Source organism: Telopea speciosissima, chromosome 4, assembly GCF_018873765.1.
Source record: "Telopea speciosissima isolate NSW1024214 ecotype Mountain lineage chromosome 4, Tspe_v1, whole genome shotgun sequence".
Taxonomy (NCBI): Eukaryota; Viridiplantae; Streptophyta; class Magnoliopsida; order Proteales; family Proteaceae; genus Telopea; species Telopea speciosissima.
This window is the reverse complement of record NC_057919.1, coordinates 19018317-19162495: the sequence shown is the minus strand read 5'-3', so window position 1 is coordinate 19162495 and position 144179 is coordinate 19018317. Positions and strand designations below refer to the sequence as shown.

Here is a 144179-nt window from a genome sequence, read left to right as displayed (position 1 = left end):
CCACTTATCCTGTGCCGCAAAGATAATGTTTCTGCAGCAACAAGAACCTGGTTTTAGTAATTGGGCAAAGTGATTACAAAAATAGTATCAACAATCACTGCAGATGGTGTGCAAACAACGATGCCATCTCAATCTGCACCAAATCACAAAAACCATTAACAGAAGCTTCGATCACGTAATAAAAAACAATCAACAAAGAAAATTGTCACGTAAGAGTATAAATAATGTTTTCTCCTTTCTTTTTTTCTTTTTTAGTTTTTCTCTCATTCACCCTTCTTCCGTCCATGATACATTGCATTGCCAATGATGTGGAGGAAATATCTTAGACTTAACATTCAATAATTTCACCTAGTGCATAAAAACCATCACATTGTTCCTGAAACCCTAATGGAAGTGATAAACAGCTCAGAACTAGCCAAAATAATAGTTCAGGTGCCTAAAGATCATGCAAATTCTATCTGTTACTTGTTTTTACTGTGGCAAAGGTGGGCACTTGAAATTTCAATGCTCACATAAAAGGACTAACCTCCTAGGACATAAAATGAAATGGGTACCAAAAAAATATATCTTTCAGGTATGCATGCTCATGCTTGTTTAAAGGCCCAATCAAGAAGAGATGTACAGTTCTTGGACAGTGGATATTCAAGACACATGATTGGAGATCAGAACAGATTTTCAACCCCTTTCCAAAGCAAGATTATCAGAAAAGATAACATAGGTAATGACTTCTCCCAAAATTGAAAATATTCTACTTGTTGATGGGATGATGGGTTGAAACATAATCTCTTGAGCATTGGTCAACTATGTGAGAAGAACAACAGAGTTACATTTGATAAAAATCACTGCATTGTCCAAAGCCTAAAAGTTCACAAAGTCTTGTTTGTAGCAAAAAGAACTGAAAATGTTTATACCTTAGATATGTCTGACCTTGCCCAACAAGATGTCAAATGTTTCCAAGTTTTATAGGGCAATTGTTGGCTGTGGCATAGAAGACTTGGTCATGCCAAGATGAAGCTCATAAACCGTCTGTCATGTGATGATATTGTCCGCAGTCTTCCAAAGGTAAAATACCAAAAAGACAAGGTTTGTGAGATATGTCAGCTTGGAAAGCAGGTTAAAAGCTCATTTAATCCCATAAATGTTATATCTACCTCTCAACCTTAGAACTATTACATATGAACTTATTTGGTTCTACTAGAACGAGTAGTCTTGGAGGAAGAAGGTATCCATTTGTTATTGTTGATGCCCCAGTAAGGAGTGATATGATTCCGATTGAAGGAGTTAAAAGAGCTAGGGGCAGACCTAAAATGACCATAGGAGCAGTCGTGAGGAAGGACATGCATAGTCTAGGTCTGGTCCCAAGTATGACCTCCGACAGAGCCTATTGGAGGGCAAGGATCCATGTCACAGACCCCATTTAGCTGAGATTATCCTAACGTGTTGGGCTGTGCCTTTTGCCTCTTACTATCTTTCATCTTTCTATTTATTTCCAATCCTCCATTTGTCCTTTTCCTTTGTCTTTTCTCATCTCTTTCCCCATCCCTCTTCTCCAATCTTTTCGTCCCTTATTTGTTTAGAGTATATCTATGTTTTTCTCTATTCTGTTTGTTTGGATCCATGTAGCCAACCCCATTAAATTGGGATAAGGCTGTGTTTGTTGTTGTTGTTGATGACCACTCTAGATTTACATGGATTTTCATTTTGCCAAGCAATTCTTAAAAGTTTTTATATATTTTCGAAAAAGGGTACAAGTTGAAAGAGCTGTTGTCTCAAAAATTAGAAGTGATCATGGTGGTGAATTCAATGATTTGGACTTTGATAAAGTTTGTGATGACAATAGTATTAGCCCTCAATTTTCAGCCCCTAGAACTCCACAACAAAATGGCTAGGACCATGCTCAATGAGCAAGCCTTACCTAACTATTTTTTAGGCTGAAGCAGTAAATACCGCTTGTCACACTATGAACTGAATACTCTTGAGACATCAAATGGATGAAACTCCATGAGTTATGGCATGGTAAATAACCTAACATCGGTACTTCAAGGCTTTTGGGTGCAAACGCTATGTATTGAATACCAAAGAATAACTTGCACAAATTTGATTCAAAATCAGACATCAGTATTTTTCTTGGATATTCTTCAACTAATAAGGCATTTCGCGTTTTCAACAAAAGACTAACTAGTTGTAAAAGAATCCATTCATGTTACTTTTGATGAATCTAACTTATCACATAAGTTGCAGATCATAGATGACGAGCCAGAAATCATTAATGAAGGAAGCACAAAGATACAACACTCGAAATACTTGAGCAAAATGATGAACCATGTGAGTTAATAAAGGAATTTCTCAGAGAGGAGGTTTACAGCAGATCACCCAAAGGAAGAGATCATTAATGACACTTCACATGGGGTAATCACACGCTTCTTGTTAGAAATTTTGTTAATCATGTTGCTTTCCTATCTCAAATTGAACCGAAAAAAATTTGAAGAGGCTAAGCATGATGAAAGCTGGATGTTTGCTATGCAAGAAGAAGAATCAATTTGAGAAAATAAAGTTTGGAACCTAGTTCCAAGACCAAATGACCATCATTCATTGGTACTAAATGGGTCTTTAGAAACAAACTAGACGAGTCTGGGATAGTGATTAGAAACAAAGCCAGATTAGTGGCTCAAGGTTTCAATCAAGAGGAAGGCATTGACTTTGAAAAGACTTTTGCCCCAATAGCTAGACTGGAAGCCATTAGAATGTTATTAGCATTTGCTTGTTATAAAGACTTCAAACTTTTTCAAAAGGATGTTAAAAGTGAATTTCTAAATGGTTATATTTCTGAAAAAGTTTTTGTAGAGCAGCCACTGGGATTTCAAAATCATAGCCTTCATGATCATGTCTACCAACTTGACAAGGCCTTGTATGGACTGAAAAAAGCTTCTAGAGCTTGGTATGAGAGGCTTAGCAAATTACTCATAGAAGTGATTCTCAATGGGGAAGGTAGATACTACCCTCTTCAGCAAGTCTTCACTAGAACTAAAGGGAAGGATATGCTCATCGTTCAAATTTATGTGAATGACAGTATCACTGGAGCAATTAATGAAAAATTATGTCAAGAATTTGCCAAGCTTATGCAAGATAAGTTTGAAATGAGCATGATAGGAAAATTAGCATTCTTCTTTGAACTTCAAATCAAGCAACTGAAGGGGGGAACCTTTACCAACCAAGCAAAGTATACAAAGGACTTAATCAAAAGGTTTGGTATGGAGGAGGTAAAACCTGAAATCACTCCTATAAACTGTTCATCCAAGATTGATAAAGATGGAGGAGGTACTGCAGCGTTTGAAAAATTATATAAAGGTATAATAGGGAGTCTTCTTTATCTTACAGCCAGTAGACCGGATATCATGCTTAGTGTGACCAAATGTGCACACTTTCAATCAGCCCCAAAGACATCTAATCTTACTGCTATCAAGGTATTTTAGATATTTAAAAGGATCTACTGATCATGGATTATGGTATCCAAAAGGAACCACCTTTAGCAAAGTAGGATATTCGGATGCTGATTTTGCTGGATGTAGGACCGAAAGTAAAAGCACTAAAGGGACATGCCACTTACTAGGAAAGTGTCTTCTCTCATGGAGCAGTAAAAAGCAAAATTCGATAGCCTTATCAATGGCTGAAGTTGAATATGTTGCAGCAGGAAGCTGTTGTGCTCAAATTTTGTGGATGAAACAAACATTGGATGATTCTGGTCTAAAATTTCAAAATGTGCCTATTATGAGTGACAATACGAGTGCAATTAGTTTAACAAAAAACCCTATTCAGCATTCACGGGCAAAGCACGTTGAAAGTAGACATCACTTTATTAGAGATCATGTTAAAATTTAAACAGGTGATGTTTCTATTAAGTTTGTAAGGACTGAGGATCAAATTGCACATATCTTCACCAAGCCTCTAAAAGATGATTCCTTCTACTAAATTATGAGGCAACTTGGCATTGGGCCTATCCCATGCTAAACTATCTCTAATTTTGTGTATGTTTCTGTGATATTTTTCTTTCTTTTTTGGTCTTTAGTTCTTATGCTATCTATCTATCTATTCCATTCATACCTCTCCTTCACCCTTCCTCCTCAGTGAGATGTATATCTCATTATCGCTCATTATCTTTCTTCCATTCCTGCTCTCGTTCCTCTTTCTTCCTCTCTCTCTTCTCCCTTTCTCAATGAAATGGATCTCTCATTGATTTCTTAGTTTCCTTCCATTCTTCCTTTCATTCCAATCCTTCCTTCTCTTTCCTATTCATCCCTCAATGAGATGTGTGTTTGGATGTTGTGTAAGATAATGGTTAGATTAACAAAAACAAGCATGTATAGAAAACAAAACTAAGAGAAAACCAGAAAATAGAAAGTTAGGAGGAAGGGTATAACTCCACCACCAGTCCCATCTCAAACTAGGATCAAATGGAGTAGAAGAGGAGGGAAGAACATATCCAAATTCCTGCCACAACTGATGGCTAGATGGTCTGATATTGAAGACTGGAGTTTAGAAGAAGAAAGGAAGAACAGCTCCTATCGCATGACCTGAAACAGAGGAGTTAGGAATGAAGGGGAGTAAATAAAACACAAAACAAAAACCAAAAAAAAAACAGAACTCACCAATGGAAGCCCACGGTAGGAGGAGCTTACCTGCTGGAACTGACAACAGTGCAATAGAAAGAAGAAGAAGAACATGACATGATCAAAGGCTTCACCCTTCACCACCTATGGCCTGTGGTTGGGCTTCACCACCGTCCCAATCCAAGGATTCACCACCTTGGGTTGCACTTACTTCACCACAAGAGCTACTCTTAGCATCACCACCTAACAGAAACATTCAATTAAACAATAGCTAAAATCGATGGGAGGAGATAACCCCATGCTTGTATTTATAAAATAGGTGAAAGCCAATTACGAAATTAGAACTCTCCAAGCGTGGGAGACTTCTATTAAGTCTTCTGTTTTTTTCGTTGCTCCTTTGTTGCTGTTGCTGTATCATTATTTATTTTGCTATGGTGATATCGTTAATGTTATCTGCAGGTTAAGTTGACAAAATAGTACACAACCGCATTACACTCATTCCTTTACTTAAGACCATAGTCCTGCCCTGTATAAAATTGTCACCAGAACACATTTCTCTGAAGGTAGATGTTTGAAATACAAGTTACTTACTGCTAAGAGTTTCCAAGTCGATCACATACATCAATGTCTTCTTCTCTAACTGAATATCTCTTGAAAATCACCAAAGCTCCCTCCAGCAGTAGTTTTGTTACAACCTCATTAAACCGTGCTACGACCTTTGAAACATAAAAACAAAAGAGATTCATTACAAAATTGGGCAGACAATGATTAAGAAGTAGAAAAATTACAAAGGATTCCTCTAAAAAGTATTAATAATAGAAAGATACAGGTGTCGTGGAGGAGGCAGAAGTCCAGATCTCTATCCTAGGCAAACACTTGAGTAAGCGAAAAACTCACAATAAAATCTTGGTCTACCTGCTCTACCCTGAGCCATATAAATCTAGAAAAAAGAAATTGCTCAACTTCGCAGAACATTTCGCTTCAGCATTTTTTTGAACAAGGATCAATGTGCAAATCTTTATTCGTATAAAATAATAACTACTTCAAAGCCAGCTCAGAATTCTATTTACGTGACCTATGAAGCAAAATTCTAAAACATACTTAAAACTAAAAAGAGGAAATAAAAACGCTAAACCTCTAGCATAACCTGAAGTAATGTATGAATCCTGCAAAATTCATAACCAGAAAACTAGGAAGTACAGTACGAAAAAATGAAGCAAAACTCTCAATGAAATGATGCTCCCGTAAGCAAAATAACCAGATTCTAGATTTTAACTGAGAATAGTACCCAGTCATCAGGACCCAAATGACAACGTCGGAGTAGTTCAGAACCCATAAACTAAGCGGGAGGAATAGCCCAAGTTCCTAGGAAACAGGAACTAAGCCTTAAAATATTAATTTTAATCTGCAAAACAAAAAAATATATATAATGTTCCTGATTGTTCTTTCCTAACATTTGATAGATTTGAATCCTCAAATCACCAAAGCGCGTCACAGAGATAACTAAAATCCAAAGGGAGAACTCACCACAGCAAAGCGAAGACCCTCAGTTCTGGTCAGGGACCCAATGAAATGTCGGACAGCCGCTGTCTGTGCGAACGAAGAACGCTTTCTCTCAAGTGTTAAGCTGGAGGGAGAACCTGAATGAATCAAAACAGGGACCAACACAAATTCCGATATGAGTCAATAGGAGAACTCGCAGAGAAGTTTTGAATACGAAATGGCAGTTGATGGGGACGAAAATCACCTCGAACTGACGAAGAAAACGAAATGAGTAGAGATTGAACCACTCGAGGTAATCTAGAAGCAAACAAAGAGTGAATGTGAACAGTAGAAGAACCAAAGGACAAAGCTCTCTCTCTCCCTCCCTACAGTTTCACCAAAAAAATGGACGTCAATAGGAGTCGCAGGTAAAAAACTAAGAATGTAAACGGATCGGATTCGGCTCGGATAGTGTTATATCCGCATCTGCATCCGATTAATTTTTGAACGGATTCGGATAGTGCTAAACAGATATGGACACGGATACGATCGGATATTTTATCCATTTACATATAAATATAGCTTTTTCGGATAGCTATTACCTATCCGTATCCATATCCGTTTAGCTTTCAGACGAATTTGGATAGTGCTAAATGGATACAGACACGGATACGGAAATAGATTTCGGCTATTCATTTGTATCCCTATAAAAAATTGAGCGAATTTCCAAGCGTGCACTTCACAGTTGATCAAATGCCAGTTTAGCTAGGGCATTGAGCCACCGTCAACTTTTTAAAACAAGGAATAGGGGACCGAACCCGTATTTGTCATTAGAAACGGTCGGAATCGGTCCCAGAAACCCTAAAATTGGCTCTTAGATCAGTAAATTCACCAATTCTAGGGTGTGTTATAATAAATCGGTCAATATCCATAATTGAGATTAATCATGGCCAATTCCGATCGAGATCGGCTAATTCAGACCCAAATCGACACTCGACAGATTCACCAATCCGATTCTCGATTATTAATTCTTGAATTGATGGTTGCCGCCTCAACAACCCATGTGAAAAAGTCTGACTACTTGCTTGTTTTGTATAAAACGAAAAGTTTTCCTAATCAAACTACCCTCAAATGCGCTAGCGTCTCCTATAATAGGGAGCAAATATATCATTGCATAGGAGAGACGATATAGATAAACATAAGGAGGTGTTAGCATACGTTACAGAGTCTGGTTACATTTTTTTTCCTTAAAAGTTATTGGTAAAAAAGATCCCAGCTTTATCACGCCCTCTCTCACAGGGCACCATGCATCACGTCCTTGCCCCTGGATGGATATCGAGACAAGCTCTCCCATTGGCTCAGCCGCTGGTGTAGAGACCATGCAATCAAGCAAAGATCTCTTGCCCAAAGTTACTATTTAATTTATTTGTTTATAGCTGTTAAACATAACAGTCAAGTCAAAACATATTTTGGTCAAACATGATACACAAGTGCTTAGGCCAATGGTTGAGCACGCCTGGGTATCTACCCAAGGGACAGAGGTAAGTGTGTTAAATAGTTCGGTGCAAGGATTTTTAGGTGACACCATAACCAAACCGTTTATTAAACGTTGCACTTATTGAAACCAAAACCATTTACTAAATGGTTTTTGTTTCTCGATTTTTAAACGGTTTCGGTTTATCGTCCCTAAATGGTTTTGGTCACAGTTTTAGATATTTGGCTCCTAAACGATTTGCCTGTTTTATACCAAATTTAATGCTTGTTGGATGTACTCAACAAGTCACATTGTAAAGGATATGATTATAATTGATAGAAAAGCCATAATATTCATAGAAACATTGAATATTATTATACTAATGTATTTGAATGAATTCAACCCAATAATTTTATTACAAATTTCACATATATACTTCTACCAATCCATGTTTGAGTCTCATTGTTTTCAAATTTTGCAACAACCTAGTATATTAAGGTACTGATGGTTGATTATTGTCATTACATATTACTAATATTTGTTTTCGATTTAAATGGTTTCTTAGACGGTCAATTAAGTTTAAACCATTTAACTAAACGGTCCCAATTTTCAAAACCAAAACCGAACCACTTAATAAACGATTTCACGGTTTCGGTGTAAACGTCTCGGTTCGGTTTGATTTTGGCACCCTTAGGCAGAGACGTCATCTCATGGTGTCCTGTGAGATGATGTAGGAAACACCACCAAGTGGAGATCTTTTTCCATTAAATTAAAAAGCTATAAACACAGAAGTCAAGTCAAAAATCATCCATTTGGAATAGACATCAACTTAAGTGATATTTAAGCTATGTTTGGTATGCATTTTTTGAATGCGTTCTATGTCGATTTCGTATTCTTGGATGATAAAAACAACTATTTTTATCATCCGAGAAAACGCAATCAACTTAAAATGCATTCCAAGAATACATACCAAATGCGGCCTTAAATTAGAAACATCGAGTTGCACTGTTGTTTTATATCACTTTCATATTCTTATAAAAAATATTTATTTTGTCCATATTTTGTGGTATTTTCATGGTTTTATAAGAGATTATATATTAGTTTTTAGGGTAAATTACACATTACCCCATTTTCAAACAAAACTCAAATCACCCATGATTTTTTAAAATACTCAAATCACCCCTGTATTGGACCCCAATATAATAAATTAGTCCCTACTGTTAGTTTTATGCTATTAAGTGATGATGTCAGCTAGTTAAATAAATTTAAATTTCTAAATTACCCTTGACCATTGTTGATTTACAATTTTACCCTTGAAACTAAAAACCCCAAAATCAGTCATATTCCTCATATGACCTGCAATCCACCGCCACTGGTATTTGCAGCTCTTCCCCCTCTTCTTGCATCAACCATGGATCCAACTTGCAAAAAGCAACCCAAACCCATCGCTACCGGTTCTTGCACCTCTCTCTCTCTCTCAAAGAAGAATAGAAACCTATTTAGGGTTTTAACAACCACCACCGCGTTTCAGAAGAGTCGTCAGAGACAACGATAAGCTTTTCCTCATGAATCTCTTCTCTGGGTCCTCCATCTCAGGCCAAACCCCACCATCCCCTACCTGAAACACGGAAACTCCATGCCCACCAGACCCTGCAACCCAATTGAACACATCCCAATAAAACTCCATTTCCGATCCACCAACTGCAAATCTCTCGTTCCCTCTGAATTTCCACGCTAATCTCTTCACGATCAAACCCACCTCACCGTCCATCTTCATCCTCAACATTGTGTTTCTCACATACTCATCAAACCTATATTTTGGGTTTTTGTTTTCTTTAGTTCTCTGCGGATTTCTAAGCTCCATTTTCAAATTTAGAGAAAAGGGTTCAATACACAGAAAGGAGAGTTTTTAAACTTAGAATTAAAATTCGATTCCAAAATTACAACCAGATCTGAGAATAAATAGAGAAAAAAGGTTCAGATCTGAATATTAAATCAGAAGTCAGATTCTGAAATAGAATTGCATATATAAAATAAGCCAAGATGAAGGATGAGAGAACAACGCAATAGAAAGTAAGAACAAAAAAGGAACTGGGGAGGGGGGGAAGAGACACCAGTATCAATTGCAGATCTGGATTTTTATGTCAGAACAGCAAAACAAATCGGTAACAGAAAGGTCAGGAGGGAAGGGGAAGACGAGTTCATCGCCGGGGACTTCTCCGATGTTTGGCCCGGACATCTCCATCTCCGGCGGCTTCTCTGGTTTCTCCTTGCGCTCACAGCACAAACGACAGCATCTCCATCTCCGGTGACTTCTTTGAGAGTGGGAGAGATTATCGTGAAAGAGGAGTGAGATGAAAAGTGAAAAGTGAAAAAAAAAATAATCAAATTAGAAGTTAAATTTCTCATTTAACTTTTTTTTTTTTTTTGATTAAAAGGGAACTTATATATTATAAATTACCAGTAGAGAATTACATTCTTAGATATTTCTTTCCCCTGCATCATTATGCAGTAGTAGAGAAAGTGTTGTGGGAACAGAGTCAATACAAAAAGATAACTCCTGTGTGGAGTGCAAAAACCTAGCCAAGAGCGCACACGAGTCTCCAAAATACCAAAAAAAACCTAAATGATTGCTAGAAGCCCAAACCAATAATGCTCGCCTCTTATCGGGGGCATTCATCCCCCTGATATTCCATGCACCGAACCTAATCACGAGGATTTAGGCTAGGAAGAGCGTCACAACGAGCCGCTCTGACTCGGACTTCTATCGCGTACTCTAACAGTGGGAACTTCAACCTCTCCACCAACAACACACTCAGCTATCTCCGCTAGAACCAAAGCCGCAAACCGATTTGAAGAGAGTGGAGCATCCATCTACATCTCACCTCTCTGAACTACAGGTTCCGGCTGTTCCGAAACCCCTTTCCTTTCAGCAGTATCCCCTTCCCTTCCATCTGTATGTAGAGGCAAAGTGTCCAGCACAGGTTCAACGTGAGTAGGAGGGATCACTCGTTTAACAAAGGCAGACCCATCACTTGGCGCTGGAGAAACCGATGAACCAACCACCAAAGCCGAACCATTAGTTGGACCCTGGTTCAATTGTTTGCAGTTACTTGTAACAACTAAAGTACTTGTCGACTTGGTGGTTACAGGTTTAATTTTCAAAACATTCTTATCAAGCACTCTGGGTGGTTGAGAAGAAGTTTTGATATCCACTTCAGCATTAACTACCATCTTCCCCTTACCACCACGTGGCGCAACACCAACTTCCCCATGCAACATGCTTGAAGGAACCACCTTCTCTAACGCTGTCGGAACTGATGAATTTCCCCGATTAGAATGCATCGCCGACGCTTGGACGCCTACAGCAGTCGCGTTCGCATCTGATGGGAGAGGGCGTTTGTTACGAGACCGATGACGGCTAGGAGTAACCCACGGCTCCTCCACTTGCATGTCTTCATGGTTCGAAACCTCCATAGGATCTGCATGTGAAATAGCAGCAACATTGCACTCTTTCTCTAAATGACAAAAAACACAGCAAAATGAATACAAAGGAGGCCTCCAATCGTAATGAACAAACTGTTCAATTACAGTGCCATCCTCTAATGCTATTGGAATTGTAGTAGGAAGACCATCCTCAGCTTTAATGTTAACACAGAATCTAGCAAAAGATAATCGTTCACAGTGCAAAGTCTTGCTATCAACACAAATGGGCCGGCCAAGAACACTTACAATTTGCCCCAGCGAACGGGAACCCCAGTAATGTAGGTTAAGCCCGTACAATCTCACCCACAATGGCAATTCAGACTCCTCTCTTTTGGAGAGGGATACCGCAGGTGACCACGGTCTCAAAACCAAAGGTCTTGAACCAAGATTCCAAGGCCCTTCATCTAAGATCTGTCGGCTGAGATCGACGCCCTGAAAATCAAAGATGAATATGCCACTCTCAAGACCAAACACTTCTACAGCCCCCACATGGCTCCACTTCTCAGTGACAAATCGTTTCACGGCAGAGAAAGTTGGTTTGGGACCAAAGACGTACCCTACCAAAGCAGACTCCCATCGATCAGTCTCATCCATCAAATCCTCTACAGTGTATTTGGCCACCCTCTTGCCATTAACAATCTCAGGCTCGACAAATGGGAGATTACCCCCTCCAACCCTCACTTTTCCTCATGGAAACAAACTCACCCACGATCGCTGCGTTGTCCCTCGCTGCCTATTGCCATCAGTAGCAGTAGAGGGGACCTTGCATCATGGGCCATCGACGTTGTTGGCCCGGTGACCATGAACAAAGAACAAAAGAAAATTTGTAAGCAACAACCAGAGTGCTCTGCAACTAATCCCCCATGAACGATTGGGAATATTCTACCCACGCAAACTTCTCTCATTTAACTTTTTGGTTTGACTTAAGTTAACACTGTTGTTGCAGAGGGGACCAGGGTGATTTGAGTTTCATTTGAAAACCAGGGGATGATGTGTAATTTACCCGAGTTTTTATTTTAATTATTAAATTATGTTTATCTTAATAAACATAATATAAGGTTTCTTTTCTAATAAATAATCTATATGCTATTATTTATTCATTTAATGATATACGTGTATGTTTTGTTAATATATAGTTATATTTTTTTTTTTGGAAAAGGAAAGCTTTATATTAAATAAAATAACAGAGAGGGAAAGAGAGAAGAAAAAAAAGGAAGGCCAAAACAACAGGCCTTCACAAAACAAAAGGAGATCTCTTAATTACATTTTAGACGAGCATATCCACATCCCCTGAAATCCCGAACCATACAGGCTTGGATCTTAGAGGGAAAAGACTCAAAAGAGAATTCCTCCTTGCCAATAGATGACTTCAACTTGGAGAGATGATCAGGCACTTGATTAGACTCCCTATATATATGCTTGAGAGTGACACTTCTGAACTTACCAAGGTACTTCTTGATATAGACAATGATCCACCAACATTGCCAAGGGGGTGACTTAGAGCCTTTGATGAAGTCAATAGCACTTCTAGAGTCAGACTGTATATTTACATATTCAAAACCTCTCTTAAGCAGCTCTTCCAGACCAATAAGTATAGCTTCCAATTCATGGTTAATGACAGAGATTGGGGGGACATCCTTGGCATTATCTTGTTTAACTCTAGTTTCAATAAGAGCACAAATATCTAATTTGCAATAAAAAAATCCAGCTACGAACTGCAGCCTGCTTTTGAGGGGAATTTAGACCCCTAATATTCCATGATCCAAAATTAATCATTAAGAACGGTTTGGAACTGTAGTGGGGAGATCAACCAAGGACCCCACATCCATTCCATACCTGAATTACCAATATTTCCCTGCTACCCAGTTAAAGTCTCAACCTCCATTGAGGAATTCATGTTATCAAGCACTTCAAATCTGTTGCTAGTGCTGGAAATAAGGTTACCAACATTACCTGATGAAGTCGTTTCCTTAGATTTTGAAGAAGATTTGGGTTGAGTAGCTTGTTGATGAGCCCTTTGTTTCATCTTCCCTTGGCTCTGTATGATAACTGTTGAACAAGTGTGTGTCCATCAAACCCAGTTCAGTCCGGTTCAACTAGGTTCACCTTTGTATTGAACATTTATACATTTTAGTTTAATATTGTCACATGCGATATAAACTTTTTGAGCATTATGTGTCCGTAAGTTATACTTAAAATGGTAGTCACGACTAAGGTTTGGGCTGGGCACCCTTATCCTATGGTCGTCGCATTGGGTATGCCTAGACATGTGATGTCAGGGTACGAATGTGAGTGCTCACATGTTTGATGTGTGCATTGGCGAAGAATCTACTTTGTCGATTCCCTCATGTATTACTGCCAGATGTAGGAAGGGATAGACATGTGTCATCGACACCCTGTACCTGAGGGAACCCTGTCACTCCAAAGTGTGATCGCATTCTTTGGTTCATCAATGACTGAGACTCAAGCGAGTCAAAGCCGGTGTTCTGGGAATGCGTGAACACTTTGTGAGTGAAGGAGTTATCCAACACGGTTACCACTGTCCGATTGGGGAACACCAAGATAGAGACTGTCTGTGCATGGTCGGATCAGAATCTGGATCCAATACTGTTTTGGAAATGGTTTTGCAAAATTTATTTTACATAAAATGATACATTATTTATAGTTATTTCAAATAAAGTGTTTAATCGAGTTTTGCGGGACCCGATCAGATGCACAGACGCTCTTATATGGACATGTACTATGGATTGGGGTTTGGCAGCACATGTGTACATGCCGTAGATTCCATAATGATGGTGTTGATTAGTGGGGGGGGGTTGTATACGATAATTGTTATTATATAGGGAGTTATTTAGAATTTGCTAATTTAATTGGTTCTTTATTTAATTAATGGATTTGGTGCTAATTGTAATTATCCATTAATAATTAAATAAAGAATCTAATTAAAACTTTCCCTATTAGATTCTGCTTCTTCACCTTTGGAGCACTCTGAGTTTAAACAGAACTGCCAGACTGAGAGAGAGAGAGTCAGACTCTCACTAGGGCTCTATTAAATCTATCTAGGATTTAATTAAACCCTATTATTATAAATAAAGGACCAACACGCAAGAGGGAGGAGCGGCTCTCCACGTTTTTGGAGGAGACACTCTCTCTCCTACTTTTTTGGTTTCTCTCTCTCCCTCTTGTGATCTCTCTTCTTCTTCTTGCTTCTCTCACCTGTGTTTGAGAGTTAGGGTTTCTGAAACCCTAGATCTGTGCTGAGGAGTTTGAGGGCATCTGGGACTGGCGTGTAGAACCTTGGTAGCACCATTGGAGGTTCAGATCTGTTTGCTTGGAACGCTCGCTGGAGGAAGAACCGCTAACTATTGGAGGAGCAACACTTGAGGCTCACCAGGTTAGCAGTTCTTTATTAATTCCTTCTGTTCATTGATTATTAATATTTATGGGATGCGAAAGAAACTCGAATCAATTAATTTCCACTGCGCATTCGAGTATGGGATGGATCCCTCTTGCCATGTGATGGACTAGAGATGATTTTCTCCGTCCCTATTGTGATAATTAATTTTATGGGACACAATAGGGAAAGAGAAACCCTAATAGGGATGCACCAGGGTTCCCATGGGCGACCATGGGAAATCCTAAAATCTAATAGGGCACCCATGGGACACCATGGGATAACCCAGGGCGTGCAAAACCCTAATTTTTCTGTATATTGGTTTCCCTAGGGAACCATGGTTTTATCCCTGGACCATTGTTTGGCCAACAGTGTTTGCAAAACCATTTCCAAAACGATACTGGATCCAGATTCTGATCCGACTATGCACAGACAGTCTCTATCTTGGTGTTCCCCAATCGGGCAGTGGTGATCGTGTTGGATAACTCCTTTACTCACAAAGTATTCACGCATTCCTAGAACACCGGCTTTGACTCGCTTGAGTCTCAGTCATTGATGAACCAAAGAATGCGATCACACTTTGCAGTGACAGGGTTCCCTCAGGTACAGGGTGTCAGTGACACATGTCTATCCCTTCCTACATCTGGCAGTAATACATGAGGGAATCGACAAAGTAGATTCTTCGCCAATGCACACATCAAACATGTGAGCACTCACATTCGTACCCTGACATCACATGTCTAGGCATACCCAATGCGACGACCATATGATAAGGGTGCCCAGCCTAAACCCTAGTCGTGACTACCATTTTAAGTATAACTTACGGACACATACTGCTCAAAAAGTTTATATCGCATGTGACAATATTAAACTAAAATGTATAAATGTTCAATACAAAAGTGAACCAGGTTGAACCGGACCGAACTGGGTTTGATGGACACACACTTGTCCAACAATCTCCCACTTGTACATCAAAACCAATTCCCCATACATTTTAAACCCATGCCCTCCATGTGTTTCTCAAACACACCTGGTGACAACCCCTTTGTCAGGGCATCAGACACATTTTCAGTTGTGTCCACTTTGGAGATACTCACGTCACCCTGCTGGATAATCTCTCTGATGAGGTGATACTTTCGCTGCACGTGCTTGTTCCTCTGATGAGCCCTAGGCTCCTTAGCTTGTGCAATGGCCCCTTTGTTGTCACATAACAGGGGAATAGGGCCCTTGACAAGATCAGGGACTACCTCCAAATCTGATAGGAATTTCCTCAGCCAAACATCTTCTTTTGCTGCATCACAAGCTGCAAGGTATTCTGCTTCGGTAGTAGAATCGACTGTAGACTTGTGTTTCGCACTCCGCCACACAATGGCACCTCCACCCATTAGATATACCATCCCGGACGTGAATTTTCTATCATCCTTGTCAGTTTGGAAATCCGAATCTTTGTATCCTAATACTGACAACTGATCAGATCCAAAAACCAAGAAGTATTCCTTAGTCCTTCTCAAGTACTTGAGGATATTCTTGACAGCATTCCAATGCTCGCGTCCAGGGTTAGATTGATAACGACTTACCATGCCTACTGCATAGCAAATATCCGGCCTCGTACACAACATGGCGTACATAAGACTCCCTACTGCTGAGGCATAGGGTATCCTCTTCATCTCTTCAATTTCTGTCTGAGACTGAGGACATTGATATCTGGAAAGACTGACTCTATGTCTGAAGGGAACACTTCCCCTTTTGGAGTTCTCCATACTAAATCTGGCCAGGACTTTATCTATATAGGTAGCCTGTGACAAGCCTAGCATTCTTTTCTGGAGATCTCTTACGAGTTTGATCCCAAGGATATAGTTAGCTTCACCAAGGTCTTTCATTGAAAATGTTGTGGATAACCACTGTTTTACTGATGAAAGAAAACCTACGTCGTTACCAATCAACAATATGTCATCTACGTATAAAACAAGAAAACATACTACCCTCCCACTGATCTTCTTGTAAACGCATGGTTCATCCATGTTTTGATCAAAACCAAATGATTTGATTGATTGATCAAACCTGATGTTCCAGCTCCACGGAAGCTTCTTCAGCCCCATAAATGGACCTCTGCAATTTGCACACCTTTCTTTCTTCCTCCAAGGAAGAGAACCCCTCTGGCTGTTCCATGTAGATTTCCTCTTGAAGGAACCCATTTAGAAATGCAGTCTGCACATCCATCTGCCAGATTTCATAATCAAAGTATGCGGCGATAGCCAATAAAATCCTGATGGATTTCATCATCGCTATTGGTGAAAAGGTTTCCCCATAGTCTATACCCTCTTTCTGGGTATAACCCTTTGCCACCAGTCTCGCTTTGAATCTCTCGACCTTTCCATCTGCGCCCTTCTTCCTCTTAAAGATCCATTTACATCCAATCGGCTTGACGCCAAGTGGTGGATCGACTAGAGTCCAGACCTTGTTGGAATGCATCGAATTGATTTCAGAGCGTATTGCTTCCAGCCACCTAGTGGCATCAACAACATCCTTTAGAGCCTCAGAGTATGTTATCGGATCATCATCCGATTCAACTGATACCATGTGGAATTCTTCCACTGTTTCCTCTTCGGTTAGAAGAGTAAGCCTGGTGGGTGGTCTAATAGTCCTCCCACTACATCGAGGTTCTTCAGGTGTTGGTATTTCAGTAGGTATGTCAATTGGTCTCACTTCAGGAAGTGACGTTTCTGAGCCATCTGATAGCTCCTCAATGACTACTGGTTCGGACCTCTGGGTCATCATTTCTTCCTCAAAAAATGTGACATGTTTACTTACAATGACCTTTTGGTCAACTGGGTCATAGAAATAATAGCCTATCGTGCCTTTGGGGTAGACTAAGAAATAGCATCTCAAAGTCCTGGATTCTAACTTGTCTGTCTGTTGCTTTCGCACATGTGCTATGCAACCCCATACCCTAAGGTGTTGAATATTGGGCTTTCGCCCTTTCCACAACTCAAAGGGTGTCTTGGCTACAGACTTAGATGGAACCCTATTCAAGATATATATCGCCGTCTTTAAAGCGTACCCCCAGAAAGAAAGAGGCAGCTCACTATAAGTGAGCATCGTCCGGACCATATCCAATAGGGTCCGATTGCGTCGTTCGGATACACCATTTTGTTGTGGCGTGCTTGGATTAGTTAGCTGACTAACTATCCCTAGGGATATGAGATGATCTTTAAACTCATCCGATAGATACTCCCCTCCGCGATCTGATCGTAAGGATTTGACGCGTTTATCGAGCTGTCTTTCGACCTCAGTTTGGAATTCTTTGAATTTATCAAAGGCTTCCGATTTCCTATGCATCAAGTATATGGAACCATATCTTGAGTAATCATCAGTGAATGTTATAAAGTACTCATACCCATATATTGCTTGTATGTTTATGGGTCCACACACGTCAGTATGTATCAACTCCAACAGATCTGTGGCTCTAGCACCTTTATTCCTAAAGGGTTTCCTGGTCATTTTGCCCTGAAGGCATGACTCACAGGTGGAGAATGGTTCTACCCTCAAACTCTCTAAGGGCCCATCCCTCACCAATCTACTGATTCGGTCCAAATTAATATGACCTAATCTTAGATGCCATATATATGTTGAGTTCACTGGAGCTGCTTTCCGTTTCAAATAAACATTTGAAACAACATTCGTTCTAATAGGGCAATCTAGAAAATACAAACCACTTTGCATATATCTGGATGCCACAAAGGAATTATTAAAACGAATAATCAATTTAGAATTAAAGGAAAAACTATATCCGTCCAAAACGAGTTTTGAAACTAAAATTATCTTCCTCTTGAAAGAGGGTACATAATAGCAATCCTTTAAAACTAAACTAGTAGAACTAAAATTTAAAATAAAAGTTCCCACAACCAACGCCATGGTCTTAGCTCCAGTCCCCATCCGAAGACGCACTTCATTTCTTTCCAGGTTCCTTGTCTTCTTGAACCCCTGCAAATCATTGCAAATGTGAACAGTGGATCCACTGTCCACCAACCAAGAATTGGTCGGTTCAAAAGACAAATTAGACTCATAAAGAACGTGAACATCACATGTACCTTCTTTAGCAGCCTCTGTTTCATCCGGCTTCTTGTCTTTCAAAGTTGCCAGGTAAGCACAACAGTTTCTTTTTCAGTGACCCTCCTTCTTGCAATAGAAACACTTGCCTTTGCCTTTATTGCCAGACTTCTCACCCTTGGCTTTCAGGGTCTTGCCCTTACTTCCCTTTTTCTTCTTCTTCCCATTTGAAGAAGACTTTGCCTCAGTTGCATTGACCTCAGCCTCGTCCTTTTTCAATGACGCTTCAGCCTCTACCAGTGCATTAGCAAGCTCAGTGAGCTCCATCTCCTTCTCGGACATCTTGTAGGACATCCTAAAAGGTGCGTAGGCAGAAGTGAGTGACGCTAAGATCACATCAGTCTTGTATCGCAGGCTGAAATCAGTTCCCATGGATTCCAATTTTTCAAACAGATTGATCATTTTCATTACATGATCCATCACCGAGTCCCCTGACATCTTGGAGTTATGGATTTGACTCATGCATCAGAATGTGCTTGTGTCAACTACCTGTTGAACAATTCAGCAAGCTTACCCATTTTACCCCCAGCAGTGCGTAAATCCTTGACTGAGTCTACAACTGACTTTTCCAACGATCCTAGGATATAGAGTGATGCCTTGGAATCCCTCATGAGGAACTCTTGCATCTCTTTATTTGCCTCAAAATTGTTCGGGTCGAGTTGAGGAGGAACTTGTTCATCTAGAAGCGTGTGCGATCCTTCAAGACGATCGGGAGCAACTTAATGCTGCGGTACCAATCGACATAGTTTGTACCATTAAGTTTGTATTCGCTAATGAGTGTTAACAGGTTGGAATTAACGGCAGCCATCGTATATTAATCTACATATGCACAAGTAAATAACCACATGTTAATTAATGACCATTGAAAATAATAAATTGAGCACACACACATCAATGGTCTTTCATGATTTGGGTTTCCCTCATAACCCAAAAGATGAATTGGATACCTACAACCCTTGCATGCATAACTTACTCTGTCGGGAGTCATTATACACACCATGGTAGTGTGGACTAAGCTGTCCGCCTCATGGGCTTCCAATATTTTCGGCCACCTGGGTGTCATGTCCAGATCCTGTCGGCTGACATACACCCAAGTTATGTACTTACCTATTGCATTAGTTAGAATCATGGAATCATGAAAGATGGCCCACTGTCGCAGTGCCCTCTCACTATCCATACCCTAACCTATCTAGATAGAGGTAAATATAGATAAATGTGTGACAGAGGTACTGGCAATGTCCTGTCGGCTTATGCGGGGTCATGTCACACACTTTCTACATTTATCTTCAATAGGAAACCATGGACATGTCTACCGATTAAGACTAATCCATATCATACATGTATTGTGAATAAAGAGGGATTTATCAACTCTCACATATCATGGATAGATTTAAACATTTATAATTAATCAACATTAATTAAAAGTGATTATGGGATGGCGGCATTTTTATCAGAAGCAATTAAAGAACCCTCCCAATAAAAATAAAACTAATAATTTTGGGTGCATTTATCATGCCATGGATGCCACGCCTCGATCATCTCCTTCGCCCGATCACGTCTTCAAAGTAGGTGACTTGCATCTCCATAAGCTTTGAGCGCCACATGTGCATCATCATCAACATGCCCTGGGAGTCCTAACTCCTCTAAAATTATAATGAAAACCTAGGAAAAATTCTATACACTTTCCTTTCCAAAATAATAAAGAAAACCCCGCATGAAGAAACCAACCCACCATTTGGGCTGCCCATGGGGTGGAGTACATTTGTTTATAAAAAAGATAGGGGGAAAGAGAGAAAGAGAGAGAAGCATCACATCCACCCATAACCCCATGTATCACATACATAAATAATCCATCAATTTATTAGAATCTCATTCCCATAATCACATCATAATATAATTCCATGCATGGGCATTAAAGCAAGTAAATCAAAAATTAAAACATGGATTCCTTCAATTATTGAACCACCACATCGCATGTGATAACATGTATCCAAGCCCATAAAATTAAAATCGCATTTTAATTGCAAGTGGGTGAAGAGAGAATCTCTTCACCCATCATCATCCTCCAAAAACAAAACAAAATAATAAAATTCTGTTTTGAAAAAATAATGTTTATTTATTTATTTATTGTTAAACTGGAGGGAAAACAAGGGGCTGCATGTAGCCTACTGGCGCAGGCTGCAGGCACTCCCTGCGCAGCCCATAGGCACAAGGCCCACGGACAGCAGCCTTGGGTTGCAGGCCGTAGGCCTGCTGCTCGTAGGCTAAAGCCCATGGACAGCAGCCTGCAGGCCCGCAGCCCGCAAGGGGATGCGCACAAGGGTAGGTTCATGGGGGAAGGCGTGCGCAGAGGCTTGACAGCGTGAGCTCCCCCCCCCCCGCGCATATAGAATATGATTAAAACATTTTAAAATAAAAAATTAGTAATCACAACCTAATTGGATACATGCTTCAATAATTGGAATAAATAAAACAAATCAAATCCATCATCACATGGGTAGGTTGTTACACTAACAACCTTGTAACTACCCATGTGCACATGGGAAGGTTGTTACAACAACCATATTCTAACCACCAATGTGCCAACTTGCATCTCACTCATGATAATTATATTAAACTATTAGTTATCTAATATTCATGGGTGGGAAAGGTGGCTCTGATACCACACTTTTGGCCAAACAACGGTCCAGGGATAAAACCATGGTTCCCTAGGAAAACCAATATACATAAAAATTAGGGTTTTGCACGCCCTGGGTTATCCCATGGTGTCCCATGGGTGCCCTATTAGATTTTAGGGTTTCCCATGGTCGCCCATGGGAACCCTGGTGCATCCCTATTAGGGTTTCTCTTTCCCTATTGTGTCCCATAAAATTAATTATCATAATAGGGATGGAGAAAATCATCTCCAGTCCATCACATGGCAAGAGGGATCCATCCCATACTCGAATGCGCAATGGAAATTAATCGATTCGAGTTTTTTTCGCATCCCATAAATATTAATAATCAATGAACAGAAGGAATTAATAAAGAACTGCTAACCTGGTGAGCCTCAAGTGTTGCTCCTCCAATAGACAGTGGTTATTCCTCCAGGGAGCGCTCCAAGCAAACAGATCTGAACCTCCAATGGTGCTACCAAGGTTCTACACGCCAGTCCCAGATGCCCTCAAACTCCTCAGCACAGATCTAGGGTTTCACAAACCCTAACTCTCAAACACAGGTGAGAGAAGCAAGAAGAAGAAGAGAGATCACAAGAGGGAGAGAGAGAAACCAAAAACGTAGGAGAGAGAGTGTCTGCTCCAAAACCATGGACAGCTGCTCCTCCCTCCTGCGTGTTGGTCCCTTATTTATAATAATAGGGTTTAATTAAATCCTAGATAGATTTAATAGAGCCCTAGTGAGAGTCGACTCTCTCTCTCTCGATTTAGCGATTCTGTTTAAACTCGAGTGCTCCAAAGGTAAAGAAGCAGAATCTAATAGGAAAAGTTTTAATTAGATTCTTTATTTAATTATTAATGGATAATTATAATTAGCATCAAATCCATTAATTAAATAAAGAACCAATTCAATTAGCAAATTCCAAATAACTCCCTATATGATAACAATTATCATATACAACCCCCCACTAATCAACACCATCATTATGGAATCTAGGGCATGTACACATGTACTGCCAAACTCCAATCCATAGTACATGTCTATATAAGAGCGTCGTGCATCGATCGGGTCATAAAAACTCGATTAAACACTTTATTTGAAATAACTATAAATAATGTATCATTTTATGTAAAATAAATTTTGCAAAACCATTTCCAAAACGGTACTGGATTCAGATTATGATCCGACCATGCATAGACAGTCTCTATCTTGGTGTTCCCCAATCGGGCAGTGGTGACCGTGTTGGATAACTCCTTCACTCACAAAGTGTTAACGCATTCCCAGAACACCGGCTTTGACTCGCTTGAGTCTCAGTCATTGATGAACCAAAGAATGCGATCACACTTTGCAATAACTTCTGTAGATGGACTATTGGACATTGACATCCCTTCCTGTATACTCAATGCCCCATTTCCTTGAACATGTGGTGGATTCCCTTCCACCTGCTGATGATTTTCACTTTTTTCACTTGTACTAACGTCTTTAGCCTCAACGTGTACCTTTGATTTACCATTATTGTTGTGTGTCTTGGCCCTTTTATGGCGCTTTTGCCTCCATCCCTCATCTAGATTATTGGCTTCCATTGGTGGAACCATTTCAGTACTAGGCGAAGAACTTGCAATTCGAACAAGAACACAATTGTCATCCCGGTGCCCGAACACCTTGCATCTGGTGCAGACATGTGGTTTCCAGTCATATTCAACTGGTTGCAAAATACGTTTTCCATTTCGGAGTTTGATTGGAATAACCTCCGGTAATCCCCCTGAAGCGGACATCATGACGCAAAGTCTCGCAAAGGAAAGTCTTTCACGATTCGCTGTAGTAATATCGCTGAACATAGGCTTCCCAATTATATAGTTTTATTTTTGTTCTTGGGATTTCTATAGATGAATGAAGAATCTCATATGCATATTAAATATATGGAAAATAGAGTGTGGAGTGTCCGGATCCTCCCCAATGCCTCTCCGATAATCTTCTCCAAGTGCCACGTTTCATATCAATTCACTTACCTTTTTCCCTCTTTTTTTATTTTTTATTTTTTATTTTTTTTATTTTTATATTGATGAAAGTGTAATCACACAATCCACACACCAATCCCAAAAGATTAACTGACTTTTAGGACCGTGGAATGGCTGATATACACAACACACGCCACACTCACACACCCGATGTGGGACCAAACCCACACACCCCTTTTTTTTTTTTTTTTTATGAAAGTGTAATCACACAAACCACACTCCAATCCCAAAAGGTTAATTGACTTTTAGAACCGTGGAATGGTGGATATACACAACACACGCTGCACTCACACACCCGATGTGGGACCAAACCCACACACCCCTGTAGACACTGAATTTTGTCACCCCCCGGCGATGATGACAACAGGACACGGACAGACATCGGTATCTCTCTCAAGAAGGACTCTTGTCCCTACATATAAACCAAATCACCCTTATATCCCTAAAATGACTTATAAGACCCTTTTATCAAATGTTGAAGGAGGTACTGCTCACCCTCCCCCACCACGGTGGTCCCGCTAGCCGGTTAGCAGGCCGTGGGGGTCTAGGGGGGCAGCCAGCCCCCCTGCGGGGGGTGTAAGGGGGCAGAGCCCCTCGACAGGAAATTTCCTGAAGAGTCAGAAGGGAGCCAAAAACCCAAAAAATAAGGAAAAATGGCACTGCGCTCCCACGGCACCGTGGGGATGTGTATCGGATTTTCACGGCACCATGAGGGGGTGTGACATCAGCTTGCTGACGTCGCCCACGGCGCCGTGGAGGACTTATCTAGCCAGGAGAGAGAGGGGACCCCTCCCTATAAATAGGAGGGTCTCCCCCCTCATTTCTGAAGCTTTTCTCGGGTAAGGAGACCCCCCAGGGCTCGTTTTGCCCCCTTTTCACCCTTTTTTCCTCCGTCTTTCCCTCTTGAGCATGTGAGTGAATGGAGTTCTTTGACTTGGGTAGATCCTTCGATTACCCATCCAAGCATAGAGCGATTCTGCTCTTGGGTATTGTTATCCCGTCAGTGTACGGATAACGAAAAACCCCCTTCACAGCCGTTATTCTGTCTGTATACAGATAACGAGAATCTCTTATATAGTCGTTACTCTGCTCGAAGTCTGAGTGACAAAACTCATCTCATATAGCCTCATTCTGTCCAACAAGAGAGAGACAAGCCGATCGTCCGTCTCCACCTGAGCCGTGGGACATCACATATTTTGCCCTCAGTATGTTTTCATTTATTTCTTGCATTTCTAGACAGGTATCCGTCTCTTTCCCCTCTCATTATTTTTGGCATAATGTAGACAATTAAAGTAACTCGTTTTAGTGTACATAGTAAATGATTTTTCTTTCTTTGTCATGATTAGTGCATCATAACTTAGCCTTACATGTTAGTATAGGATATATTATTAAGGGAGAATATTCAAAAACCAGCATCTAGTAGAAAGACCGGTTTATCCGGGCGAGGTGGGTGCCTAACACCTTCCCACCCGCGTCACCTGACTACTTACCTTGAATCTCTGACCAGACCATATGGAATCAAGTAGCCCTTTCCGCTAACCCCGAATGGGGCTACACCCATTGGGTCCTAGGCCCTAATCCTAGGTGGCGACTCCATTTCTTTATAAAGCAGGATCCCAATCCCCATGATGATATATCTGAACGATACACCGTTATTCATCGAAGCTAATCTTTGTCACTATAAGGCTGAGGAACCCTCGTCCCGAGGACCACGGTACTTACAACCCCTTATTTTATTTTATTTTTTTATGAAAGTGTAATCACACAAACCACACACCAATCCCAAAAGGTTAACCGACTTTTAAGACCGTGGAATGGCAAATCTACACAACACACGCTACACTCACACACCCGATGTGGGACTAAACCCACACGGTATTATGTCATCTTATTACCGAAAAAAAAGAAGGCATTATGGCATCTTTAGCGATTTGTAGCGGTATCGCCATGGTTTGAAATATCGGTATCATAGCGCTTGTATCGGGGCAATATGTAACGTTTCGATTGTGGCCGATCTCGATATTGTGCCGATATCGTATCAGTGACACGGTACGGACAAGGGGTAAATAGTCAAATATGCTTTTTTAAAGGAAAATTAGGGGCAATTTTGTCAGGTACGACCGATCCTTGTCGGTACCATAGTGGTATCATATTGATTTTGCAAGTGAGCGATACCTGATCCAATACCATGCACCAAAACCAAATTTTAGTAATCAATATCAGTTAGGATTACCCCTGTTTCCTTAAAAAAGTTAAATTTTTTTTTTTTTTTTTTTTTTTTTTTTTTTTTTTTTTTTTTTTTTTTTTTTTTTTTTTAATTTTTTTTTTTTTTTTTTTTTTTTTTTTTTTTTTTTGGGTGGGTGTATGATGGCCAACTCACGGTCATAAACCAATATTACAATACAATAATATCAGTGCGAAAGATAAAGGAATATTACATTTCCAACGATCATAAAATAAGCGGAAGCGTTTCACTGATGAGTTACCTCATGTTCACACGGCTAAGTGGATACATAAATAGTTTGGATAGATATCCCGAATGACCATAGCATAACTACCCCAAAACAAGTATAATAATAAATATTTATACAAGGCACTTGGCCCCAAAAAAAAACAAAAGAAGGGAACAAGTCCCAAGTATCAATACAGCCCGTAGGCACAATCATCATGGGCAACCATCGCCATGATCCTCAGTCACGGTCTCTGGCTCCACAGTAATCATCTGCATCAAAATCTAAAAAGAATGTGTACACGGAGGTTAGCTCCACCGAGCTAGTGAGAGAGAAAAGGGGATGCACAATCACACAATCACAAATAGTCCATGGTGCATGCTATTATTAATTCATTTACCACCTAACACACAATGCTAAGTCAATGGGTATATGCTACTGCAATAACTGGGAAGACATTGTGGATCCTTCCATTCTCACCACAATGCAACCTCAATTATTACTATGGAGCCCGCGCCGTCGTAGTCATCACCACCCGGAGCGGACCCGATAACCATTACTACCCTGGCACGGCCTCTCTAACTCTCCACGGCGCGGGTGCTCGGCTACCCAACACCTAAACCCCTGTTGGTAAGGGTCGTAGCATAGGGAGGCTGAGCCATTTACCACCTAACACACAATGCTAAGTCAATGGGTATATGCTACTGCAATAACTCGGGAAGACATTGTGGATCCTTCCATTCTCACCACAATGCAACCTCAATTATTACTATGGAGCCCGCGCCGGTCGTAGTCATCACCACCCGAGAGCGGACCCGATAACCATTACTACCCCTGGCCTGGCCTCTCTAACTCTCCACAGGCGGCGGTGCTGCGGCTACCCAACACCTAAACCCCTGTTGGTAAGGGTCGTAGCATAGGGAACCGAGCCTAACCACGGATATACTACATGAATCCTATCGTGTTGAGAGGTACATCCGGGTGTGTCAACGTCCCATTCCATCTAACACCGGGTACCGGCACAACACGGCGCATCTGACGACAAGAATGAGATGCAATATACAATTCCACGTAATTCGGGGTTCGGTGCCGATACTTCCGCACCGGAACCCAACACAAATCCATATCATCCAAATCATCATCATCGAATAAGAATAAATGCAAATATGCAATCATGCTTGAATGATAATGTCACAATATAATTCATAAATGCATGAATAAGCAATAGTAAACAAGCTCAAACAGTCACCCAAACCCACTCACCAATTACTTCAAATGGAGTTTGTATAAGCGCAACGATTCCCGCTCAAAATCACCCCATTGCACATATGTTGGCGCCTATGGAAGTGAATAAGAGTGTGAGAGAGTGTAGGGGAGGCCTCATAGAGAAACCTCACCGTTTACATAAGTTATAAGCCTTAAAACGCATCGGAGGCAACGTCGGACTCGGCGAGCTGCCTCAGGCCTTGCCTCCGACCTTCCTGCGAGGCTCGGGACACATCGGAGGCAAACATCGGACTCACGCGATCTTGCCTCCGATGCAACCCAAGTGTGATTTCAAGGTCTTTAAAAGCCCGGGGTTGTCCCATTTGGTTCTCTAAGCCTCAAGGGACTAGGGAGGGGTGTCTTGGAGTCTATTTGGGTCTTAGAAACACCCAACATTCAAAGATTTAAGGGGTTTAAAGGATCAAAAGCTCAAAAATCCAGATTTGGGGTTTTCTTTGGTGGTTGAAGCTTTAGAATCAAATAGATTCAGCAAGAGGTCAAAATAGAGGTCTTTATAGGATTGTAATGAAAATGGGATAGCATCCTACAAGGGAAACTACACATGGCTCGAGCTAACCCTTTGGGTTTCCAAAAAGAAATCCCCATCTTGGGGCTGCAACCAACGAACCACCCAAGCTCAAGCGAGCAAGGGGAAGAGAGAAAAATGGGGGAAAAGGGCACTTGGCTTACCTGGTTTGAGGTACACACGAGGTGCCCTCTTTAAAGCTCCAAACCCGGCACCGTTTCCTTCTTCTTCTTCCCTTCCTTCTCCTCCTTCTCCTCCTTCTCCTCTCTCTTCAAAGCTCTCCTCTCCTTTCACGATTAGGTTAGGAAAGAGAAAGAAAAAAGAAAGACTAAGGAATAGTCTTACCCCTCTCTCTCATATAGACTTCACATTTATTGGCCTATTTGGATAAGGCCTCATAAGTGTAACCTAGGGTCTATTTGGGTAGGGTCAAACATGGCGGGGCACCAATAGCACCTTAGCCACGGGTCTCACCCACAAGGGTCCTTGTTAGCGGCATTGGATGCAGGGGTCGGAGGCAGCCGGTAACCTTGCCTCCGTCGAGTAGGAAGGTGGTTCCCACCATAAGAGGTCGGGCCTTTGGACCACACTTGAGGGCTTTGAGAGGCGATAAGCACACAACAAAATTTGGTCAACTACTTACCCGACACGTCAAGGTGCAACCTCCGTGGTCCCGACTAGTTTCCACGAGGCAACCTCGTACTATGGTCAATATAGTGGGTTTGACCACCGGTGAGAACAACTCACCGGCATACGTGGCGATGATAACTACACGTCACGGGAAAGAATTAATAATTAATTATACTCCAGGGTGCGGGTATAACATTCTCCCCACCTTACAAGAAATTTCGTCCCCGAAATTTGAGGCGACTAGGGTCTCAAGTGATAAGGGTTGTTGGATAACAACATCCCAAGTCACCCACATCTTAAACTAAGTCAAAGGTCGGGTCAAGATGAGGCGGTGCCTACATGTCACGACAAGTCGGGTTCCACAATTCTCTTTTCCTTACAGGTCACATTACCACCGGGTGTGGTTCACAATAACCCTAGGAAAACGGGGTTCCAACTACTAAGTTAAGTCTCAAGGAACAAAGGTTCCCTAGATCTTCCGGATCGGGTGATACCACTCTAGCCTTCGTACTCTGGTCATTCTTGGGTTACGAGGATTTAACTGTCCATGACCCAACATAGGGTTCACATTAAGAAGGCTTTCACATCAGGTTGTCTCATTACCTAACCCAACTTTAGAATGATTTGGAATATTGATGGAATCTCCTATTGTTCACTCGATGCGGAGGAACGCATTTGGTGATCCATTACCCCATTCATATCTGTCGTTGGAGAAGGTTTGTTACATCCTTCGATTTTAGCTTTCACAACCTTTAAACCTATAACACGTTATCCCACAGGAAAGAGTCCACATCGGTCCTCTTTCGAAGAACCAACAACCTTTACTAGCTTTTGTCCAAGTCAACTCTTCAAGCGAGTCTCCATAATTTAACCTATCCGGTCATTAAATTCATTATTCATTACCCTAAGGTTTGGTCAACCAAGGTCGGGGCTCCACTAGTTTCACGGCAAGGTCGAGGTAAGTCATACTTGTAGTACCGGAGAATCACTCGTCACACAAGTCCAAGGTTCTAAGGGATATCTATATATATTTATCACACCAATATGTAGGCATAGATTCAATAATTACATTCAAATCCCTATGGACATATCTGTCATCTAGGTCAATCCACAAGAACAAGAAGTTCTCGGTGCGGTTCGCTAAGTCCTTTCTTTGGAAAGTCGAATCACGGTGTAGGACTTTCTCTATGAGTCTAAACAAGGTTTGGATGGACCAAGTAAAGTCCAAATAGAGTCATCACTAGCTTGAGGTGTTATGAGTGACTTCCAAATACACGTGACCTTCATGGCTTACTCAAATAAACAGCCCAAACCAGCCTATTACTTTCCTTTCCTAGTACCTACCCACGAGGTTTAGATTCTCGCACCCCCTTAAGGGTCTCTACCCGCATAGATTTAGGTTTCCCTATCCATAAGGTTTGAGTCCTTACATTCATAGGGTCTAAGGATCTTCATCCTCAAAGGTAACTCTTCTCCTTTATGTAAGAGAGGAGTCACCGATTACCAATGCACTGTAGTTCTTATTAGCGGCCGTCGGATACAAGTCCTAACCTCTTTCAATTTAAGGTATTAACTAGACTCATGTGGTCCCCACAAATGGGTCACACACAGGGTGTCCGATCTAGGGTATAGGCACAAGATCATCACATATAGGTGTGGTCAAAGGTCTCCAAAATAGGCTCAAAATCTTAAAAGAAATCGGGTGGACTCACAGCGGCGTCGGCCTCAGGTGCGTTCGTGGCTCCTCCGTGAAAATAGGTAGAGCGGATTAACGGGCGGATGTGGAATGCAAATCCGTTCATTCGTCCGGTCTCGAAGTCTCAAAGCGAGAGAGAGTTGAAGTCAAGCGGATCTACGGATGGAGCATGAGTGTGGATCCGTTCGTTGATCTACGATTTTAAAATGATAATTTCGAGTTTTGTGCGGAGCGGATTCACAACAAGTGGATCCGTTCGTTCGTTTGTTCGTAGAATTTTAACAAAAGCAGAGCCACGAGTTTTAAAACTCATTTTTGGCTCCAAAGAAAAGGACATAACCGCGAGGAGAAAACTCTCAGGGACTTTCGTTCAAGCTCCCCTTAGGTGGTTTTCTTGTAATCTTAAGCCTCAAGGTTCAACTCTTAGTTGTTCAAGATATGGCTTTCTTCTCATTCCTACTTTCTCTTTCTTGGATTTGGGATGAATCATCTCAAGTTGTGATCATGTCTTGATTTTGCTTGTAATCCCATGGCCATGTACACCAAGTTCATGCCAAAATCGATTGGTCGAAACTAGGGTTTTAGATGTAAATCAAGTCCTATTTGATCGATGGCACTAAGTTGTTGGATCTTTGTTTGATTATTGCATCTTTTATAAATTTTCAAGTCTTTGCAAACATTTTAGAGATTGTTGCTATGTTTGTCAAGTCTAGTTGAATTTTACTAGGATTATGTTCGAGTTTTGATTGTGGTAAAGTTATCAATTCACAATATTTTGGAAAACTCTCCAAGTTCAAATCTAATTCTTTTACATGCCATAAAATCTCATAGAAAATTATCACATTGTCTTATCTTCAAACATATTTCCTTGTATACATGATTGTTGATAAAATCCTTAGAATCTTTCCTCTTCTCTTTTGCCATATTTGATTCGGTCTTACTAGATAGGGCTTAGCTTACATTCTACGAGTTGTCACAAATCATATTTACTTGTTTCCCAAGATTCAAACTTTCAACCACAAAATCTGAAAAAATTTCTTTGAAGTTCAAGGCATGCTCCATGATTGAATAAACCCATTTCTTGCTTGAACCCACTGTTTTGTATAAAATATTACTTTTTAGGCATAATATGGCCATTAACCTCTATCATGTATGATTGCATTCACATAGTGGCCATGCCTTTCCTTTTTCTCCAACTTCTTAGATCACAATTTGCTAAAAAATCAAAAATTTCTAGCCTAAGAATCCTGCTGTAACTTAATTGCCTTGGGAAAAGAATCAAAGGCTAGGTTTTAAACCCCATAACCTTACATTGATCATCTACTTAGGCCTTAGCATTCAAGGTATTAATTTGCTATCTACTTGGCTTTTGGCTGCAGGTTAAAACAATCAATGGCTCCAAGAACACAACGTGCATGCGTTGAACAAATTGCACCAACTGTCCTAGATCCACTATGGTTCCAAAAGATAGAGGACCAAGAGCTTTATCGAGACTACTTCCGCTTCAGAAATATAATGGAAGGGCGGGATGTAGTGTTGGATGATCTCAAGCTTACAAGGTGGGGCAGAGATTTGAGGCATTGGGGTGGACCAACATTCTCAACCTTCTTGAACCATACTACCCAAAACTCATCAGGCATTTCTATGCAAATCTGAACACCGAGAACCCGGGCACACAAAACTATCGGGTTGTTTCATATGTAAAGGGGGTTCCTATAGCCTTCACTGCAACACAGTTGGTCGGCGTTATCAACATGTCCATTGGAGGAGCAAAGACCTATTGTTCACCTAGAAGGAATCCCTATACCTTCATCGGGTGGGAGGTATTGACATTCGGCGACCATAAGGCGGTTGAACCTGCGAGTGGTGGATGGCTTCGATGAGGTCACGAAGCAACTCTTCGACCGGACTCGGCGCCTAGAGGGTATCGAGAGAGGGTAGATGACATCAACACCTTTCTTGGTCGCGATGGTGGCGGTGGTGCAAATGACTATCCCAACTTTCTCTCAACAAATTGAAGTTATCCGGATCGAGTTCTTCTAGTTCTTGTCTTAGGATGAACAAGCTGGGAACTTTTAGAAATGGTAGACTTGTATATTTAATGCGAGATAACCAGAATCAAATGTTTGAATTGGAACAAATGGGGTCTTGCATTACGAGTTGGGAAAGGCACGAGTTATGCCAAGCAGAGAATCGAACAATTATAGTGTTTAGATTGGTATCTTTTGATTGAGCAGGATGGAGTCATATGTTTTTGTTGGAATGGATGAAGTCATGAATGTTGAAATGGGAAGGATATGATTGCCTCCCAAGAAGATTTGGAACAATTAGATATTTGTAATTAATCTTATATATATCTCTATGTATTTACTTAATTCTTTCTTGTTTAATTCATTGTTGATAAATGTGGGTGATTATAATTGATTCATTATTATTTATGAATTTTAACATATAGTTGCCCATTTATGACCTACTTAAGACTCAACCAAACAATTACATAGTTGTAGCTTAACAGCCTATGGTTCAAGTCCTAAGTTTCATTACCTATTATCTTCTAAGTCCTTGTTTCACCACAATCGAGTCTTCTCCTATGTCGCACACAATCATTTATGTTCTTGAAGATTTTTAGTTTAGAACCTAATTGTGGAGAGTAAATCAAGAGTCCATGAAGGCGTGGTCGGTGCGAGCATCATTGCTCCGATACCATGTTGTCACACCCTATCCCACAAGGGATAGAATACAATATCGAGGGTATGATTGGGGTGACACGCGTCATCCCACCTCACCGCCGGATCTCGTCAGATGGCCAACTCACGATCATAAACCAATATTACAATACAATAATATCAGTCACGAAAGATAAAGGAATATTACATTTCCAACGATCATAAAATAAGCGGAGCGTTCTGATGAATTACCTCATGTTCACGGCTAAGTGATACATAAATAGTTTGGATGGATATCCGAATGACCATAGCATAACTACCCCAAAACAAGTATAATAATAAATATTTATACAAGGCACGTGGCCCCAAAAAAAAAAAAAAAGAGGGAACAAGTCCCAAGTATCAATACGGCCGTAGGCACAATCATCATGGGCAACCATCGCCATGATCCTCGATCCACGGTCTCTGGCTCCCACGGTAATCATACGCATCAAAATCTAAAAAGAATGTGTACACGGGGTTAGCTCCACCGAGCTAGTGAGAGAGAAAAGGGGATGCACAATCACACAATCACAAATAGTCCATGGTGCATGCTATTATTAATTCATTTACCACCTAACACACAATGCTAAGTCAATGGGTATATGCTACTGCAATAACTCGGGAAGACATTGTGGATCCTTCCATTCTCACCACAATGCAACCTCAATTATTACTATGGAGCCGCGCCGTCGTAGTCATCACCACCCGGAGCGGACCCGATAACCATTACTACCCCTGGCACTGGCCTCTCTAACTCTCCACGAGGCGGCGGTGCTCTGGCTACCCAACACCTAAACCCCTGTTGGTAAGGGTCGTAGCATAGGGAGCGAGCCATTTACCACCTAACACACAATGCTAAGTCAATGGGTATATGCTACTGCAATAACTCGGGAAGACATTGTGGATCCTTCCATTCTCACCACAATGCAACCTCAATTATTACTATGGAGCCGCGCGTCGTAGTCATCACCACCCGGAGGCGGACCCGATAACCATTACTACCCCTGGCTGGCCTCTCTAACTCTCCACGGCGCGGAGTGCTGCGCTACCCAACACCTAAACCCCTGTTGTGGTAAGGGTCGTAGCATAGGGAGCAGAGCTAACCACGGATATACTACATGAATCCTATCGTGTTGAGAGGTACATCCGGGTGTGTCAACGTCCCATTCCATCTAACACCGGGTACCGGCACAACACGGCGCATCGACAAGAATGAGATGCAATATACAATTCCACGTAATCGGGGTTCGGTGCAGTACTTCCGCACGGTAACTAACACAAATCCATATCATCCAAATCATCATCATCGAATAAGAATAAATGCAAATATGCAATCATGCTTGAATGATAATGTCACAATATAATTCATAAATGCATGAATAAGCAATAGTAAACAAGCTCAAGCAGTCACCCAAACCCACTCACCAATTACTTCAAATGGAGTTTGTATAAGCGCAACGATTCCTCAAAAATCACCCCATTGCACATATGTTGGCGCCTATGGAAGTGAATAAGAGTGTGAGAGAGTGTAGGGGAGGCCTCATAGAGAAACCCCACCGTTTACATAAGTTATAAGCCTTAAAAGCGCATCGGAGGCAACGTCGGACTCGGCGGGCTGCCTCCGAGCCTTGCCTCCGACCTTCCTGCGAGGCTCGGGACACATCGGAGGCAAACATCGGACTCACGCGATCTTGCCTCCGATGCAACCCAAGTGTGATTTCAAGGTCTTTAAAAGCCGGGTTGTCCCATTTGGTTCTCTAAGCCTCAAGGGACTAGGGAGGGGTGTCTTGGAGTCTATTTGGGTCTTAGAAACACCCAACATTCAAAGATTTAAGGGGTTTAAAGGATCAAAAGCTCAAAAATCCAGATTTGGGGTTTTCTTTGGTGGTTGAAGCTTTAGAATCAAATAGATTCAGCAAGAGGTCAAAATAGAGGTCTTTATAGGATTGTAATGAAAATGGGATAGCATCCTACAAGGGAAACTACACATGGCTCGAGCTAACCCTTTGGGTTTCCAAAAGAAATCCCCATCTTGGGGCTGCAACCAACGAACCACCCAAGCTCAAGCGAGCAAGGGGAAGAGAGAAAAATGGGGGAAAAGGGCACTTGGCTTACGGTTTGAGGTACACACGAGGTGCCCTCTTTAAAGCTCCAAACCCGGCACCGTTTCCTTCTTCTTCTTCCCTTCCTTCTCCTCCTTCTCCTCCTCTCTTCAAAGCTCTCCTCTCCTTTCACGATTAGGTTAGGAAGAGAAAGAAAAAGAAAGACTAAGGAATAGTCTTACCCCTCTCTCTCATATAGACTTCACATTTATTGGCCTATTTGGATAAGGCCTCATAAGTGTAACCTAGGGTCTATTTGGGTAGGGTCAAACATGGCGGGGCACCAATAGCACCTTAGCCACGGGGTCTCACCCACAAGGGTCCTTGTTAGCGGCATTGGATGCGGGGTCGGAGGCGCCGATAACCTTGCCTCCGATGCGAGTAGGAAGGTGGTTCCCACCATAAGAGGTCAGGGCCTTTGGACCACACTTCGAGGGCTTTGAGAGGGCAATAAGCACACAACAAAATTTGGTCAACTACTTACCCCTGACACGTCAAGGTGCAACCTCCGTGGTCCCGACTAGTTTCCACAGGCAACCCCGTACTATGGTCAATATAGTAGGTTTGACCACGGTGAGAACAACTCACGGCATACGTGGCGTGATAACTACGTCCACGGGAAAGAATTAATAATTAATTATACTCTGGGAGTGCGGTATAACACCATCCTTGTCCCTTCTCCTCCTCCTCCTTATTCTCCTTCTTCTTCCGCTCAAGAAATAATCGGCCCTCCTCTCTTGCTCGATCTTGAAGTCCTTGACTCCGCTCCGGATGGTTTGATCGGTCAAGGATCGAAACCCAAGCCCTATCAAATGCAAGTGATAAAAGCAATGATATATTCCATCAACAACAACTATTTTATTCTCAGAATCGATTCCAACGGCGAGATAAATCTAGAACCTGGTTTTGATGTGGCTCTTTCAACAGGCAAGCTTACGGCAAGGGCGACTCTTGGGTTGTAATCGCTCAAGGAAAAGACACACATACCCCAAATATTAGAGAGAACGAGAGAGGAAAGAGAGAAATTGATTGGGTTCCAGCTTCTACCTCAAACCAGCAAGTAGGGGAACTACAGAGATTAGGGAAGAGAAACTGTATGCAACCAAATTTTTATTCCAAAATCCAACTCTCAATCGTTGGGAACAGACAAGTATATAAAGGGAAAACAACTCCTAATCTTAATCCTATTTTGAAACTGGATCTCATTGGGATCTCATGAATTCAGGTTTATTAGTGACTGGATTTTATTGATGGGGTTGGGAATTCTTGACTGCTAACCTTCTTTTCTATTCCACTACCTCTTCCTCCTCTTAAACATCTTTCGCCTTTCAATTTTAGAAGAATCTTGCTTGTAAGAGCTCTAGCTCTTATATTTTTTAGGGTTTTCAGTTATTTCAAATTCGAATTTGGGAATAAGAGAAGATGGCTCAGAGATGCTTGCCGGCACCATTCTTGACAAAGACATATCAGTTGGTGGAGGATTCAAGCACCGACGATGTCATCTCATGGAACGATACTGGTACTACCTTCGTTGTCTGGAAACCTGCGGATTTCGCCAAGGATTTGCTCCAAAGTATTTCAAGCACAACAATTTGAAATGGTTGGAGAAGAAGGAGCTTCTTCCATCGGATTAAATGGGTCTTCCATCAAATTAAACCCATACAATCAAAGAGTTAGGGTTTATATGTTGGGTTCAACTGGGCTATGGGGATAAAAACACCGAATTTAAGCCGGAAGGTGGTGATGGCATGGGCAGTTGGGGTTGCAGAGGAGGAAGAAGAAGGAGAAGAAGGAGGGGGAAGAGGAGAAGGGATGGTGATGGGGTGGGAGTTTTTTACAATTACCACCCCAAAAAAGGCATATTGGTCTTAAAAAATCCGTGATAACGGCACATTGTCACGACTAATCCCTTCCATTATGGGTCTGTAACGGTAGGGGTCAGTTAATTATTAGTATGCAACAGGGGAGGGTAATAGTTGTTTCAAAATTTTTTGGGGGTAATAATAAATATGAAAGATTTTGGGATGGTAATTATAAAAACCCTATTTTTTTTTATTTAAAATTTTACCCTTGTTTACTGGGATATCCAATCCGATTCAAATGACCAATACCCAACCCGACACGTACTTTGCAAAACAGTGACACAAGCGAAAAAAAAAAAAAAAAAAAAATAAAGAAGAGAAACCAAAAAAAAGTAGAGATTTGAGATTAGATTCCTGCATTTAATTACCTATTTGAATTCAATGATTCCTAAAAAAGAGGGAGAAAGGAAAAACAGAAATAGAAAAAAGAATAAAAATAATGGAGAGGGTTATTGGAGAGGAATCCTCTTCATTGTGAATTGATATGAATTGTGGCACTTGGAGAAGGTTATTGGAGAGGATCCGGACTGTATTTTGGATTGAGCCGAATCCCTATATTTTTGCCAATGGCCGCCAATTGCGGCAACTTTTCAAAAAATACTATTAAGGATTATTTCTTTCGTTTACTTCCTCATTACAAGGTCTCTCGGTTGTTCCGATTCTTCCGACCTAAATTTAAGAACAGAGGCCCCACGCATTCAAAAATCCAAAGGGCTCTAATGGAAAAAAGGGAAGAATTAATTTCGATCCTTCCATTTTTGCCCGTGGTGCTTCAGTCTTCTTCTCTGTTATGGCCTTCTCAAGTTGTTGAAGGTCTTAAAGCTCTGTCTAGAGGTCCCGAGCACAGCGAGGTAGACTCTGGAGAGGTCCTCTTCCTTGCCATCTCTGATCTCCGGGACTCTCTTTGTCTCTCCGAAAGTTTAGCGGTTTCAGCCGCCGAAGGTTATGCCCTTTTCTTCGACGAGGTATTCGTTTCACGGTTTCACTTGCCAATGTATCGATCAAATTCTGATTTTTGTGGTTTTTGTAATTCGAAGAATGCAGTATAGAAAAAAGAAAAGAAAGAAAAGACCGGTTTTAAATTTTGATAGTTATGTTGAGACTTATTGTATACAAAATTACAAACCCAGTGTGTGTAAACAGTAAAAGTAAGGCCTTTGAGGTTATTCATGCAGCTTATGTCCCGTGTTGAATCGAGGAAATGGTTTTCGGAGGTCCTTCCATCATTGGCAGCTTTGCTGTTGCGGTTGCCTTCTTTGTTAGATATTCATTATCAAAATGCTGATAATCTTCTTGGTGGAGTCAAAACTGGTCTTCGCATAATAGGTCCACAGGAAGCAGGCATTGTGTTTCTCAGTCAGGTATCTATTCTGTCTTTTTTATCTATGTTGACCATATAAAGCCCTTTAGTGGGAATGAAAAATGCAGAAGAATTTTCCTTCGAAGCTTTGAATTTGTGCTGTTATCCTATTAGAAATTGATCAATTATGCTTCCTCCACTAGCACCTTCCCAATGTGTACTTGAGGATGTGATTTTAAACTTGGAAGTCCATTGCTTTACAGGAACTGATCGGTGCACTTATTACATGCTCCTTCTTTTGTTTGTTTCCAATCACTAATAGAGATGCCGAAGATCTTCCAGACATCAACTTCAACCATTTGTTTGCGTATGTAATCTTCAGCTTACTTTGTACATTATTTGACCATTTTTATGCATCTAATACAATGAGATTAAGGCATGGGTAGAACGATATGGAGTTTCTAATGCGAAGTGGTCCACCCAGTTGGACAGGCCAAACCCAGGACCCCCTTGTGGGTTGGGTCAGCCTGCAAGTTGGATCTTCTTAAGGCCTAGTCAAAAATGCGCAAGATGAGGTGGTTTTGTCGCAAATTTGCTTGCATTCAGTTGAATGAGCCTGATTCATATTCTTTAGTTCGTCTGAGTAACGAAAGACTAGGTCCATGATCTAGGTTGATGTCTAGCTTGCTCATTTAAACTGTGGAACCCATGGCATAGTTTTCCATCTCTGCTTATTTTCTTCACCTCCTAAAATCAAAACTTAAAGGAATTTGTATGTATATTTTCAGATATAACCTTCCTCATCTATAGTTTTGTTTGATGACGAGTTTTGATGAGTAAAAGACTATATTGAGAAACCAAATGAGACGGATAAGGATATCTAAGGATTATAGTTCCTCATGTGCGAGAAAGATCTTTCTAACTGGACTGTGGTCATAACTCGTCTAGTTCACTTATGTTTCTGGGATAAAACAAAATAAATTGATGCAGAACATAACCAGCAAGAAACCTTTTTTAAGTGGAACCTACCTGGATCCTTTTAGACGACTTTTCCATTGCTCCATATCAAAGCATAGACTCTTCTACATGGGGCTGTTGCTTCAAAGTTGAGGGTATTTTGGTTGTTTTGTCCATAGAACATATATGATATATTGGACATATTTGGGCTATTTATCAAGTATAAGGGTATTTTTATATTTGTTTTAAAGTTTACTAGTTACTTGAGAGGTAAGTTTTAGTTATTGTACTAGTAACTATAAACAGATCCATTTTGCAAGTTCGTTATTACGGGTAGTTATTTCAGTTTTACTGTTTCTGACGTTATATATCAGAAAGAAACAGCCTAGTTTTGTTTAATCTACCCACCATCTTCCCTTGGGATTTGTTCCCCATCAGAAATTCTACAGGTCCTAATGATTTCCTATGCCCACTAACTTTGGTAATGCCATCCTTGCTGTTTAATTGATTCAAATGAATTCGTTGCAATTTAATTTGATACCTTGCAAGTTGGTAGGCTGTAATGCCATTAAAGATTAATGGATTGAAGCTTGAAGAGGACAACGCAACAGTTTTATGTGTACTGTTACTAAATGGAAATTTCTGTTCAAACTTGAGAATGAGAAAAGAAATAATGTCCAAGTAAATATGGTATAGATGGGGAAAAGGAAAGGAAAATTTTCAAAGAACCTAGATAACAGAAACCAAAATTGAAAGCTGGCAACCCGAACTTGAACTAAGCAGTTATTGAAGTTTGAATGCTACACCTTCCTTATCCTTTTGTGTGAGACCCACCTCTAAATTGAACTTTTGGAACTTGTGTGATTACAGGTTCTGATTCAGTGTCCATGCTTGCCTCTATGTTGTGGGCTGCATCGGTGGTGGATTTGGATCAGTCCATTGACTCGCCTATGGAGGATTCCGGGGAGCCAGCACAGCTAACCATTATTGAATCCGAAGATCCTACCGGGTCCCGGCACATCAGCTTCATATGCCAGACATGCTGGATTGAGCATATGCAGAACCTCACAATTTCCTAGCTGGGTTAGGTAAGAACTTGTTATTACATATAGGACTGATGTTTTAATAATGTTATGGGGGGGGGGCTGAAAAGTAAATTTACCCTTGTGGGATTAATAATGTTATGGGGGGGGGGGGGCTGAAAAGTAAATTTACCCTTGTGGGACCCACATCCCTTGTGGTCTGGGGCTGCCTGTGTGCCCACATGCCCGGGCCCACAATTATGGTCTGTTATGTCTAAACCATAACTTAAATATAAGACTTTTGGTAATAAAATGCCTTTTAATTAGTTTAGAGAAACACATTCCCAAAACTGATTTTAGTAAACCTAAACCAAACAGCCTTTAGTACTACCCCCTATATAAGCCAACCTTAGTTTTGAAATTCATTTCTAACCCAAACCAAAAACCGGGGGGGGGGGGGGGGGGGGGGGGGGGGGGGGGGGGGGGGGGGGGGGGGGGGGGGGGGAGGGAGGGACATTCTGCCTAAAGGAGAAAAGAAAGAAAAGGGAGAAGAAAGGAGAAGAGGAAGAAAGCCTAGGGCTTGTGAAATTCATGTCAATTTGAGATTGGGGAGCTAGGGAGAGAACCTTTGGTGGATGATTGTCACTTCCTTCACAACAAGAACTAGGTAAGCTTTCCAAATCCTGGAATCTTCTCTTATCCTCTCTTCTTCTTTAGTTTCCTTTGGGCTCATGGCTCAATCAGCCCAAATTTCTTACAATTTATTAGAATGACCTGTTAGAACCCTAAACCCTAACCCCATTTGGACTAATTCCACATAATTAGGGCAACACCTTAAACCCTTTAAGCCCCAATTGTCCTCTTTGCATGGATCATACATGCAATTGGGTCACAATGGCCCCATGGCAGTACCCTAGGACTTCCCTAACCTAATTTGGGTGTTGGGGTTCCATGCAAGGCATAACCCATGTGTTTAACACAAAAAACCAGCCACTGTTTCACCCACCGGATTCGGACTGCTGTGCCCTACGGCCGATCGGATTCAGGGCAGTTCTGAATCCGGTCCTCCCTGCTGTCCTTGTTTTGTTCCCAAATGGTTAGGGTTTTTGCTTAGGTTTATCTCATGACCTAATTCATGTTGTGTATTGATAATTTAGGCTGTGTATCTTCTGTTGGTGAGGTTAAAGTGTGAGTTGGAACTCTCTTTTGACTAGGCTGTTTCTCCAACTCCAGGTAAGGGGATTTTGACCTTAATTTGTGGAGTGTTTCTTACTGTCTTTGTTCTTATGCTTGCTACATCTGTGCATACACCATGTTAGTTGTTAAGATTCATATATGTTTATAGTCTTTTCTTTTGCATTAGATATATGCATGATGTTAGGATGCATTTCATATTGCATTTGCATATTATTATTATGTTCTATGATAGTTATGAATGAGATGTTGATGGAACTGATTTACTATCCTTGCTGTAACATATGGCATCATGTTAGAATGCATATGGTTAGGCTATCATAAACCTTGTGCTACGACCCTTGCCAACAGGAGTGAGGTGTTGGATAATCCGTGGCAGGTCTGAAGGGTAAATTCCGGAATGCCATTCACTGCCCCAGGTCTGAAGAGTACATACCTGAATGGGAACAAACAGTAAGGTTAGCATTGAGGGTCTGCTGGGGTCTGATGTGTACATTCCAGAACTGGCGGGTTTTCACTGTAGTAGAGTGGTATTATTGGGTGACCGATGTTTGGTTTGCGTTTCCGGGACTGGGAATACCATACCTACTACAGTAACACTTATACCTCATGAGACCTAGATCTGTTGCTAGTTGCATGCTTAGTCTAGGACATTCATCATGGACTATTTGCACATGCTTGCGTGTTTTCCCGTGCTGGGCTCAGTGGAGCTCACTCCTGTGGATATCCCTCTTTTTCAGATAGTATGGCTGGTTCTGAGAAACTAGATGTTGGACTTGATGCTGCTTCGGACTTCCACACCGATGAGGGTCGTACGGTGCAGGAGTTTGAAGTACATGATGTGTCCTGCAGATGCGATGCGTGAGGGTTCACGTGATCTGGCCTGACGGAGCAGGCTATTCTCTTTTTGTGTTTATACATTACTTTTGTATAGTGTTGCATACAGTAGCTATTTATACTTTTGACTTGTATTACTTTTGCGAGAATTGTATAGATGTAATACAAGTTTCAATGAATATGAATATCAAGTTATCACTTAGATTTCCTTATTTATTGTTGTTATTATTACTTTTTATTCTCTTCCGCTGCGTTTGATTTACTGTGTTATGATGAACTGTGAAAGGGAGTACTGCACATGTGATCCTAGAGGATTGATTGGGTGTCAGTTGGCATCCGGTCACACCATGCCCTTATTAATCAGGCTGGGGTGTGACATTTTGCAAGATTGCTGCTCTAGAAACTTGCTTTTCTTTATAAATAAATAGTGAGAAAAAGGAGTTCTGAAGATTACAGTTCAAATAATAGATGTGGAGGGTGGAATTTTTTTTTGATATGTTACGAATAAATATATCATAAGTAAGGGACGTATGTGAAGGTGGGATTGTATTAACCTTTTATTCCACCTTTAGTGAAATCCTAAACATAAGTTGTATTGCCAAATGTTTTAATAGTAATATCTATACCTTAGTTCTTGAAATTCTGATGTGATTTCTGATTAGCTTCTTTCCTTCTTGATTCATCCCTCTGTGTTCAAGTTACTCTTACTTTGTGCTGAGATCTCCCTTTGATGATTTTTATTATGTGCATATTAATAGTGGATCATAGTAGGTCATTTCATCACTAAGTAATTCCATAGGTTCTTTTCTGACTTCAGGAGCATTTATACCAATTATAGTGAGAGTCAAGAACATAAGATAAAGTGCATAATACACTATTTTGAGAGGATTAGTTCATGCATGCCAACGGGCTGTGTCTCATTTGAGCGGAAGCTTCTTTCTGGGAAACATGTTCCTTTTTCTGTTTCTTACCCCGACACCGAATTCTGGAGCAAATCTGCCATTCCTCTCTGCCATTTTGAGGTAAAGAAAAGATTAAGAGGAAAAAGTTTTGTAATACCCTCTGTTATCCAGATGTTTTTATGTTTATGGAGAATTATTTTGCAGTCATTGTGTAATGGCTTGTGCTTTTTTCAGGTTTCACATTCGGGACTAATTGAAGATCAGTTATGTGAGTCTCTTGAAGTTGATTTTGCCAACAAGTACATTGGAGGTGGTGCTCTTCGAAGGGGCTGTGTACAGGTTTTTCTCCTTTAAAGCCTGGATTAAAAATGTCTTTTGTTTGCTAAAAACTTGATTGGTTGAATTACAAATATACTGTATCACTTATTTAATTGATCTCCAGAACTTTTTGAAAGCACACCAGGTAGGTGTATTAGTAAAGCCACCAAATAAATGTGTATAGGTTCCTATCCATGTTTTAAATTCTATAACAGATGTTTGGGTAAGCTGTCAGTACGTCCACCATTCAGAGGTACAACTCATCTAAACAACGCGGACACCCATTTATCTGATAAATCTGAGTCAAAATAAATTAAGCTACATAATCTTGAATGTGAATCAAAGTTACAACACCAGAAGATACAGAGTATGTCTATGAAGATTTGATGAGGAGAGGCCTAGAAAAATCAAATCAAGTCACTGGATTTTGTGGTAGTACTCCCTCCATTCCTTAAAGACTGTCCATTTTAAGCTTTTTAACTTTTCTCAAATGGTAGTCCATTTCAAGATTTTAATGCATGAATTTTAATTGTTTTCCTATTTTTACCTATCATCACCCCTAATGCAAACTTGGAATCCAGGTCTGGAATGAGGACTAACTTGGAAAATAACCTAGAAAAAGTGAGACGTTGCAGTATTTATACGAATGCCTCTCATTTTTTTCTTTGAAAAGGACAATCTTTGTGGAACAGTGATGCAGCTAGCTGGCCTAGCCCATCCTAATCGTAGATTAAGAATCAACAGTTTGATTGGCTTCAACAGAGTCCCAGATCTTGGCTACTTTCATGACAAACCAGGGGCTGAGAAGATTGCTACTTTGTAAGTTCCAGCAGACTGTAGTGTGAGAAAGAAGGGGAATATGGTAGGAAATAAGATACGAAGAAGGGAGGAGAACCAGACAATAGGGTAGATCTATCTGGGGGGTGGGGGAGTGGGAGTGAGCTGTAAACTGAAAGAAAGAGAAGGGAGAAGATAGATTTATCTCCAAAAATCACATGTATGGACCTGTTAGTTTTTTTTATTGACAGTCGCTTTCTCCTCAAAGAGGGTATGAGATGCATCATAAATCCTAATTTAGAGTTGTATCATTCAAACTCAACTCATCTCATCCTTATCCAAACAAAATGGGGTCGGCTACATGGATCCTTTATCTCCTATCTGCTCTATTCAGAGCCGTACTTGTTACTAGTCCTAAGCTATGCATACTACGATATTTCTATATATCTAACAATTTAACAACATTCTAATAAAAGATATTTTTAGATATCGGTAGTTGTCCGGTCATACCCAAGAGGTTCAGCTAAGAACCACTCTATAGTAGGATCAATAAACCCAAAAATCCAACAAAGAAACATGACCAGAAATTATAAGGATAGGGTTTTAGCCAAACCAGCCAACTGATGGACACTTCTTTTGGATCGAAGGTAGAGAATACTAGGGAGAGGCTATCTTCAAAATTTGATTCACTTTTGATGGCTCGATGTGAAGTTATCAAGAAACCACCAAAATAGAAGGTTAAGGAAAAACCTTCCAAATCAGGCTGTGTTGGTCTCCAGCAGCAATGGCAGCAACTTAGAATAACTTGGAGCAGCAGTAACAGATCTCGGATGGCTTTCTGTGCAGTGGAGAAGCTTCACAGCAAACCAGGCCCGATGGAGAAGAAGAAGAATGGAGAAAATAAGAAATAGAAGGTTGGGGGGATAGATGGATTTAGCTCTCCCAGCAAGGCTCTTTCAGCCCTTAGGTTTCGGTTCTCCCAGCTAGGCCCTCTGCCCTTCAAGCTTCACAATAAAACATGAGAATAACCATGCTTGCAGCAGGAAAATAACTTTTATTCAACTTGATAAATCGTGGGGATGGCTATAACAGCCTTACAATTAAATAGAAGCAATACTTGCTTCCCAAGAAAAGACAAAAATAGAAATTAATTTATTGACTTAATCTTAAGAATTAGAAACTACTCTAACTAGGACTGAAATAAAAATAGAAACATAATAAGATCTTCCAAATCTTCTTTAAGTCTTCAAATCTCCTTGTGGGACCCATTTGGACGACTTGATTGTTGCAGCTGAAATCTCCAGCCTGTAGTCTCCATCAGTTCAACTTAATAGCTTTAGAAGAATGACAAAATTGCCCTTCGCTTAAAGACTTGAATAACTAATACTTAATAGATTAATATGCCCCCATAATTTTTCAAGAAATATTCTCATCAAACCAAATTAAAGGGGCTGTGACACTGTTCATATGATCAGTGTTTTGGCCTCTTTATCTTCATGTTTTGTCCTACATCAGGGAAATGCACCTAAGATCAAATATTTCGAGTCGGCTTCAGTGGAAAATTCAGACTTTCTTTTTGATGTTGTGATCATATAAAAACATAAACTTTGAGGCTCAATAGCTAATACATGGCAATTGAATCATGAGCCGAGATCATAAAGAGAATTGTGCAAGTAGGAAGTGGAATTAATACAATGGATTCAGAAGCATCAAACCTCTCTTATTCAAAAGAATCAAAACACATCGAAATGGTACCAGCCGTACTTAATAATAGAAGGATTTGGCAGAAATATTTAGTTTTGTCCCTCCTGAGTCGTAAGTCATGTACGGAACGAGCCTTGTCTACGAAGCATAAAACCTCGTCTTGCTTGCTTCTGGCAAAACTTTTAGTCTGTAGGCTGCTGCTTCAGTTTCACAAGGACCTTATTTGATCCAAATTTAGGGCGGTCTACGATCAGCAGCAAGCAAGAAGGCGGATGCGCTACGAACAAGAAGCATACGAAGAAAGCCGATGCTGCTTTGTTTAACAAGCATCACCCTTCGTTTAGTTCTACAGTTCATTCAGGAGTTCAAGGCAAGCACGTACATACAGGGGCTTCAGTAAGCATTCCTGTGTTAAGCCATTCAGGTACTCATTTCTTCCATTAGTATATAGTAAATGACTTATCTGGTCTATCCCTAATTATACTACCCTATTATTACTGCATCATTGGTATGCTCAGTCAATCTGTTAATCGATATCTTCTTTTTTTAATTAAATGGTCTCTCTTTTCCTCTAGCTGTGAGTCAGCCTTCCCTGACGCTGCTAGCTCTATCAGATCAGGCCTATAGCTGGTAATTCCTTCTTCCGTTATGAATGAATCTCAATCTATGGCAATTTCTATGTAGTGCACGTGTTAAATAAAGCTGTCGAATAGGCAGACGTACTATACCTGGAATCTGTCCCTTGCTTGGTCCCTGAAAATGTGATAACATAGGCCTTTTTTACCATGATACCTGCTCTGTCAACAAGACCATGCCCTGGTTCAATCCCTGCTTCTTCCAGTCTGGCTAGCTCAATAGATCTTAGCCCGTTTGAGGTCAACAATTCTGTTGTGTAAAAGCCGTTTGTTCTTGAGTTCAAATATGCCTCCCTAACCTAATACTGTATTGGATTGACATGCTCACCCGAAGATTCTTTTTAACATGCCCTGGTTATATCCCTGCTTCTTCCAGGCTGCCTAGTTCAATAGATCTTAGCCCGTTTGAGGTCAACAATTCTGTTGTGTAAAGCCTTTTGTTCTTGAGTTCAAATATGCCTCCCTAACCTAATAATCTATTGGGTTGACTTGCTCACCGGAAGATTCTTTTTAGCATGTTCCAACATGACGAAACATATGGCTGTGAAACCACCCAAAAAGCAAGAGCAAGCTGCTTTAGACCATTTGACTTCAAAAGGAACCTTTATTGAAGCTATACTGAAAATATAGACAGGACTTCTTTGGTAATTTGTGCTATTGCTTTAAAGAAAGAGTTTTCCTTCTCCCAAGCTGTTCCGTAACTACTAATGACACTTTGTATCCCTCTATAGAGCCATCTGCTTTATGCTTGATCTTGTAAATCCACTCGCAGCCAATGGCTTGTTGCCATGCAGGCAATGAGACTAAGTCTTATTCTTTGTTTCCTGGGCATTTCTTTCTTCCTGCATAGCATCTCTCCAGCAAGAATGATTGGAGGCTTCAGCAAATGATTCAGGTGCATGAGAAGACTGAACTGACATGAGGTAAGCTCGATGTTTTGGTGAAAACGATTCATAAGATAAGACATAAATCCTTCAATGGGATAACAAAGTTTAGAAGGCTCTATACTAGTGCCTGAGAAAGGAATCCAGAATCTGAGGAAGCGACTGGAAGGGAAGCATCTGGGCTAGACTGCTGATCTTCTTGAGTAGTCTGACCTTGCCGCCTCTCCTATAGTTCATCTAGGCCTACCTCTGGCTTTTTTAGATCCTTTGATCTGAATCAAATCACCCTCTGTATTGAAGCATTCAAAGGCATCCGTTGCACATGTCTATGCCACCTCAACGCTTACTGAATTTGAAAGCTGTCCAATATTAATCAAAGACCCAACATGAGACTTCAGAGACATGTTAGAATGCCTAGGTGACAGACTCTGATCATCAAGGAATTGGTGAAGAACTTCACAAGCCAAATTTTGGCCCGTTTTGCTTAGGAATCTTAAGAATTCTGGTTTCAAGAATGAGTGATTACCCTTCTCGGATCCTTACTGCCCAGCCTGAGAGCGGATAACTAATGCGTTCCACTTATTGAACAGGGTTTTATGGTCGGTCTGTGACCCCTGAATGCTGAAGGCGTCCTTGGGGTGATCTTGTAGTTCCTTCGGGGTGGAGACGATGGGGTTGGTCCATGGATTTTCCTTTTGCCGCATTTCGCTCAAAGGGTTGAAGGGAGATAGTGCATCAAGTTGTTTGTTAGCCTGGCTAACCAAGTTGTGTAATAAGATTATGTGCATAAGGAAAATGCCAGATGAATGAAGGAGAAGCATCGTGGTTCTGATTTATAAAAATAAAGGTGATATTCAGAGCTGCAATAACTATAGAGGCATAAAACTAAAGAGTCATACTATGAAATTATGGGAGAGGGTTATTGAAACCCACTTGAGACATGAAACTACCATTATGGAGAACCAATTTGGTTTTATGCCAGGAAGATCCACGACAAAAGCTATTTACTTAGGAGATTCATGGAAAGATTTTGAGATTGCAAGAAGGATCTCCTTATGGCATTTATTGACCTAGAAAAATCTTAAGACAGAGTCCCTAAAGAGTTAACTTAGCAAGTACTAGAGAAGGGAGATATTTCAAGTAAATACGTGAACATAATTAAATATATGTATGATGGTGCGGTGACAAGTGTAAGAACTATGGGGGACCATGGTAATGAATTCCCAATTACAATTGGGTTACATCAAGGATCAACTTTACGCCCTTATTTGTTTGCGCTTATCATGGATGATTTAACTAGAGACATTCAAGATGAGGTTACTTGGTGTGTCTTTTTTTGCTGCTGATATTGTTTTGGTGGATGAGACAAAAGCAGGGATTAACGCCAAGTTAGAGTTATGGAGATCAATCTTGGAATCAATAGGTTTTAACTTTTAAGACTTTAGTAGAACGAAGACGGAGTATATGGTGCAGAATGTTGGGTAGTTAAGAAGCATCATATAGATAAACTTAGTGTAGCGGAGATAAGGATGTTGAGATGGATGAGTGGAAAAACTAGGAAGGATAAAGTAAGGAATGATCATATTAAAGCTGGTTTGGGAGTAGCCCCAATACGTGATAAGCTACAAGAAAGTTGTTTGAGGTGGCATTGCCATGTTCAATGACGGCCTTCGGATGCTCCAGTTCGAAGTAGTGATTATATTCAAATTGAAGAAACTAAAAGAGTCAGGGTCAGACCTAAAATGACCTTAGGAGAAGTGGTGAGGAAAGACATGCATAGCTTAGGGATTGTTTCAATTATAACTTCGAATAGAGCTGATTGGAGGTCAAGGATCCATGTAGCCGACCCCATTTATTTGGGATAAGGCTGAGTTGTTGTTGTTGTTGCTGCTTGGCATTGTAAAATTTGAAACTGTAGCACTCTAGACTTATTTTTTATCCAATGAACCCATGTAAATCATTTAATACATGGCACAACACCAAAACAACAAATGAAATATAAGATTAAAATATTATACATGGAATATGCTCAAATGATTGGATGAAAAGATTAACATTACAACAAAACAGTGAACAAATATATGTCGGGTACACAAATTAAAACCAATAACAACAAAGTCTCTTACTAGGTGGTCACCTAGCCCCATGTGGTACCTAGGCATGTGCCTGATTCCCTAGGCTGCTTCCTGGAAATCTCTGTGAGTGCCTTGTTCATGCTCGCCGCGTTTCACCTTGCCTAGACACCCTAGTGCCTGGTCGCCAGGCATAACCTTTACTATGCTGTTAAGAGATACCTAAATAGGCCCTCAACTGACAGGGTAAGTTAAACATCCTGGTTACTAACTAGAGACTGATATCTCTTATCTTGGCCTCTTATTTCTCCTCTCTAGACTGTACTTACAGTTGGTTAATTTGTACCATCACCCTTTGGTGATGCATTTATTGATGTTCAATGAAAATGTCAAAACCATAACAATTGTTAATCCTACATCTTGTCTCCTCTTTGTTGAATTCCTAATGAATCTATTTCTCTTCTTCTTCTCTTGTTCCTGTAGCATTTTTTCTTCTTTTCTCTACGACCCTTGCCTTGACATGTCAATGTAGGTCGTACTTTAATTCTGTCATGGCTGTTATCTTGTGTAGGAAGAGATCCGTTTCGTGATCAATCCTGAATTAATTGCTGGCATGCTTTTCTTGCCTTGCATGGCTGACAATGAGGCTATAGAAATTTTTGGTGCTGAAAGGTTTTCGAATTATACAGGGTGAGTTCACCTTGTACTTAAGTTTTGGACATTATTTTTAATTTATGAAGTACCTTTAGTATCTCTCTAGTATCACTTATTTTGCAAGCAATGAATTTGAACAAAAAACTTCTCTGTTTCTGTTAGTTACGTGTATGTGCATTGCATGTGGTGCGACACTGGAAAAGGAAGAAAGAAATTGTTAGAAGCCACGAAATATAATGCTTGAGTGATCATAATCGATCACACAGGCCCTGTATTTATATTAAGCTGAATAATAAAGAATCCAAGTACAAATAGGAATCTACCTCGCCCTAATCCTATTAGGGATTCCTAGTACAACTAGGAATACCAAACTAGGACTCGCCGAGGGAGAAAAACAATAAAAAAAGAGAAAAATAAAAGAGGGAATAAAGAGGGAAAATCCTAATATGACTAGGAGTACTTCCCAATCGGGTAGGGGACAGTCCTAATAGAATTAGGACTCGCTTACCCCAATCGGGTAAGGGATAAGTAGCCTATTTCAACACTCCCCTCAAGTTGGAGCAAAGATGTCGATCATGCCCAACTTGACTAGATTAGGATGAAACAATTTTCCGATAATCCTCGGTGAAGATATCAGCAAGTTGATCAGAGATGTCACAAAGGGAATACAAATCAGCCCATCTTCTAACTTCTCTTTGATGAAATGCCTATCAACCTCAACATGCTTGGTACGATCATGCTGTCTTGGGTTGTGTGCTATGCTGATTGCATCTTGTTGTCACAAGATAACATCATAGGAAGACGAATAGGAACACCAAGATCTTGTAGCAAACCTTTAAGCCGAGTAACTCACAAATACCTTGTGCCATAGCTTGAAACTCAGCTTCAGACTAGAACGAGCAACTACATTTTGCTTTGCTACGCTAAGCGACAAGATTTCCACCTACAAAGGAGCAATACCCAGAGATGACTTACGATCCGCAACCAGCCCAATTGGCATCGCATGTATGCCTCAATCCGTAGGTGACCATGTGCAGACGGAAGAATTCCTTTTCCAGAGCCTACTTAGATAGCGGAATACGAAGAACAACCCCATATGAGAAGAGTAGGGATCATGTATAAACCGACTCACAGACTCACAACGACAAAGAATGTCGGACGAGTATGTGAGAGATAAATCGCTTCCCTACAAGCCTTGATACCGGCCTTTATCAACAGCTCACCCTCTTTTCCTTTGAGACGAACAAAGAGGATCCATAGGAGTATCCGAAAGGTGACGCCTAACAACCTGGTTTCAGCCAATAAGTTTAGGATATACTTTCTTTGGGAGAGAAAGATGCCCTTAGAAGATCCGCAACCTCAATCCCGAGAGAGTATCGTAGTTTCCCTAGATCTTTAATCTCAAATTTTTGTCCAAGGAAGGTCTTCAACCGTCCGATCTCATCACCATCATTGCGGTAACCACTATGTCATCCACGTAGACTATAAGAATAGTGAGTTTTTCACCAACCCGCTTTAGAAAGAGTGTGTGATCAGCATTACGTGTTTATAGCCCACGAAAATCATCGCCTTGTGGAACCGCCAAACCATGCTCGAGGTGATTGCTTCAGCCCATATAATACACGCTAATTTGCACACTTTACCTTGGTTTTTTCACAAGAAAAACCCGATGGAATATCAATGTATACCTCCTCATCCAATTCCCCATTCAGAAAGCATTTTTACATCCAACGTTGTAAATCCCATCCAAGGTTGATCGCAAAAGATAACAACACACGAACAAGATTCAACTTTGCAACAGTGCAAAGGTTTCCGATAATCAATGCCATATGTCCGAGTAAACCCCTGCCACTAGTCGTGCCTTATACCTATCCACGGTGCCATCCATCTTCTGCTTCACTACAAACACCCACTTACATCCAACTTTTTCTCTTCCCGGTGGAAGAACCACAAGCTCCCACGTGTTATTTCTCTTCAAGGCCTCCATTTCTTCCATCATTGCTTTGCCTTCCACTTTCCATCTCGATGAGCTTCCCGCCAATGGTTAGGAATACAAACAGAAGAAAGAGAAGAAACAAAAGCACGAAAGGATGGAGAAAGGGAGTAATAAGATACAACATGGGATATGGGATGTTGAGTGCAAGCCCGACACCTTGCGAAGAGCAATAGGTAAATCAGGAGAAGGAACATTACCAGTGGAGAGGCAGGTTCTAGATCCAGGTTCGGCAAGATTGAACCTCGCTTATGTTTCCTTGCATAGGTCTCGTACACCACCGTCATCAATCCTCCTCCAAATTCACTAATAGTTCTCCGGGACAGAGTCCGGACTAGGGTAGATTGCTGCCCCGAATAGGGATGGTCTCCCCTGTAGGGACCTCTCCTCGACTCGGAGGGAGGACTAGGGGAGAAAGAACTAGGAGCAGCCGATCGGCTCATTGTAAACAGATCAAGTGGAGGTGGAGAGTCTATAGTCAGCACATCTTCACTAATACTCTCCCCCGAAGAGGAGGGGACACATAATAGGATACATTCTCATGAAAGACGACATCCATGTCGACGAAGGTCCCGGGATGGAGGGTAATAACATTTGTACCCCTTCCGAGTAGCAGAGTAACCTAAGAAAATGCAATGAGACTACGTGGTTCAAGTTTACCAGGGGACCGATCCCCTGGCATACAGACGCATCCAAACACCCTAGGGGACAACAAAGGATGAAGAGCCAAGTAGGAGCTCAATGGGGGTCGGGATTGAAGAACCCGACTAGGCAGCCTATTAATTAAATAGGCTGCAGAAGGACAAGATCCCCTTAAAAAAGGAAGGCACATTGCGAGCAAACATAAGTGCTCTAGTGACCTCCAAGAGGTGGCGATTTTTCCTCTCGCCACACCATTTTGGGCTGGAGTGTCAACACATGTCCAGGTGGAGGATCCCATGGGCGCGAGGTAATTTTGGAATTGACCATCCATGTACTGCTCCCATTGTCACTCGCAAAATGCGAAGAGTGGCATGAATCGGGTTTTAACCATCTCGGTGAAAATGTTGAAAACATGAAAAGACCTCACTCTTTGTGTGCATAAGGTAGACCCAAGTAAATCTAGAAAAACAATCAATAAATGTGACATACCACCGATGACCGAAAGTGAAACTTTTCTACTAGGACCCCACACATCAAGATGAACAACATGAAATAAGGAAGAAGACCTATTATTAGAAATGGGATAATTTGAACGTGTCTGTTTGGCTAAGACACAAGGCTCACAAAAAAATCTTCCTTATTACATTCTTTAACTAATGCAGAAATAAAGTGGATAAGGTTCCTAGAGGTGGATGACCTAGTCTAGAGTGCCATTTATGTAATTCAAGAAAAAGATGCCGGGTGATAAAGCCTAGAAGGTAATGCCTGGTAGGAGCAGTGGTCGCCATTAAGCGGTACAATTCGCCATGCACTTTACCCGATCCAATCGTCTTCCCCGAGTCCAGCTCTGAAAAACACAATGAGTAGGAAAAAAGTCACTTTGCAATTTAGAGATTTGGTAATACCGCTCATGGAAAGAAGGTTAGTGGTAAACTTGGGAATATGTAGCACAGAAGACAAAGTAAGGGAAGGGGAGCATCCGATGGATCCTTTCCCGGAGATAGAGGAGAGGGACCCATCGCAATTTTAACCTTATCTTTCCCGAAGCAGGAAAATATGAATGGAAGAGGTTAGAAGAACCTGTCATATGATCAGTGGCACCGAGTCTATAATCCATGGAGTGGAGACAACGATGCGCAATGACCAGCAAAGGAAATACCGACGGGCAAAGAAGGAACCGTATTGGCGCGGATGTAGTAGAGGCAGCGGAAGTGTGTAGCGCACGGAGAGCTTGGAGTTCTTCCGAGAAACCAATATCGTAGTGGGGCCTGGAGCTACACTTTCGATGATTGGCTTTGTTTTTAGGCTTAGCACAACCCTCTTTGGCCTCAAAATCAGCAGGCTTCCCATGTAGTTTCCAACACTGTGCCTTAGTGTGATACGGTTTGTGGCAATGATCACACTTCACAGGCTCTTTGGCTGTAGCAGCGGTAGCAATACTCTCAGAAGAAGTAGTTGTGGTGGAGTCAGAAGCCTTTAAGGCTGATCTCTCAACTTTAGGAGCAACTATCATAGCAGCCCGTTGAGTCTCTTCACTGTGAACATATGAAAAAGTTTCCTCTAAAGAGGGGAAAGGAACCCTACCAAGGACCTGCACCCGAATAGGATCATAATCATCATTAAGGCCAGCCAAAAAATCATACACCCGAAACTGGTCCACATAGGAGTGATAGGCGAATGTCGGCGAGAGTAGTAGGCTGAAATCGAGCATAATGATCCAGTTGCTGCCATAAGCATTTGAGGGCAGCATAGTACTTAGTGACAGATAACTCCTTCTGAGTAGTGTTTTGAAGGGTCTTCCTGATCTCATAAACCCGTGCACCACTTCCCGATCGGCCATAGGTTCCCTTGACAGCAGTCCATATCTCGAGTAGCAGAGTGTCAAGGAGGAGATACTGGCTAGAGAGGTCGAGGTGCATAGAATTCAAAACAAAGGACATGACCATAGCATTGTTGGCAGCCCATTTAGTACGGGCAGCACCTTCCTCGAGGGGTTGTTTGGTGGTGCTAGTAAGGTGTCCAGTGGAGGTTTCTACCAGCCACAGTCAAGGAGAGAGATCTGGCCCATATGAGATAATTGGTGCCATCTAGTTTAATGGCGGCAGCATAAGGGAGGAATTCTGTCGGGACTGAGAATCCCCTCCGAGTTGGCTGTGGTAACATCTGAATCTCCCATGGTGTATAAAACTTGGGCAGCAATGATGTAAAAAAACCAGTAACTTCTGATGAGGGAATAAGAAACCCTAAATTTGAAAAAATTTAGGAATAGCTTAAAAAAGTTGCAGGTCTGAATCTGATTTAGTTTGGATTCAAAAAAACTGCAATCTGAAAGTATGTAGGTGTAGATCAACAAGTGCAGGAACCAATCTCCAAGAAAAATACAGAAATCCAGCTTGAAAAAGGTAGTAGCTCGATCTCCAAGGCTTGGAGGAAACCTGTGGCAGATTCTGATCACACCCAAGTTTATATAATCTTCAGTGAGGTGGCATTGAGGGCAGCAGCTAAACCTTCATTGGATCACCTCAAAGGTGCTGCCCTGAATGAGAGAGAGAGTCCGAGAGTGGTGGAGAAGAAGAAGACCTGTAGCCGAGAGAGTTGGAGAAGAAGAAGAACCAGAAAATTTGAGGGGAGGAGCTGCTCTTCAGATCAGATCAGAGGTGGCTCTGATACCGTGTTAGAAGCCACGAAATATAATGCTTGAGTGATCATAATCGATCACACAGGCCCTGTATTTATATTAAGCTGAATAATAAAGAATCCAAGTACAAATAAGAATCTACCTCAGTCCTAATCCTATTAGGGATTCCTAGTACAACTAGGAATACCAAACTAGGACTTGGCTGAGGGAGAAAAACAATAAAAAAGAGAAAAATAAAAGAGGGAATAAAGAGGGAAAATCCTAATATGACTAGGAGTACTTCCCCAATCGGGTAGGGGACAGTCCTAATAGAATTAGGACTGCTTACCCCAATCGGGTAAGGGATAAGTAGCCTATTTCAACAGAAATTAAGTAAAGATCAAAATTTCAAAAGGTTGTTTCAAAGTGATGCTTCTATATCAATTTTCTGGGCTTGGGCTTCCTGAATTTCTCAGCTGGTTTCACAGGTTTATAAAGGCTGCAATTGGAGTTGTATGAGAGAGAAGGGGTTGGCAGTAGATATATAATGGGGATATTGTCTAAAAATGTAAGAGTGGGAATTAGGAAGTATTTTGAATGGCTTTGATGAAAGTTTGGCGTTCAGTATTCAAGAAAAACAGTGCTTAAAAGAAATAGAATAATTAAAGGAGCATATGAGAAATAGGAGAAGAGGATACTCTCTTCTAGAAGAAATTGAAGTTGTGCAAGCCTTGCTCATGACAGAAAGCATTGCACCTTTAATTTGCAGCCAAAGAATTACTACAAGCATCTACAAATTCAGTCTTATGTAGTACAACCCCTTCTCTTATCTTTTAATGCTATCCCTGCTCATCTTCTTCTTAATGCTCCAGCTAAAAATGGAAATTGTGATTTCTGATGTAACTTTTTACAGTCAAGGTTCGTTGTTTCGGTCAAAACTTGGTAAGTTTTGGCTCCTAGTTTCGAAGCCTAAATGTCCAAATTAAGTCCCGAACCTTCTGGGAAAACCCTATTTTAGGCCCTCTAAAAAGAGTGAAACTCTTAGATGATAAAAAAAACACACCCAAATTGATAGTTTGGCTTTGAACCCTAGATTGGTAGTGTACGCTATACACTACTGTATACTTTCTCTAATATAACCTATTTAACACAAAATTTAGTATTAAAACACACATAATTTAGCTAAAATAACTAAATAAGCATTAAAAATGAATAAACATAAAATTAGAAACCGATTTCATAAATATCAAATGTTATACATGGTTTCATTATAAATATTCTGAAGAGTGAAGCATATAAGCAAGTTACATTTGACCCCTTTGCCCGTCCTCTATGTCTACTCTTAACATATAAAAAATTGAAGGCCATGTTAAAGTTTATGTAATAAGGGTACTTTGAGTACTTTATGTCATTATCTTGTATTGTGTTTTTCCTTTTTTACCTCCCTAGGCTACCTTATGTTAGCATGGGGGTATGTATGTAATTTCCCATGACATAAGCAAGTGAATATAGGGGGAGAGAAATTGATTCTCTCCTCAAGTCATTGTACACATCATCTCTCTTCTTCCTCTCATTCTCTCCTCTCCTCTCTTCTTCTCTCTTTTTGATCCTTGCATTACTTTCAACTTGGTATCAGAGCTGGTTTGAGAGTCAACCAGCAGCTTGTACAGCCATTTTGCCTCTCTTTGGAACCCTAGAAGAGCAGGGGCTCCAATAAAGGCTGTACCATGTAATGGCCCTAGTCTCATCCATCATCTGTTGGAGGTGGGACTGGGCTTGTTAGAATGACCCAAGGGTCCCCTTTCAACCCCAATGGGCTTGGTTGCTAAATTTATGAGTTGTTGGAGCACAACTCATTTTCCAATGGACTATAGGTATTGCCAACGTGTTTTTTCCCTTTCTTTTATCTGAAATGCTATGTGTGACGCTTCTGATTGCTGTGTGTTGGTGAGTTACCTTCTTTGGGTTTTATGAGTTGTCATGGGATGAAGCTACACCTTGAAAGTTGTATTTGGTTTCAGTTTCTTCAAGTTTTATGGTTTGCCTTCTTGCTAGATATTTTTTTTCTCGAGTACTGGGAAGGAGCTTCTGGGTTGAGTGTGTACTCCCCATTTGGTTTGGATATCCAACCAACTTTCTAAGTGTGTTCATACATCATGTCAGAGGTTAGTGGACTTATGAATCTCCGGCTAGTGGGTTGAGTAGTACCAACCCCAGTCTGGTTGCTTTGAAAACCCTAATGCCCAGATATCCATTGTGAAGTTGGACAACACCAACTATTTGGATTGGGTGTACTTAATGAAGCTGTCTCTGTGAAGTCAGGGGAAGTTAGGGTACATCATTGGTACCATTAAGGCCCTTAATTCATGTGATCTAACATATTAGAAATGGGAGACCAATAATTCAACCGTTATGACTTGGTTGATTTTTTTTTCTATGAAACCTGAGATTGGTAGGAGGTTTATGAGAAAGGAGATTGCCAAGGATATTTGGGATAGTGTCTTTAAGACTGGGTGACTCGGCAAAGGTCTACCAACTCCTCTAAAAGGTTATCACAATTAAGCAAGGAGACAGGGCTATCTCTAAGTATTATAACACAATTATTGGTCTCTTGGGAGGAGTATGATCACTATAGGGACCTCCAACTGTTCAACCTCGAGAATAAATCAAAGGTATAAAACACTTGAAAAGGAGCGTGTTCTGGTTCTCCTTGGTAGAGGAATATGAACCAATCTGGGTGTAAATTTTGGGCCGGTCACCTTTTTCATCTTTAGATGAAGTATCTAATTACTTGTAAAGTAAGGAGACCCAAAGAGTGGGCATGGAAATTGTATCATCTCTTGAGAGGTTTGCACTTTCCTCTAGCTCCCATATAGATTGGCGTGGTGGAGGAAGAGGCCAAGGACCAAACTTTGGGGATGACAAAGACAGGCTTCGGTGTGACCATTGTGGTAGACCCAGACACACTAGGGAGAATTGCTCCTCTTGGTATGCGTGGTGGCAGGAGAAGGGGAGCTAGAGCATCCCCCCCTTCTTGACTTGCTCTGTGATGGCTGAAACTGAACCCGTCTGGCATTCATCTGAACTACAGGCAGACCACAACTCCCTCACTCCAAAATATCTTGCAGCCTTTTTATGGGTTATGTCACAATTGGGTAGCTCTTTTTCCCCGACAATAGTGTCGGATTCTCTGGCCTCGACCTTGTAGGTCTTTACATCCACCCCTTCCACTGCCTTTGGAGCCACCGATCGCATGGCTAGTATGTCTCAGTACTATGATTCATATTCTGTCTGCTTTGGTAGGGATAAGGTTAAAGTTGTTGATGGTTTTCTTTCCTTTATTTCTAGTAAGGGTAGTGTTCATGTTACCTCTTCTATTTCCCTTGACTTTGTTCTTCATGTTCCTAACTGTTCCATTAACCTCTTATCATCTCACAAAATTCTTGAATTGTTGTGTCACCTTCTTTCCTTCTCATTGTCTTTTTTAGGATTTAGTGACAAAGAGGATTATTGGCAATGGATGTGAGGAGAAAAGTCTTTTCCTTCTTGAACCCAAAACATCCTTTTTGACTACAACTCAGTCTTATGTGTGTGGGCGTAGTGACAACGACATTATTGATTCTGTGATGCTTTGGCATCAACACTTAGGCTACCCCTTTTTTGGTGTTATGTTGAAGCAGTTGTCACACACTCACACCTGTTTTCTTCTATTTCTACTTCCCATGTATTTCAATGTGAACCATTTTTGTTCGCTAAACATTGTCATTCCTCTTATTCTTACTATGGAGATAGATCTACTGTTCCTTTTCATATTGTGCATTCTGATGTTTGGGGGACCTATTCCCACCACTTATTTATTTGGTTATCACTATTTCATCTCATTTGTTAATGATTGCTCCCGCACCATCTAGACCTTTTTTTATTAAACACAAAATTTATGTCTATGATGCTTTCAAAATTTTTTATCAAATGAGTTGTACTCAATTTGATACTAGAACTAAAATTATTCCCTCTGACAGAGGGGGAGAGTAAATGTATGGTGTATTCCAAAACTTTTTTTTACCGATAGTGGCGTTGTCCATCAGCTTGCTTGTGTTGACACATCCAAACAGAATGGGATAGTTGAACAGAGAAATCGTCATTTATTGGAAGTCACTTGGAGTATACTATTTGGTATGCATGTCCCTAAGACCTTTTGATCTAAGCCTTTCTTACTGTTGCCTTTTGATAAACCTTATGCCCTCTAGTATCCTTTGTTCCAAGTCCCTTTTAGAAATTATGTCCCCTCAAGTTTCTGCGTTCTCTCTTTCTCCCAAGGTGTTTGGGACTTTGGGTGTGTGGGTGCTATGTTCATGTTAACGAGTTTGCTGGGAACAAATTTGATACTAAATCCCTCAAATGTCTTTTCCTTGGGTATTTCCCTTCTACCAAGGGCTGTAAGTGCTACCATCTGTCTTCCCGAAGGTGGTTTCTCTCCAATGATGTTACTTGCTTTGAATCTGTGCCTTTCTTTACTCTTCCTTTGCACCCTCTTCAAGTCTTCAGGGGGAGAATAGTGGGAGTGAAGGCTGTTGATGTCACCCCCTTTCTTCCACCTTTGCGTATTCCTCCATTTCTGCTTGATGTGGGAAAATCAAGGAGGTGGATGTTGTTGATGTTTAAGATCATTCAGGGGAGCTGAAAATGAGTTACTTGTTTACAAAAGCAAGGGAAAGAAGACCTGCAAAGAGTCCTCTTTGGATGCACATCCTAAGCTCTATTATCCTGAGTCAGGTAATACTCCTTTCCCTCCTTCTGTGTTAGATCTTCCCATTGATGTTCGAATGGAACGAGAGCTTGTACTAATCATGTAGCCAAGTTGTTTCCTATGATGCTATTTCTCCTATAGGTGTTGCTTTCTCAATTTCTCTTTCCTCTTGTCTCGTTCCCAAGAATGTCATTGAAGCCATGTTTGACGGTCCGACCTAAAGTGGAAGGGAGCCATGTGTGAGAAAATGATGTCCTTTGAGAAGAGTTGTACTTGGAAGCTGACTGATCTTCCTAAGGGGAGAGTTCCGGTTGGATGTAGATGGGTTTACTCAATCAAGTGTCGATCATATGGCATTGTTGAGGGATATAAGGCTAGATTGGTGGCCAAAAGATATAGTCAAGTGTATGAAATTGACTGTCAGGAGACATTTGCTCCTACGGCTAAACACAATTCGATAAGAGTTCTCTTATCATTGGCAGCCAATAGAGACTGGCCATTGTATCAGTTAGATGTAAAGAAAGTGTGTTTTCTTAAGAAAGCTCTATATAGCCTTAAACAGTCCCCAAAGGCTTGGTTCAAGAGGTTTAGATAAGTTATTCTGAAGAATGGATATACCCAAAGTCAAGCTAACCATACTCTATTTAACCGGCAATGTAATGGTACCATCAAAACCCTAATTATTTATGTGAATGACATTGTGGTGACTGAAAATGACAGGGAGGAGATAAAATGACTGTACTCTTACTTAGCTCTACAGTTTGAGATCAAGGACCTTGGATCGTTGGAATATTTTTTGGGAATTGAAGTGTCAAGGTCACTGAGGGAAATAAATATATGTCAAAGAAAGTTTGTGCTGGATTTGTTGAAAAAAAAAAAAAGAATGTTGGGTTGTAAACCAGTAAACTCTCCTATTGAGCAAAATCACAAGTTAGGAGAAGATTGTGGACCTTCCCTTATTGATGCTAGGAAGTACCAGAGGTTAGTGAGTTAGCTGATCTATCTCTCTTTGACTCACCTAGATATCACCCATGTGGTTGGAGTGGTGAGTCAGTTTATACATGCTCCCAAAAGTGGGCGTTTATCGCATCCTTAGGTACTTGAAGTCTACCCAAGGAAAAGGTTATTGTATACCAGACACAACCATTTGAGGATAGAAGGCTACACTGATGCTAATTGGGCAAGATCTGTCTCTGATAGGTCTACATCAGGATATTGTACATTTGTGGGTGATAACCTGGTTACATAGAGAAGCAAAAAGCAAATGGTTGTGGCTAGATCAAGTATAGGGGCAGAATTTACAGACATGGCTCATGGAGTGTGTGAACTTTTATGATTGAAAGGGTTGGTCCAAGAGTTGGGGTTTGATATTTAGGAGTATATAAGGTTTTATTGTGATAACAAGGTTGCTATAAGTATAGTCCACAATCTTGTGCAGCATGATCAGACAAAGCACATTGAGGTGGATTGACATTTCATTAAAGAGAAAATTGACTCTCGCTACATCTGCACTCCTTTTGTGAAAATAGCAGACCATTTTGTTGATATCTTCATCAAAGGGCTCGTCTCTCACCAGTTCAATACTCTTCTGTGCAAGCTGGGAATGTATAACATTTATTCTCTAGATTGAGGGGGAGTGTTAGAGTTAATGTAACAAGGGTACTTTGGGTACTTCTTCATTATCCTGTATTGTGTTTTTCCTTTTTAACCTCCCTAGGCTATCTTATGTTAGCATGGGGGTATGTATGCAATTTCCCATGACATAAGCAAGTGAATATAGAGGGAGAAAATACACATCCTCTCTCTTCTTCCTCTCATCCTCTCCTCTCTTCTCTTCACTCTTTTTGATCCTTGCATTACTTTCAAATGGCCTACCACTAAGTATTTACCCTCTGTTTTGCAAAATTCATTTTTGGAAAAAGTGATATACCTTCAAGTTTGAATTTTACAAAAAATTTCCAGAAATGCAGCAAATTGTCGGTGTAGATGCATTTTGTACAGAAATAGGGTGATTCAGCCAAAAATCACAAAAACTGAGATTTTCTAGGATGTTTCCCTCTTTGGAGTTGAAACTAGCGAAATAGGTCAATATTTGAACACATTTCGATCAAAACCATGCATTTTATAAAAAGGGTCTGAAACGATACGGAACCCAGAACATGGTCGAAATTTTGTTTTTCGATCTAAACTTGGTAAGACCCGAGTATCGTACCTGGTTACATTTCGACCTTTGTCAAAACTGAAAACTTCCATGAAAATTTATTTCGACAGAAATTTCAAATATTGTTTACAGGAAAATAATCACATATCTGGTCCCTGATATAATTTTTACTTACTGCGGTATTACAGGATTAAAAGAACATGATATTGCTGCAGTTACTAACTTGTTCTATTGTAATTCTTTCCAACTTCAATAAAATGTACAGTATCATTCTTGGTTCCTCATCTGTAATTGCTTTCCAATCATATTTGATGTGGTCCAGGTATGCCTCTTCTTTCCATTTTGTGGGCGACTATGTGGATGAAAAACCAGTAGATTTCATGGGCAGGCAGAAAACAAGGATTGTTGCAATTGATGCATTATGCAGCCCAGGAATGAGACAGTATAGACCTGAATGCCTCCTCCGGTATGTTAAAGATTTTGACCTTGCAGATTATATATGGAACTGCCATCCTGCATTTCAATAAAAGAGATTTAGAAAAGACACCATTGATTGTCTACTTACTGCTCCATTGGGTAGTAGATCAGCGCTGTGGGTACTTTCAGAACACCATGTTGACTTCTTATCCCAGAGATGGCATGTATTTATCTAGCTTCGGTTGAGAAATTTTTCTTTTTCACAATGCAAATCTGACAGGACCCCACTAACCCATTTAGTAAATGAATCATTTTAAGGCTGCGGGTGTTAACCTGCTCGACCCCCTTCACTCAAACTGTTTAATAGTACATAAAAAATTATGTAAGGCCTTATTAAACAAAATAAGGGTTGTAGAGCGGTGATGTGATTATTGTATTTTTTATTCTTGAGATCCCGAGTGCAATCCATGTTATAGTTACTCTTCGAAAGAAAATTTAACTCTGTTAACCTTGAGCTGTAATTTCGTGTTGTCCTTACACAACCCATTTAGTAAATGTTCAGTTGTGTTATGTTCATTTTGACGGGGTAATACAAGTCATGTTTGTGTTGATATTTCCTAACCATTAACCACTTTATTAAGTGGATTATATTTGGGTTTATGCAAATTGAAGATGACACATCAGACACGACATGAATACAACCAAACATTACCCATTGTCTCCTCTAATTCCAGGCAAGTTTCCAGTTCCCACCCTTAATTATCCTAACTGCACCATTTTTTATCAGCCAAAAAGCAAAATTTTGTTAATGAGAGTTTTCAGGTAATTTCCCAAAAAGAGAAGAGCCTGCACATATAAGGGTGTGCAATAATGAGAGAGAATTTCCAAAAAACGATTAAGAGCAAATATTCAAATAAAGATTATACATCCTTTCTGTCTGAAACTGTGTCGTAGATTTAAACTACGATTGCACCATAGAGATCCAATTAAAAAGAAAAGAAGTAGGTTTTTTTTTGTTTTGTTTTTAAACGGTCTGGGGAATGGAAATGGAACTTCATTTTGGTTCTCCCCGAAAACAACCATCTTTTTCTAAATCCATTTTAAAAGAAAGAAAAAAAATCAATTGTGAAAAGAAGTACAAGGAGACTAGATAAGCAAGGTGATGGAGCGGCTGACAGAATCAAACTTTACAACAGAAAAATGAGAGGACAGGGACCATATATCTCTAAGTAAAGAGTACGCTTCCCAAGAGATCAGATTTGCTTTATATTGATAGAATTGATCTAGGCCTTACAATCAGAGAAGATCATCTTGAACACTTCAGAACCAAGGATTTCAGGATCAGGGGAAGATCCAAAACAGGCTTTGCTGCTATAAACCACCTGTTGCAGATCGAACAACGACACCACTACCTGATAATCTCGTCTTGATCCAAGCCCCACTGTTTACAAACAGCATTGTAAATCTTAAAAAAGATTTATGGGTTTGACTGTTTAACTATCTCTACCAGTCACTTTTCTATACCTTATAATGAGTTCCATAGTTTGTGCAGAATATGAATAAAGCATTTCTGTCCTCAGTTTGATGGTTTATCATTAGAAGGCTAAGCCTCTAGGGCCCATATGGAGATTATACACAACCTGTATCTGGGGAATATGCCTTCTCTAATATGTTAAGTCTCTATTCTTGGCACATTTTGCTTTTGATAGTGAGAGTTTGCATCTATCAGAAGAGAGAATTTTGTTAGCCAGGCACACCATTTTGGATGAAGTTCCTGTATCTAATATTTTTGGTGAAACAATTTCTAGCAAGTTAAAATTATAAGGGCCTATTTGCTTATAAGGGAGTATTGTTGATCTATGACTGTCACTGGGGGGGGGGGGTGTTCAATCAGTGACCTAAATTCTTCCCCCCCCCCTTTTTTTTTCTCCCTCAAACTGATACTGGTTGCCACTGTTGGTATTTGACTGATAATCACGCATTCATGTACACACCCCAGACTGACTGTCAAAGGCTCTACCATGTGTGTATATCCATCGTGCAGAACACACACTTCCAATTTTGGTACAAGCACAATACAGAAGTCCACACCCACAACACAGAATATATGTGATTCGGCAAGTTGCCTACATCCACAGAGCAATGCTATTGGGGCTTCGTATTTGCTCAATGCATTACTTTTGCTATACCTACAGCTGGGAGCACCTACATGGGCCACACCCAAATTTTCCCAACATAGGATTGAGAGGGCATTACAATGCCAGGACACTAGATAGAACCCACTATTAGGGAGCACCCACTGAACACACTTTGTAGAAAACAAAGTTTGGGCTTATAACAGTGCCCTACAATCATGTATAGGCTAGTTTAGGTTCTCAACATGCAACACCTTATACTAGCAGTAATACAAGATGCAAAAAACAATTGAAGTAAATGGGAGATGAAAAACCTTACAACCCTTTGTTTGTATTAGATTCAAATGTTCTGTGATGTCCTTGAGATTCTATGGAGCCCACTGGAATTATCAACTTTTCCCTTGTATGGAGAAACTTGAGCTTTCAAGTGTGCCTTTGCATGGAGGGGACCACACACATCTTTTCTCTCTTCTTTCTTGCTTGCTTGTCTTCAATAGCTTCCATTCAATGCACCATTAACTTGTTCCAGCCTTATTGCTTCTTCTGTGACTTTCTTTCTCAGGAAATGATATCTGATGGCAATATGCTTTGTCCTTGAGTGCATGACATGATTTTTTGAGACGTTGATGGCACTGGTATTGTCACTGTAAATCACTACAGGCCTATCAACTTCAATGCTCAAATCCTTCAACATTTGCTTCATCCATAACATCTATGTAGAATAGAATGCGGCTGCTATCAGTGCTATGTGTTTAGCCTTTCCAGCCCAATCTGCATCCGAGAATGCTGTCAATGTAAAATCCTTGGTCCTGAGTGATGCAGATTCATCACCCAAATGGGCTTATTTTATTAGAAATAAGTCTAGGGTTGGGATATATACATGTTGGGCCCTTGTTCCCAAGGGTTTTCTATGTATTAGGCCACTTTAGTGGGCCTGAAATAGGGGTATATAGGTTGCATACGGGATTAGCCCAATACTTAGTCTTATTTTTGTGTTTTTAATTGAACCGGTTTAAATTGGTTGCATTCAATTGGTTCAATTGATCTAATTTAAGTGAAGTGATCCTATTGGCTAAGAGGTTCTTATATCCTATTGGCTAGTAGGGAATTTTCTTTTATCGTAAGTAGTTTAAGTTGTTTTTAAGTCATTAGGACTCTATTTTGAGTCTAAGTTGTTTTTAAGTCATTAGGACTCTATTTTGAGTCTATTTCAGTTTCCTAGTCAGTTTAAGTTAGCTAATAGGTTAAGGATTGGGTTAGGCCATTCCTTTTTAGTGTTTAAGTCTAACTTTGAGTCTTTTATATAAGGTTCTAAGGGGGCCAAGTATTGAACACGAATTTGATTAATGAAAAAGCTTTTGTTTGCTGCCATAGCTGTTGCTCTGCTTTGTTGAGTGTTGCCTTGTGAGTAATATCAAGGTGAGGGATTGGTGGACTCCGATCGACTCCTTGCATCTTGTAGATCGGGAGGTCCTTCTTCTAGTTCTTCAAAGCTGCTACCATTGAAGATTTAATCTTTCAAGTAAGTAGTTTATTAATTCAGCATTTAACCTTCTTCTAATCCTCTAACCTAAACTCCATTAAACCTGCAACTCCCTCCTCAACTAGGACTTGCTTGTAATTCCAGATTTAGCTTACACCCTCAAACCCTACTTCCAGCCCACATTCCCTACATCACTCCCCCGCACTCGACCTTAACCCTAGCCTTTAGTATTCACTCTAACCCCTCCATTCCCCCATTCCATTAAACCCTAAAACCTGCAACTCAATTCTGCCCTAAAACGCAGAATTTTAAAACCTTCCCAAACCCTAACTTCTTTATACCAAAATAACCCCCTAGACCTGCCCATTAATACCCTATAAACCTCTTTCCTAAAATCTGCCCCTAAACCCTAGATCTCACAAACAGTCCATTTTCATAAGGCCTCTAACCCGAAACCCTAGATTTCCAACTTCATCCAAATTGATCCAAACCTACACCAATAGACTCATAAAAACCTGCACATCATTACCAAATAAAACCCTAGCTCGAAACCCTAACCCTAACCCTCATTCTGCCCTAATTAGCCTAAGCTGTCCCAATCGGCCAGCCTTGTTAGGTGAACCCATTAACCTGGCTCCTAATGGGATTATTCCTACCTAGGACTACATTACTGAGATACCATAGGCCATAGTCAATGCCCTACTGGTATCCTTTAAGTACCTGAAAATCCTCTTCACAGATACTACATGAGTCTCCTTGGGCCCTGCCCGATATCTTGCTACCATAAACACAGCTTGCAAGATATCCTCCGTACTAGTTGTCAAGTACAAGAGGCTTCCAATCATTGACCTGTTAGAGGTGTGGTCAACTGATGGTGATGCATCATCTTTGATCAGTTTGCATCCAGTCATCATGGGTGTACTGACAGGCTTACAGTATCATGAGTGTACTGATGGTGATGCATCATCTTGATCAGTTTGCATCCAGTCATCATGGGCGTATTGACAGGCTTTTCAATATTTCTCTCACATACTTGGATTGTCAAATGAAAATTCCTTCATTGGAGAACTGATATTAATGAAGGAAACACATTACAATAATATCACCCAACATGGACTTTTCAAACATTGGTGGAGTTCCCAGACATTGCCGACCCCATTAAGTTGGGATAAGGCTGAGTTGTTGTTGTTGTTGTTGTTGTATGTTTATGATTATTCGTAATTCCTTTTGAGTAACTTATTGCTATTTTTCTTTCATTAACAAGCATCAACCCAAATGTTGGTTGCACCAGGGAGACTAATAAGGCATTCTGTGGATTTTTCGATCAATCAAAGCAGCATCTGTACCAGGAAACATTTCAAGTGGAAGCATTTTGTGGGGATAAGAATGCTCAGGAATTTGAAAGCCATAGTGGCAAGGCTGGGAGTGTCCAGGCGAGAACCTTGAGAAACCTTTTCTTATGGTGTATTTTTCAAATTTATATTGTCATGAAAAACTTTTGCTGCTACCATATTCTTTCTGGATTTCTTATCCCATGTTGTACTTTTTCTAGATGGACAGACCTCTTTCCTCTCCTGAGGGACTAAATGATGGAGCATCTATAGCTGAATTGATTAATAAATCTCATATCGAGCTGAGTAGGCAGTCTAAAGACCCACAAGATGATATTGGGATTGTAACAGGAAATTGGGGCTGTGGTGCTTTTGGAGGAGACCCTGAACTTAAGAGTATAATTCAGTGGCTTGCTGCTTCACAGGTAATTTTTTTACTCCGCTCCATCCATGTTCTAAATATATAAAATATAATACTGAACTAAAATAAAATTAATGCCAAATCCTTGGGGATAGTAGTAAAACAGAAGGTTCAGGAATAAAAGCCATATCACTGAATGAACAGATTTCCTTGTCACCAAGCTGATGGTTGCATTCATAGTTGTCAAGGTGCCTAGGTGCGACACTTACTGCTGTCTTGTCCTTCTCTAGAACAATGAGAGTATAAAAGGCCTCTCATGATGTTGAGCCTGCAGGCCAGGTTAAGTGTTGAACCATGCTTTTGTCTGCAAATTGTAGTGTCATGGGTTTGAAGTTTTAACCCAGTTTGAGTAGAAAATGTGATTTAACGCGGGAAGCTGCAATGTAAAATATAAAACTGAACTAAAAAAAATTGATGCCACATCCTTGGGGATAGTAGAAAAACAGAAGGTTCCGGAATAAAAGCCATATCACTGAATGAACAGATTTCCTGGCACAAAGCTGATGGTTGCATTCATAGTTGTCAAGGTGCCCAGGTGAACCAAGGGCGATCGAGGGGGTAAAAAACCAAGGCGACACTTACTGCTGTCTTTATCTTTTTTTTTTTTTTTGCTAGTATTCTTCAAAAAAGGCCTCTCATGATGCCTGCAGTCCAGGTTAAGTGTTGAACCTTGCTTTTGTCTGCAAATTGAAGTGTCATGGGTTTTAAGTTGTAGCCCAGTTTGAGTAGAAAATGTGACTAAAGGAGGAAGCTACAGATGGACGTTATGATGGTTCACCAACAATGATGTAGGGTGTTGATTTGGTGCACTGGGCCAGTTTGTGATGCAGAGCTTAGTATATACCTGTTTAAGAAGAAGAATCAAGACCCCATTTGAGGCCCATTGGTTTAAGTTATAACCAGCCCAGTCAAGTCCTTTTTTCTGCCCACCAGTTTAAGTTATGTTCAGGCCCACGCTTAGCCCCATATGGTTATAACTTAAGCCCATCATCGGCCATCGGTTTACTATATTGAGACCCATATAATGGCCATAGATTGGTGGAGATCCTGGACATATCTTGTGGTCCCATGTTGGAGAATATCTACTGTTATAGTTTCTATTTTTGATGTTATTCTTTTCCTCTTTTGTTTAAGTCATTAGATCTCCTAGGAAGTTTCTATTTTGTTTGATTGTAGGCTACGTAGCACGATTTTGGCAAACATATTGAGTCTTCTTCAATGAGACAACAGCTCCCATGGTGAAGTAGTGGCAACCAAGTTGGTGAGACCTGGGAATGGTAATGTAGGACAGGATTGAAGGTTCAACCAGTCCCAAAACAGGATCTGAAATCAGGGAAAAGGGTACAGCTTGATGGGGTAAGATTGGGTTGGATTGGAGGATTAATGGGTAGGCTTAGGATAAGGAGAAGGTGAGGGAATAGGTCTGGAATAACAGGGAAGTCAAGGGATTGGTCAAACAAATCTGGAGCAGGTTCTTCTTCTCTGCCGATTTGAGTAACAGGGTAGAAAACAGGGTTTTAATGGGTTTTGGGAGAAATTCTGTAGCAGATAATCTGCTGGGTAGAATGGGATGAAACAAGGATCGAGTGGAAGTCTTAGTGGGGGGAAGGTTTGCTGAAAAGATGGGAGGAAGTTGATGGTTGGATTGAGCCGGGGAGGGGAGTAATGGAATTAGAAGGTTAGTCCAAAAATAGAAACTAACCAAGGATTTGCAGTGCAGGCAACAACAGTGAGCCTCGGCTGTAGTAGAATGGTCTTCTAAGGTCTTGAAAGCTTGAAGGGGATGAATAATAGCAACTGGAAGAGACCTCCTAGGCTTCCCACTGCAAGGAGTCAGCTAGATCAGACACCAGCTCCTTGTCCAAGGATCAAACACCAAGGGAAAACTTCAGTAGAAGTAAACTTGCATGGTAGCAGTAGTTGAATATCAAATCGTGGGCTTCTTGCTGCCCCTAGGTTGCTTTTATTAACTGAGGAAAAGAGGTGAAGGATTCAAAACTGGAAAGTCTCAAAATTAGAAACTTCCAATTTGGACCTTTCTTGAGATACAAGACACTATCAGCCCAAATAACTCATGGCTGATGTGAGACTGACTTTCTACTAACAACTTAAACAAGTAAAAGGACTTACTACCCTATGGGACCATAACTTAAATTAGACCAGCTGAACCAACTGGTTCACTGGTTTATTACAGGACTCAAGAATTAAAACATAGCAACCCAATAGAACAGCACTGTTCACGTGAACAGTGTTACACCAACAGTTGGCTGCCAAGGTAGGCAGCAGCCTTCTTCTTCTTCTTCTTCCTTGAATACACCCTTGGTTCTACATCAAATGGTGGGTGGTGAAGCCTTACCTAGGTCTTGGTGGTGAAAGTGTGAAATCAGACCATATCCTCTCTTTCCTTTCCTTCTTTCTTTATTTTTCTTAGGGCATTCCATATCGACAAAAAACCACACCAAATTCCATAGCTTTGAGTCCACTATCTCGATCATGATTTTCCTACCCCCAGAGGTAAAGGAAAGGTCCTTCCCTTTTGGGACGGTTGTGGGAAAGGAGGGATTTGAACTCCCCAACACAAACCACGTGCTCTAATCCTCTGAGATACAGTCCCCACCCCTTGGTGATTCCCTGCCTAATACTCGCTGTTGTGGGAGTCCTCACTGTTATAACTTATAAGGACTGTTGTCTGAAGATTGAAGAGCATCACAGCTTGTGGCAGTGTTCTTACATTTCTGGTTTTTGTTTTGGTTTTGGTTTGATTCTCACCCCATTTTCTCCTTCATTTCCTTCCCTTATTCTTTGTTATTCTATTATTATTTATTCACTGTTCTGCAGGTTTTCTTCTTCAGCTCTCGGTCTAGTGTTTCTGTTCTAACCTAGTTGCAGGAGTTTGCGTCTTCAGTCCAGCCAATCCAGCCATTGGATTGGCCTAATTTTCTAATATTATTTGCTTCTCGGTTCTCTCTACCTTAGACTAGAATTGGCTGGTCAACTGACACGCAGATTGTGAGATATTGATTTAGAAGTTACTAAATTCTGTCTTTCTAGAGTTTCTATTTTCTGCTACCTATTGGTCCGGTAGATCCAACGAATGGACCAGCTTGATATTTGGAGGGCTTATACAACCTACTTAGAGGTCGACTCGATTCTAATTTGAGCCATATCCGATTGTTAGCTTTTGAGATATTAGAACTCCCTATATGCTGTCCTTTCACAAGTTAAACTTAGATTACTGTGATTCTGTACTGTGTTTATTGTTGTTCTCTAAATCTTATTTGGTTTACCTAGAACTCATCAGTTTGAGCACTGCAAGTTGAAAGACTTAGGACAGGGCCTGGATCCAGCCCTACTGGGATGGCTTGGCCTGGGCAGGCTGAGCATAATGGTATGTAAAAGATTTTGGTCAGGACACCCCCGCCACATGATGTCCTTATACAGGCTGGTGGCCTACTGGACCAGCAGATATTTTTTTCTTTAAAATAAAAGCCAGCAGGAAATTTGGTGAGAAATACTAGCAGTTTCATAGACTACCAAAACATGTAACAACTAGCTTGTTTTTTTTTTTTTTTTTAAATATTGACCTTAGCCCAGCATACTGTTTTTTGTACACCATGTTGTGATGTTTTAGCTCTCTTTGATTTGTACTTATCTTCTTTAATAAATATTTTGGTTTATTTTTAAAACAGGGGGAAAAACCTAGGTACATAACTAAGCGAAGATTTTTTGAAATTTTATACCCCGAATAGAAACTTAAGTTACTACCTGCATGCACAAAGACGAGGGATATCATTCAATTTGATTGAACAAGATTGTACACTGATGTGTATGTCTTTGGGGTTTATGCATGTATGGATGGATTTGTTGGGCATGTGGAGTCAAAAGGCATTTGTACCAAGTGGTAGACGGTTTTGTGACGTTTAATGTGTTGTCATTGTTTGCAACCTTCTTGGCCATAGTAGTGCCAAGACATAGTGATGATGTGTGTTTGGTACTGTTGGAGAGCTTGGAGTGTTGCAGCAGAAGTAACTTCATAGGGGTATTGAGCTGTCCTTTGGTTGGTTTTTGTGGAAGCTCAGAACATGAGAAAGGAAGGCCTCTGAGTCAGCTTTCCATCAGTTCAAGTATCAGATCAATCCGATACTGGTATTTGAAGTTATAGCAAAAACATCCAACATGGTCTGTGTGCTTCAGGAGGGTGGTGTCTGCACATCAGTTGGATTCAAGGTCATTTTTGGAGTCCGTGGTTTGTTCCTGAGTTGAAGGAGTGTGCATGAGAAATGTAGCCCTTTGAGTCAGTTTTACATCGGAAAAAGAATCGGGTCAATCAAAGTTCGGACGAAGAAGATGTGGCCATTTTGGTAGAAGCGTGCATCTGCCAGTTTCAACGTCGAGCATAACAGTTTCCATGTCGAGAAGAATCATTTTAGTATCGAAATCTGTCGGAGGGTCGTAGACAGATTAAAGGCTGTACTAGACACCAAGACAGTGCCAATGGACACTCTAGATGTCGACACGGGCCATTTTAGTGTCTAATTTTGTTAACACACAACTTATTGGGCTTAAGTCAATTTTGCCTATAAAAGGGCCACAAAGGCCATTTGTCTAGTGTGTGAAAAAGAGAGAAAACCCCTAAAAAGGGAGAGGTAGAGACTATTCCAATCCAAGACCTTGATTCATCCATGCCTATGGCTCTTTGAGAAGTTTGAGAAAAAGAGAACTTCACCGTCTATTCCTCCTAGAAGGTGAGATTGAAAGGGAGAACATCGTCTCCAATTTCTTCCAGTTGAAGATACTCAGGTTAAAGGTAACTCATTGAGCAAATCCCTGTGTTTGTGATTCTAGGTTTATTTCATTGTTGAATAAACCTATTATCTTGTATGTAAGGGTTGGGATTTGAGATTGATTTTCATTATCATTTAAGGGCTATCAAGTTGGGGCTTGATAGAGTTAGGATTATGGCCCTAAGTATCTTTGTTGGAGCAAAGGTGTGTAATAGGGGTAGAGGTAAGGGTGTTAAACGGTCCGGTTTCGGTTAAACGGTTCAGTTCGGTTTTGATTGCTTGAGGGTAGAAACCGTAACCAGACCGATTAACTAAATGGTCTCATGATCAAAACCTGGACCGTTTGGTAACGGTTTCGGTTAAAAGGTTTTAAAACTGTTTTGCTTAAATGGTTCTATACGGTTTTACACAGTTTCGGTTAGACGTTCTATACACATTTACTACTCTATTTACTAATACTAGTTATTACTTATTACTTACTAAGTTATTAGTTTTTTTTTGGAAAAAGGAAATCATTCATGAAGAAACGTGACTGCTTAGTAGTTGCTACTTGCTAGATTTTGACTTTTTGTTTATAAACGAAAAAAAAATGTTAAGTTTTTACACAGTTAGACGGTTTGTTTATAATCTATTTTAATTGGATTACACGGTTTGAAACCGTTGGATTAATCGGTCTCAACCGAACCGAACTGATTAAATAAACGGTGTCATTTCTAAAACCATAATTGGACCATTTAACTAAGCGGTCTATCGATTTCGGTTTAAATGGTTCGGTTTGGTTTTAGTAAACGGTTTCGGTTTGGTTTTGACACCCTTGGGTAGAGGCTCCTTGGTCGTTGTAGTGATCAAAATCGTGTAGTGTATTGAGTAGGGGTGTCAATTCAAAGCCCGGCGCGGTAGAACCCACCGAGCCCGCCCGACTAAAGATCGGCCCGGCCCGGCCCGTTTACTAAACGTGTCGGGCTTAAGCCCGGCACATTTAGTAATTGGGCGGTCTCGGTGTGAGGTCTTAGCCCGTCGAGCGCCCGACCGGACCGACTGAATGCTAGCCCGACCGAGCCTAGCCCGACCTAGCTCGACCTTGATGTGTAAAGATATCCCAGGAACTAGGTGATCTTCCATCCTCTCCTGCTGCTCCTTCCACCTTCAACACAGAACCACCACCACATATATACTCAGTATTTTCTTATCTATGATTTGATTAGCTCCTCCTAATCTAATCTTCCATAAAAAAAAAATTCAGTTTCAATTTGATGACAGGAGATCTAATATAAGGTTTTTGATGATACTATACCTGAAAAGCTGAAGTTCATGCACCAAAGACGAAGTCGGAGGGGAAGTCATGACGGCTATATTTGGGTGAGTTTTGGCCTGAGCCCACCTCTGATGAAGCTAATAGACAACTTAGCAGATGAAGAAGAAGAAGAAGAAATAGCCAAATTGACTACTCTTTTCTTGAACCCACCTCTACTAATATTTCACTCAAATCGTTCATTGTTGATGAGATGGAACCCATTGAAGGGTATAATGTTGTATTAATTATCAGTGCTGAGAAGTGTCAATTTAAAAAGATTGAATCAATTACATGACATTTGGTCTGAAACATCAATTAGCCCGACCGTTTAGAGTTAAATAGGTCATTAACCTGACCGAGACCCGTTTCAGGCCCGTTAAGCCCGAATAAGGTTGTCCCGATTAAAGACCGATCACCGACCAACCGAAATGAAACCATACCATGCCCACCCAAGGCAAGCCCGAATGCCTAAACGGTCGGACACGGTGCAGCCTATAAAATTGGTGAGGCCCGTTCAGGCCCGACCGAGACCGACCGGTTGACACCCCTAGTATTGAGCAAAATACGAAGCCCCATTGTTCCGTGGACATAGGCACATTGCTGAACCACGCAAATCTACGTCTTTATGGTTTGTTTGTTATCTGGATATTGGAGTGTGTGTTTTGTAGAGTGGGTGTGGACGACTTGGTATACCTGGCCATATTGTGGTTGCGAGGTGGGTGTGCATACGATTGTGTGATTGATAAAAATTTTCAGCACCAGCCAATCATGACTACAGGGATTTCATTGTTTCCGTGTCAAGCAATGCAAATCAGGTCAAGGATTTGACATTTTAGAAGACATTGATTCACCCCTCCCCTTTCAGTGTTAGATTGGGAACATCAAAATGTTATATATAACATTCTTATAAGAGATTGTTATTATAAACAAAGTCTATTATTATTATTATTTTTTATGAATAAGAAATTCATTACCAAAGAAAAGAGAAAAACAAATACAGCTTACAAGGCCCTGACTTTACAAAGAGGGGGAATCATGGGCCAAAGTAATAGAAGGGGAAAGACCCCAAGCACTGGCACAACGAGAAGGGGCTACAAATATCATGGATTTGACGCAAAAAAGGATGGTGTCTCAAATCTGCTGGAAGGATCTAGACTTAGAAGTCCATCTTCTAAGGTTGCGTTCCAACAAAGTGTGGTAGATAGCAGCTCCAAATGCAAGTCTTCCCACTGTATCGCTGCAAGATTTTCTGGTGAAGGTCATGTCCACCCAGATCCATTTTCTGTCAAATGGAAAACTACTTCTTTGAGGCCAACATTTGGACAGGAGGCCTTTCCAGACTGAGGATGAGAATGGGCAGTCCAAGAAAATGTGATCGAAGTCTTTATGGTTGAAAGATGTTAGAGATATTGAGGTTGTATTATCAATAAAAATATTAGGATTGTTTTTCTTGTTCATATTACACTTTAAGTTTAAGCTTTCTCTTGACTGGATCCAAAGACATGCATTAAGCCTGGACCTGCCATTGTAACCCTATTCCCCCCAACAGAAATGTTTTTTCAAAAAATGGCCCTGCCCAAGTATCTGGACATATATCTAGGCAGGGTCTGATCCCTAGCGCATTTGGGATGGTAATGTAAGGCTAGGTACAGAATAACCCAACCCCAAATATCGCCCAAAATAAAGTCCAACAGTCCCAACAATAGAGGTCAACAAGAAGCAGCTAAACAGGGCTGCCAAAAGTCAGCCTCAAATTTGGATCGAATGGAGGCCTATGTAAGGGGATGTTGTGCTCTGAATATTCCCCTGATCTGATGACAGATTGCAGAGGTAAAGGCCTTTAAAATTGCAGCAGGAAACTTATGGAACAAACCAATTGCAGGCCTGTTCTGGAGGTTTCTGAAATTTCAATCAGCAGGCCTCAGATCTGGACCTCCTGGTGATCGAGTGGAGGTCTTGGACAAGGAAATAGATCTCCAGAACTGCAGCTGTATTGGATCTCAGGTTGCAGAGAACAGTAGGCTCGAATCAGCAGTATTAAAATAGAAACTAACCAGTTGCAGGTATGAAGTTGACTCTCAGACCAGTCACCAATCTTCAGTGGCAGAGTGGGTTGTTTGAGAGCCTCAGAAGAAGATCAATAACTCCAGTCATAAGGCCTGAAATAACTCTCTCAGACCAGTATTTAAACCAGCACGGCTATGAGGGGCTTAATATGGTCTTCAGAGATCAATTAGTAGCTTCAAACCAGGTCTCGGATGCCTTGGCTAAGTCCAGAATTTTTTTAAAAAAAGAAAGAAGGATAAAGGGATAATGGATGGGCCTCTCTTTAGCTCTGATGCCAAATAATATAGAGATAGGGCACTGTTAACGTATCCCACACTTGGGATCAATAGACTGTCCAACAGTAACTTTTTTGAATTCTGTTTTAGCCCTGTTCTTCCTGCTTTGATCTGCACATCAGATGGGCTGAAATTGCCACCCTACCATGATTTCCAATGTTGCATAATTAAATTTGCCAGAATAGTGAACTTTTTTTTAATCTTTTTTATTCTTTTCCTTTTGATTAGTGAAAAGTGGTTAACAATTGATGGTTTGTGTCATCCAATCAGTTCCATTGGGTTTGGTTTCTTTAAAATTTGGATCCTATTGGATCCTCCTTGGAAGAACTCCAGAAGCTTGTTCTATTCTTAAATTTGTCTCATTTCTGTTCTCGAGTCTTAATGTCAATCTCGGAATGTACACTTTCAGGCATTTAGACCTTTCATTTTGTATTGTACATTTGGAGAAGAGACCTTGCGGAATATGGAACAGGTATTCTCTTCTACAATCGATTCTTCTTCTTTTTTCCCTTTTTTTTTTTGTTAAGTATTTGCAATGGCAAAAGAGTATTTGGCATATGATCCTGCCATCCTTACTACAATCTTGGTCATTGATCTGGATTGCACTTGATCCCCTAATCCCGTAATCCTCTATGTTGTCTGGGTGATCAGAAGTTGGGTCTGACCGGGCAAACCCATTAGGTTGCCAATTCAAAACATTTCTCCTTGTGGTTCACCTCAATTTCTAGTGACCTTTGCAGGTGACCCAATGGATACTGTTACATGAATGGACGATCGGAGATCTATGGAACATGTTATCAGAGTACTCATCTCAGAGATTGAAGAGAAAAACCAATACTGGTTTCTTTACTTGGCTCCTTCCTTCTTGACTACATGTTGCTCTTTGATGTCTAATGAAAATTGTGAATCAGGATGATCTTCAGATTAATGACAGAAAATAAATGAGCATTTTTCTTTTAGGGAAAGGTGGTTGGTGGATCACCTATACCTTTGCTAGCTATCTCCTGCAACTCCAATTTCAACCAGGTTGCTGGATGATGTGACCAATCAGGGAGATTTACCATGTAAATCCCTCTGATCCAAGATTTTCACTGGATGGATCAGTTGATCTGGCTCATACTTTCTGATTTGGATGAAAAGATGGGGGTTATCACAATTGTTGGATGGATCGGCGTTGGCCAATCCGTGTCGCCAATGGCCTTGACTGGATCACCATACTTGAAACCTTGCATCTAATTGGTAATGTATCGAGCTCCTCCCTTGTCATTTTGTCCCTCTCAGCTACCTGGCTCATAATTTGTTGTGCTTTCTTCTCTTAACAATTGCTTGCAAAGGTTTCATGTTTATCATAGTTTGCTGGCTCGGATTTTTTACTTGACTCGGGATCCTTAGGAGCTGGTCGACTCAGGGAGTCATGTAAATAAGGGTTTTTGTCGGATATGAATGAATCATTACATATAATATTATGGAATTGAAGTAATGATGGATTTGGCATGTTGGTGTAGTTTTTGCGTTTAATTTGCTTCATAGGTATGATGATCGCATAGCTATATGATAGATATATCTAATGAAATCAAAGGATTTAGGGTTACCTGAGGTAGAAGACTACTCAAGAACTGTGCTGGAGGTTGTGCACAACTCAAAACACGCAAGCTCCAAGTTGGGGAAGGTAGGGGAAGAATACCTTCAAGAGCTATGCAGAAAATTCTCATATAAGAAGACTCTCTAGCACTCTAAAAACTAGAGCCATAAGCCTCAAGGACGTAGGCATAACCCTTATTATAGCGTAAGATTCTCCTTGAGCCTTTCTAGTTCAATTAGAAACAAACTTGAGATATGATCATTGTGACATCAATGGTTAAAAACAATTGTAAAGACCATTCACAACCCCAAGTGGGTGTGAATCTGTCTTTGGCAAGGTTTCCTTATTCAAATTCGTGCAACAAAATGTTTAGTAAATATTAGGGCTTTTCATGAAGCTTTTGGAGTCCCCAAAAAAAAAAAAATTCCAATTCTTACCGGGCCTTTTCAGGTGTTGACCCAACCTCAACACTCATTTAGGGTTGATTAACTTTCATTAAGGCTCTGTTTGGTTTTAAGGGGAATTAAAAGGAAGGGAAGTGAAAATTTTAAAGTTAAATAGGAAGCTTTTGTAATCATTACCCCATGTGACTATATCACTTGCTCCAAATCATTCCATATTTGGTTATTACATTTCATTTTACTTTGCATTCAATTCCCTTTAGGTGTGTTTGGTTGCAAAGCAAATGGGGAAGGAAAGTGAAGGGAATTTTTTTTTTCTTTTTTTAAGTCGTTTGGTTCCAAAGGAAGTCACATGAAATTAATTTTGCTAAGTCGTTCGGTTGTCTGTGAAATTGATGTAAAATCAACGTAAATTTTTTTAAAATTTATAATCCAACCCACTATACTAACTTTCACTTATTAAGGCTCTTTCTTAATAATTTATGGAAAAAAAACGCTAACCGGTGCTGCAGCGTAGTGTGTACTTGCGCTTAGACATTGCCTTGCAAAATGGCCGGTGCACCCCCTGGAGAGGCAGAAAGGACCAAGGGTGCGCCAATCATTCCAAACTTTTGAAATATATAACAAAATTATAATGAATTTGAAATACTATTTGAAAACACATCATATCCACCCCATTGAGACCCATAACATTTACACATAAATGTGCATAGGCAATTAGAGAGCCTCTAAATTCTAACAATTTGGATGGTCAGATTGCAATGTCAAGTTCCTAATTGAAGTTTTCCAACTACAATGTGAGCATTGTATACAAGGGCAATGATAGGGTTATAAGAAAAGAATATATATATGGAATAAAAACTAGGATCAAATACCATATTCAAAGACCAAAGTTGAGCTCCACAAGAAACACTAATGAAACTCAACGAGTGAGCCAAACATTATAAATCCGAAGTGCAAACAGTTTCATACTTAGCTAATAATGTTGCATCTTATGTAGCTAACAATGTTGTATCTTATGCTAACTCAGCTCCAATGTCTTTGCCTAAGTTAGATCTGAATCCATCCTTAGCCTTAGAGTGGCAAACACAAAAGAGTTCATTGAGTATGCCAGTGAACACAATGAAGGCAGCCCCTGCTCCAAAGACTCCTTTCCTCAAGATCTCACAAGAAGGAGGTTTTTTTTTTTTGATGAGACGCAAGAAGGAGGTTGGTCCCCAAAAACTATCCTGTATCTGGTATGGTAAGCATTCCTCACAGAACCCGCAAGCAAGCAAATCTCTGCCATAAAAAATGCCAATCTACGATGGATAAATCAACATTATATTTAATGGTTAGAACAAAGAAGAAGAATATTACTAATGTCATGGAGTGGAAAATTAAGGCATTGGGTAGATACAGATCAAACAGTGTTACAAACCCCCTTAATAAATAAATAAATAAATAGCAATCAATCAATAGAATCACTTGAGTCCAATAAAAGGAAATATAAGTAGGATTTATTGAAAAGAAAGAAGAGTTAGGCAAGAGTTTCAAGCATGGAGGTATTGAACGTGATTAAAATGGTTGTTTGTTTATCCTTCTTGCTGATCAGCCCAACAACAAGCATTTGACAGATCACATTTCTTAGGTATACAAACTGAACCCTTTGTTTAACAGAAAAACACTACAAATTAAAAGTTAGTATGACTTGTGCACCCTTAATTTAGCAGAACCAAAGACAAAAAATAGAAACTAAGAAAAAACATAAAATAACACATAAGGAGAACTTGAATAACTCTCAATCCACCACTGTGATGATGCTCAAGTTTGGGTTGAATGGAGTAGAAGGGGGAGGGAATAATAACATAGTCAAAACTCAGCCCCATCTGATGTTTAGATACTCTAAAAACAGAGTCTAAACTTTAGACTTATATGCTGTCAAATAACCCTATCGCAGACATGAAACAGCACTAAAAAATATAGTAGATAGAAAGAACTTGAAGAGAAAGAATAAAAGATTAAATAAGCACACAAAGTTCTAAAATCACCTAATAAGAGTTAGAGATAGCCGCTGGAATACCTGCTGAACAGTGATGAAAGAAAGAGGAAAAGAAGGGGTTATGATCATAGTCTTCACCATCTATGACCTGTGGGAAAGGCTTCACCACCAGTCCCAAACCAAGGTTTCACCACCTTGGGTTGTTACTTGCTTCACCACAAGGACTGTGACTGATTCACCACAGTATACATGTTTTTCAAAACATCCAGATCTGTGGGCTAGTGTGCCCTTGTTCTTTATTTATAAGCTGCCATCATTACAACCAAATAGGAAACTCTGTAATAAAGTGAGAAATTTACTACAAAACAACAATGAAAATTGAATAACTAAAACAGTAGCCTCATTGAAATAAGATAGTAGATAGGCATAGTTGTTTTGTATTTATCTTACCGCATCAATGGCCTTGATCAAGAAACCTCAAGATCCACCTCTTCCGTTGCTCCACTCCTAACTAAAAATGTCTTTGCTTGAGGTTCATTTGTCATGAGGAACTCAAAGATGTGGTCAAGCATATCTTCACTAAAACCATCCACTTCTTGTATTGCATCCAACAATAGTGTAGAGTTAAATAAACTATGCCTCTCTTGGACCACAGTCGCCAAACGGTCTATGGAGGCAGCAACAGCAAATATTTGATCACCCAATGCTACCTTTGCTCTCTTTCTCTCTCGAAGCACGTCATGTGATGCACCAGCTCTACTCCCTTCTCCAGCTTGCGATGTGGACATTGGGACTTGGGTGTCTAACCCTTCATTGCCTCTAGTGTCACCAATCTAGACCTTTCTTTAGGTATCCAATTGTTAGAAGTGACACATTGCCCATCCACATGGCACCATTAGGTGGGTCATCCATAGATATTATCATGACATATTTGGCTCTCCTTCAGCCGGGGCGGGAGCTGGAGGATCTAGCCCAGCAAAAACAGGGGTGTTTGAACCACCTGTGAAATGACTCAAACACCCCTGTTTTTTGTGGGCTGAATCCTCCAGCTCTCGCCACGGTTGGAGGAGAGCCAGGTCCTCCAGTCAGAAAATCTTTAGCCATTAATAGAACTACCTGAAATAAGCAATTGAGTCAAAATAGGCAGCCACCAAACATCAATCTACTATAACTTTTTCTACTTTCCCTTCTATATATGTTGGTTGATAGGTGCTTGGTTATTTTTTGTTCATCTTCTCAGGTAATGGCCAGTGCACATATATCCCTTATCACCAATTATCAAGTGGTGGAAGAAAACATCTAAACACCCTTTGGATACAAGTGAAACTATAAAACAATTTTTTGGTCATATTGAAAGTTGGAGAAAGACTCTTCACTGATGGTGGAGAGATTCTCTATCAATGGTGTAGCGAGCAGAAGAATTTATAAGAGACCTGTGGGGTGGTTTCCTTGGTGTAGGAGAAGAATTTAATTAGGGAAAGAGGAAAAGAGAGAAACATGGAAAAGGAAGAAATTAAGAATTGAGTTTCCTGATGAGTGGCAAAGAGAGAGCTTTGAGGGAAGAGATATGAGATGACAGAGATTAATGTTTCCAGAAGGAAAAAAAAATCCAAGAGATACATACCTATCAGGGTTGCTAGGCCTGGGGTTTATTTGCTTAATAAAGGTTTACTTCTAATTGTAAAGAGATACCCATTTAGATCTATTGAAGAAAAAACTTCAATTTGAAGTAATCAATGAAATGTAAGCATTTGAATTCCAGTCCTTTTTAGGGAAAAAAAAAAACCGTGGTGGCAGCAGCACACCTGTTCTATCTTATATATAGAAAGATAGAGATAGAAGTAGATAACCCAGATTATCAAATCAATCCTAGTGGCAAGAATCCAATGTCATGTAAAGTTGTTGAGAGACACAACTGATTTTGATTCTTCTCTGTTATTCGATTTAAGACTTCCTCCAATGGAGACTGAAGGGATTGGGTTTGAGAAAAAGGTTTTAGAGATTATGAGGATCAGAAAGAGATCAAAGGTGGCAGAGAAAAGCTGGGATGAGTCAAAGAAGATGTGGCATATAGCAGGGCCTGCAATTCTAACTGCAGTTACTCAATTCTCTATTGGAATTGTGATGGTTGCGTTCGTCGGCCATCTCGGGCTAGTCGAGCTTGCTGCTGTCTCTGTTGTTCAGAATGTCATTGAAGGCTTTGTATATGGGGTCATAGTAAGTGGCTAATAATTATTTCAGTAATCCTCTCTGCGCAAGGTTCTGGTAACAGCATAATGCAACAGAATAACTATAAATCCAAAAATGAAATCAGGAAGGTAGGGAAAAAAATATTTGCAATATAAAAATATCACCACGGACATATCTTGAAAGAATCAAAAGCTCAACCTAAATTAATAATCAATCACTATCTTAGAGATGCTCCTCGAAACAGGTAATGAAAATTAACTTCAAACCAGTTGATTTCACGAGAAGAAAATGAAACCCTAAATTATTTCATAAGAACAAAAGATGCGGCGAGAGGTTGTGACTGGAGGCTTACCGCGCAGCTTCATCGAGTTTCAGAGATTGATAGAAAGGAAGAAGGTGGACTGCCGGCGATCAAGAACGGTACTTCGTTGAGAGAGGAAGAGAGAAATGTCTCATCGTTGATCGATTACTCTCGGGTTTTGAATTTACTTATTTACCTAAAAAGTGAAATTTATTCTCCATGAGAAAAACAATTCTCCGCAGCTAAACACCTAAAATTATTATTTTGGAAAAAAAATTTCACTTTATATAAAAAATTTTCATTCCCCTTACAACCAAACAAATCTTTTGATTTAAAAAATAAAATAAAAATTACATGTAAAATGTATCATTACTAAATATGATACGAAATTTAAGTAATTTATACAATCACATGGGGTAATTATTACAAAAATTTATTTTTAAGGTTTGAAAATTTTCATTTCCCTTCCCTGTAATTCCCCTTGCAACCAAATATAGCCTAAGAGTCCATAAATTCTTACGGGGTTGGGTTAATAGGATTCAATCTTTAAAACTTCTTGACATTTAAATCTTTAAGTTCAAATGAGTGATTCAAATCAGAAGGCTCGTTCTAAGTACTATCCAATTGTATGTATTAAGAACGAAAAAACAAATATTGAAAACATTTACTTAAGGAATTTTACCCAGGTTTTTTTAATATAAACTGTCTATTCTTATTCAGAGTTTGGGAAGTGCACAATAATGTTTGGAGTATACACGGGATGTATGTAAATACAAGGGGTGTTTGATTTAAATTAAATTTTAAAATTTGACATGTGATTAAACCATGTCCTTTCTATCCAACATGCATTGAAATCGTTTTGAATAGGTTTGCGGGTGCCATGTATATGACTAACATGCTGATTGAGGGTTTATGAAAAAGCATAAACATACTCCATATTGCTATCCATCCCATCCACCCGTGTTGGATAGAAAGGGGTTTACTCCAATTGGATTGGAATCGGATCCAAAATCGGCCGAGGCTGATCCCAGTTCTCCCATCCAACTCGGGCAGATTCTGTAAGCAAAATCATAGATACCTGGAATAAAAGGTTTTAAAACACGGAATCAGTCATTGGCAATTCCAATCTAGATTGAATCTGAATCGAACCAAACTGGTGCTCAAGAACCTTAGAATTAATGATGAAAATGGATAATCGAAAATCCGAATCTGATCCACATCTGTATCCGTTTAGGCATATCCGTATTCGTTTAGAGATCTCCAGAAAAAAAAAAAATCCGAATACTCAGATAAAAATCTGTTTGAAAAAAATCTGAATACTTAATAATAAAAAATTAAATAAATAATGATCTTCAAGGTTTTTGAAGATTTAATAGGTTTTAAAATATGAGGAAAAGAGAATCATGATCTAAGACGATATGTATTGAGAGTGAATTGTATCTACTAGGGGGAGGAAGGTCTGGGTTACACAAGGCAGATTCGATTAGCATCCGAATCCGTTTACGTATTCATATTCAGCCAGGAAATATTCGGATCCGATCACATTCGATTCGTATTCGTATCCGAGCCGAATCCGATCCGTTTACATCCCTACTTAGAATCAGTCCTCAGATCCAAAGATGCAAGTTTTTAGGATTTTTGGGTGTAAATCGAACGTAACGGTGGAAATCAGGATTGGTCACGGTCGATTCACCAATCCAATTCACGATTCTTAAAACCCAGGCTGGAATAGACGGATTCTCGGCCTATCCAGGTAGGAAAATGGAAAACTTTGTAAGTTCTGAGTCTGGATCAGCTCCACATATGTGGAGACTATTTATTCTCCACTTATTGTGGTAAGCTGACACCTGGCCATGCTTCAACCTGCAACCGGATTCTCTATGAAACAGTTTTTGTAATATGGAAAGATGTGGGACCCACGTCATCTTCTTCGACTCAAAAAGTTGTCATTGCTTCTTCTTTCTTCTTCTCCTTCGTGAACACAACAGTGCCCACCCTCTGCACCACCGCCCCCACCCCCTGGTTTTCCTTTGTTCTTTCTCTTTTTTCCCCTTTGTTGTTTCCCTACGAAAGCTTTGGTTAGAGTTTGGAACTCGAAAGATGATTTTTTCCTATGTTCTGGTTCGGGTGCCACAATGGCCTACAACTCCTGCGATGAATTCTCCGAGCTGTCAAAGCAAGTCTGCTGGCATATCCCACCTTCGCTCAGCCATGTCCTCAGATCATCCACTGCTTTAAGCATCGTGAGCTGATCCCAGTTCGAGCTGTAAAATGTGTCACTGAGGTGATAGACGCCGAGATTCAAAAGTTGGATGCAGTCTGTCGAGCCATTGTGGATATCTAGTCAAGTTTGCCTTGGGTTCGGAGCTGCAACACTTGGCCTGAGACTTTGGTTAGTTTGGTCATGGTGACTAAAAAGGATAACTTGCCCAGATTTTGACCTTCCAAATGACTCGAATTCACCACTCGTACAGGCTTTTCCACCTCTTCTTCCTAACCGAACGGTTATTGAAAATTTTAACCACTCCACTGCAATTCAAATCTTGAACCAATTAAGTGAATAGAGATTATCCCATAATGTCCAGAAACACCATTCAAGAACTTTTCTACCCCTTTTTTATCTGAAAAAACCCTTAAAACAGGAGACTCAGAGCGAGTCACTAATCTGTCAATTGACCTTTACCTGATTACTCCTTGACCATATTGGATTCGTTCTTCTAGAATGAGATCTGAAATTGCCCATTGGAATAAATTTTATCTTAAGTAGAGAAAATTTTAGAAGTCCTAGAAAATGTTATAAATCGTATTGAGCAGATCCACCATTGGTACCAGAGTTTCAATTGGAGCCACCACCACGAGAAGCAGTTCTGACTACAGCTCCAACAGTGGGGCAGGGTTGTAGAGGATGGGGATGGGGCAGCTTTGGGAGGAAGAACAGGGTGGGACGGTAGTGCTCACGAAGAAGAAGAAAAACAAAAAAAAGCAGTCTTGAGGCGAAGAAGATGACGTGGGTCCCACATCTTCTAATAATAATAATAATATAAAAAAAAAACAAAGACAACTTTGTGGAAAGTCCGGTTGCAGGTTGAAGCTTGTCCAGGTGTCAACTTACCACAATATGTGGAGCTGATAGATTTCATTTCTCAATCGAAACAACTCGAAGAATCTGTTCTGCAACTTTACCTGCAATTCGAATATCTATTGATTCGTACTGTCGTTTGCTTTTCTCCTCTCTTACTGGAATTTCTGTTAAACATGTGTCATATTTCGTGCTACTTTTCTCTTTTGATTTTTTGACTTTTCTTTGTAGTCATGGCCTTATAACCTGATAACCCGTTTTCACCTGCTAATAAGTAGTCACTAGCCGCATGATTTTTAAAATAAAATTAGAAGAAAAATGTACTAACTTCTGGATCTTTTTAGTTGTTGAATCGGAAGAGAAGTTCCAAGGTTTTCATTTTTGCTATTATTCTTTTCTAATTGTCTAATTTATAGTTTTTCAGACAGGTTAATGCCTTTGTTATTCCAGATATGGTCTTGCAAATTGCACTGAGATTACAACATTTTCTTACGTCTCCAAAAGAAGGGTGCATTTCTGGCTTTCCTTCTGCTGCATTTGCTGGAGCTGTTCTTGTCTCCAAACCAACACAGACGTCTTGTTCCTCTGTTTCTTCATCAAGATTCAACAATTCTACGATACACTCTCCAAAGTTTTCCAGCCTACCTCTGGTGGTATGCCTATGTTGCTCTCTTTTACATTTAAAATCATTTCCAGGAGTGAATCCTTATCATTTTTGAATTGTATATAGTTAATTATTTTTCTTGTGACTTATGGTAACGTATGAGCAGAGGGTAATTGTAGGAGGAGAACCAGGTTGGGAGCTTCTAAAATTGAAGAGGAAGTTGGTTTTGATGGTGGGAAGAAAGATAAGGAAAATAAATTCCGTGATCAGGATGACGAAGATGAACCGATACTAATGGATGAAGAAGAAAGACGGGAATGGAGAAAGACAATTAGAGAGGTGATCGACAAGAACCCCGATGTTGAAGAGGAGGAAGACCCAGTAGAAAGGAGAAAGAAAATGGAGAAACTTCTAGCTGAATTAATACCCTCTAGTTGTGGATGAGGAAGACCCTGACTGGCCAGATGATGCAGATGGGTGGGGCTTCAACTTAGGTCAGTTCTTCAACAATATCACAATCAAGAATGTCAGGAAAGATGATGATGAGAACTATGATAGTGACAAAGAATTGGTTTGGCAAGATGATAATTACATTCGTCCAATAAAAGAGGAATGGGAAGAAACTGTATTCAAGGACATCAGTCCTCTGATCATTCTGGTTCACAATCGATATAAAAGGTTTGTCTTCCACTTGTTCATCTACTGATCCTTGGTCCCCACCCCCCCCCACGGTTCATTGGGGTTCCATTCCAATGCAAATGACACAAACCGTAGTCCTCTGTTACAAGTTCAACAATTCCAAATATTTCACTCAACCTTGGAGTTTTAACAATCTTTTCAGCATCATATACAACGGCTTTTAAAATCATAGAGATCTTATAAAAACCATAAAAACCATTACATTGTTTCTGTGTATGTATTTTAATTCCGACTATTTGTTATTTGGCGAGAGAGATTTGAAAAGTTTTTTTTTTAACCCTCAAGTAGAAAGCTTTTCAGAAACACCCTTATATTGTCGATGTCTTTAATTCAATTAGAAAATTTTGCACTGAGCTCTAAAATTTATTAGAACTGAAAATAAAGGGCCACTTTTTTGGTAAATCAGTAATGTGTGTGTTTTCCTGCCCTGGAAAATCTATAGAGCTTTGAGGAACACCTTCATGTAGTACTTCACATGCCTGCCTTTATGATATTTTCTGAATTCACCATGGTTCTCACGACCTATTTGTCTTGTTGGTCAGGGATGGACTATATAAGTTAATTACCATGATGAATTATTTTTACAAGTTTCGTGATGCAATTCATAGTTGTCAAAGCGGCACCTAGGTGACCGTCTTGGCATCCAGGTGCCTTGACAACTATTGTCGCCTTGGTTGCCTAGACGGGCGTTTTGGTTGCCTTGTTGGTGTTGCCTTGCGTCCAGGTCCTCTCCAACGCCTTGGTTCCCCTAACCGCCATGACAACTATGACTCAGTTGTATTAGACATTAATCCCCTATCCATGCCTATATGTAACTACGAAGGCCCCCAAATAGTGGTTAAATCCAATGGGCTGAAATTAAGCTTTGTGCCTTTTATTATCTTTGGTTTCATTACAATGGGCCTAATTCATAAGGTCATAAAGTGGGGGTAAAGTTGGCACACAAAATTAGTGTTTGAAGTGTTTGAATTAGATTGTGATATCTAATTGCTTTTAAGAGTTCTGTTTTGAGTCTATTTACTTTTAAGTCAGTATAAAAGGGTGATTAGGAGTCTTTTAATGAGTCAATTTAGGAATTTTAGGAGGTCTTTATATGTTAATACACTCATCAATTAAGCATGATTTGAGTAAATAATTGAGTTTTTTTGTTTTTTCATAAAGGGTTTTAGAGTGGTTGAACTTGATATGGGATTGGTATCTCAGGCCTGATTTCTTCTCTTGTCTACTCTTCTTTTCTTCTCCATTGATTACAAGGTTTGTTTCTGCAATTCTCTTCTCTCTTCATATCATTTTCTAGTTCTGATTCTGTTGTTAGCTTAAAAATCTTTTTTATTTTGGTTTCTTGAATTCCTACTCCAACTAGGAATTTTCTGAAACTTCAAATCTAACCAAGGGATTTTAATTCTGCTTCCCTGCTTAGCAATTGGTTTCTATTCTGAAGTATCCTACAGTGGTTTCAAAATTCTATCTTTTTAACAAATTTCAGTTTTTCCTATTTCAAGTCTTGACTTCAGTCAACTTGATTTTCAAGTTCTATTTTCATTTTCTGATAATCACTATAACTGTTATGTTGTGGTGAAAGCCTGAAATTGATTTCGAAATTGGAATTTCTGAAATCTCCATCGATTCTCAGATTTGAAAATTCCTGCGCTAAGTAGGAAACTTCAGATCCTAAGAATCCGACCATTGGATCAACCTGAGATTTTAGTATTCTATTCTTCCCCATTAAATATACCTTCGACCAGAATTTGGAGTCTAACAGAGTTGCTGATTTGAATTTATTGAAATTCTTCCTAATCTAGTTTCTAAACCATTACTGCGATTCTGGTTTTTTTTTTTATATTAAGCATAGGGGGGATGAATTACTAGATGTCGTGCATTTTTAGTTAAAACGGGAACGGTAAAAAAAGCGTTTCGTGCAGACGTATTTTAGACGGCTCAGAACATGAACTGGACAGTAAAAAATGTGATCAAGTATTTTGAGAACGGTAAAAAAAAATTGAAAATAGATGGTTAGGATTTAAGTGTTTAGATTCGGAACATTAATAAAGGCAATGTAAATATATTTTTAATCATAGGATACAATGTGTCTTGTAGCTCATATTGGAGGGATCATCATTTTTTGTGTTTGTTTTTTTGGGTAAGAGAGGGATCATCATTTAGAGAGGATAATTATGAATATATGTTATTATGGTTTGAAGAATCTGAAGCAGATAGATCCAATTTGGAATCAACCGATCCTGTTTCCGATTCATGATTTGATTTTGAAGCGCTGGTGTGGATTGGGAGAGTTGGATTAGACTGGGAATTGGCCGATCCGACCAAATTCATCATATGCATGTTTGCTGGTGACTTCTCAGGTATTTTATAAAAATAAAACAAAGAAAACTCATCGTAAGCTTTCAGAAAAAACCAGATGAAGAGGCAGAGGGAGAGGGAGAGGGAGAGGGAGAGGGAGAGGGAAAGAAAACTTGAGCCATAGGAGGGAGAGGGAAAAGATGGAGAGAGAGAGAGAGAGAGAGAGAATCATGATGATTAGGGCTGTAAATGAATAGTCAAAATCCGTTTTCGTATCCGTGTCCGTATTCATTTAGCACTATCTGAATCCGTCCGAAAGCTAAACGGATGCGGATACGGATAGGCTATAGTTATCCGAAAAGCTATATTTACATGTAAACGGATAAAATATCCGATCCGTATCCATATCTGTATCCGTTTAGCACTGTCCGAATCCGTCTGATAGCTAATCGGATGCAGATGCGGATGCGGATGCGGCTATAGCACTATCCGAGCCGAATCCGATCCGTTTACAGCCCTAATGATGATGCAACGATTTATACTAAATGAGCAATGTGGGACTAAAATGTTAGTCCAACTATTTGCTTTCTTAAAACAAATTAGGGATGGTAATGGATTCAAACTTGTGTGCGTGTGTGCGCACGCTTCAAGGTATTAGAGATCGTTACCTCATCATGTATCCCTGAATCAGTATAGTGCCAATGAGATAGTGCTAATTAGGACCATATACATGGATGGGACCTTTTTTTCACATGTGGCGAGGGTGGTAATTTCGCATGTTCATGTATTTGGGCATAAGGGCTACGCGATTAGACAATATTCTTTTTCCCATAAAAAAAAGTTAAGAGATAATTTTCCTCAAGCCAAGGTGAAGGAGGAATTCCTTCACCAATAACCTTCATTTCAAACCTCCTACAAACAGAGAGAGAAAATAATAATGACTCTAGTTTTGGTTATAGCAACTTCTGAGAGCACTTCATGCAAGCCCAATCCATGGGCTTACAGTTCAGTCAAATAATATCAGGGAATAACCATTAGCACAAAAGCTTATAACCACCAATCTTCTATCGTTTCCATCATGAGAAGAACTAAAGGTAGACGCATTTATAATAATAGGAAAATAATGAGAAGTTATTGGCTGCTGCCCTTCTGCAGTTATGTTTCTGCTGTCCCAATTGTAAGCATCGATTTGAAATCCATAAGGGTATTATGGAAGATACTAAAACCTAAGAGGGTATTTGTGAACCCAAAGAAAAAAAGGGATTATTCCAAGTTTACGCGTACGATTGGAGGCATCATAAGCATGTCTGCAACCCGAGTTACAGCCAATTTTTTTCCCACAAAATTTTTCTTACTAAGGGCACCTAGAATCCATGCATGCACGGCACACCATCTCCTTTTTTGCCATATGTGTTTGTTTTGAGGAAAAGGAAAGAGTAGGGAAAGTGTAAAGGGTCTTCTATTTCCTTTTTGGGCAAAAAGAGAGAAAGAGAGAGAAAGAGAGAGATGGATAATGCAAGCCTTGGTAGATAAGTCATATCTAATTCATTTATAGTATCTACTCCCTTTCCTTTCTTTGAGCCTTTTTTCTTTTCTTTTCTGTGAATGTTTCTTCACTTTCTTGCGTCAAGACATTGAGGATAGGAGGAGGTATCTTTGGTTACCCAATTGCAGTATTGCTTCTACTTCACAGCCTTGACATCCTGAGTCACCCATTCCAATAAGACCTCAGCTCAACTACCTTATTTAATTAGTTTGGATTTAGCAACTAAGTACTTAATTTTGAATAAAAACTGTGATAAAGTTTCCATGTGCCTCTCGTGTTATTCCAGTTGGTCAAAGAAACAAAAAAAAACAGATATTTACTAGGTCCAATGGGCTCTCATGATGGGCTCTGGTTTAGTAATGAAACCATCATTAAGATATAATTAAACATTTCAATGAACCCTTTTACGTGTAACATGAAATTAATGGTATTTATTTAACTACATTTACACATTAAAATATGAACAAAGTTCTGTTTATGTATCTTATTGATGCCTTATGGGTAAGGTAATTATAACTACCAATTGTAGTATTGTTGCTTCATAGACTTAATTAGACACCCCAAAAAGTCATTAACAAGCTAATGGGACTCAAACTACCTTTCTACATCCTGGATATTATATTTAATTTTTCTGTATCTAAAATATGGGAAAAAGAATGCATTTAAAAGTCATGTTTGACTGGACTTACACACATTCGCGTGTAGAAAATCACGAATCTATAATGATGCAGAAAAGAATGGAAATTAAAAACAAACAATCGCACAATTGAACATAAGGATTTACATGCGTGGTTTGACAAGAGTGCCTACATCCATGGTTAGATGAGATATGCTTCACTATCAATGGGGAATAGGGTTACAGTCGCTTGTCCTCACACCTCTCTCTGATTGATTACAAAGAAAAAACCTTGCGTTAACGAAACTCTATAAAAATAATTCATCGAAATACCCATATAACCATAAAAAAATTCCTCAGAAATAATTGTTGCTCCCGAATCCCCGCATGAACCCACTAGTTTGTCGAGGACCTCAGCCTCTTAACGACCCTTTGGAATTAATAACCTTAAAGAAGGGACGGAATATATATAAGACATGTAACCCCCAACAAAAGAACGGTGTCTGGTTGCATGATTCCTACACCCCAGAAACAGGAGCTTGTGAAATCACCACCCACACCCTGATCTTTATCCCCTCAATTTACCTGCCCCTCAATTCCATCTAATAGGGGGTAAAAATGACCACCATACCCCCTGCCCAAACACACTGCCCGGGTATGGTCCACCTTCCTCTATTAGAGGGAATTGAGGAAATTGACAGGCATGCACATTGAGGTGATAATTTTCCCCTACACCCATGAAATAAAAAATCATATTCATGTTGATGCCCCTACACATGCTCTCATTGGCCCTATACTGGTATAAGTGCAACGTGACAAGGAAGCATTTTGTTGCCCCTAAAATATGTCTCCTCCTGTACCAAATTCACAGACTAAACAACACCCCCCACCCCCCCCAAAAAAAAAAAAAAGTCATTACCAAGCCAATTATGGGGCCCATCTACTGATCTACATTAATTCACGTTTTGCAGCAGGTAAACCAACATGGACTGAGTACAATTATCTCTCATTTACGCGTAACATTTTTTAGAAGAGAGAGAGAGAGCGACAATGAAGTTTACACTTCAAATATGAAGACAAAACCTTAGTTTAATGATGCCTTAAGGAAAGTGGACATTGAAGTCCGAACCATAACCATCATATATATATCCACCTCTTCTTCTTCTTCTTCATCATCATCTTCTTCTGCCTTGCTCCTTTTTTGTTTTTTGCTCTCTATCGTTCTGGTCTGTCCATGGCATTCAATGATGGATTCTGTGAAAACTATCTTATCTTGAAGCCAGAAGAAGCAAGTTTCTTTGATCTCTTCCACCTCTTATTTGCCAGTAACTTAGAAATCAAAAAAAGATTTCTAAAATGTCAGGAAGGCACTAAACTAGCCGATGATCATCATCAACAACTTCGATGGCTCATCTTTATTTCTCTTCTCTCACAAAAGATTCTCCTCTTATCAGCAAAACCCATGTCTTGGATTGGTTCAATGTTAGAGCAGTGGCTGAACCTTCTGTCTTGTAATGACAGTTTCACCAAACTTTTGTTCAATTTCATTTCAGGTTTGTCTTCATATCCTTGTTTACACTACTTTACTTTTTAAGTTTCTGCTTCTCATGGTTGAAGAAACATTAATAAGAGAAATTAACCTTTAAAATTTCATTTTAGTGCTTCTCTGGGCATGGGAGTGAATGAGTGTTGTTTTAAACCTCAGACCTGAATACCTGATCTTGATCGGCTAGTTGATCAGTTCTTGACCTAATCTCAGATACCCAGATGATGATGAATCATTCTCTGAGATTGTTGAACAGATCAGTTAAGATGTCAGCCCAACTGGTTCAAATATTGCTCATCAATTAAGAACCAGACTTAGAAGAAAAGAGAGACTCGAAAAGTTGCTTGATAGAAGCAAGAAAAAATTACAAGCCACGGAAAAGTTCTCTATTACTTTATCGTTAGTATATTTACTGAGATACCCTTGCCCGTTGCACTTCCCCTTCACAATTTCTTTATACAGAATTTTTTTTTTTTTTTTTTTTGTTTTAATTTTCTTCTTCCTTAGTTCCTTGTGGATAACATTAAAACTTGAGGGGTAATATGTGAAAATTGGGAGAGGGTTCCTTGACAGGCAGCATGGCCCTTGCACCAGCGCAGGACCAATGGGTGTGTACACAAAAGCATAAATAAGGGCAATCCAATGAAAAAGAATTTATATAAAAAAAAAAAAGAGTAAAAGAAAAGAGAATTCAAGTCAATTAGAGGGCAAAAGCTTTGAAGCTGGTTTGATCTAAGTTTACCCTTTTGGAAAAGGAATAATGAATTTTCTCAGATTTTCATCCTCTCAAGTGTGGTCCACATCTTAATGTACTCTTAAAGTGTATAGGATGGTGGCTATTCCACTTGGGAGGATGAAAATCCAATACACAAGTAAGATGCACAGTCCGATTTGAATCCATTCCACACCCTAAACTCGTGATTCCCAAAATTCATCTCAAAGAATCTATGCATCCGTTGCTAAATCACACAATGAGTTAACCATTTCCTTCAGCCAACGCGTGTCCCAAATAATATTCGGATTAAAAAATATATATATCACATACTTATCATCTTTGAGTATGTTTTAAAATGAAACTTGTCTAAATCCCTTTAAGGATGGTATACCCTAATTTGACCATTTGTTAAAAAAAAAGAATTATATTTGTTAAGTTTGACCAGATATCTTAATGAAAGGATCGACCGAATCCCATGGTTCCTTGGTTCTTTCTTTCATGTGTGTTTTCCACATGTAGGACGATTTCTCATTCTACCCCACTCGTGAGGGACTCTAGAAGTTATAGTTATAGTCCCACATCGATTTGTTTAGATCTTTGTTGTCTATGTATATTTGAGGAGCTCTCCCAATCCACCTAATACCTTAGGCTTTGAATTAGACCTTCCAACAAAAAAAGTCTTATAGAAGTGCTTAGGTGTTGATTAATCATGGAGCTCCCTACATCACCATCATCGAGAATCCTTTGTCCTACCCCCTACCTGAACACCCTACCCGGATGGGGTCCACCCCTGTTTGTGTTTGAGAGGAGTTAGATCCTCACTTTATACTCATATTTACTCTCTCCTCCCTCTCTTGTGTTGCATCATAGTTGAAAAATCAGGTTTTCTGACTTGACTCGTCTTTCAAAAAACTTGGTGACTCGGCTTTGTCAAGGTAAGTCATGTTTTTTTAATTTTTAATACAATAAATATGTATAAATTAGTAAAAAATAATACAAAAAATACAGAAAAAATAATGAATCACATATCAATGCATTTTGAGTTTATACCATTGAACAAGAGAAGGGAATCGAAGAGTTGAAGGTTTCTTAATGTTTTAGATTACGGATTTACTATTTTACTTAACTCAAATTGTAAGCGAACCGGTTTTATGGTTTTTTAAAAAATGACTAAACTAGTCGAGTATGTCATAACTCAGGTTAAAATTCCGAATCTTATTTGATTCAGACGATTTATGACCCAGTCTCGTTATTTTTTACCCTAACCTAGTCTACACAACTCTTGGTCAGATTTTCCAAAATTTTGACTCTACTCGGGCGACTCACCCCTGTCATAACCCAGTTTTCCAACTATACTGCAAGCGACTATCAAGCCACTCCCTTGCTTTTTTTGGGAAAAAACTTCATTAATGAGCATCCCCCCCCCCCCCCCAAGAATGAATCATCTGCACATACCAATAGGTGAACGTACATCTTAGAGCCCATAACACTTTAATTTTGTTTCCATAAAAACCCCTCCTCCCCCTTGTAAATGGCAAAAATAGGACAGACGTGGTTGGCTCTCACATGTACGTTCACCTATTGGTACGTGCAGAGGAACCGAACTCCTCCCCCTCTCCACAAAAAAAAAAAAAAAACTAGTGAAAGATGTATGGTTTTTCCCACATTTATCAAAGTGTGTAGCAATTCGTGATGGATAGTAAGTTAACCTACAAGGAATATTTAAAAAAAAAAAAATTAAGGGCTAGCTAATGGTGTTGCAGGAAATGTTGTGATGCATCTTGATAATTCATCAGCCACTTACACGTCAATAATTGGAAATTTGGATAGAAGAGTGGAATTAGACAAGAACATCAAACATGGAGACAGCAGATATTACGGGGCACTCTCTATGATGGCCTCTAAACTTGTCTATGAGAACAAAGCCTTTGTGCACAACGTCGTCACAAATCACTGGAAGGTACATACTACCAATTTAATTACCTTTTACCCCATCCTCATCATCAAATTTTATGAAAAATGTTTGTTTCTTTTAACTTTTCAGATTTACTTAGATTATTAATAAAAAAAATAGAATCTTTGTGAGTTTTTTTTTTTTTTTTTTTTTTTTGGGGGGGGGGGGGATTAACAGAATTTTGTGTTTTAATGCAGATGAAGTTCTTAGGCTTCTACAATTTTTGGAATGGTAAGAAGCTTATATAGTACTTTATTTCAATCAATTGCCATGATCTTTCATTGTATCTAGATCCTAGGGGTGTCAATCGATCGGTTTGGGCCATGCTGAATCTGTTTCGGTGTAGCAAGAGTGAATCCGAAACCAAACCAAGAAGGAAAGTTTTGGTTTCGATTTGGTTTAGTTTTGGGTTCTTATCGAGTTGGTTTCAGTTTTGCTCCGATTTGGATTCGGTTTGACATATATCTATGTATGCATAATTATGGTAAAGGAAAAAGAATGCTACCTGGTAGCGTGTGGCGCATGGCCCCTGCACTCAGACATGGGGCCATGTAAAATGACCGTCGCACCCTCAGAGATTTCCACCTTTTCATGGGCGTAGCTGTCATTTTGGGCGGCCTTGTGTCTGGGAGCAAGGGCCACACGTGACCAGGTAGCATTCTTTCTCCCACATGGTAACTATATGTTTTTAATGAGTTTTGGGTATTGGGTTATATCGGTTTCAAGCTGGTTTTTTCAACTCGGTTTCAGTTTCGGGCTAAATCGTTTCGGTTTGATTTCAGATGTGCAATACCCCAGCCCAAAGCTAGTTCTATAAAGATCGGTTCGATTCGAGCTAGGTTTTGACACCCTTAATTGTATTACTCAAGTTGATCAATTATAATTCATTCAATGTTGAATGCAGATTATCAACAAAAAAAGACAACACAGGCTTTCATGTTCCAAGATGAAGAGGCTAACCCAGAAATTATTGTAGTGGCTTTTAGAGGAACTGAACCATTCAATGCAAATGATTGGATTACTGATGTTGATATCTCCTGGTATGAGCTCCCAGGTTTGGGTAAGATCCATGGTGGCTTCATGAAAGCTTTAGGGCTACAAAAAAATCTAGGATGGCCAAAGGAGCTAGAACAAGGGGAGAACCATTCCCCTGTTGCTTATTATGCAATCAGGGAAATGCTGAGAGACATGCTGGGAAAGAACAAGAAAGCAAAATTTATTGTGACTGGACATAGCTTGGGGGGTGCACTAGCTATTCTTTTCCCATTGATATTGTCATTACATGAGGAATCATGGATATTGGAGAGGTTAGAAGGAGTTTATACATTTGGGCAACCTAGAGTAGGAGATCAGAAGCTTGGAGAATATATGAAGAAACAATTGAAGGTGTATGGTGTGAGATATGCAAGGCTTGTCTATTGTAATGACATGGTTCCTAGGTTACCTTATGATGACTCTACTCTCTTGTTTAAGCACTTTGGGACATGCATCTATTATAATAGCATCTATGAAGCCAAGGTAAATCTCTCTCTCTCTCTCTCTCTCTCTCTCTGTTTCTCTCTCTGATCATTTGAAACTATTTATTGTGTTTCTTGTAAAACAGATTGTGCAAGAGGAACCAAACAAGAATTACTTCTTTATATTGGAGGGAATTGCCAAGTACTTAAATGCAATGTGGGAGCTGATTAGAAGCTTCATAATTCCATACATGAAGGGCCCAGATTATGCAGAAGGATGGAGTTTGAGAATGTTTAGGGTTATTGGATTGGTAATCCCAGGATTATCAGCTCATTCAACTCAAGATTATGTAAACTGCACCAGATTGGGTTCCTCATTTCCATCCCTCCAACTCCAAGACGACGCAATAAAACCAAGGAAGATAATCCTGGGTAACATGAATTAATACTTTTTGAGGTTGATGTAGAGAGTTTTTCGACTTGTTGAATTCGCATCACATGCCTCAAGTGGTCTAAGTGTTCTGCTTTTACTTTACTATAAATCAACACGTCATCAAAGTAAACAACAATGAACTTGCCAATAAAGGGATGAAGTACCTGTGCCATAACCCTCATAAATGTGCTAAGTACATTAGTAAGATTAAAAGACATGACCTTCCACTCGTACAGTACATCCTTTATTTTGAAAGTCATCTTCTACTCATCACATGGACGGGTACATTTTTTATGGTAGCCACTCTTAAGATCTATCTTAGAAAAGATTGTCGCGCGCATCAGTATGTCAATCATTTCATCAAGTAGAAGGATAGGGAACCTATACGTGATGGCGATTTTATTTCTCCTGTCTATCAATGCACATACACCATAATCCATTTTTCTTCGTTCGAAGTGATTAAGGCTGGAACAGTCCATGGGCTCCTACTCTCTTGAATGAATCATTTCCTTAATAGCTTGTCAACTTTTCTCTTGAGCTCGGCATGCTCAGTTGGGCTAAGACTGTAAGTGAAAAGATTAAACAATGCTAACCCCAACACTAGATCAATCGTGTGTTGAATATCTCTCATGAGTGGGAGCTTGTCGAGTAATTCTTCGAGCACTAGAACTACAAAATCAGAAATTAGATCCCATCTGAGTTTAGGAAAGATTCAATTGTAGGTACAATTTCTTTTCTTACTAATGCCAATATCAAAACCATTGTATGTCTATATTTTGCCCCTTGCTGGAATGTTTGCCCTATTCTTCACCGTCTGCACTCGCTTACGGTTTTCTTCAACTATTTAATGAAGTATAGAAAGTCTATGGATTAGATTCTGAAGGAAAGAAACATAATGGACAAAAGAACACTAACTGTTCATGTGGTTACTGCACCCAGACACAGGTGCACGCTAAAGACCATTTAGCTCCAGTGATATTGAAAATCTCATCATCCAAACAATGCCTCTGTGCACACTCTCATTGGCCCCGTGCTGGGGCAAGCGGTTATTATTACTATTATTGTTGTTGTTGTTGTTCCCCTGTTAAGAGATTGGCAATGATTTATCCCGTGGAATCTGATCATTTATCTATACATGCAATGGGATGCAAGATCATCAAAGCAAATTAATCCCATTAACCTATAAACACCGTAGTTACCAGATCATCACTGATACAAACCCTTTACCCACTGTGGCTTGCCGCCAGATCTTTGATATTTAAAATTCCAACCAGTTACCCTCAAATCATATCTAAAACCTATAAACATTCCCTGGTCCTGTCCTGTGATGGTCGCTTGGTAGGGACAATAAATTCAGAAGCAATGAAGCATATGGGTAAGGATTGGGCTATGTGGAATGACTGTTTTCTTGATCCAGGACAGCTTTTGGAAGCCAATATCACAAGCATCACTAAGGTCTTGAATCATGCTCTCCGACTGAAGTTCAAGATCAAAGAGATTTGGAGTGCCAACAAAGAAGTTCTTAATCTTCTTCCTTCGCCAGACACGATACCTTGGCCATGGCTTCTTATACCTTTACTCTTATATATTTCCACTCGCTCCATTGGAATTCTGTTCAAAGAACTGACTGATACCAACATTTTATCATTTTTGCAATATTTTGCTTTCGTAGCCATGAGAGATCAGTGTGATTCTCTATCTCAGGATGATGGTGTATTTCTGATCAATTAACTATTTTTTTGTTTCCTTCTATCCAAAAAAAAAAAAAAAAAGAAGGATAGTGCAGTGTGGGATGCCAAACACCAGCTTTGCGGTTAGCCCCCAGCCATGAGTTTCAAACAAAAAGAAAAACAGAAGTAATGCCAACTCCCTGAGCAATAATTATTTACAGGCATCACTTATGGAAGTCTATAGTGAGGCGAGCCTTGGTGCAATGGTTACGTTGTGTTATTGCAACCTGTTTGTTGTGGGTTCAAAACTTGGAAACAACCTATCCTGCGAAGCAGCGGGTACGGCGGTGTACATTTGCCCCTCCCAGACCCCCTGCAATAGCAGGAGCCTCATGCACTGGGTTGCTCTTTTACTTATGGAAGCCTATATTGGTATATAGGAGCACATTTGTTGATATTCTGTCTTAGATAGTCTTGACTTGTCCATTTAGGTGACACATGCTTCTTATTTTACCAAAAAAAAAAAGAGAAACATGTTTCTTATTAAATCATTCCAACAGAGACTGGAAGAGCCTTGTTTCCTAGTTACCTGTTTGAACCATCCGGTGAACCCACTGCTGCTAGTAGTGCTTGTGTCTGAAAAAATATACTGCTATAGTGAGCACTTACATTCTGAATACACCATACTTTGTCTCTTCAGGGACAAGTTTCGTGGAAGCAGAGAGGCAGAGACCTAGAACTTTCCTTGTGTCTGCAGGATCAATTATACCATCATCCCAGAGTCTTGCAGTGGAGTAGTAAGGACTTCCTTCTTTCTCATACGCTTCCACAACTCTGGCCTTGAATTTCTCCTCTTCTTCTTGATCCCACTGATACAGATGAATTGCCTTGTTAATATTTGGTCACATATAAAATATTGTAACTTATAACTTCTCAAAGAGTTTACCTCAATTCCTTGCCTTTTCTTGTTGCTCTTTTCAATTTGAGCCAGCACACCAGCAGCCTTCAGATTGACCCCAAAAAATTGAAAATCCGTAAATAATATTTGGGAAAGTGTGATGGTCTTGCATCACACTCAAGAATTGATACAAAAATGTTCTGGATTGAGTAATGGAGCTACCTGGGGGCCACCCATCACAGATATTCTGGCAGTTGGCCAAAGGAACAAGAAATTAGGACTATATGCACGCCCACACATTCCATAATTACCAGCACCAAAACTTCCACCAATGAGGATCGTTATTTTAGGGACCTGAACAAGCCAACAGAAGGTACATGAAATTCAACTGAACAACTAAATTAGCAGCAAAGATGTTTTACACTTACGTTTAGAACATACACGACTGTCAATATCAAGGACTAATTCTGTACCTTCCAATGAATACTCTCCATTAGAACAAAAATGGTCGTATAAAAAAAATTGGGTGCATAAAAACATATATTCAACAGAGCTCAAGCAATACGACAGAACATCCCAAACGGGGAAAGAAGAAAAAATAGGAAAAATTGAACTCTCTTCAGATTCCAGAACAAAGTATCTGTGCTCAAAGCAAAGAGTCCCAAAACAAAACTATGATTTACTAATGCCTAACACTAAAGACAGGGATAGCAACAGGGTGGGTCAAACCCAAGACCTGCCTTGCCTTGCCCCAATTGTTTGGATATAACCCTCAACAGATTTGGTAGTGGTTTGGTGTGCAAAAGCCCTTAGCGCCCTCCCGAAAGTGGCTTAACCTACAAGTCCCTGCCCTGACTGTATAGATCAGTAGATTTCTTGAGGATTTCACAGGGAAGAGGTTTGGTGAAGGGGACGACCTGCCCTGAACCTGACCACTTGACAGTTCTGAGTGTAGAGAAGCGAAACCATTATCAAATGAACATAAAGAAAAGGTCGAGTCTAACCTTTGCACAGGAAACTGCCATCACCATTTTTGCTCCAGCTTTGGCAATTCCACTTGCCTCAGATCTTGACCCAACCTGTCCAATGAATGAACTTAAAAACAATGAAAAGAGGTGCAGTCTGCATGTCTGATAATTTCAGTCTTGAATGTGCTTTCAACGTAAAGAATGTTTCCTCCCCAAAAAAGAGGGGAAGTTTTCCATAATGTACCCAAATAAATGAGAGAAAAGTGAACACATGTTATCTCTTTAGACAAATAAAGAATAGCATTCGTTTAGAGAGGACTTTTATAACTCTTATAAGAGTTGGCAAGAGGCCCTGCTTTTAAATAAAAATGCCATCAGACTTGAGAAACAGGAGTAATGACAACTCAGCTGTAGCATGTTCCATACTGAAGGAAGTTAAAACCATTTTATTAGGAATCATTAACTTTGTGATGTAGATTTTCAGCAGAAAGAAGAGGAAGGAAAATTTTTTCCTGCAGTTTGGTTCACCTGGTTCAAACCAACCCCTGCGATTCAAGATTGATTCAAGTTCACTCAATTTTAGGTCCTGAATGGATTTATTTATGGGTCACTGGGCTAAGTATTTTGGACTTTCTGTTGTAAAAGACCCATTCTATAAGCCCAATTATGAGGGATTTGAGTCCTATACGAGATTAGGTGTTAAATTCTATTTTATAGAGTTTCTATTTCCAAAGTCAGAGACTGTCCAAGGCAAGGTATAATATATAAAAGGTTAAACCCTACAGATAACCTGAACAATCAAGAAACATGTTCATAGAATGAGAATGTTGATATGGCTGGCTGACTAACTAGGAAGGACAAAATCAAAGATGAGCACATCCAAAGCATTACGCCTAGGGGGGGGGGGACCCAATTGGACACTGAGGCCCCATTTGACGACACTCTTGCTTCCCTGTGTTTTCTAAAATGAATTTTTTTTGTGACCTGGCTTCATAACACAAAGATGCAAACTTGGTCCGCAAAAATGATTTCCACATGTTAAGTGTCTGAAACTTCAAAAATTCACATCACATGAAACAGCAAGTACTGGTGCTGATTTGATTTGAACTAATAGTAGATCAAATTAAAATTATATCATTTGAAAGCAGGAAAAAAGGGTGGACCTTGGTACAACGGTAAGGTTGCTCCATTGTGACCAAGTGGTTGGTCACGGGTTTGAGTCTCTGGAAACAGCCTCTCCACGAATTGGGGGTAAGGCTGTGTACATTATGAACCCCCCCCCGACCCTACAGTGGCAGGAGCCTCTTGCACTGGGTACGCCCATTTTTTTTCATTTGAAAGCAGGAAAATGAAAGATTAGAGTTTGAAGTTATATTCATCCAAAGGGGAAAAAATCAGCATTTACAAGTTTTTGACAATGCCGGACACGTCCTTGTTATATGCCATTCACCAAATTTGTTAGTTTTTAGATAGACTATTTGTTTCTCATTCTCAATTCAAAGAAGAGAGTTTTTAATGAAATCCACATTATCAAAAGAGAAGGCCAACACTAAAAAGGGAAGCTGCTGCTCGGTTGTTTGATGTATTTCACATAATGACTAATTCTAGGATAGACTTGAATCACTCTAATGTGCACCCATCTTCTTACATACTGTTAGAGATACATAAAAATAGATAAAATATTGATTAAAGACGAAGAAGAAGAATTTACCATAAATCCAGTAATATTCTGAAGAAATATCAAAGGAATGTTACGCTGAGCACATAACTCTATGAAGTGGGCCCCTTTTAGAGCAGACTCTGTAAACAATATTCCATTGTTTCCAATAATTCCGACAGGTTGTCCAAAGATCCTCGCAAAACCTGTTACAAGAGTCTGCACAAAAGATGTAAGAAATTCCAAGCCTTGAATCAACAAACAAGAACATTTGCAAGACAAGTGATTGAAAATGCCCTCACAGTGCCATACAACTTCTTGAATTCATCAAATTCACTTCCATCGATGATACGGGCAATTATTGATCGGATGTCAAAAGGCTGCCTGAGGTCTGTTGGTGCAATGGAACGGAGCTCCTTTACATCATGTATTGGATCTTTAAAATCAGGGGCACCATTTGACATGATTCCTTGTTTTCCAGCCATGTACAAGTTCTTAATGATATTCCTCCCAATAGCAAGTCCATGCAACTCATCTACAATCAAGACATGTGTCACATATATGATCAAGCATGCAAGTGGGAATTCTTTCTCAAGTGTCACCAAAAACAATATGTAAATATAAACTACATGTTACTTGCCCTTCCTATCAACTTCCAAGGCTAGACAATCAGGGAGAATTCACAGGATACAAAGGGATTGAGAGACCACCTGTTACACAACAAACATGGATTCTCTTTCCTTTCTTTATCATTTTTTTTCCTTTTGTTGGGGGGGGGGGGGGGGGGAGGTATGGAAATGGTCTACCATTAGGGGCTGATATCGAAAAACTCGTTTCTTCTTTGCATTAATTGCTTTTCTTGCTTCTGTAATACTGGGACAGCATGCTCCCACCAAAGCCCTAAGTTTCCATAAGTCTTCTTGTGGGCAATTGCACAAAATACATCAGCGAACTCGTGATATGTTCCAAAGAAGACACAAAAAGTGATTTGGCCTTCAACATATTGGACCATGTGCAACAAGGACAGAAATTCAGTTAAACACTAATTCATCCGTTATACAGTTGCAAGGGAGGTTTTGTGCCACTAAATCTATTTGACTTGATTTATGCCTTCCAAGGATTTAATGGTCCTAATGTGGCGTTGGCATTTTAAGAGGGAAACATATTTGGTGATGTTATTGCTACAACCGCTTATCCGAATCCCAAAAGTTCAAGCTGTTAAGTAAGGGCCACCACAATGTATATCGACACACAACACCCCCCAGCACGTGCAGACCCACACACACACAGCTCCACACGTGACATCATCACGTGGTGGCACCATCATGAGGCACCAAGGGGCACAACAATACATAACACAAACCCCTCACTAATGGAGTTGACTCAACCTATCAAGTATCAACAGCTATTAGGTTGCAATTTTATATACACAATCACAGACTACAACTTAGAACCAGAATCAGAGAAAATTAATTACTCAAGATCAAGAGATCCGATACCCTCAAACCCTGGTCGAATGAAGGTCTGATGGAGTAGAAAAAATATCCAAAATCTGATATAAATCTGATGGATGGATAAGGCTGTGCAGGGTATGTTTCAGAAATAGCAAGTAATGTTCCTGAAATTTAGGAACTTCAAGAACTGACAATCTAACCGTCAGATCAGAATCAAATTTAGATGGTACGTTCCCCAAGGAGTGAGGAACAAACCATACAAACATCAGTCCAATTCAAGGGTTAGATGCCCCTAGAAAGTATTTCCTATTGCAATACACCCAAAACAGGGGTACCACCAGGTGTTTGAACAGCAATAAAAACTGAAATGAAATATCCCAGATTCTTTCCAATGTTCAGGAATATGAAGCCCTTACTAACCCCACAGAAAACAAGAGAAGAAATTGAATCAATAGGGTATGTACTTGTTACCATAGGGAAGAAGAAAGATAAAAAAGGGAATATGATCAGATACCCACCTGACCTTGACCAGAATCCCTCCAGTCGACCTCAGAGTCTCACTGAGGGGCTGATGTCTCTCACAGTAGCAAGAACCTGTCACTCACAGATCGTTGAAGGCAAAGCCAACAAAAAACATTCTTTATTCAAATCGTGGGTATGGCTGCTAACAGCCTACATGTTTAAAGAAATAAAATTTCTCAATCATATTGACTTCACAAAAACAGCCAACCAATAGGATTAAAGATCCTAAATATAATGACTTGAACATAAAACAAAATAGAAATAGACTAGGAAATCTCCCACACATAATAATAGGAGAAATCCCATGGTGACTAAAACTCTTTAGTTAAAGAAAGAAATAAAGACTGACCTGGCTCGGGCTTATAAATCCTACCCTAGCCGATAGGATACAAGGAATAAAATAAAGAAAACTAATCCTAAAATAAAACCCACAACTGGTCTTTGAGAGAGACCAGAACTCCCAAACCAGGGTAAACCAGAACCTGGTTTGGGTGAACCAAAAGGTCCAGTTCTAGGGAACCATAGGCTGCTGAATGGGCCTGATTCCCTTCCCCCTGCAACTACAGGTTTGCTGGAACCTATCTGCATCACTCGCACTCACAAGGGATCGAACACCCAACCTCCTGGCTCTGAAACCATGTTACAACCGTTTATCCCAAAAGCTCGAACTGTTAAGGGTCACAGCAATGCATATCAACACAACAATTCTATAGTAGATACTAGCTAATCTTGGTGCAGTAAGAAGAAAGGAATAGTGTTTCAGGACAAAGTTGTGTTCAATAAGGAGTCGTCAATTGGGTTACCATCAAAGTAGCTCACGGGACAACCACTGTAAAATACTTCATTGGTATCTCAACATCCTTGACTCTTTGCAATTAGTTCAAGGAAGCAAGATCATTCCCTAAACTCTCAAGATTAATAGGCCTTAGCTGCCACCTTACAAAGGACTTTACTAAAAATTACCTTGAGGACATTCATAAAAAAGAATTTACCCCTGATGAATACTGGATGAGAAGCAAGGTCCTTCGCCACTGTGGCAATAACTAGAACCACCTCAGGAGAGTCATTCAAATGTTTTCAGATCTGGTAGGGAATGGGACTCGACTACAGTATGAATAATTTGTTTCATGGTCTAAGAACTAGTAGAACAATAGACTTTGATTGGAATAGGTTGAGCCCAGTTCAGCTACTAGAGGAATGGCTTGGAAAAGGTGATGTCATAGTAGCTTGTAAGAGATTTCCAATTATAGAAGGTTTACGAGCAAACTTGGAAAGCACAAAACATTTTAATCACAAACCCATTCAATTAAAAAAAAAAATTAAACAGTAGACTTGTCCAAAGTAAGAAAAGGCCTCTGAAAAGCAATAACTAAGAAAATGACAAAAGCATGAATGCACATTGAGTACATATACTGGACTAGACAGGACTTCGGAACAATCTTGATCAGAATCAGCCTCCTCAACGGTTCCATCAAGCGTGAAAAGAACCATCTTAAGCCATGCACATGTAAAAGGAATGAAGCAAGGGGGAAAGGAAAGAGTGACAGAATTATAAAATCTCATTGGCCATCTGCATATGGCAGAACTGATGATTTGATTGGACCAATCTAACAACCCATGGTAAATCCACTCCTCCCTCCATTAGGTCAGAATGTGTTCACGATGGGCCTGCACAAGCTGCAGCTCCAATGTCAAGCCTGCTAACAGTCTTGAGCTTGATTGGGTCTGAAGCTCCAGTTGAGCAGCATGCTCCCTCAGCATACAGATTCCCAAAATGAGGCAAAGTCCTTGATGCCCAAATTATCACACGGAAGAAGGGACCATCTATTTCTGTAGGAGATAAACATGCAGAAGTGAAATCAGCAATCACTTAGCTAACAAAGGAGGGAGAAAATTGTAGCTTTGTAGCTACGTTCTTCATCGTCTTTAGCATGCTGACTGTTTCTTCCTTCACAGGAATGCAGGACAAGAACCTCCATTTCTTCATTTTATTTGTATTACTGTGACAGAACCTTAGATTGATTGGACCAATCTAACAACCCATGGTAAATCCACTCCTCCCTCCATTAGGTCAGAATGTGTTCAAGATGGTCCTGCACAAGCTGCAGCTCCAATGTCAAGCCTGCTAACAGTCTTGAGCTTGATTGGGTCTCAAGCTCCAGTTGAGCAGCATGCTCCCTCAGCATACAGATTCCCAAAATGAGGCAAAGTCCTTGATGCCCAAATTATCACACGGAAGAAGGGACTATCTATTTCTGTAGGAGATAAACATGCAGAAGTGAAATCAGCAATCACTTAGCTAACAAAGGAGGGAGAAAATTGTAGCTTTGTAGCTACGTTCTTCATCGTCTTTAGCATGCTGACTGTTTCTTCCTTCACAGGAATGCAGGACAAGAACCTCCATTTCTTCATTTTATTTGTATTACTGTGACAGAACCTTAAACTACCTCCACAATCTGAAGAAGAAGAAGCGAACTGATAGAGAGAGAGACGATGGAGATGGACAAGAGAATTGTTGAACCACGATAGATTCAACTTGTATGTCTATCGTGGATATCATCCTTTATTTATAATAGCAAACCAAATAGACTCCTAGTAGGAGTATAGAATGGACAAGACTAAGACTGCCTAAGACCATGGAACAAGAACTCGCCGAGATCTCGGTAATATCTCGGTTTTTGCAAAACTGAGACGAGATCAAAAGCCAAATGGGATAAATATACTGTCTCGGCCGAGATCTCGGTGAGAAACCTTGTATATAGACACTTATTTATGCCAGAAACCAGGACAGATACTTACTTATGTCAGAAGTAAATGTTTTTATATTTGTTATTTCATTTACTTAAGATATTATTCATAAATAAGCAAATACCCCCTATTTGAATCCAATAAAAATAATTAAAAATCAAATTCCAAAAGGATAAAAAGTCAACCCCCCAGTTCAAGAACAAAAATTGGATTTCCGACGGTAGGTGCAATTTTCAACGTTTAAATGCTGGGGTTTTTCTTAAATCTAAAAATTCAATAAATCTTAATATGGTAAAACATTGCTAAAAACCAAAGTGTGGTAAAATATTCATTTGTTTTGATGTCTAAAAAAATATTTTTATTCAAAGCGGTTTTGACAGCATTCGCCTACACCAAATTAACTTGGACTGAAACATAACTCCTTCAATATAAATCAGATTTAAGCAATCTTGGATAAGAAATATAAAAACATTTACTTAAATGATATTAGACATAAATAAGTATTTGCCCTGGTTTCTAGCATAAATAATTGTTTGTCCTAGTTTCCCACTAAGTCAATCTCCTATTTGGAATTTGATTTTGGAAAATCTGATAATGTCATTGTGTTTAAATAGCCCAAAATAGGCTATATACCAAGGTTCATGACCAAACTAGGTCAAAAACCCACCGAAACCATCAAATGAGTTCAAAAAGAAAAGTGCGCCAACTCGCCAAGATCTCGGCCCAACTCAGTTTTCTGGTTGGGCGAAACCAGTACCGAAACCGAGTTCTCAAACCATGCCTAAGACTAATTACAAAGGAATAAAGAAACTAAAAGAGAAATAAACATACCTAAACTCTACAACTCAGCATAACTCACGATAGGGACACTGCCCTTATTGTGAGTAACCTTTGACAATTACCATTGCCTCTCTTCGTTGCTTAACAAACACGATTTGAAAAGGAAGTAGAATTTTTTTCACTTTCCATATCATCTTGAACTCAGAGAAGCAAAGTAAGGAAGAGCTATTTAAACTAGTTCTTTTTATGTATAGAGCTATTTATACTAATTCCAATTAATACATTACCAACTGGTGGACTAGTCCACTCGTGGTGGAAGTTCAAAGCACGTGTAGATGGCATTGTGAATGTATAAAGAATGAACATCAAGAAAACTCCACTATTAGCCAGAGAGAGAAAAATACAACAGAGAGTACCTTCAGCAAAATGATCAGAGACACCCGATATCTTACAATGCATGCTTGCACCACCCAAATCCTCTGCTGAAACCTCCTCTCCTGTAGCAGCCTACCAAAATTGCGCCTTCAGATACACCCTAGAGTTGAAAGATACATTTCCAAAGAAAGGATCCAAATCACAAATAAAGAAGTTGTAGAAAACACCAGGAATTGGAACATGAAGAGTTCCGGAGCACCAGAACTAACCTTCACTAGAGGAGGCCCAGCTAAAAATATAGTACCATTTCCTTTAACTATTACGCTTTCATCAGCCATTGCAGGAATATAAGCACCTCCTGCTGTGCAAGAACCCAAAACCAGTGCAATTTGAGGAATACCCTGTGCAGACATTTGGGCTTGATTATAGAATATTCTACCAAAATTATCCTTGTCAGGAAAGACATCTGCCTGTCTTGGAAGGTTAGCACCTCCGCTGTCGACAAGATAGAGACATGGTAAGTTGCATTGGGCAGCGATTTCTTGTGCTCTGAGGTGTTTTTTAACAGTGATGGGGTAATATGTTCCCCCCTTGACAGTGGGGTCATTAGCCACAAACATGCAAAGCCGTCCATGCACTGTTCCTAATCCAGTGATTATCCCTCCAGATGGTAAGGATTCTTCGTACAGTTCATGGCCTGCAAGCTTTATCAAGAATATGTAAGTTAGAAACAGGAAAAAAAACACTTGCAATAAACAATACATCGAGCATAAAGGTAGACACATTCAAAATGATAAAATTGAAGGATTTTGAAGTATCATTCTTCCAGGCCAACTTTAAGGAAAAAGAGATTTGTTTAATAAAAGAAAACAAAAGCACCTACTTTCTAGAAGAATTATGTTATCTTATATAATAAGGTAACCACTTCATGCATAAAGAGGTATGTATTTTCTCTCACAGGAAATTATCCAGACAGAAATTCTACCATATCAGGCACATGTTCTCAGTAAATCTGGAGAAGCAATGTGACAGTCACACACTTGGATAAGTCATAGACTCATAGCCCAGATATATATCTTCCAACCGATTTGCCATCTTGATCTGATCCGTCTAATTGATGGAGTGTACCTTGGACTTATAAATAACTTGAATTTAAATGAATCAAATGATTTGACTTTAATCCTCAATAGAAGACGAGAAAATTTATTCAAAATCAAAAGGAGAAGTGTGTGTACAATTACAACACTATAATCAGGCACAATTTTACAGAAAGAATCTGTATATGTCCGTATAGACTAAAAATACAGTACATTTTAAATACGGTTGTTATATTAGGGGCGACTCTCTTTATAAGCATGCAGTGACCTTAAAACTACACTTAAAAAAATTGACAGTAAAACTTAGTCCAAAAAATTTTAAACTATGCCCAAAAATAATAAGAGGGCTCATTTACTTGAAACCCGATTCAAGGAAATAAGGTGTTTCATAAACCGCATCAAAGATTTATATGGCACATATGCGGTTTAAGTACAGCACTTTAAGTGATTGAAATTGCATCCAGTTTCTCGCCAGTTTTAACATAGTCTTCTAAGATATTCAAGTTCTCTGAAGTCCAATCCAATTCCTCCAAATAAAAACGAACACTAAACAAAAACTCCAACCTGTGACAGCTCGAGAAAGGAGGAGCCAGGATCGATTAAGCGATCAATGCGCTCTCTCGGAAGAAGTTTATTTCGACTCTTGTTTCTTCGTACAGCTTCAGCGCCGCCCCCAGAGAGAACCTAAAACAAACAGAGACCCAATTTCCTGTTAAACTCAGGGGTCAGCACACACACACACACACGGACAAAAACTGAGCGAGCGAGAGAAAGAACCTTATTGATGTGAGAATGGAGTTGGGAAATGAGCTCGTCCATGGCTTTAGAGTTACGAAGGAAGGTATCGGAGTTGCGGTCGATGCCATCCGGTAGAACTCCCAAACAATACTCTCTTGTTATCTGAAGAAGATTGACCCTGCTTCTCCCCAGAGTAATCGATGAACTTGCTCGCTTTGCGAACACTCTCAGGTTCAGCATCTCTCCTCTCGCTCGCTTGCTTGATTGTGATTCTTAGTACTTTACATAAAATTCATAACACATATCCACACACCTCGCTATCTCGCTTCTGTCCCGTGGAGCGTTGCTGGAGAAATGGAGAATGTCTCTTCTTATCCGATGATAATGAACTAACAACTCAGAAGAGCTGGAGTTGAGTCAGCCGATAACATATTTATGCTTTGAAAATAAAAATGATCGCGTCACCGGCCTGTGGTCACCCTATCAATTTAGCAGAAAAAGGATCAAAAGGTCACCTAGGGGGTAATTAAGGGGTACATGTGTACTTGCGTCATTTTTTTCTGAGTTTTTTGGTCTATCCTAATATACTGACTACAAAGGGCTGGCCAAGACAAACCAATAGAACCTACAACTACCAAGGGGATGAGGTAGCTGATCCGGATTCGGATGAGGACAGATCTTAACCCTCCATGGGGGTGTGGGACCTGTTTCTAGAGTATGGGACCCACATCCCATGAAGGGGTCAGTTCTGTCGCCACCCGTCCCCATTGGGTAGTTGATCCGGATTCAAGATGGGGGAGGGAACAGGGGGAGAGGGAAAGGGTGTCTTTTTAATGGCACAAATGGGAGGAGTATGTACTCCAACTAGCAAATCTCCAACCAACTGAGATAGCGTTCACATTTGTGACATTAAATATGACATACTTTCTTCCGTTAATTAATTAATAGGAAGGCATTTTCTGTCTAGAAGCATGGTCCCTGCACTAGCACGGGCAGTATTTCCATCTTTCATGAGGGCAAGACGATCCGAATTCACATCAGAAATCACCAACATGAATGCAAACGAAATCACACACTCCCGTACATTATTTTTCTTCCCTTAGGTTGTGTTTGGTTATCTAGAAAGGAAGAGAAAATCATACAAATTGTACGATTTTCTTGGATCAAAATACTTTCCCAGTGTTTGGACCGATGGAAGGTTCTCCGGTTTAAATTTAAAAATAATAAGGATGTCAACAGATAATTGAACATCTATATTCAATCCACATTCATAGTTGTTTAGGAGAATCTGAATCCATCCGAAAACTAATCAAATACGAATATGATAAACCCCCTATCTGATCGATTATTATCTGATTCGTTTAGCAATCCGGCAATAGTAAATTGCCTAAAATATTTATTAGTTAATCATAGATTTGTTATATGCTCAGATCGAACACCTTATATCCTATGAAATATAGATCGTTTACTTGTCCCATCTTCAGTTTGTGGAAACAGCTTTCTTTCATCACTTGTCAATGGGTTGCATCTTACATTAATTAGGTGTAGCTCATTTAGTAAAATGCCTAAAATATTTATTAGTTAATCATAGATTTGTTATATGCTCAGATCGAACACCTTATATCCTATGAAATATAGATCGTTTACTTGTCCCATCTTCAGTTTGTGGAAACAGCTTTCTTTCATCACTTGTCAATGGGTTGCATCTTACATTAATTAGGTGTAGCTCATTTTCCTGAGGAAAGAAAAAAAAACATGAGGCAATTCCACCAACTCTTCTGGAATTCTTATTTGGGAATTGGGAGTGATTATCACGCTCGGGCTTGATAAGCCTTTGAATTCAAGAAACACACTTCCATTTCACTTTAAACCATTATTTTCTTTACATACATTATATCCCGAACGAATGCTGCCCAGGAAGGACCTTTGAAAGCTAGTCCTTAATGCTGGAAACAGAACTGAATTATACCAGAGTCCATGCCAATACTCATATTTCTCCCATATCTCACTGCGATTTCTTCTCTGCCTGATCAAAGATATTATCCTTTCATTAGTATAGAACAGAAAACAAAGCCCAATCAATGCAAAGAACAACAACCATTGACCATAAAGCATTCAATTCAGATATTATCCTTTCTTGGAATTGAACCCAAACATGATAGTTTGTACGGTTGAAATGAGTCACCAAATCTGACACGTAATAGCCTATCAAAGTGATTCTCCATCCATTGAACAAGAATGCCAAACCATTTTTTGTCCACATGGCAAAAACCAGAGGGTTTGTCGGAAAGTTCCTACAACAGGCATGTACAACCCCTTTTTCCAAAACTAAATAAAATGTTAGTAATAAAGAAGAGGCCAGAGGCCCAAATCTCAGATGACGACTGACTTATTAGGATTTCTAACTCGGTGACCACAGGTCTCCACCACTTCTCTGATTTGAACGCAAACAAGCAGACAAAAATTGTTCATACAAAAACTTAGGGACCTAATTGGTTTATAGGAAAAGAAGAGAAAAAGAAGAACCCATTCATTCTCTGGTCGCTTCAGTGTTTCAATTTTTTCCCCTTTTAAGTTTAATACCAAGTACACATTACAGTTGTGCTTTGCTCTCTACATATATTTCAATTATGTTACTGTGGCTGGTGTTGTTCTGCCATATTAAGGTTTACATGGGAGACTCAAAGTGTCCATCTTATTGGGACCCTCTTCATAAGCCATGTTTATGGGTCACACCTTCTCCAAATCAGCCCCAAGGTCCAAGACATATTTAACTTTGGGCAATAATAACAGCCCTTCACTATTCCATAATAAATTTCTTAAATAAGCGCACCCCCCCCCCCCCAAAAAAAAAAAAAACAATTTAAAAAATGGTGTAAAATTGTGCTTCATTTTTCTTTTGAATGTATAGGGTGAAATTGCCACGTTAAAAGAACATGAAGCAGAGAAGCAACTAAGTACCAGTTCTGAATTGAACACAAGCTTATCATGTGTTACCTCCAACCCTTGCCAGTTGGGTCTCAAAAACAAAGTGCAGTGTTCAAAGTGTAGGTGAGAACAGTGAGCAGCCAATCAGGCAGAACTAGAGGTACTTCGGTTTTTATCAGACAAGAAGAATGTACTTCTGTTGTGTGTGTGTGTGAAAGAGAGAGAGAGAGAGAGAGAGAGAGAGAGAAGTTACCAGGTGTTCAAAGGTAGAAAAAAATTAATCACGGAGTGCATGATCATCAGAAGGCATGGCAGGTGAAGCAACCACTTAAGGAACCCATATGCTTAGTCTTACTAAATGACAGAGCTCTACTGGAACTCTGAGGGACCTGAGGGGCCTCTCTCAATGACACAGAGTTCCTCATTTCTTGGGCCTTCTTCTGAGCTGATCTCAGCTTGTTCATGATCTTGTCCATTGAAGACGATCGCTTCTTCTCCAGTTTCACCTGAATCAAACTTTCTAATCAGTGAAACAGGCAAATGAAAATATATACAGCACGAGTAGTCTCCTCTGTTATTTATCTTATTGATGCAGGGGCCTACAGGATACGGAAAAAAATTCACAAACACACACACATGCACACACAAATAAAAGCGAAAATAACAATTAATATAGGAACAAGTTTTCTGGATGGTCCTCTTCGTAGGGTTTCTTTTTAGTTTTGTATGTGAACCCTTCTTGCGTACATGGGAATGAATCATACACATGGCAGCTATAGAGATTCCCCAAATATTTTCAAAATTATTAGTCTTGCATCTCAAGTGGCAAGTTTCAGCTAGAAACACAGTAGGAGATCCTCCACAGACCTTAACCAAAGAAACATCAGAATAGATTCCCATTGCTTGCAGCCAACACAGATATGAGGTTTTTATTTATTTATTTATTTTGGGGGGGGGGGGGGGGAACACAAAAAAGAAGTAAATGTTTAAAGACAGCAAATACGAGTGCATTTCACATGTTTCCACTATTTAAGAATCCAAAAGAGATTCATAGCCTAAAACCACATGGCCAAAGAAAGCATATTTTCCTGTCATGCTTTATATTAAATCCAATATATAAAGGTTAAATATTTTAAAGATTTTTAATAGGGAAACCCTTATATGCAGATCACAAGGACAAGGTTCCCATAAACATAGCCAACCGGAGAGAAGAATATGATTCTTCGTGGCACTACAGGGTCCAATCAAGAGAGAATGAAAGGCATGCAACAGGTGTTTCGGAAAATTTTATCTGACAAACTGGATGTATATTCCAGATTCATTTTACACTTTTATGTATGAAGTTACGGATATCTCCACAATGGGACATAAAAAAGGATCAGAAATCCAGTCAAAAAGGTTCCTCTCAGATGGGTAGTCTGAATTGGACAGGCCATCTCTATGCATGGATCAGCGAGTATTCCTAAGAAGGTTCCTCAGTGGCCCAACCAGAAAACCTCTATTACATGGACAGATAGATAACAACATTTTTTTCCTTTCAAAACAGCACTTGATGTACAGCGATCTCCATCTCAGCATATCATTTTTGCCCTTTTTCCTATTTCGATTTTAACACATGCTAGGGAACCAAGCAAACATAGAGGACAACTTCTAGTTTCTAACCCCTCACTTTTTAACTATAATTCTCAACTTCAAAAGGAGAAAAGCGTAGGAAAGGTTACAAAGGAGAACCTCTAGTTTCCGTATTGCTGCTTCAGCCTTTGCTTTCTGCAAATTTTCCCATGCAGTTATCTTGGCTTCCTCCCTTTTAAGCCTGAAAGGAAGGTGACACATGTCATTCCTACAATAATTATTCACAACTGTGTAAAATGTTCTCTATAGCTATTTTATATATGGTGAAACAAAATGTACAAAATCAAAAAGAAGAGCAGAGGATGCACACTTTGACTTGCATTTTGCAGTATCGGCAACTTCCCAAGCTGAAACTTGAGCTTCTGCAGCTTCCTCTCTCCAGTCCTCTGCATCCATTGGCCCCTTCTCAGGCTTTTGGGTACTATGTTTTCTGGACCATCTTGTCACAGTGACTCGCTCATCTACCTGCACATCCCTGACTGCTGATTTAGAAGAAGGACGGCTCTGCAGCTCCACTGTGGGAAGGAGCAAGGGAAGGGGAGAGGGAGAGAATGAAGGCCTCTCCTTGGGAGACGAATGGGTGCTACCCTCAGGGCTCATCTGTGTTGCCATGTCCCTTCTTGATACAGCACTAGAAATTGTGGTTGCTGCACCCTTGGTGCAATCAGGTTTTGCTTCTGCAGAATCAACAGGCAGGACACTAGTTGGAATTTCACTTTCTCTTAAATACTGAAAGGATTTTTTTTTTTTTGGGTAGGATGATCATTCCCCAACCCCCCCCCCCCCCCATATGAGTCGGGATCCGATAGCTGATCTCCAAACAAACAGCAGGAGACCTTAACACCAAGCCAAGACTTAAATACATCATACTGAAAGGTTTGAATAATCATGACCTACATTCAGTCAATTGCATATTCAATGCTTAAATATAACAAACCATGTATGGATGCTCCTACAACAACACAAGGCTCAACATCGAAAAGCAGCACAAAAAGAAAGGAAATAGCTTAATGAGGTCTTGTTCATGGCGTCCTCAGCCACCGGAAGCCAGATCATTGCAGGTATGGGCCACAATGTTTAGTAACCAGATTAAAGCAGGGCTCAGGGCAATGACAACAATTTCATCCAATGACTGGATCCTACCTCCTAAAGGTTCAAGCTAAATTGTGGCAGCGAAATTAACGACGGAAATCCCAATGAGGTCAAGCTAGTGCCAGGGTGCATAAGGCACTTACATCAAAAGAAAAAACCAAAAGTGCTCACAAGGGCATTTAAATACAGGTGGAAGGTGAAGCTGTTAGTGATAGCCAATGCACAAGTCTGATCCTGAAGAAGATGGTAATTGGGTGTCATTTAACCATTATCCTTCTACTGTCTCCTACTAGGTTCAAGGAAAAAAGATTGTCTACCAGTATATCAAATCAAATCTGTTGTTCGGAAGATAAATAGGAAGCTTCTAGGAGGTTGGCACATATTAATTGCATATTTGTTTATGGATTCACTCGGTTCTTCATCTCTATCTCTTTGTCTGTAGCCTTGGCCGACGCTGAAGCTTAGCTGGAAATGGTTGCTGGGTAGATCAAGATGCAGTCAAATGGCATTTCTTGGACTCATGCACATTGGGAATGAACCAGAATGTCTAGAACAAATTGATCCTGACAGAAATGGTTTAGGATGACCTGTTTACAGGTAAAGGTAATCCAATATGTCCCAATTTCTTATTTTATTTTTGGTCATTCAACAACAAGATCTATCCAAAAGAGATGGTCCTACACTCCTACTGAGAACAATCAGGTATTAGTGAGGAACTCAAGGCCTCAACTACAATGTAAATGTCAGATGATGACTCTCGTGGATGAAGTTTAAAAAACAGAATTTAAGTCATTTTGGGCTACCAATTTAAAGCAAAATAAACCAAAAATATGGTAGCCCACTGGGGAAAAAATGATCTTTTATATCATACACTAAAATATATGTCCATTTATGAAAAGTATCAATTATTCTCAATTTTTCACATGAAAGTTTTGGGCATTTTACCAAATAATTTAATTTTTTATTTTATATACAAACTGAATCTAATTTATATTTTCCACAAATTTATTCTATAATTAATCATAATTATTACTGATATGATCTTGACTATGTTTCCTGCTCAATTGATTTTAGAATAGGTGACACTTAGCTTAGCTGGCAAGGATCGAATCCCATCTTCACCGTTTGTGCAAAATAAGTGTTCCCCTCTCTCTCTCTCTCTCTTGTAATCCCTCCCACTCAGGTGCAGGTCCACCCTTTGATGTATGTAAAAAAGTAAATTAGGATTAGATATGATATTGAAATTCTTATTAAGAGAGCCTTCTCTATACAGCCCTAAAAATCTGCCAGGTGATACCATATAAGAGTTTATCTTTGGAATGAATTCTACCTTATTGTTTGTTGTGATAAGGAGAGGTATTTATAATTGTATTCTCATCTTTTACAACAGCTAGTTTAATTACAATGGATAAGAGTTTTCTCATATCCTTTCCTATCTTGTAGGAGAGATCAAATCCTGAGGAGTAGGAGCATCGTTGGCCAGCTCTGACTTGCTCAACAATGAATCCGAATTTTGAATATTTGAATTTGACTTTGAATTATCCGTTATAAACACATCAAGTTTGGTCAAGATTTGGATGGCTAGTGAAAATTTTAATATTACAAGGTGGGCCATGATTGATATCAAGAATTTAAAAGTCCGTGTTGTAGGTTGGATCAGACACCAGAAATACCAATCCAGATCTGCCAATCCTGCCCAATAGAGATGGCAAATCCACATGGTCAGTGGTATCAGTCGTTATTGGATGGATTGGCTGATCTGCCAAACAATCCTGATAATTGAATTCTTGCCACAATTTTCTTTAAAACTTGACAGATGGCCATCCACATGGCTCCCTATTATCCTTTTGTGTGCGGTGTGTGTCAGACTATCTATCCTGTTAGATGTGCCAAATGAACCATCTACTCATTTGATGTCTATGAATACACGAGAGGAAATCTAAATGATAGTAGGCCATGTGGTCGAGATAGAACGTGAACTTTGACATATAGATTATTCAAAGGATGCACTATGCTGTATACATCCGATGGTTGAATCAACCAAATAAACCCCCGTAATAAAAAATGGACATTGTACACAAGTGTCTCTCAATCAAGCCATGTATAGAACATTTCTTCTTCCTATAATCACAGAATTAAAGACCAAACCAGTGTAAAACTCAAATGGTGCTTACCATTTTTCTAGTTTAACCAACAAGTTCTCATAGTAAATGAAAATCAAACTGGAACCATATAGGGTTATAAATATAACCACATTGTCACCAAGCTGCAGTTGTCACGTTTTTAGTACTTTGAATTCCACTTGACAACTCTAAATATATTTTAAGTTATACTCGCAAGAAAAAATTTAACCTTTTAATCATATATCTATTGTGCAAAGTTTATCTAGCTGCATCTAAAAGCAACCTAAGTGTCTTCTTGTAAATGTGCATGGAATGTGCAATTAGAACATCATCCTTCAAATGCTTGTTCCTTTGACATTAATATGGCATGTAGAGATGAAAAGGGGGGAAAACCATTGTTTACAGAATCTATTTTTAACTGTGCCATACAAAATGACCAAAATTTCCACCATATGATGAAATTTTGAGGACATAAATCAATATTTTTTATGCCATGATCCAGACACCAACATTCAGAATGAAGCATGTGTCTTTTGACTTCCAGGCATTGGCCTTGGGACGTTTATCTTCCCCTTCATTTATTGAGATTCTTTTTTACTGACTAACATTTATGTTATTCACCTATTTTGCTTTTCCCACACCTCACTCTTATTGGAAGGGGAAAAAAAGGTGAAGGTGGAGTTAATGGGAAAAAGATGTCTTGTGACCACTTTTCATAAGCCTGTATCCATACTCCAGTATTCCGAAGTGTAAGGAGTTCTGTTCAATAAAACCCCAAACGCAAAGCAGCGATATTCATTGGATTTCCAAGACTAGAAATTTCACTGATGACAATAAACAACACCCCCCCCCCTCCAAAATGAACATATAAGCCTATGTAACCTATAAGAGACCAGGGGTCCATATTAAGGTGGTGAGAAAGGTTTTGCCTCATGTGTTGAAAGGAAGCAACCGTGCTATAGTAAACAAGAAAATCGATAAACTCAGACCTCAGGAATTCGGAAAATCTATTCAGCAAACAAAACGCGTAAAATAACCTAGTCAAAAGGGCAGAATCATGTACCTTGTGCCCTCTGCAACGATAACAGGCTCAATATATCCGAGCAACCATGCACGCTAGCCGACCGCATAATGCTAGGCTCGAAGGCCGCAAGAAGAGGACCACCGCCACCAACACCACTCCCACTACCAACACAACGACCGGAGAAATCATCTGCTAACAGTACTCCAGCAGAAAACGGAGAACTTGCCATAAAATTGCCAACATTGCCGCCTTCAAACATCGGCGTAGCTGGCGAATAAGTCGAATAGTAGGCATTCCCCGGTGCGCCAAGCGGCCCGCTTTTCGACTTCGGCTTCTGCTGAGGGTTCGGCAACGAAGATCTGCTCACTCCATCTCCCGAAACCGGGCTGCAAATCCACCTTTCTGCATCCTCCCATTTAGAGGGTAAAGTCCTTCCACTGTTGAAAGGCAAGAGGGCAGCAGTAGCATACCTCCGGCTGCCGTTCACTGGCAATGGAACCCGTTCTGAGCTCCATCCCTTCTGCATCCCTATAATTCCGTGCCGGTAATTCGGTGTTCCTGGACTGGGGAAGATACCAGTTTTGCGAGAAGAAACAATGCTCTTCTTCATGCCTCCCAATCGCGGCGAAGAGCTGGTGACATCGCTTGCCCCATTTTTCAAATCAAGTGAAACAGAGAGTCTTCGCCTACCTGATCTTTTGACAGCTGTAGTAGCATCAGATTTGAGTCGCCTGTTTTGACATTCTGTGAAGAAACTGTTTTAGAGTTCGGACTTGAAAGAATGGAAGCTGATTAGCTGAAAATAGAGTTTGGTACCTTTGAGAGCTTGGGAGAAGGAAGTCTGCGGTTGATCTAGGGTGTAGTTATCGTCTTCTGTCTCTATTTCTTCTTCTCGTTCTGTAAAGGACCCGGTTAGTGAGCTTGGTGTCCCAAATTGAAGTTATATCGGAAGTCGTAAGACGGAAGACATGGTCTCTTTCTATTTTTCCCACAAACTTTTTTCTTTTGGTTTGAACTTTGAACTCATCCTAGTCTAGGCAGTAGTACCTTTTGCCTTGTCTCTTTTTGTGGCAGGGAGACTGTTCTTATTGACTGTACGTGATGTCCTCGGATCTAAATCTGGGCCACTCGAGCACCAACGGTAATCACGCTCGTGTCCTGCCAAATGCTGGATAAATCAAAGATTTTTGCTATCAGGAAATCGACGAATTTCAAATTTGAGTGCCAATTTCAAAGCTCAAAAGCGCCATTTCCAGTTGGATGCTAAAACTTTCCAGTTGGAAAAGGAAAAATCATGTTTTATCGTTTCTAATATCAGTGGAAATCAAAAAAAAAAAATCGTATATAGTCAAGAAATGTGTTACTTTACGCAAAAGATCAAACAAGTGAAAGAAAAGAAGAAAATGAAAGAAAAAAATTCCAGCTGAAGAGAGAGAGAGTTGGCTTGTGCATGCAAATGCAGCACAGATAGTCTGAGGATGAAACATCCAACAGTTCATCTGCATTGTCGAATCGAAAATGATAGAGAAAAGATCAAGGTTACCTTAGAGATTTCAGAAACCAGAGCTTCTTGATCATGAACATCGGATACAAATGAACGATTAGCGCTTCCAGAAGTGGAAGAGAATATACTAAGGATAACAGAATCAGGACTGTCGTCCCGAGCTTTGAAACCCGATGGCTTCTTCTCTTGAAACCCTAACCCCGGCATTGCCTGCAGCTTCTCATTACAGTAGGTGGAAGAGAGGAAGATTTTTAGGACTTTTAGACAGAGAGAATGAAGAGAGATTAAGATTCCTTTTAACGCGGAAGAAATTTCGCTCTAATGGCAATGGCGGGTGTTGCTTGGACAGTATTATTATTATTATTTTGTCTGCCGTTCTCTTCCTTTTATGTTTGACGCGTGCTTAAAATTTGAATGAGACCCGGGAACCACCAACCGAAACCCATCACTTTCACTTTCTTCTTACATTTTTACTGAAATACCACTCTGATGATGAGTTATGATTTAAGAACGTCGCTTTTTGTTTGTTTCCTTCTTGCTTGTGGGTTGTGTGACATGAAGGGTATTTTGGTCTCGTGAAGATTTCAATACCTAAAGCAACTAGTAATAATTAACGTCTGAAGCCTAATGACATAACCTCCCGGGCATATTGACCATGCCCTTGACGGAGAGGGGGATAAATAAATCAAGCGACGTGAACGCATGATGGCATGGGGTGGGGTTCATTTCGAGCTTACGTGGCACCTTGATTCATTGCCAAGAGAGGTGGAAAAACCAGACACCCCGTCCGATCTACCCACGAACAATAACAATAATGATAAGAAAAAATTACTTGGACACCCTTGTACTATGGCAATTTTGTTTATGATTATCAAGTTTGGAACGATTACTTGACACCCCTGAAACTTGACAGTGTTAGTTTGCTGTTAATGTTTAAATGAAAATATTCATTTTACCCTTATGAATTATTTAACTTAAATTTATGAAGTTAAATGATCAACTTACCCTTCTTCTTCTTCTTCTTCTTCTTCTTCTTCTTCTTCTTCTTCTTCCTGCAATTACAATTCAGTTGTAGAGGGAGGACCAAACCTCACCATTGTCACCATCAATGCATGATGGGTACATCGGGAGGGATTCTTGGTTTCTCACCCTCTCTGCTCTTCTTCTTCTTCCTCTCTTTTTTTTTTTTGGTTTTCAATAGGTGGAATCCTAGAGGGAGTAGGGGTGGAGTAATAATCTCACTTCATCTCACAGCAATAATCCACTTATGTAGCAATAATCTCAGTCCATTTGTAAAGGTCAAAATTTTCAATCAGTGGAACCCAATAGTCCATTTGTAAAGGTCAATCGATGTACACCATTTGCAGCAATAATCTCGGAATGGACAAAATCAAACTGCCATACTATCTTTAGCCTTTGATACCAGATAATTTAAGCTCAAATAATCCACTTATGTTGTTGGTAATGGGGAACTAATCTAGAAGCATCCCAATTGAATGATAATGAAATAATATTCTTCAAAATCAAAACCATGAGGGCAGCTAAAATACTTAATCGAAAATCAAGTTTTTACCTCTATGAACAGAGGAACAGGCAGTGGGATCTCAGATTTAAAATTTTTTTTTTTCTTGTACTTGAATCAGCAATGAAAGAGATTTATTAGGGTTTAAATCTGAAATCGATTAAGGGTTTTGGGTTATTTTGATTTGAAATTTGTTTAAGAATAGAGAATTTTTTTTGAAATCGATTAGGGTTTGAATCTAAAATTAGATTGTAGGAAGAAAAAGAAGGAGGAAGATGGTAAAAGGGTCACTTCATTACCCTTTAAGGGTAGTTTAGACATTACAAAAAATTTAACCGAAGACATCATCACTAAACTAACGGACATGACTTACTTGAAAGAAATGGTAACTAAGGGGGTGTTCAAGTAATTGTTTCAAACGTTGGGGAGACTGTAATTTGGCCATAATATAGGAGATGTCCAAGTAATTTTTTCTAATAATAATAATCTTCACCGGTTAGGTCGCGTGCCTAGCGTGGCTCCCACGCTTTGACACAGAATCTGCCCTGTTACCTGGAAATGACTGCCTTGCCCCCATGGAAGGGCAAAGATCCCATGAGGGTAATTAAGGCAATCATGTCTAGACGGCAAAGTGGTTCCTGTGTCTAAGCATGGGAGCCATGCTATGCGGGCGCAGGCGACCGGTTAGAGTTCTTTCTCTTTTCACTTAATTATAAAAAAAATGATGATCATTTCTTTATTTTCTATCTTCTTAACACGTGGACGGTGGATCTTCACTATGAAACGGTGTGATGTCCCCTCTCTTATTTTCAATGATTTGGTATTGGAGATTCCATCCCCCACCGCTAATCATGGTAATATAATAATTGAATTAATGGTTAATGGAAGAGGGTTCTTAAATAAGTGGAATAGAGAAAATAGCCCACGAAACATTCTTGTACATAGGGGTATAAACCTTCGACTCCTCTACTTCCATCCTACTTCCCTGAGCTAGGATCGTGACATCTGGCCTGATAAATATCTAACGGTTGAGAATCTTTTAAATTCAAATTAAAATGAATTTGGGAGGGAGAAGAGAAACTCCCTTAAACCCGTTTCATTTCAAACCAGAATCGATCGGTTCACTCTTTCTAGAACCAAAACGTATCATAACCCGAAACCAAGAGTTAGGGCTCATTCGTTCATTTGTTTAAGAGAACTTTCCCACTTCGGCTCTCTTTTTCTTCCACAGAGTCGACTAAGACCAGACACCTGAAACTACTGAAACCATTCCTTCAAACCCCTCCCCCCGCCAGATTTTCAACTTCACAAGGTTCCCTTGCCAGAGGAACCACTGAAACCAGATAGGAAAGCCGGCTGAGAAGGGGCCAAGGAAGAACAACAGAAAGAGAAAGCAAATCAATGTGACCCGACTGTATCAACCCTAATCTCCTTTAAGATAGAGAGAACAGTTCGAAAATCGAAACAGGAGTACAATGATAACATTAGGGAAGAAGACTAAAAAATTTGCAGGAATCAACATATTTCGATTCTCAAACTGCAATCAATGCGACTAAGAACGATGCAGGAGAAAATTGGGGGGAAAATTAAATGAAATTTTCAATCTCCGAGTCCAAGCAACGGACATTGAAGGCGGGAGCCGTATCACATTTTCGATTACACTCTTTTATCTTCTGTAAAAGTCTAAAATATTGAAAACCAAGCTTTTCTCTTCCGAACTTTTTATTGGCTGGTCAGAATCAACTGCAAATTTCAGTGGTTTTCTTCAATTTGTCTTCTCAATGACTTAAAAACCCATGACCCAAATTTAGGTCTATACGGATCATGATTAAAATGTTTGTGGTTCAATCTAAGAAGAAAGAAGAAGACGAAAAACAAGAAAATATATGAATTTGAATAACTTTTGTTTGGGTTTGGATTTGGAAAATTTTTGTGAGATTCATACCAGATTATGTTTCTCAAAAACTAAACCATTTTAGGCTTTCGCTGTTTCACTTTATATCTATTCACTTTGACTCCTTAGAAAAGAGAGAGAAAGCCCCAATAGTATGTACATTCAATAGGTATTAAGCACAGAGAGGGAAGAAGAGGCATAGCAGAAAGGAATTGATATCTACGAATAGAATAGATCTAAGTCTGAAGTTCTAAACTCTGAAGAAGAGGATATGGTCTTCTGCTATCCCGGCCTCCAATGATAAATTGAATAATTTAATGGATTCTTCTTCTTCTTCTTCTTTCTTTAGTCTTTACCATTTCTCCCTTGATTCACCATTACAGAAATTCATAGCCTTCAAAGTCTCAAGTCTCTTCCATCCAAAAACGAAATGGGCAAAAAATAAAGTAAGGAACAATAGAAAAGGGATGAAAGGAGAAGAGGAGAACGGAGAAGTTTCTTTGTCGACCGACAGCTTGGTGGAGAATATGAGAAATGGGCTCGGTAGAAGAAGAAGAGGAGAAGTGATTTGGGATTTTCGGGAACCCTAACTCTCGATTGGAAGTAGAGGGAGCAACAGGGGTCAGGCAGCTCAGTGTAGGGAGAAGTTTCTTCGTCGGCCGAACAACAGGGGATTTGAAGGAATGGAGTTCAGAGATGGCAGCTTGATGGAGAAGAGGAGAACTGAGCTCGGTGGAAGAAGAAGAGGATAAGTGATTTGGGATTTTTGGTGACCCTAACTACTCTCGATTGGAGGTAGAGTAAGCCGAATCCGGTTTGAGAGTCAATGAACCGATCGGTCGAGTGGGTTTACAATGGTTTAAGTGACTTATCCCATCTCTCAACCGTTTTTCACTTTAATTCTAAAAACACAGCCTTGCAACCGTTAGATGGTTGCCAGGCCAGGTGTCACTATCACAAAGCTTAGAAGTAGGACGGAAATACCGGTCTTGAAAGTAGAGGAGTCGAATCCTCATTTCATATGAGGAGAGAAGATAGAGAGGGTGCTAGTAAATTGCATGTAGTCAACTTTTTTTGTAATTCAATTTGTGTTAAGACTTTTTGCCCGGAACAATGTCTTTGAAGTGGAAGTGTAGGGTACACCATCTTTCTCTTTCTTCTTGACACTCTCCGCCTCTCCACCTCTATTGATGAAACATCTCTTGTCCTTCTCATTGGTAGGTTTTCCATCTCAACAGCTGATCGCTCTCCTTAGTAATAATTATTTGTTTTACAAGGTTCGAATAAATAAAGAAAAGGAAGGATAGAGAGTGCAATTGTTTTTTTGTGTCATGGGTGGTCAGTATCTTGAATTGATTTGTTAGCTATGTACAATGGTATATAGTGGGCTCCCCTTCCATTCATGGTTTTTTTGCATGGTATCGATATCGGTATCAGAGATTAGTATCAATATCGGTGATGATACCGACACCAATATGTATCAAACATATTGAACCGATACGATGTGTCAAACCACCTTTTTTAATCGGACTTTGTATCGGTCGTTGTATCAACCAAAATATAAAAAATTCAAAATGAAAATGTGCAATAAAAACTTTAAAAATTAAATACTTGTGTGTGAAATATTACAGAAAAATTTACTAAAGAACAATAATTATGTAAAAACAAAATTAAAAAAAATATATCCATAAAAATTTACAATAAGTTTATATAAAATTCAAACTAATTTGTAAAAATTAAAAAAAAAATCATAAAATTTAAATAATAATATAAAACAACAAACTAAATAGTTAAGTTAATAGGTGAATATTGCCCAAAATGCAATCAATGAAAGGTTAGACATTGTAAAGTTTAGCGTATTTGCTATCTACACAAATTCAATATATAATGTAGTAAATTGAAATTTTAAAAAAATAATCAAATCAATCTAGACAATGATATCCAATCACCAAAGTGGAATCTAATACATTTAGCAAACACTAGAAATGTACGTACCATATCTCATAACGCAAAATCATCAAGAAGTTCACATAATTGAATTTGTACATTGGCAAAAACAAGTAAATTCCAATTTATTTTGTTAGTTCAAGTATCAATCCACAATCACAAAGATTTTACATGATTCACCCCCAAGAAGGTAGGCTACATCCAAGGCAGTCCCAAATCCACTTTTTATATGAAGAAAATACAAAACCTCTCTCATGCACAACCCTCACATCTCTCAAAGAGATAACTATATATAAAGATACAATATAGAGAAACCCTAACCCACAAAAGTACAAAACTGTCCTTAGAAACCCATCCAGTCTGGTCCGGTCCTAAACCAACATAGGGCAAAAAACATATATCAAATCGAAGGTCTTAACGAGCTCTTCGGGTGTCAATTCCCACGACGTTAACATATGCATTTTTTGGCCCTTCTGTCGCGTTTCAAAGGCGAAACATCCCATTGAAGTAACAATAGTACTTTATAAATTAGAACTGGGGAGATCAGGCTTCACCATTAACAGATACATCAACTGAGGTGGATATTCAAAAAACATATGAGTATGTGTCTGTGTAGGGTTTGGTGGAATGGTGGCTTAGTCCCAAACCCAGGCTTTCAAATACAGAGAATATGTCTTTGCCTCAACTCCTCAGAGTACCATCTTCAGATGTCATATATCCAATTGGTGTACAATATCTTCAGTATGTAACTGGGTCTCCTAAAGACTATGATTGTATGTCAAAACCATCATCATCATCCTCTTCCTCCTCTACATCCTCGCACGTACAATACTCCACTAACGTGATTAGAAGGATCCATCGATGTCTTCTCGTCATCAAACTCCTCCTCTACTCGTACGACATATCGCTCGATCACTGCGATGCTAAAGTGGTCGAGATTGTGTACTTTGAGGCTCTAGTCGTTGAGACGACTGTCGATGACCATGCTATGCAAAACTATTACCATCTAGGCCACGATGCACAAAACTACTCTCAACTGAATCCTGTTGTGTAGAATTGCACCCACTTGAACCACATTGCGTAGAATTACGTACTCCCACCCAGACACCCCCCCCCCCCCCACATCCACTCTGATGACAAAGCTGAATATTTTTTTATTCTTTTAGTTCATCAGTGGTTGGGTACAAAACAATTCAATGGGGTTGATCTCCTCTCCATATATGGTAGAAGCGGTGGTGTATCTCGGCGTAGATATCATGCATCTACCTCGTCAGACATCATCTCATATTTGCCATTTTTCAACACAAATCTCTATGTCTAACGTACCATGAATTGTTTGAATTTGGTTGGGTGTCCTCCTCATCTAAATATTTGTATGTTCGATTCCAAGCACAATGTATTCACGAATCTAGCGGATTGTCATAGACGTCGTATGTGGATCAAGTACAAAGGGGAGCCCGCCTAAGCGCCTTCAGTCATCATGAGATTTGGAAGCCAAAGTGAATGAAGGGTGTCAATTTGAAACTGAAATTGAATTTAAAATCGAATTGAAGCGAATCGAAAAAATTTAGCTAGGTTCATTTTTTAGTTTTAAAAGCTGAAATCTTGTTCGGTTCAAATTGGTTTTATGTTAAAAACTATCGGATATTGGATAAGCACCGAACCGAACCAAATAGGCTTTTGCGTTGGTATGTATCACATATATACCAATTTCTAGATTTTTTTTTAAAATAAAGATATACCAATTTCTAGACATTAATCTTTATATGTTATTATGTCATCATGTTCCAATTCTTCAGTTAAAGATAAAAATAAAAAACATAATATAAATAATCTTTTTTATGAGAAAGAAAATAATAAATAACTATTTTTTTAATTAATATAATTTTAGGGACTGACCCGAGTCCTAGAGAATATTCGGGTTAAAAAAAATAATAGGTAAAGAAAAGAATAAACAATCATTTGTTGCATAAAAACATAACTATCAATTATTAATTAAGTTTGGTAAACTTGAATGATTTTAATAATGTAAAATCAAGCTATTCTCTCCCTTCCTTTTTTACTTAAAAAACTGAATAAAAACTGAAATTGAACCGAGACAATTCAGTTCGATTTTGGTGTTGAAAATATGTTCCTATTCTCGGTTTGATTTTGCTTTCAAATAACTGAAACCAAATTGATTGATACCCTTGACATAAACATTAGGCTATACAATGCCTTCATCTTTAACTGATTCTTGGGCTTCGTGTGGATTAGATTGAAGGTGTCCCAATTCCTCTTGTAACTCGATGAACTATAGTTTATGCGAGAACTTTGACTGCCACCTTCTGTAGATGTGTGCAAGACTTACCAAATATATCTCACCAATAATCTATAAAAAATAACTATTGTCATATCTAGGATCGTGATCGATCCTCTACGGCACCTTGCCCGTAGCGGCCTGTGCAGCGCTGACAGAGCGCCACGCGCAATGTCCACCTTACCCCTGCCCAAGAGTTTTGCCCGAGCAGGGGTAAGGCAGACATTGCATGTGGCGCTCTGTCTGGGCCGCACAGACCGCTACAGGCAGGGCGCCGTAGAAGATCTGTATTGTATAATTAGCAGCATAAAAATAAAAAAAAGTGAACTACACATAGTTGGGTCTTCCACCGCTCAACAACAGCTACCCAGTATTTCTCCCACTCTCCTACTATCTTCATCAATCTCCTCTTAGCCAATATCATCATGGCATAGATGGCAAGAAAGGTAGCTTTGTGGTTCATATTGAGCACCTTCTGTACCAATATGAGGGGCTCCATGATCTTAAGAACTGTTGACGCCTCATCCCAAAACCGATCATGGAGCTTGGTGATCTTCAAAGTCTCATTCAGTTGTCTCCTCCGGCGGTCATGTATACCCATATTCCCCCAAGAAGCCATCAAGGAAGGCCTTTTGTAGTGGGACCTTCCACCTCATGAGGCTCTCTCTCTCTCTCTCTCTCTCTCTCTCTCTCTCTCTCTATACGTACTCGGTAGTAAACCGAGTACTTCCAGGCTTCAACAAGTCATGGCCCCACTAATGTGACGGAATTGAGCAACTACAGTTGTAGCGCTATAAATGATCATCAATATCTTTCGGCCCATCACCTGCACCTCTCTGATCTCAGGAACCCCGCCATATTCTCCAAAATAATATCAAAGCAGTGTACAATGGATGGGACCCAGAATAGGTGCTTCCTCCTGAGCTTTAACATCTTTCCCGTTGCCTGATCGTTGTCCATCATCACCTGGACAACAAGCTCCTCTTTGATCTCTTCAACGAGAATGTCCATCTGTCTGAATATGTAATCATCTAACGTCCGTTGATCAGAAGCATTAAGGGACTTGTGGAAGATCATATGGTCATCACAATAGACCATAAAATTGATGAGTGTCGTTTTTGTTATATAAATCCACCCATCACACGTTATCATCACAACCTGCCTCTCCTAAATTGGACGAAGGGATCTAATGTAACTCGTTAGCTCCCCAACCTCATGTGGTAGATAGTGCTATTGTATCTCCTATAAAGTGGGGGGCTTTCACCTTCCCTTCCTCCGCACAAATGTCGAGGAAGTTTTGGAGTTGAGGACTATGAAAACAACAAAATTTTATCCCCATTCTCTTGAAGAAAATATTTTATCATCCTCTTGGGAGAAAAGCAAAATAAAGAATCACCACCTAAGTTAGGGTCTTGGACACAAATTTGATTCCATTTGAACTGATTCGACCTTGGATTCGAGTCAAGTTGCGGAACTAAGTAAGTGTTAGGCACATTGGTCCACCCGATTAAATTGGTTTTTTATTTATTTGGCATATTTATTAAATAATAAATATTATAAAACAGAATACATCAAATCATATACTAATTTAAAACACCGAACAAAATATAAGAAAATTAAAAGAAGGAAATATGAGAACTTAGCTCAATGCATGCATCACAAAACAAAAGTTAGTAGACATAATCTAACCTAACCAAATAAAATATTATACAATATTATAATATAAAATAAACTAACTTAAGCTAGTTTTTGAAAACACAAAACCATTATTAATGTGTAAATAACATGGGTATACATGTAAAAATAGATAATTTTGGAATAACTTTAGAATTTTATAGTAAATCTATGTCAAATCAAATTCATTATTTAAATCTCCCTCAGTCTTATGATGCTAGATTAAAAAATGAATATATAAATAAAATAGTTCATGAACAACTCTCTAGAGAATCTTAATAAACAAAAGATTATAATAAAAGATTTCAAGAAAAAAAAAATAGAAAAAGAACTACATTCTGAAATCCAAAATGCTTTCTGGCGAAGGAAAAAAAATACTCTAAAATTATCCTACATGAAAGATTTTAATGTGTCCTAGGCCATTATCATGAAATTTGAATATCAAAACTTTGTCTTCAAGACATCTCTGACTTACTTAAAAAAGAGTTAATTAAAGAAAACTCTTTTGGATGGAGTTGTTCTGCATTTTATGTAAATAATATTGCAGAGAATGAACACAGAATTCCAAGACTTGTAATAAATTATAAACCTATGAATAAAGTTCTTTAATGGATCAGACATCCCCTTCCAAACAAACATGAGTTGGTTACTAGAGTTCAAGGATCTTAAATCTTTTCAAAAATTGACATGAAATCTGACTTTTGGTAGATTCAAATTGGTGAAACATATTGTTACAAAACGTTACAAATGTACCTGATGACATTATGAGCGGAACATCATGCTTTTTTTATTGAAAAATATGTCTTGTTTATATTGATGATGTATTAATTTTTGTTCTAAAGCAGGGATCAATACTTGAAACGTCTTCGAAATTTCTTTCAAGCTGCTAAAGCAATGGTTTTATTATCTCTACTCAAAAAATAAAAATATTTAAAGTAGAAATTGATTTTCTCGGTTTTCATATCTGTCATGATATTGTTTATTGGTTACTAGAGTTTAAGGATCTTAAATCTTTACAAAAATTGACACGAAATCTGGCTTTTGGTAGATTCAAATTGGTGAAACATATTGTTACAAAATGTTACAAATGTACCTAATGACCACTATGAGCGGAACATCATGCCTTTTTGTTTGAAAAATATGTCTTGTGTATATTGATGATGTTTTAATTTTTTTTTTAAAGCATGGATCAATACTTGAAACATCTTCGAAATTTCTTTCAAGCTGCTAAAGCAATGGTTTTATTATCTCTACTCAAAAAATAAAATTATTTAAAGTAGAAATTGATTTTCTCGATTTTCATATCTCTCATGATTTTGTTTATAAAAAATAAGATCATTCAATTCGCTGGTAATTTTCCTAATGAAATTACTGATTTACGATAGCTTCATTGATTTCATGATTGTTTAAATTATGTTTTTTATTCTAGAAAAATCTACCTTGGGATATAATTTCTTACTCAAAGGTTATAGAAAACTCTTCCATGGACGCTCATAGTCAAGTAGTTTAAAGAAGGAAAATTTACAAAACACCTCCTGAAAATGGGTCGAAATTCGAATTATCCCTGAAATTTGAAAATACTCAGATCACCCCCTCTACATTAATGGTGTTAGTCTGCTGTTAGTTATTGGTGTAAAATGATTATTTTACCCTTGTACTAAATCATTAGAATAAATTTACAATAATACCCTTCCTTCATCTTCAACCTAAAATACTCCATCGCCGCTGCTTCGCCCTGGCAGCACCGCCACCGCCGCCTCTGCTTCCCTTTACAATGCAAATCGAGAGCCTTCGAAGACGTTTAGCTCCCAAAACCGAAGCAACTCAACCACTTGCTCGCCTCTTTGAGTTGCAGAAAGAGCGTTCAGAACCTCAAGGACGTCGTTGACACCACCAAGAAGACGACCAGGAAATCAAACCCACGATTGCCCAACCTTCCATCCAGTCTCAGACATTTAGGAGGACCTAGTAAAGCTGAATTTGGTTCAAAGGTGTCTTCTTGAACGGTGGCTTTGAAGTTTTTATTCAGTTTAAAATCCCTCTCTTTTGGAGACACCTCCAATCTCTTCCTCTCCTATATATAGAGAGGTTGCTAAGTCCATTTAAACACAGCTTTTAGACAATCCCAAATTATATTTTGTTTTGTGTCTAATTGAACACAACTCTAAAGTGTCTTGGTGTGGCCTAATCAGCGAGTGCATGTGGACTAGAGGGACGATAGGGGCAGATTTCTCTTGGGAGACCAGTTCACACCAATTTTGTTGCACTAGTTAGGGGAACTAAGATCTTAAGGAGAGTGACAAGTGGCATGACTCACACCTACCGATTCCTTAAGTTTCTCCACGTATTTTTAGGTTCGTAACTCTATATTTGGTGGTTGAATTGGCCGTCATCAGCCTTGGTTTGTCTATGGTTCAGATAAGTATTCTATCCTCTTTATTTACATGTGATGTCATGTATGCTTTGGAAGAATTTTTCCTGCAATATATTATGAGAGAATCAAGTCTATCATTAAACATGATCAAATTGGTATTGAAGTTCAAATTTTTTTTGGGAAAGGGAGGGGATAGGTAGGCCCCAAGGAGACTTGAACTTACAACCTCTTAACTGTGAGATGTTGATCCTTGCCAACTAAGCTACCCCCTTGGAGTTAATGAAGTTCAAACAAAGGGAAAAGAATTAGTCATAAAGCTTGGGTACAACATGAGGTTGTTGCAATATACTCTCCCTCTATTGTGGATATTTGGGAATTGAATCGGCCGGAATCGGTCCATAAACCCTAAAACCGGCCTTCAGATCCGAAAACTCAGTGATTCTAGGGAGTCATCGCATGAATCAGCCAACTGTGAATCAGCCAACTGGGCCTATTCCCTATTTTTTGAACTGTCATTCCAACATAGCCTTATAAACACCGCGGTAAAAAGCAGTCATAAAACACGGGGAGTAGAGCTGTGGAAGTAGAACACTGGAACTTGACCAGCAGCAGCAGCGGCAGGTGAGAGGCCATATGGAGGAGGAAATGGCGGAAGCGTTACCGGCTCGAAAGATGGAAAAGAAGGCGTACGAACAGCTGGAAGAGAGTCGAACTTCAATGGAGGAGATCGTAGCGAAGATGCTGTTTGTAAAGAAGGAAGGGAAACCTAAATCGGAACTCAGGGAGCTCGTCACTCAGATGTCTCTCCACTTTGTCAATCTTCGTCAGGTTCCCAAGTTATCAGAATTCCCATTATTTCTTTTGCAATTCCGTCTCTCGATCTCCCTGATATTCATGTCTAATGTAACTAGTGACTAAGTTACTCTACGGTCATAGCCATCAATATTTTTTTAAGAAACTAGTGGAAATCGTAGTTTCCGGACGGAGGAATCCTCCCGAGCTTTGAAGAAGACGTCGAATAGGCGGGATCTCAAATGTCGTCAACTGAGAGAAGCAAATTTATTATTTCGCCAATTTGATACCTTCCTTACTACAAGTCTTAAAGGGTTTTAAATGTGTCCGTGGACGGGTTTTAATAGGGTTTGTAAACGAAAAAATAAAGATCAAGTTCTGCCCTTTCCTTCCATGGAGGCTAGATTAGTAGGGACTAGGGACCCCATGTTGCGTTTAGCGTTTATTTATTTAATGGTTACATTGAGTATCAGCTAGATCAATGTCCAATTGGGATTCCTTCTGAATGAATAGAAACCATTGCTATCAATTGGGACCGCATGATTGTTGCTGTTTCTGGTTTTGGTCATAAAGTGAAGGACGGGAAGACTACATGAGGATGATTGGATGATGGGAGCAAAAAGAGATTCTTTTGAATCGACCCTGGAAGCTAGAGTTAGTGGGGCTATATTGAAGTTTGCTGGTAGTTCTGATGATAATCTCTACCAGACTAATGGTGGTGGGCTGCGGTGGCATGTCCTTGGGGCTGATAAAACAATGCTTAGAGTAACCCCCCCCCTCCCCTTCTCTTCTCCCTGTTTATCTGTGTGTGCACATGTCACTTGGGCAGTTTTGATAATCTTAGTCAGACTAATGGTAGTGTTGCCATGTCCTTGGGGTAGATCAAGTTTAAAAATCCAGGAGGACAAAGCAAATTGCATGTGAGGAATAATTTCTAATGAAGAATTAAATATCTAGTCAGTTCAGAATTTGTCATGAAAGATAAATTTTATTTGCAATGAACTTGATTTGGTTGGGCAATGGGGAAAAATGTAAGAATGGGAAGGATGATAGGAGTGGAAAACTTGGTAAACGTATACTCAAAATTCTATTCTATTTGAATACCCAACAATGAGCTGGTCATCAGCCATTATTTTTGAGATTCAGGTGTGAAGACTATACTGGGCATACACTTGGAATACGATCGAATGAGCAAGAGATGGAAGAATGCTCCTTTTTATTCCAGTCCTCAAACAAACCTTGGTTAGAGGTGAAGGTGGTGATGAAAGAATTTGGAAGGAGGACAGCAGAGGCAAATTTCTGTCAAGTCTTTCTAATAGATTTTCTCACCTGCCAGTTCGGAGAAATATTCCACTCAAACTGAGTTGGAGAAAACCAGTTCTAATGAGAGTTCAACCTTTATTAAAGTGTTGACTTGTTAAGGAAAGAGTACACATTTGGCTAAGACATTTATGATCCATGAGGGAGTGGAGGAGAATATGGATAATTTATTCATACACTACAAAGTGGTGCGAGATACTGGAATGCTTGGCTTCACCTTGTGAGGCTCAAGGGTGAAGTGGGGGTTATCTCTGGTGGTGTGAGAAACAAATTCTTTAATGGACCTCTATCATTTGGTAGGTGATGTAGTTTTTGATGGATTCTAATACTCATTGCAGTTTCTTAGGGATATTTAAAGAAAGAATCTTATAGACATTTGAAGGGAAAGACAGGTCCTTAGGATTTGTGTGTATATTTTCTTGCTTGTACTAAATTGGATATCAACCCATAACAACATTTTTGATGTGCACCTAGAATCAAGTGGCATTTTTGACACATATTTTGTGAACTTAATTTTTTTGTACTCACTGCATGTATCTTTTTATAGGAGAGACACATTTATTTAGTGCAGAGTTTTTACTGAAATTTATATGCAAACTAATTGACAAAGAAAAATTAAGCTTACATTAGGGGTTTTAAAATGCTCTTGGCAAATTCTGTTTAGGCTGTTTCAACTTATAAGGCTATTCATGTGATTTAATTTGATATTTGGGCATTTACAGGGTTATTGGGACTGGAACTTTTTAAAAATTTCTTAAACCAAAACAACACTGATGAGTTGAATTCATCCATAAATAGCTCATTTATCTTCATCTCTAGAAAAACTAAGTTGTATGCTTACTGTTTTTTGTTCCTTTCACCTTCTTTAAGTTTAGGGAAAAAGAGCACCTAATGCCATCTTCTGCTTCTGAATGATTTTCTTTTTCTTTCTTCAACAAATAAATATAGCATTGAAAAAGATGTTTAATTGTTGTGAGTATTTGATGACTTAGCAAAGTCTAGGGCTCAAGATTATTGGTCAATTAGTTGGTTGTACTCCAAATTGAGCGTGAGGTCACATGTTTGAACCTAGCTTGTTCTCCAAAAGAGAAGGGGGAAGAAACTAAGTGCAAGTTTAAAATCTAAATCTTTTAAACTTGCACTTACTAACATCTGCAAGTACAAGATGCACTTAGGGGCATTGGTGCAGGTATGTGCAGATGCTTGCCCACTTATCAGGGAAAAAGGAATAGAAAGAAACACTGGTAGACATTTGGTCTCATGCATGGCATGTTTGGTTGGTTCCATTGTTTTATTTTAAATACATAATTTTTACCTTGTTTTCATGAGTCCAAACATATTTGAGAATTAACCTTTTATTTCCCTGTCTAATCTGCCTTCCCAAGCTCATTTACCCCTAGTCCTTACAACCTTTATTAATGAATTCATGAAAGAAAGTTTTGGAACTGGATATATGTTCTTAAGTATCCTTCTTTGTGACATAGTTGTCAAGGTGTTGACTAGGCGCCGCCTAAGCGTCCAGGTGCTTTGGTCGACTTGGGCGCCTTGGTCGCCTTGCTTCTTTACCCTCTCCACTGCCTTGGGTCGCCTAACTGCCGTGACAACTATGCTTTGTGAGAGATTTGGTGTTCCAATGTTATCCATCCTGTCCAGTACTCCAGTCAGCCTGCATAGTCTCAATAAAACTTCTTGTCGAATGTGGATTGTTCATAAACTTCTGACGGAACAGACACTTATATCCCATCTTTCTTCTAAGAGGGATGTCTGTTCAACTCTTATATTTCTGCCATATGCTTTTGTGGCCTTTGTTTTCTACCATTTTGTGCCATGCAGTTCTGTTGATTAATGCATTAATCAGAATGTAAAGGCTGATTTTCTTCATCTTATAGTTCCTTACAGCCTTCTTTGACCAAACAATTTTTCTTGTAGATAAATCGTTCCATCTTGCTAGAAGAAGATCGTGTAAAAGCGGAAACAGAACGTGCCAAACCACCTGTAGACTTTACTACCCTGCAGCTTCACAACTTGTTATATGAAAAAAATCACTATTTGAAGGCCATAAAGGCTTGCAAAGATTTCAAGTCGAAGCATCCAGATATTGAACTTGTACCCGAGGAAGAGTTTTTCAGTAGTGGGCCTGAAGATATTAAAGGAACTGTGATGTCAAATGACAGTTCTCATAATCTCATGCTACAGAGGCTCAATTTCGAGCTTTTTCAGGTAACTTGAGTAAATGAGTACATAAAGCTTATTCAAGCAGTAACAATACCTTGGAAGTTTAACTTCCTTCGATATTTAAGAAGGTAGTGATTTTCAATTAGTTGACAGGTCAGATAATGCACTTACAAAGTCTATGTAATGAATATTAATTTTTGTTTTCTCTTGCCTGCAGACACTAACTTGTAGAAACTATGTACTTTAATTTGATGCATATCTATGTACCTAGATTTTTTTGTTGCCTGAATATACCTGATCATTAAATATGTGATGGGTATCGTGGAAGCTGACTAGCTGTTTTTAGTCTGGGGTTCACTGGATTTTATTGGTCCCATTTAGGAGTTTTCAAGCTAAAAGGTGAACACATCTGATACCTGAGTTGATTATAGAAGATGTGTGGCCTTATCAAGTGATTATGGTGCAGTTGCAGTAGCATGGCAGGACCAGAATGACCCACTTTGAAGACAGAATCCAAGATGTAACCAGTCCAAAGGGGCTTGGTAGATGGATAGTTATTTTCTTTATTGGGATAGATAATGTGTAATCTTTTATTTAATTATTTTGTGAGGAAGTTGGATACATAGGGATTTGCTTAAGATTAGTTTCCATATTAAGTTGGATTTCTTTTATTTATATGCAAGCACATACAATGGATTTGAATGGAAGATTTGAGTTGAAGTTGGGTTGTGAGTAGCGTGTGGCCAGTTTGGTTGATTCCCCTCTCGTTACTCCTTCCTTTTCCTTTGCCCTGAGGAACGAACTCATTCCTTCTCTCTTTCTCTCTCTCTCTCATTCTTAATCTCTCTTTCATATTCACTTTCCTTATTTTGTTTGTTGTTCTTATTGGGCAATAACCCTCCTTTCTTGGGCGATAACCCTAGAATACCAGATCTGAGAGTGCCTTCTGTTGTGAGAATCGACTGCAACAAGAACCTGGTTCTCCTTCTTCCGCTAGGTTCAACCTTCTTTGGTTAACACCCCCCCCGGAATCACTTGTTGTTCGGGTGCCTTTTAGTTGATTATCATTTATCAGAGACCTAACTATGAGGATCTTTCGCCTGAAACTTCAGGCCAGTCCTTGGGCGTATGAAGGAGTTCTTCCCTTCAAGGTAACTGCTGTTTCGGTGTTTCCGCCTCCCTGTCTAAATCTCGAGGCTGAGTTTCTTCTATGACGAGCAGAGCTGATGTAGTTCAAAGAAAGAAGAAGAGAAGAGGGGCCAGCAAGCCTACCTCATCGAGCAGCCCAGTTTGGGTCCTTGTGGTTGAGCTTGGTCCACTTAATGGGCCAGATTTAAGCCCATCATTTAGTCCTTTTAAGTAGTCCATGCATGGGGGCCTATTTGCTAGTTTACAACAACAACAACAACTACTCAGCCTTATTATCCCAACTAAATGGGGTTGGCTACATGGATCCTTGCCCTCCAATAAGCTCTATTCTAGGTCATACTACAAGGCCAAGCTATGCATGTCTTTCCTCATCACTTCTCCTAAAGGTCATTTCTGCCCTTGGCTCTTTTAGTTCGTTCAATTTGAAACAAATCCCTCCTCCGTATTGGAGCATCCAAAGGCCTCCGTTGAACATTGCCACCTCAAACGATTTTCTCGTAGCTTATCATGTATCGGAGCTACTCCCAAATCAGCTTTAATACGACCATTAGTTACTTTATCCATCCTAGTTTTGCCATTCATCCATCTCAGCATCCTCCTCATCTCCGCAACACTGAGTTTATCTATATGATGCTTCTTAACTTATAAAATTTTTCTTTTAAGTGTTAAAGGAATACGCCGATCACACAACACTCTGAACACAACTCTCCACTTCGTCCATCCTATTTTAATTCTCTGTTAAACATCATCCTCTTATCACCTTCTTTATCTATGATTGAGCCCAGATACCTAAAATAATCGCTTTACAGAATCTCCCTCTTATCAATTTTCACCACCTCATTATCTGTCCTAGTGTAACCAATGTTACACACCATAGACTCTGTCTTCGCTCTACTTATCTTAAATCTTAAAACCTTTTGATTCAAAAGTTGATCTCCATAACTCCAACTTGGCGTTAATCCCTGCTTTTGTCTCATCCACCAAAACAATATCATCAGCAAAAAGCATACGACAAGGAACCTCATCTTGAATGTCTCTGGTTAAATCATCCATGATAAGCGCAAACAAATAAGGGCTTAAAGCTGATCCTTGATGTAATCCAATTCTAATTGGGAATTCTCTATCTTGGCCCCCCATAGTTCTTAGTTTCTTACACTTGTCACCGGACCATCATACATTTCTTTAATAATGCCCACATATTTACTTAATACTTCTCTTCTCTAGTACTTGCCAGATTAACTCTCTAGGGACTCTATCATAAGCTTTTCCTAGGTCAATAAAGACCATATAGAGATCCTTCTTGCAATTTCTAAATCTTTCCATGAGTCTCCTAAACAATTAAATAGTTTCTGTCGTGGATCTTCCTGGCATAAAACCAAATTGGTTCCCTGTAATGGTAGTTTCTTGTCTCAGGTGGATTTCAATAACCCTCTCCCATAATTTCATAGTATGACTCATTAGTTTTACACCTCTATAGTTATTACAGCTCTGAATGCCACCTTTATTTATGTAGATTGGAACCACGATGCTTCTCCCATCATCCTCTTTATCATCTTCTTTATTTATGGTTGAGCCCAGATACCTAAAATAATCGCTTTGCAGAATCTCACTCATCAATTTTCACCACCTCATTATCTGTCCTAGTGTAATCAATGTTACACACCATATACTCCGTCTTCATTTATCTGTCTTAGTGTAATCAATGTTACACACCATATACTCCGTCTTCATTCTATTTATCTTAAATCTTAAAACATTTTGATTCAAGAGTTGATCTCCATAACTCCAACTTGGCGTTAATCCCTGCTTTTGTCTCATCCACCAAAACAATATCATCAGCAAAAAGAATAGACTAAGGAACCTCATCTTGAATGTCTCTGGTTAAATCATCCATGATAAGTGCAAACAAATAAGGGTGCAAAGCTGATCCTTGATGTAACCCAGTTTTAATGGGAATTCTCTACCTTGGCCCCCCATAGTTCTTACACTTGTCACCGCATCATCATACATTTCTTTAATAATGTCCACATATTTATTTAATACTTCTCTTCTCTAGTATTTGCCAGATTAACTCTCTAGGGACTCTATCATAAGCTTTTTCTAGGTCAATAAAGACCATATAGAGATCCTTCTTGCAATCTCTAAATCTTTCAATGAGTCTCCTAAGCAAGTAAATAGCTTCTGTCGTGGATCTTCCTGGCATAAAACCAAATTGGTTCCCCATAATGGTAGTTTCTTGTCTCAGGTGGGTTTCAATAACCCTCCCCCATAATTTCATAGTATGACTCATTAGTTTTACGCTTCTATAGTTATTGCAGCTCTGAATGTCACCTTTATGTATGTAGATTGGAATCACAATGCTTCTCCTCCATTCATTTGGCGTTTTCCTTGTGCTCATAATCTTAATAAACAACTTGGTTAGCCAAGATAAACCTCATATTCCTAAGCTCTTCCACACTTCTATTGGGACCTCATTTGGGCCTTGTGCCTTGCCTACTTTCATCTTAAAGCTTCTTTTACTTCAGACACCCTAATTTTTCGTATATATCTGCGACATGTGTTGTCTTGATGGGTAATGCAATCTTCTGGAACACTAATACTCGAAGTGTCTTCATTTAGTAGGCTGCAGAAATAACCTTATCATCTCATCTTAATGTCCTCATCCCTTATTTGTACTTTACCATCTTCACTTTTAATATATCTAAAATGATCGAGATCTTCACTTTTAATGTCTAAAATGGTCGAGATCTCTACTCTTCCTTTCCCTTACTTTAACCATCAGATTGATGGCATATATTAGGTTCTAAAGTTTGGCCTTGAGTTCGATTCTGTCTGTTGGATTACCTTGGGTTTGATAATGTTAATCCAATTATTGAGTGGATGTTCTGTTGTTAATTTGATGGGGAGTGGTTTTGTTGATGTGAAGTTACAGCTAGGTTACTAATTCTGAAACCTAGTTTCTATTTTTGTTGATCATACAATATCTCTCCATCCTGCTGTTGGTTGGGATAAACTTTTGGGGTATTGAAGACCCTAGGGAGACCTAATAGTATTGTTAATTTGGGGCTGATCAGACTTATCGTTTGGGAGATATCATCAGTTTACTTTGCTGGTTGTTTCCATGTATGATTCTGCCTGTGGGACAATTTTGAAACCTGCAAAGATGTTAGCTTGAATCCACCACCAGGCTTGCTTTAGGATATCCACTTCATTAAAGATTTCACTCCCTCTGATGCCTAGTCCTTTCACACTACCTTGCAACCTCTACCCAACTTGCTTGATGCGCCTGAAGTTACAGAATACCTTAATCTTGATTTGACTGTTTGATTTGATAGAAAGAAAAACCCTCAGAGATAGGAAGATCGGCATAGCCAGTAGAAGAAAGAAAAAATCTTTCTAAACAAAGCATGCAGTCCTTGATGGACAATGTTGTAGAAGTAAGAACAAGGCTCAAATGTTGATTGACAGATCTGCATCTGCATCTCTAAGGATGAGCAAATGTTTTTTTTCAGGGTAGGATCATCATGTCAAAATTTTTCTTGTCTCATATTATATTCCTCATGATATCTGTTTGATGCTGCAAATCAACCATACACATGTTTGAAAACTAGAATCAGCTGGGTTGACCAGTTCAGTGATGAGAAATGTGTGCTCATTGGAATACTCGTTCTAATGGAGAGCTAGATAGTGGAGACTGCAGTAGATTTGTTGGCAAAAATTGGAGCTTTTCTAAATTCTTTAAGGCCATATCTAGGGCAGTGGATGTGGGATAGTGGCGTGGTTGGTGTGTCCTCTTATAACTTTTGAGGTGGCAGGCCTATTATTTGATTGAATAAAATCTGCTATTAATAAAAAAGTTTTGGTAAGTTTGCATATATTGAAGCTACATATATTGCTGCTAGCACATGCCAAATTGTGTTACATGCTTTAATTTTTTTTTTCTCATTCGGCCTTTTGAATGGGTGCCTAATATATTCTTTTTGGTCTTTGTGCATCTTGGTCAGAGATTGATTGCAAAATTTTCTTATTTTGATATTAGTGGAGCCTTTAGAAACGAATCATGATTCTATTATATATATATTTTTTTCATTCTGGCTATGGTTAATTAGTATGTTTCTTTGCCTTTGAAACAGCGAAAAGAACTCTGCAAACTTCATGAGAAACTGGAGCAGCACAAGAAAAATCTTCTGGAGACCATTGCAAATCGCAAGAAGTTCTTGTCAAGTCTCCCTTCACACTTGAAGTCTCTTAAGAAAGCATCCTTGCCAGTGCAGCATCAGCTTGGTGTCCTGCATACAAAGAAATTGAAGCAGCACCATTCGGCAGAATTACTTCCACCTCCTCTCTATGTGATTTACTCCCAGTTATTGGCTCAGAAGGAAGCTTTTGGAGAGAACGTTGATATGGAGATAGTAGGAAGTATGAAGGATGCTCAGGCTTTTGCCCACCAGCAGGCAACTAAGGATGCTGGTAATTCACTACCACCTCAAATATACAGCTGGTCCTGTAAATGACGATTAAATTTTCTGACTCTTTTTTGCTAGAAGTTTGAGTGTTTTTTTTAAATTTTGTTAGTGCACACAAGCCTTTCAGAATCTCTCCAACTGTTCTTTCCTTTTCTCCAAGTATAGAATTGATAGTAACACCCAATGGTAGGTGATTTACCATGTGGGTTCTCGTCTAACATTTTTTTGACTATTTCATTGAATCATTCAACTTATTTGTTTGACTCTGCTATAAAAAAAAAGGGTGTATCCAGTGCATGAGGCTCTCGCCACTGCAGGGTCTGGGGATGATCATAGTGTACACACCCTTACCCCCGCATCGCAGAGACGCTGTTTCCTGACTCCTACCCGCGACCACTAGGTCACAATCAAGCAACCTTACCATTGTGCCAAGTCCCGCCTCTTTGACTCTGCTATCAACCTATCCATATGTCTTGAAAACTCCAGATCTTGTCATAGTTTTGAACATCAATTAATTTTATGTCCATGGACCAGGCACTTCAACGAACACAGACACCTATAGGTTGGAAGATGATGCACCTGATGAGGATGATGATGGCCAGAGAAGAAGAAAGAGACCGAAGAAGGTTCCTGGCAGGGAGAGCCTGGAACAAGCTGGAATCTATCAATCCCATCCTCTTAAAATCATCCTCCATATATACGATGAGGAGGTTTCCGAATCCAAGCCATCAAAACTGATCAGTCTTAAGTTTGAATACTTGCTGAAGTTGAATGTTGTATGTGTTGGGATTGAAGGGTCCCATGAAGGACCAGAGACAAACATCTTATGTAACTTATTCCCCAATGACGCTGGCATTGAGCTTCCTCACCAGGTAATGATATTCGCTTGTGCACGTCATAAGATATCTTCATGTATGGACGGATGTATCTGTTCTTTCCCTCTGACTATTACAATTTGTGGTTGATATGACGCAGTCTGCTAAGCTCATTGCTGGTGATGCTGTTACATTTGATGAAAAGAGGATCTCTTGTCCATATACATGGGCCCAACATTTGGCAGGAATTGATTTCTTGCCAGAGGCTTCTCCTCTGCTTACTAGCTCCGAAATTCCAAGCAGTGAAACAGTTAAAAGTGCTTCAGTTATTTCTGGCCTGTCTCTTTACCGCCAGCAGAATCGGGTACATACAGTTGTGCAGAGAATTCGCTCTCGGAAAAAGGCTCAGATGGCTCTTGCGTGAGTCACTGCTCTGTATAACTTGGAGTCTTGGACAGTTGAGAAATCTAATAGACTAAATTTCTCAGGGGTACAGCAAAGTACTGCAACAATCAGGACATAGGCCGTTTTAGTCGTCTTTGGTGCTGAGGATTTTTTTTAGAAAAATTTTCATGATGTGTGGTTTTATTGTTGTTTCATTTTAGTTGGGACTTTGGATATGATGTGCCTTTTTATTCTAATGGTTTTTTCTTTTTAAATGGTGTTAATTTTATGAGTCTAGTGTTTCTTTTGCCCATGTGGTAAGGTATGAGTTAATTTGAAAGTTCAAAATATTCTTTTGGCTTACAGGGTACAGCTTGATTTTTTAATGAAGCTTAAATGGCCTCCATTGACTTATGAAAATGTTCCGTGGGCCTCGCATAATCCTTTGTGCAATTTGCAAAGCTGGTCATCTGTGGGGCCCTCACCTCATCAGGTTTCTTCTTTGCCTGCTGTTGCTCTGGAACAAGTTGCAGAGCCTTTGGACCTTGATACCGAGGGAAGATCTGGCACACTGAGGGAAGAGATGGAGAGTGCAAGGGAAGATGGGGAATTACCAGCTGTTGTTCAGGTTCCAACCATCATAAATGACACTAAGCTCCCAGATGCT

General features: G+C 39.6%; 5 protein-coding genes and 1 long non-coding RNA gene across 9 annotated transcripts in view; 4 read left to right on the top strand and 2 right to left on the bottom strand.

Moving 5' to 3' along the window:
- The first annotated feature begins 37128 nt into the window (after nt 1–37128).
- On the top strand, nt 37129–77024 carry LOC122660465 (poly(ADP-ribose) glycohydrolase 1-like). Of its 3 annotated transcripts, XM_043855778.1 has the most exons (12): nt 37129–37431; nt 37642–37827; nt 38030–38133; nt 42594–42798; nt 42913–43017; nt 49640–49758; nt 62205–62348; nt 67209–67350; nt 67470–67673; nt 68488–68562; nt 76499–76561; nt 76830–77024. In XM_043855778.1, the coding sequence occupies exons 1-12, from the start codon at nt 37186–37188 to the stop codon at nt 76956–76958; spliced, it is 1722 nt and encodes a 573-aa protein (XP_043711713.1). In that variant the 5' UTR covers nt 37129–37185; the 3' UTR covers nt 76959–77024. The 3 variants fall into 3 exon arrangements, 2 of the variants coding, with proteins under 2 accessions (XP_043711713.1, XP_043711714.1); XR_006332695.1 differs by lacking the exon at nt 76830–77024 and having other exon boundaries at nt 68462–68562; nt 76499–76543; XM_043855779.1 differs by lacking the exon at nt 68488–68562.
- On the top strand, nt 75309–76317 carry LOC122660466. The gene is made up of 2 exons (XR_006332696.1): nt 75309–75378; nt 76212–76317. It is a non-coding gene; the product is annotated as an uncharacterized LOC122660466 (long non-coding RNA).
- Nucleotides 77025–82012: 4988 nt separating the features above from the next.
- LOC122659047 (triacylglycerol lipase OBL1-like) lies at nt 82013–97504 on the top strand. The gene is made up of 9 exons (XM_043854204.1): nt 82013–82270; nt 86040–86276; nt 86396–86566; nt 86673–86905; nt 92593–92939; nt 95411–95607; nt 95799–95832; nt 96506–97119; nt 97205–97504. Exons 1-9 carry the CDS (start codon nt 82013–82015, stop codon nt 97502–97504), a joined length of 2391 nt encoding a protein of 796 aa, XP_043710139.1.
- Nucleotides 97505–99630: 2126 nt separating this feature from the next.
- LOC122658773 (methylcrotonoyl-CoA carboxylase beta chain, mitochondrial) lies at nt 99631–110685 on the bottom strand. 2 transcript variants are annotated; one of them, XM_043853884.1, is made up of 10 exons: nt 110438–110682; nt 110225–110344; nt 108833–109267; nt 108605–108695; nt 102987–103219; nt 102739–102903; nt 101064–101138; nt 100282–100413; nt 100108–100164; nt 99631–100030 (listed from the first exon to the last, which is right to left on the bottom strand). In XM_043853884.1, exons 1-10 carry the CDS (start codon nt 110636–110638, stop codon nt 99827–99829), a joined length of 1713 nt encoding a protein of 570 aa, XP_043709819.1. In that variant the 5' UTR covers nt 110639–110682; the 3' UTR covers nt 99631–99826. The 2 variants fall into 2 exon arrangements, with proteins under 2 accessions (XP_043709819.1, XP_043709820.1); XM_043853885.1 differs by lacking the exon at nt 101064–101138 and having other exon boundaries at nt 110438–110685.
- Nucleotides 110686–112235: 1550 nt separating this feature from the next.
- On the bottom strand, nt 112236–120974 carry LOC122660187. Its single transcript, XM_043855387.1, has 8 exons — nt 120741–120974; nt 120245–120365; nt 120014–120094; nt 119237–119941; nt 115269–115635; nt 115058–115139; nt 113580–113832; nt 112236–112424 (listed from the first exon to the last, which is right to left on the bottom strand). Exons 1-7 carry the CDS (start codon nt 120906–120908, stop codon nt 113626–113628), a joined length of 1731 nt encoding a protein of 576 aa, XP_043711322.1. The 5' UTR covers nt 120909–120974; the 3' UTR covers nt 112236–112424; nt 113580–113625.
- Nucleotides 120975–132969: 11995 nt separating this feature from the next.
- LOC122658492 (THO complex subunit 5B-like) overlaps nt 132970–144179 on the top strand; it is a 13701-nt gene continuing 2491 nt past the window's right edge. Inside the window, exons 1-6 of the mRNA XM_043853478.1 lie at nt 132970–133239; nt 136453–136743; nt 141981–142317; nt 142848–143185; nt 143289–143548; nt 143879–144179. The exon at nt 143879–144179 is cut by the window's right edge and continues 312 nt beyond it. Of these exons, the coding sequence (XP_043709413.1) occupies nt 133045–133239; nt 136453–136743; nt 141981–142317; nt 142848–143185; nt 143289–143548; nt 143879–144179 (1722 nt within the window). The 5' untranslated portion in view covers nt 132970–133044. The remainder of the gene's footprint in view (nt 133240–136452; nt 136744–141980; nt 142318–142847; nt 143186–143288; nt 143549–143878) is intronic.

Bases quoted from the DNA above. Each gene is read 5' to 3' on its own strand.
- LOC122660465 (XM_043855778.1), top strand. From the start codon at position 37,186: ATGGAAAAAAGGGAAGAATTAATTTCGATCCTTCCATTTTTGCCCGTG. The intron at 37,432-37,641 runs GTATTCGTTTCA...TTATTCATGCAG, and splicing joins ATGCCCTTTTCTTCGACGAG to CTTATGTCCCGTGTTGAATC. The intron at 38,134-42,593 runs GTATGTAATCTT...TTCTGACTTCAG, and splicing joins AACTTCAACCATTTGTTTGC to GAGCATTTATACCAATTATA.
- LOC122659047 (XM_043854204.1), top strand. From the start codon at position 82,013: ATGGAGACTGAAGGGATTGGGTTTGAGAAAAAGGTTTTAGAGATTATG. The intron at 86,906-92,592 runs GTTTGTCTTCCA...TCCTTTTTTGTT, and splicing joins GTTCACAATCGATATAAAAG to TTTTGCTCTCTATCGTTCTG. The intron at 92,940-95,410 runs GTTTGTCTTCAT...ATGGTGTTGCAG, and splicing joins TTTGTTCAATTTCATTTCAG to GAAATGTTGTGATGCATCTT.
- LOC122658773 (XM_043853884.1), bottom strand. From the start codon at position 110,638: ATGCTGAACCTGAGAGTGTTCGCAAAGCGAGCAAGTTCATCGATTACT. The intron at 103,220-108,604 runs GTACTCTCTGTT...TCTTGATTGTAG, and splicing joins CTCTGATCATTTTGCTGAAG to ATGAGTTGCATGGACTTGCT. The intron at 100,414-101,063 runs GTTAGACTCGAC...TGGCTTGTTCAG, and splicing joins TGGCAGTTTCCTGTGCAAAG to GTCCCTAAAATAACGATCCT.
- LOC122660187 (XM_043855387.1), bottom strand. From the start codon at position 120,908: ATGCCGGGGTTAGGGTTTCAAGAGAAGAAGCCATCGGGTTTCAAAGCT. The intron at 115,636-119,236 runs GTACATGATTCT...TTGATTCTGCAG, and splicing joins ATCGTTGCAGAGGGCACAAG to AAGCAAAACCTGATTGCACC. The intron at 113,833-115,057 runs GTTCTCCTTTGT...AGTTTGATTCAG, and splicing joins CAGCAATACGGAAACTAGAG to GTGAAACTGGAGAAGAAGCG.